This window comes from Apostichopus japonicus, chromosome 18 (genome assembly GCF_037975245.1).
Source record: "Apostichopus japonicus isolate 1M-3 chromosome 18, ASM3797524v1, whole genome shotgun sequence".
NCBI classification, from domain to species: Eukaryota; Metazoa; Echinodermata; class Holothuroidea; order Aspidochirotida; family Stichopodidae; genus Apostichopus; species Apostichopus japonicus.
Genome location: NC_092578.1, coordinates 12863751 through 12979645, shown reverse-complemented (window position 1 = coordinate 12979645; position 115895 = coordinate 12863751). Strand labels below are relative to the sequence as shown.

Below are 115895 nucleotides of genomic sequence, written 5' to 3'. Positions count from 1 at the left end.
ATTTTTGATTTACAAACCCCTCAGATGGCCGGAAACGGCCCTTCCCGAGTGTTCATTCTGGTTCCCTGGCCTCTTGCTAACTTAAGACACCTCAATTTTTATGTAGAAAAAGGGCACATTTTTAACCTGAGGAAAAGTGGGGGGCACGTGCCCCCTGTGCCCCCCGGTTCCGCCGCCCTTGAATTTGTTATTGTTTCAAATTTGAATATTTTATAAATTTTATTTACAGCTTATTGGAAAGCCCAAATTTTCAGGATGCTAAAATTTTGAAAGAGTTGGAATATTGAACTGTTTTTAGAAAGATCATTCTTGTCATTGGTCTCTTCTTTTCATACTATTTTGGAAGAATGTTTAAATTTTTTAAAATAAATAGAAGCAAAATAAGTACAGCTTTTGTTTTTCCAAAGTCCAGCATAATTAATATTGCTTTACACACACACATATATACAGTATAGAGAGAGTAATGGTACTGGTAGGGCACGTGTTCCATGTAGGAGGTCACAGGCTCAAATAACTTTTTGGTCAATGATTTTTAAACCCCTGCATAGACTTGCACAGCTATTGAGTATCCTAGTCCTGAAACTGGGGAAAGGAAGGATGAAGTAATAGAGAAAGGAATTGGCCAGTTTCTCTTGTAGCATGTATAACAATGTAACATATATAATTAATTGCAGACTGCAACCATACTTACAAAATAATACATAAACAGTCCCAAAGTGTACAATGATTTCAACCCATACTGTATTAGCATGGTTCAGTCCCACAAACTATATATACAAGAACATTCCCATAATGTAATAAATACAAATATTAGCACATTGATTCATTACTAAATTATCCCCACAATGTGTGTGCATAAATAGTCCCATTGTGCATACAACATATTGAAACCCATACTGTAGTATTATACATATTGAATTTCACAACCCCACCATGTATCAATATACCAACAGTGGAGCCCCACACTGTACAAACACCAAGAACCCCACACTGTAGTCTCTGCTGGTATGTATGTATGTATGTATGTATGCGTGTATGTATGTATGTATTTTAGATCCTCCTGCAAGCAGGAACTCGCGAGGGATCCATCGTTGGCTTATCAAAGCCACAAGCTAACTGAAGTCAGTCTCTTAGATTCATATTTAACGTCTTACTTTGTGTATCAATACTCAGGGGTATAATATTGACGATGAAATGAAAAAAACATAATATCTTCTTTAAGTTCACATAAAAAGTGTTTACCAAAATTAAATTGAAAATGACAGATAAAGAAGTTTCCATGAAATGTAATCAAGCAAGGAACTTATAAAACCATGCAGGTATGACATACAATATTATTTTTTTTTAGTCCTGCACCCGTATCCTTTCTTTCTCTATCAAGCATACCACCTTTTCTACCATGATTAACGTTCTCCACATTTCACAGCTTATAACCTTGAACTTTGATGTATATGCAGCGTTGTACTATGATATCACGTGGTATTTTAAACACCAGAATCATTTTGATGTTAACGCTTAAAAAGACTGTTCTACACAATAGAGAGTACTCCGTTTCAGTCTTGTGTAAGAAAATTCCTCAACGATTTTCCTATCGATTAAGTTGTTTCGACCAATGCAATATGAACTGAGACTGAGTGGTTATAATGACGAATGTAGTATTCGTCAGTATATGAAAAGGAGAATATGGCCCTTAGGTGGACATTCGGCAAAAACCAGTCAGAAATAATTCAACTCAATCGATTCTTCACCCTCGAAGTAGGTAACAACAATATTTTACTCAATTTCAATAAAAGTACATTGCCACTACATGAAAATGTGAGCGACTTATATCTGTGTATACCAGTATGTTTACCATCACGATGAGCGTTCTCCCGATTATTTTAAAGCTTATAACATTCAACCTTGAAGAAACATGATCTGATGATGCATATACAGCGTTGCAGTAAAATATCACGTGACATTTACACACCAGAATTATTATTTTTCAACGCTTAAAAACGGTCTAACGCAGCAGTAAAGGTAACCTGATGAATATAGTACTATGACATTTAAGCTCATTCTAAGACACTAACACTTAACGTCGATAAATCATAAATGTCACGGGATATTTAAAAGAAACTCAAATTTTACTGCCTTTGTCAGTTTCAAGGAATGGTTTTGTTAACCTTTTTGGTTGTTGTTATTTCATGTTGCTATTGGTTCTTTTCAAGAGAGATCAGAATAGGTGGTTATATCACTATATGAACAACAGAATGTGACTGAAAAGATCGATTTCAGCCTCATTTTGCTTTAATCGTGTATTTTCAGCATATATTGCCTGATGATCGCGGCAGTGAAAGTAACTCAATCATACATATATCTATTTAGCTCTGCACCAGTTGTATTGAGCACTATATTGCTATCACTGAACTTTATATACTACGCTATATACATATATGTGTGTATATATATATATATATATATATATATATATATATATATATATATATATAAATACAGGGCAGCAATGTTAATTAAGAACTAACTGCAACAATCAATGGTGATATGTGTCATCATACAACATCCCCCTCTTTTCAGATCAAGTTGATAATTATTTCATAAACAAGCTAGTGCAAAAAAATTGAAACTCTTAATTCTTTTCAACAAATTTACAAGTGATACTGATTCTAGAACGCACGCTTATTGTTATCAAGGTGTTATATATCTCAATAAATGCAGTTGAATATATGAATTACTGCCTTCAGTTATATTTGCAAGTGTTCATTGTCCAAATGCACTTTTCTTTTCTTTTTAATCCATTGTTCCTACTTTCTGTTCTATCATATTAACAGTCCATGTCTTAACAAGTTTCAAATAGTACATAAATCACTCTCTCTGTTCCAACAGTCTGATCGGTTTCTTTATCACTCTTCAACTTCGGGTCTGAGGGACCTAGAAACTTTAAGTTAATGTTTTCTTCTCATCTAGTTCCTCTCTCGGTTCGTCTTATTCTCTGTTTTCATGTATGCTTGGTGCTGCTAAGTTTCTAAAATGGTTGCTGTTTCTTTTGCAATACTGATCCATTTGGTGTCTCCACAAGATATGACCTTGGTCCTTGACCAATTTCTCTGATAATAACTGGAGTCCACCTATTGTGGTCACCCTCCTCCAGGACTCTTATTCTTGAATTCACTTGTAGCTCAGGAAGCTCCTGCACCACATTCCTGCCATGCAACTCTCTGGTGTTAACCTGTTTATTCTTAATCATTCTATGAGTGTACTCATCTTGTGAAGTTGCCTGGAAGTAACCTCTTGATGGCAGTTCAGTCCAAATGGACCTTTTGAGAATGAGTTCTGCTGGTGATGCATGTTGCTTGCAATTGGCGTAGCTCTATGCCTCAGCATTGCCAATGCTAGATCACCCTTTTTGGCTTTGTATTTTAATTTCTTATTGGTCTGTACCATACTTTCTGCTAGCCATTGGACCTAGGATAGTGGGGGTGACGACGTAGTATATGCAGTGGCGTAGGAAGGTACTTTTGAGTGGGGGGGGGGGCTGAAGACTGATGGCCGGCCTGGGGGAGGGGTCTAAGGGGAGGTGGTGTCCCCCTCCCCTTTGGAATTTTTTTGCATTTCCAGGTGGCCTCAGATGCAATTTGGTGCAATATAGCACACTTCAACACCCACTCCATTTTGTAAAGAATTTTGCATTTTCACCTGGCCTTAGATGCAATTTGGTGCTTCAAATGAGATTTATTTCTCATTTGGAAATGAAAAAGGGGTTTTCTGACTTGCAGAGAGGGGGGGCGGAACGATACTTCCGCCCCCCATATTTGCCCGCCCCCGGTTCCTACGCCCTTGAGTATATGAGATGTTCCATGTTTCACACAACTGCTAAAACGCTTGCCAAGTGTGCTGTGGACCCTCGTTTGGTACTTTCTCTCTTGGTGGTCCAAATATACTAAAATGCCCTGCCAGCGTTTTTGATACAGTTTCATTTGTGGTACTTGTCAGTTGATAAACTAGCTAAAATTTTGAGTGGTCAGTAACAATCATAAACTGAATACCTTGCAGTGTAAACAGATTAGTTCCAAATTTTAGCCATGGATCTCATGTGGTTGAAGTGGCTCATATGACTGTCTAAGCTAATGTTCTTGACAACTTTCACATGTTTTAACAACATTTTTAATGTCCTTGTTTATGTTTGACAAATAAACTTGTTCTCTCGTCAACAGCTTAGTTTTCTCAATTCCATGCGGAGTCTGGTGGAGTTTTTGCAGAATTTATCTTGGTTGGCACAACAACTTGTTTCTTTAAAAACGAAGTTTCCTACAAGAACACCTAAGTCATCACGGCATGTCCAATACTTCAATAACTATCTTGATCAGATCTTACAGACTACTGTCGTTATTTGTTTCTGCAATCAATTGTCGTTGCTCGTGCTGCTGAAGTCACATAGCTGGACTTCAATTTCATCACCCGATACACCCAAATCAACGTCATATACATCACTAGCATTAGCTAACCGACTGGGTGTGTCTGCAACTACAACATCTGCTCCTTGCTTGTAACCACTTGAAAGTTATATTTCTGAAGGTGCACCAGCATTCTCTGCAATCTTGGTGGAGCACTCTAAAGATCATCTCCAATGGCTTGTGGTAACTCATTGCAATATAGTCCTTTCGATATAAATACGTATGGAACCTTGTTATGCCAAAGACAATAGTTAGGGCTTCCCTCTCGGTTTTAGCATAGTTACTTTGAGACTGACTAAGTATCTTGGATGCAAACGCAACTGGTTGCCACTCTGTGAGAGACATGCCCCTACTCTAACTTGTGACGCACACTGGCGGATCCAGAGCCTTTGTTTGGGAGGGGCCAAAGTGCAAGGGCGGCGGAAGCACTTTTAATCTGGGGGGGGGGGGGGCACCGACATCAAAGGGCACTTTGCAGAAATTCGATTGGACTGATGCAGCCTTATATTTTGTTTCCTTTATAACTCTTATTGTCTTGTCTTATTTGCGTATACACATCACTCCATCAACGCCCCCCCACCCCCCTCCCCCCTCAAGGAAAATATGCATACTAGCACTGCAATATCCAATGTGCAAATTGGGAAACAAGGAACAAGTTTTCTTTTGAGACAAAATGAGGTGAAATCATGCTTGTTGCTAATGTAGTTTATTTCTTGTTAATATCTAAACAAATTTTTTCCATTCGAAATAGCTTGAGTTTGACCCACAGAAATTCATTAAAAGTCATGGGCGTAGCCAGGATTTGCAAAGTTGTATGCACGACTATCTGAGCGGAGCGCCACCATCAGTTGGCGCGGAGCGTACAAGAAAATTGTTGGTTTTACAAACCCCTCAGATGGCCGGAAACGGCCCTTCCCGAGTGTTCATTCTGGTTCCCTGGCCTCTTGCAAACTTGAGACACCTCAATTTTTATGTAGAAAAAGGGCACATTTTTAACCTGAGGAAAACTGGGGGGGCACGTGCCCCCCGGTTCCGCCGCCCTTGCCAAAGTGGCATTAGAGTGATATGGGTGAGGGGTATAAGGGGAGGGGGTGCCCCCTCCCCTTTGGAAAATTTTCTATTGCTGAATGCCCTCAGATGCAATTTGGTGCGACAAAAGTGTACAATGGTGATGTTAATTTACTTCTAAAAAAATGTTTCCCAGGTGTAATTTTCTAAAATATTTATAAAACAAAGTTGGGATCATCTTTCTCAAGAAATTTTATTTCTCATAGGTTATAAATTTCTTACAACCAGCCTGTGGTTTCAAAATGGTTTTAAACTGTAAATCCTCATGCTCATACATTTACATATAGCTCCGAACTCTTGAGAAGGCAAATGCTGGTCCATGCCACGAATCGCAGTCCTGGTGGAGGGGTATAAGGGGAGTGGGTTTCCCCCTCCCCTTATACCCCTGTATGTACCAGACCAAATAGTTGTACAATAGGATAGGTGTGGCAGAACTAGTGTTTGATAAAGCATTCTAAGGACATGCTGTGGGAGGATATGGTTATGAAATATGGTTATTCCAAGAAAGTTTGCTATCAATATTAATACCAAGAAACTTAGTTTCAGTTACACATTTAATTATTTTGCCGTCCATCGTAATATCCTTATCCCAACGAAATGCTCTTTTGGTACTAAAAACAATATACTTAGTCTTATCAATAATAATACTTAATTTGTTTGCTGAGAACCAATCACAGAACTTATCCAGTTCACAAGAGACAGTACTTTGGAGTGAATTTACGTTCTTCGAGTGAAAGAAAAGATTGGTGTCATCGGCAAATAAGACTGTATGAGCGATGTTGGAGACATGGCAGATATCATTAACGTATATAATAAACAACAAAGGACCTAACACAGAGCCCTGAGGCACACCACATGCGATTTCACCAAGTCCAGAATTTGAATTCTTGTATGTAGTGTATTGTAACCTATTTGTGATATAACTGTCTAGCCAATTTAGGGTTGTTCCTCTGATTCCGTAGAAAGATAGTTTGGATAATAAAATGGAGTGGTTAATTGTGTCGAATGCTTTGGACAGATCTAGGAAGACGCCGATGCAAGTGTTGTCATTATCGAGATTAGTGTAAAGTCTGTCAATAGCATCTGCCAAAGCAAGTTCAGTAGAATGACCAGGGCGGAAACCATACTGTTGGTTACAAAGAATGTTGTACTTGCACGTAAAATCGTAAATACGATTGAACATTAACCGTTCAATCAGTTTTGAAAAACATGATAACAGTGATATGGGGCGATAATTTTGATAAGAACTCGTGTCACCTTTTTTGAAGATAGGTACTACTTTTGCGACTTTGAGTTTGTCAGGAAATATGCCAGTATTAAAAGAGATATTACAGATGTGAGTCATGGGTTTTGCAATAAAATGAATAACATGTTTGATAATACCTGGCTTAAAACCATCGTAACCCGCTGCCTTATTTGATTTTAAGTTGGAGCTTGCTATTTTAATGAACTCAGCTTCAGTAACAGGATAACTGAAAAGAGAATGGCTGTTTATGCTGTCATTCATGTGAATGAGTTTTTCAGCAGTGTTCTTGCTTTTAATCTTACTGGCAAGTTCCTGGCCCAAGTTGAGAAAAACATTATTAAAATGATTTGCTACTTCCTTATCATCACTAACTAGTTGATTGTTTTCATTAAAGGCAGTGGGATAATTGGAATGCTTATTTTGTCCGAGAATTTTCTTTACAGTTGTCCATGTTTGGCCAATATTGTTTCTGCTATTGTTAATCTTATTACAATAGTATAATTTCTTTGACAAACGAATAATCTGGTTAAGTTTGTTCCGGTATATAGTATAGGTTGACCTACTGTCATTAGTATTGTTCTTTAGGTAGCGTCTATAGAGCTGGTTTTTCCTCTTGGATTTTAAGATTCCTATGGATTTTAAGATTCCATTAGTTATCCAAGGGTGTTTCTTTTTCCTCCTTTTTGTTTTGCTGATGGTATGCAATGGAAAACAGGTATTGTACGTTGATTGAAATGAATCAAAGAAAGCATTATAAGAAGTGTTAGCGTCAGGCTTAGTAAGCACTTCATCCCATGTTTTACTTTTAATTTCAGAAATAAACTTATGGATGTTCTTATTGCTATAGTTACGGACTTGCAATGGGTTATACCTGACTGTACTCTGATTCACAGAGGCATGAAGAAAAATAGGAAAATGGTCACTAATATCTGTAATAAGTATTCCAGATGTCATTAGAGAATCAACATTGGTTAAGATGTTGTCAATTATGGTGGCAGAAGATGGGCTAACCCGAGTAGGTTTACTTATCGTGGGATAAAACCCGCTCGAATAAATAAGGTTAATAAAGTCAGTAGATATGCTTGCTTTAGATAAATCAATATTAAAATCTCCCATAATATAGGTACTGCAGTGGTCATTAGCGATGGTGCTAAGTATAAGCTGCATATTTAAATTGAAATCATCATTCGAACTGTTGGGAGGTCTGTATACACAACCAACGATAAGTTTTTCGTTACTAGGTGTACTGGTTTCAATGAATATAGCTTCAATAGAATTGTTTAAGATAGACAAATCTGTACGGTGTTTGAAATTAAAGTCATTATTTATGAAAAGGCAAACACCACCACCCCTTCTTTCATTACGATGCTGTTCAATTAGTGTGTAATTGTCAATCTTAATAAGAGGAGATATATCATTCGTAAACCAGGTTTCAGTAAAACCAATTATGGAAAAATCTTGATTTAACAAAGAGATAAAAGTAGTAATATCGGAAAAGTGTTTCTTTAGACTACGACTATTGTGATGTAGTAATGATATGCACTTATGGGATGGTAAGTTATTAAAAGAATCGATGTCATAGTACTTACAAGATACATTATTTTCGCACATGTCTTCCGTGGAATTAGTGTTAAAAAGCATAATGGCTATTATACAGTAAAGTTTGATTGCCATTTTAACTGTAACGAATTGAGTCCAATAGTAATTTCAGTTAGTTTCTATGGCCTCCTTTATTAGCAGTTCCTGTCTGTCCTTTCTCCTTAGTATATATGCGAGAGTGCAGTCACATGACGTTACATGACTTGTGTTCATTCATGTCTTGTTATTTAGTAGATTTATAAACTATCAGGCTATAGGTTTCAGTAACTGCTCAAGACAGCCAGACAGTTGTTTTACAAATCGGTGGCCCGCCTTGCCTATACAGGCCTGACGAAGGAGGATCAACTGGAGGTCATTCAAGGGCCCGAGTAAACATGGAAGAAAAATAGAGTGTATATTCATTCTGATAAGATGATATATAAATGGTAAGAGCAAACCGGGGTTCCCATTGATATAATTATCCCCAGGACCCCACCAGGCTTTCGATGCCTCCTGCGTTTTAATTAATGTTATGCCTGTGTTGTTAAAAGTCATAGTTCGAGTCAATACTCAAGGTGACGCGACTGACTTTTTTACTACTAAAAAGCACCGTAGTGATGAGCTAATCATGTCACTGGACTTGAATCGAAGACTCAAATTAAGACTTGGACGACATGTCAAAACTCTTCTTCCATCTGTTTGATCGTGGGCAGAAATGTGACAACAATTACGAATCAGTTGCTACAGTGAGATACTACAAAGATATACATATACGTAGCGAAACGGTGAAAAAGGATTTGGGTAAAACTGCTAACCAACCTAAGCACATCTACCCCCCCCCCCTCCTCTCATTCCATCTCTCCACCTCTCTCTCCACCTCTGTCATATCCCTCACTCTCTCTTTCTCCATTTACATATTTGCCACCGATTCATTTCCTTTATATTATCTGATGTCGAATTGATGCCCTCAATAATCCCCATTACATTAAAGGTTGTATACAATGCCCAGCAGGAGTTCTTACATAATTGTTAATATGATCAGCCTCAAACCGGACAAAAATGGTCTGAAACACCTCATGCACAATCTACCGCGATTTAGAATAATATTCCGTGCGCAATTTCTGCCAACTCTACGGTTTCCCTAAAACACAAAACTGAAAAATGACGAGTTAAAAAGCTGCACCAGTATTCAGAAGAGCCAGTGCTTGGGTAATTCATATTCCGGAAAAGGAAATGGCGGAATTTGCACATACAGATTTCTGTTCAGCGCACGAAAATAACCGCTTACACGAAAATTCCTCTTCCTTTTTTGATTCACCACAAAGACTATTTCCCCGTTATTTGATTCTATATTTACCATCTTACCATGCACTCAAAAGTCCAGACAGGCACGCATACAGAATGACACAAACTGAGCAGCATAATCATACGTTGTAATACTTGTATAGGAAGGAACAGGTTGTATCAGAAAATATTCTAAGGAATATATGAAGCCAAATATCTAAGGACATCTATATTACTAAAGATAAACGTGGAGGCACTTGGTTTCTTAATTAGCCATGGATGTCTTCGTTTTCATTTTCATCTTCATTGTATGAAATTAATTAATGGAAATTCAGTGTAACAACATTACTGAGTTAATTGCACTGGTATATAAGCGATAGTGGTATTATTATACTTCAGAAAAGGATCACGGAATGTGCTTGAATTGGAAACTTAACTGTCATAAAGCGTGCTGGATGCACTGTTTATCACGGTTCATCAATTAAAATATCTACGAAAGCTTGTGGGCATCTACTTTGTGTGTTAGCTAAAAAAATCGGTTGGTTGGTGAAATAAGACCGACCAAGGCATATAGGTTTGCTGGCACTCATTAAATTATTTAAACAAAACATCACTGATATTATCGCTACAAAAATCGGTTGGTTGGTGAAATAAGACCGACCAAGGCATATAGGTTTGCTGGCACTCATTAACTTATTTAAACAAAACATCACTGATATTAGTATTCAGTGGTCCCTGAACATTGGAGGCCCTGCTTCAATGAACCCCTTGGACCGCCTACTGTTGTGCCTACGGTAACTACGTTGGGTTTTCCATTACATCCTGTAATGAGAATTGCTTCTGTAAAACGATCCTTCAGTGTTTTTTTCGTATCAACATTGCTACATCGTTGTTGAAGAAATACCTTCATATTTTCTACAAGTTCTGATAACGGTAACTATTCATCGTCATGTTCCTTGTTCTTTTGTGTACCAAGTGTTGTCTGATGTTTACATTGAGACTCTGATGATAGATGGCGACTGCATCATGTGCATCATTTACTCGCTTTAACCCGATTGGCCCCATCAGTTTAATATTGACAACAAACTTACTATTAGCTTCTTTGAATGAAAATCTGAAAGAAAAACATTTTGATCGCCAAACAGGCAACTTTAATTGTAATTTTAAATTATGCAGTTTCTAATCGCGGAGTAGGCTGTAAGATGTTTTAGCTGAAATATATATCAGACTTTAGTTGATATTGGTAAATATGTTGCAACTTCTCTAAAAACGTTGCTTACCTGTTTCTGCGTAGGAGTGGCAGTTTGGCCAATCCGAATTTGCCAAAATTGTGTGAGGAATATATTTATATTTTACATACGAGATCAACGTTTCTGTAGTCACATCAATAATCCATGCTGCGGCTGCCGATATATCGTAGTTACCCCCCCTCACCCCATCCCGCCTACCCCCCTCACCCCATCCCGCCTACCCCCCTCACCCCATCCCTCCTACCCCCCCCCCCCCCCCCCCCAAATGATTCTTGTCTTCTTCCATTTTAAAAACACTGCGAATTTCAAAACTTTCTAATAGGAAAGGGAGGAGAGCGGGTTCATTGGGCCCTATGGTCAGAGCGAATGCTACAACAATGACGAGTTTTGGTAAGGGAGGGGATACCAGCTCAGAAAATTTATTTTCGCAAAATAATTGGAAGTCAGCCTATATTGACTATTATTTGAGCTTGCTGCTTGTTGCTTTTGTGGTGAGTATGTTTAAACTATAAGAAAGTTGGAGAACGGGAGAGCAAGATTTGAAGTGCTTTCTAAGCTGTGAGTCTTATTTCGTGTTTCATTGCATGCGTAGGACGTGTTTGTCGCTACCTACGGGTATGAATCTATCAAACAAGATAGAGACCACCGATTAGTGGTACCACGACATTGTAGTCGTTGATTGTTTGGTAATCTGTCGACAAAGGTGAGTTAGTGTTACAGATCAGACGGGTTGGTGACGAGGTGTAGGAATGCTGATGAACATGTAATAACAAAACATGTGCGGTATTGTCATGAACAGCGGTTACCAGCTCAGAAACTTTATTTTCGCAAATTAATAGAAGTCACCCCATATTGACTATCATTTGAGTATCTTTCAACGAGAGTGACCAGTGTGGGTGAGTTACATCGTCAAATTCTGTGTAAAAAGCGGCTCAAACAGTTGGGCTGATTTTCTTCAAACTTGGTAGAAATGTGCCCAATGATCGGGAATTGTTTCTCGTAAACAGTCATGTCAAAAGTTCAAAGGTCGAAGGTCAAATCAAGTGAATAGTGATTTTTCTTCTTTTATTATATAATGCTCCAGGGGAAGCATAGTATTGACATGCAACCATCTCATGACCTTCACAATGAAAGTTCACAGATTAAAGATCAACTGAAGCGAAAAGAGACTTTTTACTCTGAATACAAAAGTAATATGTTTAATAGAAAAAAAGTTCACAAGTATTGTCAAAGTATATAGTAACAATGATGCATGGGGTCCAACAGTCAACAGGATAGAAGTACAAATGTTGCTGTATTATGTGTGGCATCATGAATAAGAGTTTGAATCTTCAAACATTGTTTTGCAGCTCATTAAAAAATACGTGATTTTGCGATGCGATATGTAACTGGGTGGATTGTTTACCAATGTGTTAGTTTAACGGAAGTTACTACTTATAACGTTAGCAACTGCACAATCTGTTGTTTCGGAAGTTATTCTCGGAAGGAATAGGAACTTGTTACTCCCATATGAGTGAATCCCACAGTTATCCTGTGTTCAGCAGATGTAAATTATTACATAGGCTGCTGCTCGAACCAAGACTTGATATCAAATAGAACTATATCAAATCTACAAGGTTTTCAATTTGTTTTCAAATCCTTAATTATGCTGACATGAAAGGATAGCTGTGACAAATTATGTACTCAAATGTTTAAAGGGTTAAAATGATATTTTCTTCAATTAGGAAATGGCTATTGAAAGGGACAATACGCTATTGGTGGTACATTAGGTGCACATCATGAATAAACATGAATGTTTTCTTCTACATGCTCAGTTTTCAAGCTCGTGAGAGTTGATAATCAAATAATACATTGAAAGTAATATTATGTATTCACTATATTTCATTTATTTTTACTTTTATTGCTGAAAACTACTTGAGACAGGCAAACCAAATAGATCGGGCTTGTTTCCTATATTATAACGATACGTAATCGACATGCATTTTAACAGGCAATTACTGAAAAATGGTCAACTCGGCATAAATGATCCACTTCTTCCCTGTGTTGGAGTCATGACACAACATATCCGTCTTTGAGTCACCATCATAGTCACCAAGAAAGAAGACAGCGCCTCGATGATTACACCAACCGAGATCAGCTTCCCATGTTGTCTTGTCACTAAAGTTGTTTTGGCAATTCGCCAAGGCAACCCACTTGTATCCGTTAGTGTCGTGACACAACATGTCATCTTTGCCGTCGCCGTTGAAATCGCCGATGTGAAGACTGGACCCAGAATGTCGGCACCATGCAATTCCCTCTTCCCATCCAGTGCGATCTGCGAAGTTGCCTTGGCTGTTGGCATAAGCTATCCACTTATACCCTGTACTTGTATCGTGACAAAGCATGTCATCTTTACCATCCCCGTTGAAGTCCCCAATGTGAAGTTCACCACTTGCATGGCGGCACCACCCGATGTCAGCCTCCCAGCTAGTACGTCCAGCAAAGTTACCTTGGCTGTTGGCGAAAGCGATCCATTTGTAGCCGGTACTCGTGTCGTGACAAAGCATGTCATCTTTACCATCCCCGTTGAAGTCCCCAATATGAAGTTCACCACTTGCATGACGGCACCACCCGATGTCAGCCTTCCAGCTAGTACGTTCAGCAAAGTTACCTTGGCTGTTGGCAAACGCGATCCATTTGTAACCGGAACTTGTATCGTGACAAAGCATGTCATCTTTACCATCCCCGTTGAAGTCCCCAATGTGCAGTTGTGCGTTGTTATGCCAACACCAACCTATGCCTTGCTCCCAGCTTGTCCCCGTGAACTGGCCATTGGAATCAGCGAAAGCAATCCACTTGTATCCATCGTTCGTTCTGTGACAAAGCAGATCAGTCTTACCGTCACCGTTGAAGTCGCCTTCGTAAAGTTGAGATTCGCTGCGGCACCATTGAAGGTCACGTTCCCATCTTCTGGCAATAACAGACGGGATAATGAGCACCACAGCTATGATGACAGCACCAAACGTGCGGCTGAAGATCATTTTGGTTTCTACGAGTGAAAACGATTAGAAAATCATGCATTTAACAACATGTATTTGACTAAGTTTCTGATAATTATCAAACTTAACGACAAAGCAAAGATCAGGGATAGTGGTGAGTCATTGCTGGTAAGATATGACAATGAAGTATATAACGGAGCATTGTATATTATCCCCCCCCCCCCCGGGGCACTTGCGCTAGTGATGGGAATCGTACGTCGATAGTACTGTACCTTACGAATCTGAATATGACAACACATCATGTGCATATAATTTCTGAAAACACTAATTTTGTGTTTAAGAAACTACATTTTATTTATTAAGAAACTCTATTATCCCATGTTTATACATCGATTGAGAATGGATGATGATGTTTTGGAATTAACTTTTATCTTTTTTTGTACTTATTTTATACTTTATACATCCCACCTTGCTCTTTGTATTGTGGTTTATATTATTTTTATATTGTTGGCTGCCTTTTGATTTTCGTCTTTCATTGATCACGTTTAAATTGTAAGGACCAATGAATTAGTGTTTTTCATTCAATTAGTTATGAATAATAATGTTAGAAACAAAATAATATAATCTATAATCTGATTCAGCTTATTGTTCAAGTTTTAATCATTCACTTTCAACTTAAGATGGATAAACATTTTGTTTCTCCATGAAGATCCTCTTTTCTTTTAAATATGTTTCTTCGCTATGTAGATATTGTCAGAAGAAGTTCATATACTAGGTCTACAACTTAACTTAAATAGTTTGATCTTCCTTGGGTTTTTTTCGCCATTCAAAAGAAAGGTTTAAAAAAGAACTTTTCTCCCCCACTTTTCGTTTTCAACTGTTCTGATCGTTTAAGAAGTTAAGACTATTTTTTTTTAACTATAGGGAATAATCATACCCGTTTTTTTTTTCTAGTAAGTGTTTCTTTGTTCTTTTTTCTAGTGGGTGTTTCTTTGTTTTATGTTTCTTTGTTTATTTCTTTCTTTGTTCTTTGTTTCTTGGGTGTTACTGTACAATTTTCTACAGGGAGTTTTACATCCTGTTTCAAGACGATCGATGGTCACGAAACACGAGAAATTGTGTTGTTCTACAGCTTCACATTATTGAATGAGGAAAACTGCATATTACCATTATCAATTACTGCAGTCATGTTACGTTAGGCAATCTGGCACTTTCATAATGTCATAACTAATTAACAGCTACATTTTTAGTTTAAGTTAATAAGCTTAAACATCCATATCTTTGCCATCACGGAGACTCAGTGTGTTTTACCAGTTACTGCAAGGCAATGCACAGTTTTATCCTTCTTAAAGTATCAGCATGGACAACAGGAAAAAATGTATATGTAAAGATATATCTACATACTTGTCGTGGGAAGTTGTAATGGAGATTTCTTAAAGACTTGATCAATATATCCAATGAAAAACAGAAGCCATATGTCCAAGTAGAAAATGTAGAGATACTTTACAATATTTCGTATACATTTGATAGAAACATTTAGAAAAATACAAATGTTTAGAAACTTGAATTTAATTAAAAAAGTAGAATAAAGATAAATGCAACAGTATAGACGTATTTTTCCTTACTGAAGCAATTAATTGTCTAATTGAACACACCACCATTCCAAGGAATAGTTTGGAACGGCATAAACTACAGAAAAGTAATACTTAAACAATTTTTAGAAAAGTTTTTGCATGCTGATACCAATTACTTTTAATATGCCTTTTTACAAACAGCAAAATACCTAAAACGTTATTATTATTGACTATAAAACCATATAATATAGCGAGAACTGAAAATTAAACAATTAATTTTACAGAGATAAATAATTAATTTAACTTACCTTTCAGATTCTCACGGCCTAAGAGACTGAACTCGTTTGTAAATATCGATTGACTTCTTACAAAACTCTGGGCGTTGAAGGTTCTGAACGAACATTAATATAGCTTTGGTTTTCGTGGGCGTTACCTTTGCATGGACGAAGACATGTAGTCTGAGAGTTGATCAACTGTTCCGATTCGTTGATAACATTTTCTGCGGTTCGAAATGAATATTCATTGAGTGTCGAAGATGAATTCACTAAACGGAATACAATTCCGATATACCAGCTTATGAGTTCTGCATTACGATATTAAAGTGCAATTTGATAGCAGGTTATATTCAGCCCTATTTCATGAATATAATAACGGTATCTAATTATTCTAAGCATCTAATGAAATAAGGATTATCATCCCCTATACGAGTTTAAGGCACGCAAATTGTCAGGTTGCATTTATCAAGTTCAATATGTCTTATTACTCGATACGTATATCTTCCTCAAAACACATAAAGAATGGAGAAATTACGTTGACTATAATTAACAGTAAATTAAAACTTACGAAATAGAAGAAGTTTACCAAAAACAGGAACTTTTCAAAAATATATCATTCCAAGAAAGTTTTGTGTGTTCAGAGATAATGTAGAAAACGATTTTGTTTGGTAACCAATGAAGCCCACCACCTCTAACCCCACACAAACCCAACCAACCCACCCCTACAAAGAAAATAAAACGTTGAAAACCGTAGTCATTACAGTTTATATATAAGGAAGAGTTTCTCTAGTCGCACAACTGCACAAGCCGGTTAAACCTTTCTGTGTGCGTGGGTGTGTGTGCGTGTATGTATGCGTGTTTGTATGTGTGTACTTGTCTAGGCCACAACTGGTGACATGGTAAAAAAGAAATTCCTGTCGAACAGTAGTGAACAATGTTTGTCGTTTTCCAGATAAAAGGTTAGTATTAAGGGAAAAGTCATCAGTTGTAGCTTAATATGTGTACTCTGTTTATGGATACGTCCATGATCGAAATGAATTTAATCCAGAGATTTGGCACGAGATTTTGTCATCTCGCAAAAAGTCTTTTTTTTTTTGACAACCATGTTGTGCAGGAGCTGATTTCACCAACCTTGAAATAATATTGTTCGACTTACTGTTCTGTGCAACTACTGAACTGACCAAATAATGGTTTACCAACTGCAGACCTTAAGGCCTGGACGGCATGCAATGCACACTGCTGTACGCAGGGGCGTAGCGAGCGGGGGGGGGGGGTGGGGGGGGGGGGGGGTGGGGGGGTGTCACACCCCCCAATAATTTGGTCGCTGTCGGCAAATTTTGGGTCTGTCGGCAAAAGGAGAAAAGGTGAAGAGTGCGGAAGGGGAAGAAAGAAGGAAAGCTGAATAGAAAAAGGAGAACGGGAGCTTCTTCCGTGCCAAATTTGACTTAAAATATGCACCAGATTGCATCTAAGGACGTTCAAACTAATTTTTCCAAAGGGGAGGGGTAGACCCCCTACCCTTAGACCCCTCCCCCATTTCAGTCACCACTTCCAGATCCGTCGGCAAATCAAATTTGACTTAAAATATACATCAGATTGCATCTAAGGACGTTTCAAAACTAAAAATTAGACCCCTCCCCCATTTCAGTCACCACTTCCAGATCCGTCGGCAAATCAAATTTGACTTAAAATATACACCAGATTGCATCTAAGGACGTTTCAAAACTAAAAATTTTCCAAAGGGGAGGGGGACATCACCTCCCCTTAGACCCCTCCGGCCCCCACCCATTTCAGTCAACACTTCCAGATCCGTCGGCAAATCAAATTTGACTTAAAATATGCACCAGATTGCATCTAAGGACGTTTCAAAACTAAAAAATTGCCAAAGGGGAGGGGGACACCCCCTCCCCTTAGACCCCTCCCCCATTTCAGTCACCACTTCCAGATCCGTCGGCAAATCAAATTCTCCACACCCCCCCCCCAACAAAAAAACCTTTGCTACGCCCCTGGCTGTACGGTATATAACTCCAACGCAGTGTCTTTGAAAATGTTATTGGCTATGTATGCTGTAAATGTCAGAAATCATGTAAAACGAGTGTCTAGACAAAATGCTAGCATAAAAATACAGCACTTTTCAACTAATTGTAATAATTTGAGCCTATTAATATGATGTGTGCAAATGCTGTGAATGTCAGAAATCAAGTAAAACGAGTGTCATTTCAGAGCTCACTCCCTTCAAGATACAAGATGTACTGCTGACAAATAAAGAAGTAAAAATAATAAAAAAAAGTGTTAGCAATCTGCCTATCCACTAAAGAGCCTGTGTAAGAGAATGTGTAAAAGAAAGTGGGCCTGACGTTTCGATCCTACCAGGATCTTCTTCAGAGGCTGAATGATAAGTGTCATTTATGCAGCCTCTGAAGAAGAACCTGCTAGGATCGAAATGTCAGGCCCACTTACCTTACACAAAAGAATAAGTTGTGAGGAACAGTTTGAAAAAGAGAACATTATGACTCAGAACTGTATCCTTTTTCAAGAAGATTAACTACTTTTCTAACACAGCTGTGAAAAACACTTCCTTAAAGGGTGTGAAGACTCGCGCAAAAAGAAACGTCTTATGCCGGTAATCTGACCTAGTTTCGAATCAGGTGTAACAGAAGTGTTAGATACCACCATCGATCCCAGAAAATACAAACACAGCTTGCTACTGTCGGTAATTAGACACTAGTGTACAGTCAGTACATACAGTTGCGGTCAATACCAACAGCACAGTGTACACACATTACAGCGATAGACATCTCAGGTCCAGCTAAAGATAACAAGGTATCACGTTTCATGACTGTCTGCATTTTGTAGCGACAAGAAAAAAACTTAACTTGCAAGCAACGGAAAGTTAACTTTTTCAGAGCGCGGCACGGGGTTTGGGGCGAGTCTTCAATGCCTTTAAGTTTTAACAACATATTAAGTCATCATCCACTAAAACATCAAGAGTGAAATGTCATGGAAAGTACAGTAACTGTTCAACTTGTCGACCTAAACTAGAAAGTCAACTTCAAAATTTTCTAGCAGTAGAAGAAATGTAAATGGACACATTATTAGCATGAAATGTCTGTTGTGAAATTATTACAAGCATTAGCATATAACAGTGGCGGCGGAACCGGGGGGGCTTGGGGGGCTCAGCCCCCCCAATAAAAAAGTTGAGGGGGCAAATGCTTGATTAGCCCCCCCAATATTTACCAAGGCTCCGAAACGTACATCTGCCCATTTTTCAATGCATACTTGTCGATCTGTCCGATGCACACGTATACTCTATAGGTGTAATCATTTTAGTAATTGCTGGGGGACCCTCGGCCCGTCGCTTGGCTATAGACCACATTGTCACCCCAACCGCGTCTTCACGCCCCGTGAAAAGTGGAAGCAGTGAGTGTGAGTACCGGTAAGCGTAACACAACTTCGTCTTAGGCCAATCACTTGCCTCATTTCAGCCAGTTCTCCAACATCCCCTTACTTAGTGGCGGATCGAGCGTCCATATATACAGTCAGGGGCGGATGCCCCCTCCCCTCTGACGGACTCAAATGGACTGCTGGCGCCCTTTTCAGCTTTTCACTACTTTTTACTTATTCGCGATTTTTGACTATTTTATTGCGCTCTCATATACCTATTGACATGTGTCATATTCTGTTGGTGTATTTTCCGACAAAATGGCGACGACACCTATTTATTCTCCGTTTATCTGCAAATTAGCAAGGCCCCGGAAAGGGTCATTTCCTGCAATCTCGGGAGTATCTTTACTCAAAAATTTTCTGTACGCTCCGCGCCAACCTGTGGTGGCGCTCCGCTTAGATAGTGTCGAAAGCGCCCCTACAGACCATTCTTGCCCCCCCCCGACAATACCCCTAGCCCCGCCAGCGAATTTCTTTTTCCTGAACCTTTCGGGCAGTGTACGTGGAGTTTAGCCAATCAGAGCGAGGCTGTGTTGATGACGTACTACAGTAAAGATAGCGGCGTGCTTACCAAATGTTGAAGTGCATGGGGAAATCACATTCGATAAGTCAACATAATTGTTGTACTACAGCAGAAAGTATTGAGGTATATAGGCCTTGCACTAATAACATTATACTGAATCATTGTGCACAACTTACGTGACGTTTGCATCGGTTTTTGTTAAAAACGGCGATGTATGATCGCTGTCTGTTATACAAATTTACAATGTCTTCAGATTGACATGACACTGTACTCAGTACTGTAGTACTGGTACAGTAGTATGTTACGTACTTACAGTTTACACACATGTACACAGCAATATTTGTACACAGTGGTACAGTCCTATAGCACCTCCTTGTGAGAGACGAGGTCCAGTAATTAACGGTTTATTGTGGAAACTGCCAAATGTTTGTTGTAAACTGATGAGCGAATTAGGTAAATAAGAGGGCAAGTACTGCCCTTGTTTTATTATGCAATAAATCCTCTCTCTTTAATTGTTCCAGAATGAATATCTGTTTCCCTTGTCTTTTATTCTAGCAGTCATTTGCCTTTAAATTATGATAAACTTTCCTAAAACGGATGTACCACATTTTGGGGCTGAGACCGATTTCCCTCTAATAAGATCTAGAAGGAAAATAAACAAAAGAAACTATATATATTTTCGCCACACTATCTACGGGCTTTCATATATAAGATGACCATGCACGAAAACCATGACATAACTTATAATATCGATTTTCAATTCATGATATAATACTTGGACATAACTACTTGAACATGAGAAAAAGTGGGGGGGGGGAAATCCACACGGGGGCTCGAACTCGCGCTCTTTCGTTTTCCACCTTATGTTATTGAGGGGACGCATTTACCCGACTGACCATCTTTACTGAGTAGTACGTCATCAACACAGCCTCGCTCTGATTGGCTAAACTCCACGTACACTGCCCGAAAGGTTCAGGAAAAAGAAATTCGCGCCCCGCCACTGCCCTTACTACACTCAAAAACGTCTTTGCGAGTACACTACGAGTAATAGCTACTCTCTTAAAACACCATCGAATATACAAATTACAATGTTTTTACAGACTTTACGTGCAATCTGAGAAATTGCAGGCTTGAGACCCATATTTTAGGGTCAGGTATTCGCAGCATAAAACACTCGGGAAGCGCCGTTTCCGGCCATCTGGGGGTTTGAAAAAAACCCAAAATTTTCTTGTAAGCTCCGCGCCAACCGATGGTGGCCCTCCGCTTAGATAGTCTCCACACATTAGCCCCCCCAATAATTTTTCCGTTCCGCCGCGCCTGGCATATAAGCATACTTAATTTGGCCTCCACCACTATTACTTAAAGCATCCACAAATGCCAGGAACTGAAGTGGGAGATAAAAAAGGCTTCATAAACCTCACCTCCAATAAGTTCAGTGTTATTGCAAGTAATATGCAAGATGTTGAGCTGAAAGCAGGGTTTCTTAGGTAGCTTGAACGAACAAAAGTCATCTGGCAATAAGAAAAGTGACGAATACTTTCCTTGATATTAGGTAGATGTAATGGAATAATTACACAGATTAACTGAATAAATAGCAAATGTACAAAAGTCAACTTTGGCTGAGAACCTTTTTGAGCGGATCAAATTTTCCATGAATATTTGATTAAGAAATTCAAGAAACGTGTTAAGACATCAATGAGACACCAACGTGATTTTGAATAGCAACGTGGTAAACAGCAAAATAATTTTGCCCAAGTTTCGCATTTCATATATGTGGGTACATTTCTAGGCGTACTTGCCACAAGTTTTCAACAAAGTGACTCAAAAAAGTACATGTGCAGCTTTATGAATTGGTATGTAGATACAGCTCATTGTGAAGGTCAAAGGTTATATGAGGTCATCAGAAATCAAAGTCTGAAAACTTTTGTAACTACTCAAGAAGTATAGTTTGAATGATGTTCATACTTGGTATGTGTGTCCATCTTTGTTATCTGTGAAGGTCATAGGTCAAAGTTAGAAACCTTGTATACACAATAACTCCAGTTGGTTTGTGGATCTACCTTTAATATTGTGTACACGAACCCATTTGATTGAGGTCAGCAGTGGTCAAAGTCTGAAAAACTTTGTAAAACACAGGAACTCAAAAAGTCAAGTAAGTATTTGCATCCATGAGAGTGAACCCTGACTTCTTTCCTTTGGAAGTGACAGGTGATTTGAGGTCAACAGGTTGAATGAACTTCATATTTAGTAATTGCATCTTTTGTAGTGAGTGCAAGTTCTCGTATGATAAGTAACCAATGGGAAGATTTTCATTGCGGTTTTGGTGTTTGGTGTTAAAAGTCAAGTTGTCTTTGTTCTATCTGATCGATAACCACGGGAAGGATGCGTGAGGTGGTGGGAATAGAATGTCTTAAACATGAATCATCAATAAATATTAACCGTCAACTGCAATTAATGATTTTTGATTTACAGAGTGGTGAATGTATCCAGTTTGTCTGCTCAGTTTGCATATGACACTCTTGGTGAGCCAGTGAAAGAAGCATTTAGGAATGCTGCTACTCGTAAGGAACTTGATGCACTTGTCAACAAATACGTTGAGTAAGCTTTTGTTATAACTTCTTGATTTGTTAAATACCGTCCAATTTCAAATCAAAGTATTCCAGGGGCTCTTAGAAATGGAGAAACAACGATCTCTCCAGATAAAACTCATTCTCACTTTGTACTTGAGAGTTGGTTTATCCTTTTCGTTTTGCATGATTGACAGGGCTGTTCATTGCCCCTTAATTGAAACTGTACACAACAACCCTTGCCAAGAGATCATGCTGAAGCTTTCACAAGATTTCTAGAAAATCCTCAGACAATGACTTTGTATAAAACAGTACTTTGAAGTGATGCGCTTGGCTGATTACTTTTATGACTTCCATGTTTTGTTTTTAAATTTAAAACGACTACATATATAGTTAAATCTACAGTTCCATGACCCTGTTTTACAAGTCTTAGGTTGATCATTAGCAAGTATATGAATAAGTCTATTAGTTTATACCAATTTTTGAATTCCTGAATGTAGTGAAATGTGTTTTGAAAGGAAAGTGTTATGACAGTCCATGTGGGGACATGGGTGGCAAAACATCAATTAGCTGTAGCTGAAGCCAAGAGAGTGCTTATAATTCACTCTTACCCAATTGTATTGCTATGATTCAGGGATGCCAGCAGGGTTTGCCCCTAGGGCCTGAAAGTTGTGGGCACTTGGATGTCCCAAAGATCATTGGGACTTTATGAAAATCCAAAGAAAAACTTGCGGTATAGGCTCCAATTTGGGTATACTACAGTGTGTTAGGATAATAGCTAGAAATTCGCAGGAAAAGCTCATGCCTTTTTCAACAAGTACGGAAAGATTGTGTGGAACCGGAACCAAATTTCAAAATCGGGGAAAAGCCCTAATTCCGGCTATTGCCGAAATTCTGGCATCCCTGTATGATTGTTTCGAAACAATATCAAGATTACAGGCTGCAATCTACGTAGCTTCAAATAATTGTTGTTTTTTCTCCAATTCTTTCACCTGCCTGGATTAAAAGAGTGACTCCCTGGTTTCACTGAGAGGCTCCTGGGTTTAAACAAGGCTTACTGTTTTTATATGTATTGTCTCACAGTGGGATCACCTTTGAGGGGTTGGCAGGTCTGTTAGCAATCGATGATAGTGTGCGTTAAATCACAACATATATGTCGATTCCTTCCTAAGTAGAGGATCAGGGAATAATTTATCCAGTATCGTATCATAAAATGCTATACAAAATGATGGTCCAATTGCAGCTACACGAGCCCAAGGATGTATAGCAGGATTTCGTTACACAGGAACACATAGTATTACATTAGAGACAACATTCAGAGCCTAAAACACTGCTACATAAAATCTAAAAGCTAAAATGATTCCCTGTAGGTTTGGGTCTTCTTGAGAAAATATGGATTCTTATCTCAACTGTATGATCATTTTGCAGGGTGGTGGCGTCCGGCGAGGAAGAGAAGCACGGCTTCACACCTTCAACCCGTTACGGGTTCTCCAAGCTTGGACTTTCTGCATTGACTAGGATCCAGAACAGTGAGGTACAGAAGGACTCAAGCAGACCAGGAATTAATGTTTATTCAGTAAGTAAAGATGATTGATTATGAATATTCATAGACTACAGGACTTTCTTTGGTCGCTACCAGTTGCCTAATGTTTGACATTTTGTCAGTAATTGTACCCGATATTTGCATTCCTATTGTCTTCAATTGAGCACAGACAAATTGTCATTGTGGACACTGTCTTTCAACCGTTCAGATCTTACGAAGTATGTTTTGTTTTTACCTTCAAATCTGGTGCCAGTTTCTTGTAGGTACCCTTCAAGATCATTTTTCCCACAAAGGGGAGAGTGAAATCCCTAACTTATACCACTCCCCTGGACAACTCTTCCTCCCATGTTAAGATATAATGGGTAACTCAACATAAGCTACAAGCCCATATTGATAGATCACCATAGTGACAGTTCAATAAATTTGCCTAGGATTGAAATGTTGGAGATAAACAATGCCATACACTAGTACACGAATATGAGTGTTTTAAATGATTTTGACCCAATTAATAGAATGAGGCATACACTATCATAGCCCCCCCCCCCCCCCTCGCTTTCTCTCTCTTTAGCAACAAAGAAGTTTTTATTCTTTTCTGGTATTTTACTTCACAGGTTTGTCCGGGGTATGTAGCTACCGATATGTCGAGCTACAAGGGTCACAAGACACCAGACGAGGGCGCTGTTACACTTGTCTGGTTAGCTTTACGACCGCAAGGAGACAAAACAGGAGCTGGAGAATTCTACTCAGATGGGAAAGTTTCGAAAATATTCAAGTGACCTGCACTAACACTGACTGAAATATGTTCCATTTTATCCTTAATCGTGGCTTACTATTTTGGTGGTTCTGAACATGCAGAGTTCAGTCGTATTCAGTCTTTAAATGAAACTCTGTTTTAACATTTCCTTACTATTAGATGGAAGAAAAATGGTTGGTCTTAAAAAAGTAGATAGTTTTTCAAAAATTGCTAGGAAGATTATGCAAGAAAATGGTGTCCTGAAGGGGCAGGAATAGTAACGAGAAGGAACACACCAAATGATGACATACAGATACAATATTTTAATATTATTATAGACTCATTTTCTATATCAGATAAGCTGTTTGCAGGTAATAAAGTTCTTTACAAAATGAATCAAACAAAGCATACTTCTTAACGACACTTTGTCATTCTCCCGGTTGACTTGGTATTACAAATGTACATACAAATGAGCAATTTAATTAAGCCTTTTGTTTAAGCACCTTCTGTGATAATAGTTCAGGCAAACACATTTAACCATGTGCTTGTTGTCTGTTAATTGTTCAAGAAAATCTTGACTAATTAATCTTTATTTGGTGGGAAATTACAAGAGAGGTATCTTAGTTTGATCAATTTCTATTTTGAGAACAACAAGGAATTTTTCTTATTAAAACTACTGGAATGTGATGAACAACAGTACTAGTGTGTCTTTATACTGTACTATGGTATTTTACTATAGAATGGTGTGTTAACTTTATTACAATATTTCACTGTGGGTAAAACATACAAGAACTCAAACACAAGAATTATGCAATTATGACATATCTTCTATAAAACATTGTTCATTAACAAAATTTGTACATTGTGAAATAACGAAGCCATAAATACACTGTTCATGATTCTTTTGAGGTCATTAAAGACCTCACTTTTGTTAATCATGGTGAACAGTGTCCTATTCTTCATGGGTTACACAATTTCATTTTTCAACTCTTGAATTATTTATAACCAAGTTCAAATCATGGTATGACAGTAGGCTGACTGGAGACATTAATGGCTAAGTTGTGACGTGCATGATTAATACGAATGATAATTCCTTTGTTTTACCAATAGCACAATACTTCCCTTGTGATGATCCTTACGGTAACCAGGCTTCTACGATGGTTATATCGGCTAGAATTCTCCTTGGTATGATTAAGAGAAAGAGGATCCAAATACAAGTACTAGAATCTTGCACCAATATCTCGACTCAATATATTAAATGTCACAATAATGACAACACATCCAAGGTGGCAGGTTCATGATTACATACAGCTATGCTGAAATATTAGGGGAAATAGACTCTCTAAAAGCTAACAAGTGAACCAATTTCTTGAGATAAATTAAAGCCGAGTATGAGATACCAATGAGCACCAGTGGATTAGGCAAGGCATTTTCTATAACCTGACATTTGAAAGTGGAAGCAAACAGAGGAGAGCTCCCCCGAGTCAAAAGAGCTACAACAGCAGCTAGCGAGATGAATCAATATCAAACAATAGGGATTTATTTTTGCAGAGCCAGTAGTGTCTATTGTGTGAAACTGAGAAGCACAAAAGATTATAACCTACAGAATTCTGCAGCTTCATTTGTATCCTACTTTTGACATTGCAACTTACCAAATATTTCTCTTGTAATTATTATTAATGTAATTATTATAAATTTTTATTATTATTAATGTAATTATCAATAGTTAAAATATTTGTTGTCTATTAAAGATGAGGCCTTATGACCAATTTCTAGTCTTTGTTTGTGATTGAATCTCAGACTCTCAGAGCTCTAAGACAATCTAGAGCTGTTTTTGACTTATCTTTGAACTGTTTCGATATGTGGAAATTTGGTTATCAAAAACAGTGCCAGTTGAGCGCAAAATTAATAATGAGCGAAACTATTGTTTCAGTGAATGATCAGACGCATTTCTTTGTAACAAATATATGATGCAGCCTTTCTCCTCCACCCCCCCTCCACCACTCCCCACTTGACCATATGTCCATCCAATGGTGCAGGGGAAAGAGAAACAACCACATGTATCATGATCTATCTTGAGAGGAAAGGAAGGATGATTTTGTTTAGCCTTCATAAACATCTTAATGCATGATTCAACATGCTGCTGCAAGGTGTCATTTTTGGAAATACTGCATTCCATAATTGATGATATCATTGTTAAAGGATCATTGGAAATTAATTTCACATGATTATCCTTTTTCAGCAACAAAAATCCTCCTCCCTAACCCCCCCCCCCCCCCATCCCCTTGATATGAAATAGTAAAAAAAAAGTTATAAAATGGTAACAATTAAAGGTCAATACTGATATATATGCCTAATGTCTGTAGGGTGTATTTCAGTTTAGGTTTGGTGTGCATCTATAGTGCCCTCAGTTTTCAGCTTATCTATTTCTTGTGGTGTTAAACCGAGGACAGTATGAAGCACGTCTACGGTATGTTCTCCAAGCAGTGGAGGGGGTGAATGCTCTGTCTGGGTAGAATGGCTGTAACTGGTCGCCGGACCTGAAAATTGTGAAAAAAAGATGAAACTAAGAATTCTGAAAAATAGAAGAAACTATGTGTAATTACGTAGCAGGGATCATCTATTAAAAATAAGACAGCAGAAAAGGAGAATGAGAAATAAAGATGACCCAATCACATGATCGAATCAAAGATGCATGACTTGGTTGTACTGGATCTTCATTCAAAAAGATTACAAAGTGGATCACATTGTTTACTCAACTTCTCAAGCAATACCAAAGCTCTTGTCATGTTGATAGGATATGATTCCTGGTAGCATCGGGTGGAAGGTGTGTACTACAGATATTGCCCCCGAATTGTTTGCTAAATGTAGGCTACACAGAAGTCAGGCTACACTGTCTAAAACTTACTGCTTCAAGCACGCCAATGATCAACAGATCAAGTTGGTTTTGCATTCATTATTCTCTCCTCACAATTCGTATAGAATCAGGATAAAATTGTTAAGTTAAAGAAAAAATATTTATGGGACGTTTTTAGTCAGGTACCACATAAGTTATGACGAAAGTTTACCGGGGGTTCAAAAACCAGCCCTGCGGTTCGATGTTGGCCAGCAATATGAGATACCCATTGTAACTGGTGTCATCGAAGCAAACCCCCAAAAAGATATTTGAATAATAAGTGGAGGTGAGAACGTTCCTAGTAAGTTGAGGTGATCTGTTTTCAGGATTGGAGGGGGCAAACTTACCGATGCCAGCCCTCCATGGATGCAAATGTGCTTCATCAGAATCATTGACAAATTTGGCTGAAAGTGGTACCTCCTTTTACAATTCTATCCCCTTCCCTGTACCTGTTTCCAGGGAGCAAATTATTCAGGGCATGGTATAGGAAGTTATCGATAAGTCTGGAGGGAGGCCAAGAAAACCCCGTCCGCCAACTTGGGGATCTTCCCAAGAAGAATTTGAATTTTGTAGACACTAGTCTGGCCCAGATGGTACATACAAAATTTCAAAACTTCCACCGTGTCCTCAAATTTATGCTCCTATCGAAAATTTTCGACTCATTCCTCAAAATGTCCACATTATATCTCATAGGATCAACACACCTGAAACCATAGTCCCAGTTAGTCAACTTCACTCATCACGAAAATGTTAATAACTTAATTGGAAGAAATAAAATATGCAAGTAATTCTCATAATTCTACTTGAGGTAAGCCCCAATGTTTTGGTTGTTTTCATGCATATCTATGAAAATGAAAAATTTGTGGTCAAAATCAAATAAGTTACTGGTGGGCAAAATGAATTTATGGGTTGGCAAACTTAATTTGGGGGTTGGGGAAAATAAATTGCTTGGTAGTCAATTGTGCGCCTAGTCAGCCAGTCAGTGCATTATTTACTTCCCTGGGTGAGGAACTGTGACATATCCTCCCTGCGAAGCCTGAAAATCTGGGTAGTATCTCCAGGGTACCTCCATGTGACAATAAGAACACTAGGAGGCATTGCATGACACATGATCTTCTTCAGAGCTCCAAATGGCAAATTGCCAAGTTATTTCAGTAATATTAGTTGTGAAGTCATGCAGTGATGGTCCTACAGGAACAAAACCAACCCAATTGATTCAGAGGCAAAAGGAGCCTATGCCACGGTAATGGTGTGTGAATGTGACGCTTGTAAACAGGTACCTTCAAAAGTTCACAGTAGATTAACTGCATACTTGGTATGTGGATCTATCTCAATGAGTATGAGAACACTATTCTTTTCTGTGAAGGCCAACAGAGGTTAATGTCTGAAATCCTTGTAAATATGAGGACTACAAAATTAAAGTTACAATTAATCTGTGAGATTTTCAATGCTTCAATGTGTTGGGGTGAAAAGTCATCTCCAGTTCAGTTTTGTGAAGGGGCTCTACAGGCCTTCAGCAAAACATACAGTCATTCAGGAAATGAAATCTGTTTCAAAGAGTTGATAGTCTTGCTTTATTACAACAGACTCAAGCATTCCTTTATCAGTTGTCACCCTCTGAGCTTCAAGGGGTCAAAAGGTTATCTCAAATGGTCTCAAAATTGACTCAAGGGGTCAACAGATTATCTAAAATGGCCTAAAAATTGTGCTTTATACTAGATGACTTTAGCTTTGACTGTAAGTTGTGAAAATATTTTACAGTGTACACAGTATATTGTGATATCCTTACCTGTGAATTAATTGGTTGATGCTCACAAGTGAGTGCTACTAATAAGAGCTAAAATCTCTGATATTTCTGGTTCTCAGACAATTTAACTCACTTGCTGTACTTTAGTTCAGTGAAATTTTGACCAAATCATATGGCAAGAAATCATGAAGCCTTCAGACTTTTTTTATTTATTGGAAATTTAAAAAAAACATAGTAGCTGTAATGCCCCACACCCTACCCCTCCACCCTACCCCTCAACCTACCCCTCCCCTCAGTGATAAGGGTTAACTACAGGACTTAGCACTCACCTGGGACTTTAATAGTTCCCATTGACTTGTGTTGCATCTCTAATAGCAGATTATTATGTAGGACTTGAGGGTCGTTGAAGACCTGTTCCATGGACTGTACTGGGCTGTAAGGCAAAGTAGTCCCATCGAGAATTTCTAGCCATTCTGATAGAGATTTCTCCATTAATCTACCAGGAATGAAAGAAACAATCAGATTTAATACCTCTTGAACTACATTCTGCATTTCCTCTTGAACTACATTGAACCTCTTGAACTACATTGAACCTCTTGAACTACATTGAACCTCTTGAACTACATTGAACTACTCTTGAACCTCTTGAACTACATTGAACTACTCTTGAACTACATTCTGCATTTCCAGTTTTTCTTTAGGGTTATCACATTCCTTTGGTTGAAAATTGGGACAATGCATCTTGGAGGAGAGGTGTAAGGGGAAGTGTATCAGGGGGCAGGCGGTGGATATGACCCATTGAAGAACATTTTGAATTTTACAGGGCTACATAAATATCCAAATGGTGGCATATTTACCGCTTTATACACCAGATTAGTACAGCGTAATATTTCCTCAAACTTCAATTGTTTTTCAGGGCAAATAGTTTAGTTATTATTTTTTTTGTTACATCAAAGACACCCCCAAAGTAGTAATTTTGATTATATATTGTCAAAAAAAAGAGAGACATCTTGCACAATCTTAACACTTACCTAGGTGATCATGCTGCAACTATTAAATATTACTATGTGGCAGAAGTAAATTACTGTATTTCGAAAGGGCAGGGGGTGGGGGAGGTGGGAGGGGCATAAATCTGTCAGGTGTTTCTTGTGTTTTCAACAAATGCTTCAACTCTCTGCTGTCACTAAAGTAATCTAACATGAAATGTTCTTCTTTTTCTCTAACAAAAGCAACAAGATGTAAGAAGGACAAGGTTTATGTGATAATTTATTTTCTCTTTATCAAAACATCGATAGGTATGAACAAGAACAGAGGAAAAGAATCAACAGAATACGACATGCAATTTAATAACATATAAATATGTAATGTGCTGCAAGAGCAATTAATCATATCAGTGGCCAAAGAAACTGTCAATACCGGAAACAAACATCTAGTTATACCAGTGTTTACACCAGTGTTTACACCGGCGTTTACACCGGTGTTTGAACCGGCATTTGAACGGGTGCTTATACCGGTGTTTACACCGGTGTTTACACCAGTGTTTATACTGGTGTTTACAGGAGTTACACCAGTGTTTACAAGAATCTACACACTAACCTCTTTTGTATAATTGGAATCAAAGTACCCCTGTGCTTCACTCTATCTTCATTCTTCAGAAACCTGTCATCTTCCAGAAGATATCCTAACTTTATGACCTAAAAGAGAAATAAACTGAATTGTCACATGAAAAACACTACGAAAAAATGTGATACTGAAGCCTGCCATCCAACATACACCCACTTAGTCTATCTAGTATAGGCTCAAAGTTCTCTGGCAGTAAGCATGATGGTGGGTGGGATTAATACGTTAACAAACCCAAACTGGACGCAAGTGGGATTATAGAGGGGTACATCAAGTTAATATTGCACTGACTGAAAATGAGCCTATACTGGGCTATATAAAGTTGCATATTGGACAGGATGATAATGGCATATGTAAGGTTAACATACACATTGATACTAACTGGAACTGTAGCAAGGTATATGATAAGGTTTTATATCCCACAGGGATCAAATAAGGACCATTTCAGATTATATAACTTCACATTAACAACTAACAGCAAATGAGACTGTAGTGGGGTATATGATAAGGTTTTATATTCTACAGGGATCAAATGAGGACCATATCAGAATATATAACTTCACAATGAACAACTAACAGCAAATGTGACTATAGTGGGGTATATAATAAAGTTTTATATCCCACAGGGATCAAATAAGGACCATATCAGATTATATAACTTCACATTAACAACTAACAGCAAATAGGACTGTAGTGGGGTATATGATAAGGTTTTATATCCCACAGGGATCAAATAAGGACCATATCAGATTATATAACTTCACATTAACAACTAACAGCAAATGTGACTATAGTGGGGTATATAATAAAGTTTTATATCCCACAGGGATCAAATAAGGACCATATCAGATTATATAACTTCACATTATCAACTAACAGCAAATAGGACTGTAGTGGGGTATATAGCAAGGTTTTATATCCCACAGGGATCAAATAAGGACCATATCAGATTATATAACTTCACAATTAACAACTAAAAGCAAATGTGAATGTAGTGGTATATAACAAGGTTTTATATCCCACAGGGATCAAATAACCGTAGTGGAGTATATGTCAATAGTCATGGATAAATACAGTATATCAATAGCACCAACCTGCACAAAAATAATTGCATCATTTAGCTTGTTACTTTTCATAGCATGTCTGCTTTAACCAATTCTGGCCTTAAAATTGAAAACTGTTTGAAACCTTTGTAAACTGACCTTACATAGGGATCTGAACAGGTTATCATTCCCAGCACCAATCACCAGATACCGATCGTCTTTCGTCTTGAAAGCCTGTGTGATGAGAGAGAAGAATGTAGCACATGGATAAATAGGCAACGAGGTTAATGATCAGACAACTAAGAACAGACCCTAATTATATGATGCTGCTTCTCTTGCAAAGTGAATTGCATTCATAGAAACAGCATAGTTGTCCTACCAAGAATCTAAACCACATAAAATAGAGAGATAAAATAAAAACCAAAAACCCAACGGGCACATATGGTCCATTGCTTAGTGGAATATTAAAGTGTTGTAGGTTATCACACAATATCATAGTTGATAAAATGAATGCATAGTATCAACTTAACATAAATGGGTAGGTTCCAGCTTCATAAAAAAAAAAAAAATGTTCCAAATTTGGATACAACATGATTGAAGGTTGTGGAGTTATTGCAATTTTAAAATTTTGTCCCCACCCCAAAATATTGGGCCTGCTAAAATTTTGTGCCTAATTGTCCCAAAAATATTTGTCCCAACAAACTGGCTCAAAAATATATTTTCTCCCAAAATTTGAACCTGAAAAAATGTGGGCCCGCACTGTTTTTGGGCCCAGATGGTCCCAAAATATTCAGGCCTACATGTGCCAACTTTTCTACAATCCGACTTAAGGTTGCGGAGTTACTGCAATGTAGAGAGTTTTACCTTTGACCCCATAACCTCATTAATATTCATAAGGTCAGCTCCAAACAGTGGGGCACACCTTCTCAATATAATACATGTACACAGCAAGTATGACAAATATCCATCACTCTGTTGTTGAGTTATCGCAGACCCAAGCAAGGGTCATTGATAGACACACAAACACATAGACACACCAACTTAACTGCATAGGTTCCCTTGCTTCCAGCAAGGAACCAAAACTCAATGATAGCATGTATAAGATTTGTTAGTGTTTCATTGGCTTAAAAATTGCTCTAGATAAAAACAAATTAAATTTAATTATCTACCCCAACCTTAAAATACAATTTGGAATTCAGTTTTAATTTCCTGAAACAATTGCAGTTGCAGACAAGAATAATTTTAACTGTAGGTTTTGCTTCATGGTAGATACATGATAGAGGTGGGTGCCAGTGGCCGAGCTAAGGGTATTGGTCAGGGGGGTCGAGAATGGTCTGTAGGGGCCCTTTCGACACTATCTAAGCGGAGCGCCACCACAGGTTGGCGCGAAGCTTACAGAAATTTTTTGAGTAAAGACACTTCCTAGATCGCCGGAAATTACCCTTTCCGAGCCTTGCTAATTTGCAGATAAACGAAGAATAAATAGGTGTCATCGCCAACAAAATGTGACAAATGTCAATAGGTAGATGAGAGCGTAATAAAAAAGTCAATAATCGCGAATAAGTAAAAAGTGGTAAAAGCTGAAAAGGGCGCCAGCAGTCCATTTGAGTCCGTCAGGGGGCGGGAGGGGCATCCGCCCCTTCCTGACTGTATGGACGCTCCGCCACTGGTGGCTCATTGGTAACACTCAAGTGCTATTATTTTCAAAAACACAAAGATTTTTGTTCCTTCCCCCACCTCACTCTCCTTGACACATTTTCTCTTGTATGACACTCTAATATGTATGCATTTAATTTACACCTTTACCTGGTATGGTACTATACTAATACGACCTGTGCCAGCCCGTTTCGCTTCCATGCCAGTCATAAGGTAATCAGTGGCTCTATTTATTAATAGGGCAACCTAAAAAAGAGAGAAGAAAGATAAACCATACATGAGCACTTTGAACTCCACGAAAATACAATACCAACAAAAAACCTCATTAAATTGCATCTACATGAGATTCCAACAAAGCTGTACTTATTGGGTTAGCTTGTTTATACAAGGGGTTTTAGACATTGATGGATATGGTTTACCTCAAATGACCTTTGACCTACACCAAACATACTAGAATGCTAGTACTCAGGAGTCTCTACCATCCATATATGAGATAACTTGTTGAGTAAGCATCCTTTTAAGATTTTCATATTTGCTCAGTGGTGACCTCAAGTGACCTTTGAATTAATAACTATAGTGGGTATAAGAACTCAATACGAGTCATCTACATACAACCAAGTATGAAGCTCATGCACGCCAGACATGCATGAGTCAGTTATCATGTTTACAAGCAAAGCGTCCCGTTAAAACACACCCATATACACACACATGCCATTAGTATAGCATAGATTCCTTTCGCCATACGCAAGAAATCAACAGATTATAAGGGAGGAAAAACACACTGATGTTCTCCTGTGTACAAGTCTATAAATCTTACGATGATCAGTATAAATTGAAATAGGTAACATGTTTAAAGAAAAGCTGCAAAATCCCCTGCAGCAAGCCTGAATCAAACCACAGAAATAATAAGTCTTCTCAACAGCAGTAACTATTGTATATGAATTACAGAGCACAAAGATTATGTCTTATGCAGCCATTGCATTCATTTATGCATCCTAATTTTGATAAAGTACCTTAACAGTAAGGACAACAAAAAAAAACATAAAAAGGAGACATGAAAGGTAACAGAAGTTTGACAGATTACTAACTTGAGTGGAGAGTAAATTACAATCAATCTTTTGGCCCAGACCAGTTTTTTCTCTTTGATATAAAGCAGCAAGTATGGCTCCTTTAGCAAAGAGACCAGTTGACAAATCAGTGATAGCTATACCAACGGCACAAGGCTCGCCATCCTGTGAAGTGAAAACATTGATATTCAAACAATTACCAACCATCAGATTGCATGGTCACATGGAAATGTGATTGTGAAAAAGTTTGAATTGTAAACCACCAACAGTTTCTCTCTTACACTCAAATTAAACATAGTGGCATGTTAAAACATGGTTTTGGACGTCGGGGGCTGGTACCTAGGTAGTCGGTAACCTTTGTCTGCTCAGAATATATAACTGTTAGAACTTGAGATGTCGTTGAGAGCGACATTAGATGAATGGACATGCACGTTGAAATAAACAACGTTGAGAGTTATAATTTTGATTCCACATTTTGCTGTTTATTGATTTCCTCTCTTGATTTAAGTCCAGAAAAATGAATTATTCGTGAAGTAGCTAAATGGAATATCGCCGACAATTAGTAATTGTAAAGAAACATAATAATAACTGTACCTAGAATCTAACAACTCAGCCTACATTCTGTCGATTAGAAATCACAAGCAAGGCCCATTAATTAAGTAATCTGTTCTCACAGCCAAGCTGATTTTCCTCGTGGCTTGGTAAGTTTACTGTGGATGCTTAGAATTGGATCTATATTGAGCTACGTCATGTTGAATGACTCTGATTGGCTCTTTCCAATCCATGCTTGCTAGATTTGCCAAAAAAAAGCACTGTTATTAATTACTAAGTTGATGAGCTGGGCCAATCAGAGTCTTACAACGAATGTAACAGTTGAGACACTATTCGTGGCAATAAATATAACGTTGTGTTAGTAGGATCTGAGATTTGGATTCGTGCCAAACTTGTTACATCACAATAGTTAAGTTCAAATGCACTTTCCGATTATAACTTTCGGCTACAGTAGTACACAACTTAAAAGGGTAATACTAAGGCTTGCCTATGGCATGCTAATAGGGAAAATATTGAAGTAATTCATATGGAGCTGCTACTTTGACTGTTAGAGTAGCAGTTCCCATGATGCACTATCCCTCTCCCACATTGCTGGACTTTTGGGGGTAACTTAGGGGCACAGGAGAATAAAAAAGGAAAGCAAGTATGTGGATACAAAATTATTTGAACATCATAATTTTTCCTTGACTGCAAGGTACAGAAAATATTTGTTACCAAAATTTAACATTTTGTTGGTACAAGAGTAGACTTAATATATGGCATGGAAGGGAGGTGAGGATGGTACAAAGATCAGACAAAATGGGTGACAAGCGACAGTGTGGTTGCCCTGGTGGCTGAGGTGTTATTGATAACAAAGAAATTGAACAAATGTAAAAACTGTAAACACGGTTCTCAGACCAACTAAAACATCATACCTCTGGCCCTGTAATGTGTAATAAGCCACCCATAGCTGCTGCAATCACATCAAACCCTGCACGGTTAGCGTACGGTCCATCTGGACCAAACCCTGTTGATAAACACCCAAATTTAATATAGAAATAAAGTAATGGTGAATATTTTAAGATCACAGAAATGTTTCAGTGATGTCAATATGTTTAACATCTTTTCATGTCAAAATGATTGCAATGTTTCCATGAAAACAGAAACTTAGTACAGAAACTTAATATTTTTGCCAGCTTATCTGTAGTACCAAACACATTTCAAAGAGAGGGCCATGCCCCCTGGTCCTGGTTTTCTGGTTACGGTTTCTGGTTGCGGTTTCTGTTTTCTGGATTCTTGAGGTTACTTGCTTTTAAATACATTTATGCAGCAGAAGAGTAGCTCGTAAGCTAATCCTGGCTGAAGCTCTTACTGCATGTACCTGAGCCGACCTTCGACCTAAACAGCAAGGAGGTTCTACTAAATATGAAGAAGTCAAATCAGCATACCTTTCTCATTTTCATTGAGACATGGCTTCTGCAAGCCTTAAATGAGCTTTCACCTGTATGGAGCAATTTTGCTTATCAGTTGGGTATACTACCATGCATAGATAATCTCTTTTGAAAGTAAAGTTCTCAAGATAATGCACTTTGATATTTTCACATTTGTACCTCTGCTAACCCCAAATGACCATTGACCCCACCCAAAATAATAGGGTTCATGTACTCGCTATAAGAATGACACATGCCAGAATATGAGCTACTGTATGTGATGTAACCTATCTTGGAATATCGTGTTTACAAAGTTTGTGTTTATAAGGCTGTACAGAGTGTGACATTTGATGACCCTGCTTGACCTTTGACCTCCACCAAAACAATGAGGTTTTGTACTCATTATAGGGAAGCCACATGTAAGAGCTGATAAAGTTTCCTATCTGGAGATATCGTGTTTACAAGGATTACGAGTTTTGACCACTGGTGTAATGACCTTAAATAAACTGTGACCTACACCAAATTGTGTAAATACTTTACCGGAAATAAGGCCAACCTACCATGCATATATGAGCCCCTTTGATTTTCAGGTTCTGGAGATTTTCAAATTTTGCCCTCTGCTGACCCCAAATGACCTTTGACCTCAACCCAAAACAATATTGCTCTGAGAACTGCAGAGATTACCAATCTTGAGATATCGTGTTTACAAGCTAGGGTGTCACATAACACACACGTGGACACACAAACTTGACTGCATAGGATACTTGCCTGCCTATGGCAAGTAAACAAAACTGGCCCTTGCAGTTTTCTGCCAGTAAACAATAAGAACATAAACATCGAAATCATACAGTAATTGAAGTGTGGAAGTTGTAATTTAATATTAGAGCACTTGGGGCTTTGGTAAGTCAAGGAACTGGTCCACCTTTAATAGGGAATAATTTATTCAGTATCTCATGTTACAAAAAGCAAAATACAAACATGATCGAGGGGCTAAACAAATGCAAACATGTATAGCAGTTTTGATCTTAGTTTATTGTATTTTCAGTAATTTATAATTATCAAGTTAAAAGACATGAAAACTTATATGCAAAGATGTAAACAGTATATTATTCCCAGACTTACCAGTTATTGAGCAATAAATAAGGGATGGTGCTAGAATTTTCAAGTCCTCATATCCCAAGCCAAATTCGGCTAACTTGCCAGGTACAAAATTTTCTACTAATATGTCACATTTTGTTGCAAGCTGAAATACAAAGATGCAGTTATGTTTTGTTTGCTTCAATCGCTCTTTTCACTACACTTACATTTAATTCAATTAATTTTATTAACAGCATCTTGTCAGAAACCAAGAAAGGGTATTTTTGATATTTTCTAAAAGATATCTCCCAAGAGTAATATGACAATACTTCTAACATGACCTTACTTCTAACATGCAGTTTAGCAGTTATTACAATTGCTTGGTATCTATAGCTTTTCTATGAGTTCTTGTCAAACGCAATAATATATTGCATGTCTCCTTTATAGCAAGGCCTGGAAATTTTCCCAAGATGTTACAACACTTGGATAAAAGGAACAAATATGTAAACTGGTTCTTTAGGGAAGCCTCACATCAACCCTAGATCTTTGTAGATCATCACTACATGAATGTTGCTACTCGTTGTAATTTGGTAAGTTTTGAAGAGTTTGATAAGGAGTCACACTTGAGTGTGCAAGTTCCAAGAATCCCCTTGTAAACATACACATATATATTTAAAAACTTCAATGATTCAGCTCTGATCCAATCAATGACTATTGTATCATATTGTAGTGATGAAAGCTGCTCAATAAATAATAACTTTTGAGTACAAAATTCCTTACACCACCAAAACACCCCCAAAAAAATTTAGACTATACAAAGAGACTTTATAGGTGCCCTTTTCTGGTTGGATGTGTGAGCATTATAAATCTTTGTTATTATCAATATAATTTATATTAAAGATCTGCTTTATTGACCCTTATTATAGCACGCTATAGCTAGGAAAGTTTTGTGATTACGTAATCGACCTGCCACGGTCGTAAATCGACCTCAGGCTCTACAATTAGCCTGCATAGCTTCTTAACACCATGTTAACACTGTGTGAAAATATGTTCATGTCTACAGTATAGTTAATCATACTCCATTCACACAAAGACCCTCATACAAGGAAAACAATGTGACCGACGTTGCAGACAAATTGGTATAAAGCGATCATTTTACGACCAAGGCAGGATTATGTAATCTCAAGAAACTTTTCCGAGACAGCTTGCTACAGTTGGGGCCTTTACAGCAGACCTTTAAATCCAGCAGTTCTTTTCTTGCAAGTGGAGCTCACATTGAAAGTCTTATTTTATAACTTGTGATTTAGAAGAAACTCACATAGATTGCCCAGGCTTTGTTCTGATTGGTTCTTTGAACCAGAAGATCTTAGTATCACTACTACTATTGAGTAACAACTATATATAATTCTCAATATGATTGAACTTAAGCTGCTTTTGCATAGTAACTCTTCACTTAATCAGAGAAAGGATATAAATCAATATGAACATTTCTCCTCATTTTTATTTGAAGTCTGGATGCTGCAATTTACAGCATAAATTGCAACATAACAACATAAATCAAACACTTCAACAAGGTTACCATGAGGCCTTCAGGTACTCCGACATTTCCTGTGAGTTCTTTGCTCCTTGAGCAACCCGCAGGGCGGATATGTGCGCATTATAAATCGCTATTATGATTGTTATTATTAAATGGAGGCAGCTGAGGTCTGGAGTGCTCCTGACCACCAGACTCTCACCAACCCCATAAAAAAAAAAATAACTGGGAAAATAATTCTGACTAGATTAGAACCCACCACTACCATCACCACGTTTGTTACCATGGATACTGGTTGCGACGTACACAGGGAATAAGTTAGTGTTGAAATATTGATTATCAGCTTTAAAGTAACTCTCTGCATTTTGTTTCAAAAACATTACTATGGTTCCTTTGTACCAAACTGTCATACATCTTTACAATTGCATGCATAACAACTTGCCCATTTTGCATAGCAGAATACCCCTGTGAGATCCATGACAGGTACAGCTGCTAAAGATATACTTGCTCTCTGAAGACTAAGCATCTAGACTTGCCACAAGCATTCTTCCATTATATTCACTAAAAAACTGCCTACTGCAGTGAAAAACCAGCCAAATCATTCAAGCACAAAATGTTTTGCCATCAACTTTATGTCTGCATGCATGGATACCATAGTTGAAGTATGAGATATGTTACGGAAATTTAATCTTTCCGGGTCTATACTTACTGTACCTTCATACCGATATGGGTATATGGTTTTGCATAAAGTTTACATCATGGGAATTTCAAGGATCATATTTGGGAAAATATTTACCTTCATAAGATAAGGGACAGTTTGAGGCCCTTCCGAGACATTCTTTACAAGTGGGGGGGGGGGGATGTGGGAGGGGTTTGTTGGTCATATTTTCATTCCACTCTCTAACTCTACGCATATGATTAAGAATGAAATGTGCACGGCTCAGCTTGTTACCATGGACTTTGTATTAACTAGAATTAATAAATTGGACTCACTTCTCGTATTAATCTCTTCCCTCCTGGTGTCTTCAAATTAATCGCCACACTCTAGGAAATGAACAGAAAATGTCAAACTTTGGCTTTCATTGTGTCCCAAAGTTAATCTTTTTGAACATGGTTACATGCAGGGCTGTCAGCCAAAGATGTAAATATTGTGAGGTGAACCGGTCCACTTTCAACTTTGAACCTGTCTCTCATTGTCACTACAGTACTTGACTAGTTTCTGAAATGTAGAGAATTTTATGTTTTTGAAATGTTATGAACAAACTTTAGGGTTTTCATATTTCCACATAAAATGAAATATTTGCTAAACAAATTCAAGCTAGTAAATGGATGGCATAATGGACTGCACTGTAGAAGTTGTGTGAGGTAAAACCAGTAGCAGCCCATGCACATTACATCTTTTACTCCTCCAGTTCACAGAGCCTAGATAATCATGAAAACTGCCGTAAATTATGCATGGTTACCGTATCTTCTTGCAACACCAATGATGATGAGAGCTCAACATATAGGTGTCAGGATAATTCACTACAAACTAGTGCAGCATTATTCATAAAAATTAAAATTAAAAAATTTAAAATAAATTTAAAAAAAAAGGCAGCAGGTCACATGGTCTCTATTTACGACAGCAGCCAATGTTCACATTAAGGGAGGGTACCTACGATATATGTTACTGTACATATACTACACATACCTTCTTGTTTCTGTTCACGGAAAGATAATAGCAACTCTGATCCCCAGCAAATGGAGGTCCCCACCCCCTCGTGTCATCACCAACTCCTGGTTGCTCAACTTTTATCACTTCTGCTCCAAGATCCCCAAACAGCATCGTACAGAAGGGTCCAGCTAAAACTCTACAGGTGAAAACAAGAGAGAGTCCATCTTACAAATATTCTTGATAAATTCAAAGTCCAATTTCAAAAGTTCCCACTTCTTTTTTATCTTTATTCTACAAAAAAAGAATAAACAGTTTGAGAACATACAATGAAAATCTAACAGACGAAAAAAAAAAGTCAGCATATGTACACACATTCCACACTATTAAACCACTGTTGCTATAGCAAGAGGCATTGTTTTACAATTAAATATGAACAATTCCAGTACTTTCATATTTACCTTGATAAGTCCAGAATTCGGACCCCATGTAGAGGTCCTTTCGATACACTCTCAGGACTTCCAACACCCTGATGAGTATCTAGGTGGAGAGGAAACTTTAGACTGTGATTGGAGCAACCATTGACTTGATATTTGCATTTCTTGTGAGGACAGTTCTTAAAGAATCAAACTAATAATAAACATTATTCTGAAATCAGACATATTTTTGCAAGATTATTTCCATAATATTGAACAAGTGTACAAATGAGTGTCTCTTGCAGAACAGTGTTAGTGCTAGAATGTTAAAAAAGGGTCATAATGCAAACATTGATGCAGACTCCTTAAGCTTTTATCAGTTCAAGTTAATGTGCAGATGTAGCATTTAGTACTTTGAAAGTAACATACTGACTGAGTCATGAGCAAAGACCGCCACACACTACCCTGAGTGAACTCGACGACGAGACACAACTCCACAGCCATTATGACCTATGTTCTTCATTCGTGTCAAAACTAGACCTGTACAGTAGTTATATTCATGAAACCATACACACTGCTATAACTACCAGTTGCTATAACTACCAGTTGGGATTAAATCTATTTTCCAGACTGTTAAACTTGGCAACATTTGAGTCATAGCCTACCTGAATGGTGGCTTAAAGTAAGACTTGTTTAATATTATCCATTATTTTACCCATCTTCAAATAAATTTCTCTAATTTTTAAATATCTACATATTACAAGTCCTTACAACATACACATGTACCTTATAATGCATTTTGCAGGTGCGAGCTCGTTGCCATTTTATCTGGGATGCAACTGGCCAAATTAGTGGCCACACTGAGTGAAAAAAGGCCAGATCGCTTGCAATTTGCGTTTATTTCCGAATGATATTGAAGTGACAATTGTGTGGTTTTGTAATTCCTTGTAGTTGCCAGTTGGAGTCTCTTAGATTCATGAATATAACAGAGTGAAACGTGGTAAAAAATCCAATGTTTTAACTGACACGTAGTCACGTACCCTCTGAGTAGAACTGAACAACATATGAAATGGTTGAAATTAATGTTCTTTTGGGGATTTTAACAGATATAATTTTCAGCTACCATCGCTCCTAAATTGGCAGACCATTAAATAAAAACCAAATTCTGTTTGGTCTGATGCTTCATTTTCATCCCGGCCAATCAAATTTGAAACTGCCAAACTGGCAGATGTGGTATTTTGACCAAATATTCATGAAATTGTGGAAAACTTCCTGAGAAGTATACAGTATCTTTCCTAATTTAGTGTTGCAACTTTCATACTATTATGGCACATTCTACTTAAAATGGAATGCAACTGACATAAGGAACGTAGCCAGAAATTTTAAAAGGGACACTTCTCACAAAGGGAGCATTATTACACTTAACAGAGTGTCATGATGTACAGTACAAAGAAAATTTTTGCCCAAAAAGCCTCTCATGTTGCAGGAAATAAACAATAAGAATTAAGAGTAAACTGTAGTACTTAGCAGATGAACTTTCATGGCTTTGATGATATTTCCTGCTTTCAGTTAAATTTTGTTTTTGGGGGCCCTCAAAGGGGGAAGCGATTGCTAACATTGCTCCCCCCCCCCCCCCCCCGCCTAGTCCCTGACTTACATTCACTTGCATTTTGTTTGATGAAAATACACAAGTGATACCAAGCTAGTACATCACTTCATGAAGTTTGATTAAATACTTTCTGTTGATGTTGAAAAATAATAAAACTTGTGCCCTTTCTCTATATGCAATAAGAGGGTATGGTATGGTCCACGACAAGGGTGTTTTCCCTACCCATTAGTAATTAGGCAGTGTCATTGAATCATTAACATCGGGATTCTATTATTTACTGTACAGACCTGTACAACTTATAATTTTGTTTACTTCAGTGTGGATCGATTTTGGACTTAGTAGATTGTCCCAATCAGCAGCTGAGCAACCACTACACAATATTAGTCTTGGTCTTCGAGGATTCTTTTAAATAAATATATATACAATCTAGTTGGATCGTTCTCATGTGACATTCTTGGACGTAAAATTGGCCGACTCCGAATTGGATCATCCTCTCCAAACTATCTGAATTTTGCCCACTGCATCCACCTCAAGTTATTAGTTTTGGGCACTTTCATTGTTTCAAAAGTACACATGAATGAAAATTACAATTAAAGCACAATTTTGGTTTTTTTTTTCCTCAAATTAAAGTGTTGAACAATTGGATTGCCCAACTCATCTAAGTAGCCATCATCTAGCTTTGCATATAGTTGGACATAGATTTGCTTAAATGTTAGCTGGTTACGGGTCCATTTCAAATTCCCCTGTAATCTCTAGTTGTTCTGAGATATTTACCGATGTTGTAAAAGAATTAGAACTCACGACTCAGTTTAGCTCTAGTTTATTATGAAGTTAAAGTGGAAATGAAGAAAAAATAAAGAAGTATTGTGTGTGCAATGAAGTAAAGATCCTTGGACATCCATGAATCCCAGCTCAAATTGCTTCTGACTTATATGACAGACAATGTATTCAAGCATGAACATGACGTTAATTAATGTTTGCACATTTACACTCAAATCAAGGCAGGTTAACTACAGCATACCTTTCAGTATGGCATTGGTTTTGATTCCAGCCGACGTTGCTCTTCTTGTAACACACGCGCCCCAAAATCGCAGTCCGTTGGAAAACATTGCATTTATTTAGGAATTTTGCGCTTCCAAACAATGGTACAATGGAATATATCTGCAGTCCATTCACGCACTGCACTGTTTCTGAAGCAGCTAAGCCAGTTCAATCGAATTCATTTATGACAAATGAACTGTACTTGCACAAACAGGTGATACAGAAATTTCTGTGGTGCTCCATAAAATGTCAAAAATTACGTAATAACATAAACTAAAATGTCTCCTAAAATGTGTGAGTACAATCAGGTGACTGACAACGTGATTCGCAAATCTTTCTTTCACCGTAGCGTGTAATGGCCATTTATAGTTGGTGTTCAATGTTGCTGTAGCACGGTCACTAACGTGGATCAACATAACTAGACAACAAACAGAAATCCCAAACTTGAAGAGTTCTGTTGTAGGTCATAATAAGGGGAGAGAACTCCCTCCCCTTTGGATGGAAGACATGACTATTAGCCCCTCCGAGAGGAGGGGCGAGACTAGTTAGGCGATTACTGTACATAAGTTTTTGTTTTCAAGTCCCGCGGCTCAGCCTACCTGGCTCTCGACGCAAGTGTATGCAATCCTCAAACGGCAGCTTATTAGCTTTTTACATCTGAAATCTTGGCTGAAACCTAGAATTTAAAGAACCACTAACAAGCAAAAATTTAAAATAAAACAAAACATGTTGGCAAACTGCTTAATATCCACTAAAACGCCTGTGTAAGAGAATGTTTAACAGTGGGCCAGACATTGCAGGAACTGCGCCGAAGGGAGACACACACAGCTAGAATACAGGCAGGTTGATGAGCAGGGTGATCACAAAAGAGATTGATGTAGTAAGATTATTAGTAGACAAAGGATGGAGAGAAGAAAGAAACCAACAGGGGGGAAGAGGAGAGGTAGTAGATTAACTAAGCTTGTTCCTTGACAGTTTATTTATATGTGTCCCTTGAAGTTTCTAATATTATCATTTAGCCTCTGAAGAAGATCCTGCTAGGATCGAAACGTCAGGCCCATTTACTTTTACACAAGTAAAAGTTTAACAGTTATCTCTCTTCTGGCTCAGTTTGATAATTCGCTTCGATAATTTATACAATGTTAGATTCAAGAAATGACATAACCGTTGGCAAAGCAATATAACAATCCAAACTCAGAATAATGTACAGACCCTATAGAGTAATGGTTATTAGCGCGCCACGTAACATCACAAAGTTGCATTGTGTAACTGTACAAATATGATCTACAATGGCGATTTGTAAAAGCTACCGTCCATTATCGTTGCTATGACGACATCATATCTGTTGGTTTGTTACTGTTTGCTATGTTGCCTATGGTGCGCTTGTCTAACGTTAGTCTAGGTTTGGGTGCATGGACCCTATGCAATTGTGTTCACTCACAAAATCCTCTGTTAGGCAGTTCGAGTACGAAGCGAGAAACCATTTCAGGAACACTAAGTACAGAAAGAGATTTTATAATAAAATCGAAATAAACCATGGAAATCAGCCAAGTAAAGTATGGAAGAAGGAGAGGACAGTCAAGAAGTAAGTTGAATCGGGAACTTAATAGCTAACCGTACTTAATTAGGCAAGTATATATGGCCTAGGCCTAGGCTACTGTGGCCTAGAAGTAGAACCTAGGCTGAATATGCTTTTCGCAACGTTTCAGTTTGTGAAGCTATTAAAAAACATACGAAGGTCTATGTCGTTCCTAAAAGAACGAGAGTTCCACAAGAAGGCGTTCTCCGCCATGGCGGATATTACCTTCTTCTAAGTAATGTTGTGTTTGCCTGTGGCTAGACCATGCAGCTGTGGCGGAAACTAGTAATGGTAACCCATCAGGCCACAGTACTTATGATAATGTTATGGTTCAGTACGTAACACTAACAGTACTCAGTAGCAAACCCACACTAATGTCATCCACTATCAAAGCATGTGACATGCACAAGTGCGGATGTAAGGGCACTTCCTACTGTTCATACAGTGGACAATGGTCTGATTTCTCTCTGTTAGTGTTACAATTAATGCTTCGAAAAAAATACACCACGTGTACAATAGAATGCATGCATGTGACATACACAGTAGGTAACTGTAGGCTGTAGAGCCAATGTAGCCTCGCTGTTGTTAGGGTGATTTATATGCCAACACAGTATTCAGATCAATTGTTTATATTCCTGTACCAAATAGTTAGCAAAGCCTTTTTTATTGTTTGCAGATACTCCAAGTCCTCAAACATCTCAAGGGCAAAATGAATCATTTGAAGATATTCAACAGCCAATTGACTTAAATCAAGTGTCAGTATTAACACAAGCAGACTGGAATAGAATCCAGGGACACCTAACCAGAAACGTCAGGGAGAAAGAGTTGATTGAAACCAAGAGAGCAGAGAAGTTAGCACTCCATCAACACTCCAAGGACATGGTCAAAAACTGGAGTAACACCATAGCTGTAAGTTTCATCATTTCCAGAAGTTTCATTCTTTGTAGGTGATCTTCAGCAAGAAAGTAATAACATGTATTTTTTTTTTTGTGTTGTGCAGTGTATAATCAGTATAAGCTGCCTGTTATAGTTGCCTGGGGTATGGAAAAGTAAATTATTTTAATTAAATTGTCAGTTGAAGATACCATCAGGGGGAAAAAGAGAAGGAAGTTGGGATATAAAGAGTCCAATCTATAAAGAACATATTACATCTGAAAGACAAATCATTAAGTGACTTTAATCTTTGGGTATACAGTAGATGCTCTGTGTTCGATCATTACAGATACACCTAACAGCCCAAACTTGCATGGAACATACTTCTATGTGTTCATGCAATTTATATGATGCATATTATTTTCTCATAACTCCTCACTTTGACTAATTTTTCTTCTTAGGGTCAACGACAAAAGAAGCTTGAGGCAAGAAAACTGAAGGAAGAGGAAGAAGAAAAACAGAAAGTCAAAATTGATATCGAAGAAGCAAAATTCCAAGCGCAAAAGAGGAAGGAGGCTATTGAGAAAGCAAAGACTTTGCAATATTATCAAACAGATCGAGTGAAAGGCTTCCATGTAAGTTACACTAGCAATATCAGAGATACACTAGCAATATCAAGAGTTACACTGGCAATATCATGTTCCTCTAGCAATTCATTGTGCAAACAAGTTTCGTTACCGTTAATGCAGACCTTGCCATATATTAATAAGCTCAGAAAACTTGAATGTCTGTGTGAGGTGAAGAAGTGGGTTTAAAGGTGGAGGGTAGTTTTTATTAACTCAAGTGTTGAGATACTAAATTCATATTCAATATAACATCATGACTCAAGTTGTCTAATTGTTTCATTTCATTTTCACAAAGGGTGCGTTGTTATTAACAGAAGTACTCAAAGAGAGAGAGATGCAAATTGAGTTGAAAAAGGCAAGAAAAGCAGCGAGTGGAGGTAAAGATAAAGATGCGCTTCTGAGACATCAGAAAGATTTAGAGCTTGGAATCTTAGAAGATCATAAGAAGGCCACAGAAGCACTGAAGGAGAGACAAGAAATTGCAGAATTTCAGAAAGAACAGTAAGTACCTCTCCAATGTGCATTTGCATTAAACCTTATATTTCTTCTTTTTTTTTCCTCCTCCATGTGTATTCACAATCAGTTAGCATGGTACACATTAAAGTTATACATTGCAAAAACAAAAATAATATGGTCTGTTACATATTCAAGCATCTGCAGTTAATATCACCTGATGTAAGTTGACAAATTAAACCTATTATCATGTTTCTTGTACTCACAGTGAATATCTGTTTAACATATCCTAAATCATATAGTAATACCATGAAAGTCATTTGGGCAGGATATATTTGTAATTTTCATTATTTGGGTAAGAGATATTTTTCTGTTAAGTATAAAATGTAACTGACAAGCATTGTTGTCGTACCTCACTATTCCAAAGAAATTTTTCGCTCAAAGAGAACAGTTATCTTTGCAGCTGATGTAATACCTTCTTGTTTCTTTTGCAGAATTCATCAGCATATTGTAGACCTAGAGAAAGAGATAAAGGAAGGCAAGGAGGAGGGAGAAGAACTGAGGAAGCAGCTTCTGCACTACGAAGCAGAAAAGGCCAAGATTGAAGCCATACGCAAGAAGGAAAAGGAAGAATTGATGGGCTCACACCTGCAGACTGTGAGCGATAGAGATCTCATCCGTTCATGTGAGAGGCAGCAGGAGGAAGAGGAGGAAGAGGAAATAAGGATCTTTGCTGCTGCCAAGAAAAAGATGACTAAACTCAGGAAGGAGAGAGAAAGAGATCTATTTCAGTAAGTACCAGCAAAGCATTAATAACTAGATGCTTTTTTTTTTTTACAGTAGGCAAGGCTGCAAAGCTGGAGAATTGAAAAAATGACAAGAAGCCTTTGTTTTGCTTTTACTTAATATGATCTTCATATTCCATTGCAATGCATGCTATGGGACATACTGTATGACTCACAGAAGTGAAGTTTTGTCATTTTTAAAAAGAATATTTAAAACAACAAATTTTCAGATCTCTGTCTTGCGGGGTTTATTCAAGTTAGTTTCTTTATCCGTCCCTGAAACATTTTAAACTTGTATGTGATAGTATATCTACTGGTTATCAAAGGGTGAGAAAACACAAACTTTTTCTTATCCATCTTTAACTATCACATGTTGACAGAAGTTGTGTGCATTATTTTGTTTTAAGATGATAAAACTTGTTACAAAATTCATACAAAATATAAGATCCCTGAATTAAGATTGGACAGTTGATTTACAAAGAAAATGAAAAGGAACACGAGTGAACCAAGATCATTACAAGTTTGAGTTTTTTGGGTTTTTTTTCATAGGAAAAAGCAAGATCAGGTGACCAAGATGGTGAACAAGTTAGATCTTCAGCTTAAGCAGAAAACAGATGATGAAGATGCCCGTATCATCAAGTGTCAAGCAGAGCGAGAGGCGGAACGAGAGAAGGAGGCTCTAGAGAAACAGGAGCAGCTTCAGAGAGCTCTGCGAGAAGAGGCGGAACACCGAGAGCAACAGATGCAACAGAAAGAGAAGAAGAAGCGAGAGGAAAAGAGAAGAGAGCTAATGGCCTTGAAGATGAAAATGGAAGCAGATAAACTCTTTGCCCAGAAACAGATTGAAAAGATGCAGCAGCGTAAGCAAGAGGCCAAAGGTCACCAAAAGTTCCTCATCAAACAAGCCATCGAGAAACAGGTGGTGCTTCAAAAGGAGATGGAGGAGCAATTGGAAATGTATATGAGAAATCTGGATTTGTTGGCTCTGGAAGAGAAACAATTTCAGGAATACGCAAGCAAGGTTATCGATCATTGCGAAAAAGGAGGCCGCAACACGTACCCTCTTCACAAGGCAGCGAGGGAAGGTCACGGTGGCGGGCGAGGTCCTGTCTTTGAGGGTAAAGGGGGTGTCAGACCCAGTTATTTGGTGCAAGACAACTCGGGCGTGGAACTTCCAAATTATCAGCGAGGGGACACAGATGAGGTGAAATATGCTCATGTGGGACATCCATCCAATACGACAAAACGTTTAGGGTTTGTGTGGTAGCAAAGATTGTTGTTTCCATAGAAAAATAAACACTGTGTTCTTTCATCTTATCCAGCCAATGAGTTGAAGAAAATTGATTATTGTAAATAAAAGAATAAGGGAAGAAAAATATTACATGTGGAAAGCTCTACGGATGATTGGTGCTTTTGTTTTGATTTTTATTGCATAAATATTTAACATTTTGTTGCACATATTTTGAAACAAAATTTCCATTTCTCAGAAACAAGCAGGGCTAATGAAAGATCAAACTAATGAGGTAACTAGACTAATCATATCAATAGCAATTTGATATATTGACTAGCTGTTTTATTCTTTCTCTTAATAAACTAATGAACTTGGGACTAAATTGGCATAACATAGTAGCTAACCTGAAACATTTTGCTATATGATACATAGAAACAAACACTTTAATATGAAAATACAGATCAGATTGTCAAAAGGAACATTGACACATGGAGAATGCATTTGAGTTAAAACTTATCGAAATTGACAAGATTTTCAAATTTAGCAGATGTATTTTCACATACTGTACTTATGTTATTGACAGCAATAGATGTTAAGCCTGATTCATCATACGTTAGATGCATTCATTGTTTTGTATGGAATTACAGATTCACTTTTCACTTGTTGTTCACATCTTAAGGACTATATTAATTCAATAATTCTTGTTCTTTGGATTCAAGTTAGCAAAAGTGAACCTATGAAACTGCAGTACGACAGAAGGTAAATTTGTAATTAATCACAAACACACACACCCATATATATATCTTTCTATATATATATATACATTTATATATAGATATATATGCACAATGTACAACTTATTGCATTGCATATGGAAAACAAGGTTGTGTATAAAATTGTAAATAAAAATCTTGTATAGAGTACTCTAAAAGCTCAGTATGACTTGTGTTTTATGATTTTGATTCACTACACTTGTTCAGAGATAACAAATGAAAATACTAAAATGCGGCTGATTTTAAGGGTTGTCCTCCATCAGAAATCTATTAACCTTCCTATTGGATGATAAGACTGTCCATGTTCCTCCAACCACAGTGCCCTTCTGCCACATGAATACCTTCCATCCCCCCCCCCCCCCCGCCCCCAATTAATTCTTTCTATAATTTACTGAGTTGTTGAATACAAGTATAATTTACTATCCCTATAAATTACTTCCTTTGTTATCCCATTGTTTATCAAATGTCCTTCTGTGTCCAGCATTCCAAGTTTAAAAGAATATCCTGTGCAGCTCAGACTCCCTTCTTTGCTTTTCTCCTTTCTTGCTCTTGAAGAAGCTCATAACTATCTGCTACAACAAACCTGTTGGAAAAAAATATTTTCTTGTTATATTCCCTTGCTTGGGAGTAATAAGGAATTGATGCAGTCCTAATGACATCTGTATGCATGTTAATGCAATAACTCAAAAAGTACATGACTGATTATGATACTTGATTTTTGGATTTAACTAAACAGTGGGTATGAGAACCCTGATGTAATTAGTGAAAGTCAAAGGTCACATGCAGGAAATACTTTATCTGGTATCTCATAGCAAAATGCTATGTGAAACTGCAAACTTCTTGTACATAGGAACTATAATATTTATGAGAGACAAAGTTCAGAGTCTCCAAAATGCCACAGAAAGTTTGAACACAAAATGATTCTGTTTCATGAGGTCAATAAAGGTCAAACTCTGAAAAACCTTGTAATCACTATAACTCTGGAAGGGCGATTTGGTTGAACTTCATCTTTCGTCTGTAGACCTCCCTTAGTGAGTACAAGAACCCTATTGAAATCTGTTAAGGTCAAAGGTCATTTGAGGTCAAATGAAATGAAAGTCTTTTCAAATCTTGTGAACATAACTGCAAAAGCCAAGTTGAATGGACTTCACACGAATGAAGATCCACCTTAGTAAGCACAAGAGGCCTGTTCTATTTTGTGGAGGTCAACAATTGGTTGAGGTCAACAGGTCAAAGTCTGAAACCTTGTAAAACATGAAAAATACATAATCCAAGCTTGGATGAAGTTCCTGTTTAGAGAGTTGATCCATCTCTAGTGGTTTCAAGAAGATGTCTCTATGGAGGTCAAAGGTCCTTTGAGGCAACGGTGGGAAAAGTCTGAAAATATTGTTACATGATAACTTGAAGATAAAAGTTCATATCGGGTATGTGGATCCACTTACAAGGTGGATCCACTTACGAGGTGGATCTACTTACGAGGTGGATCTACATACCATGTGTAAAGTTCATCCAAAATAAACTGTTTGAGTTATGATGTGTACAAGGTTTGTCAGACTTTGACCTCTTTTGATTTCAAGTGATCTTTAACCTGCAAAGAACAGTTGGGAACTTGCATTCAATAAGGTGCGAATGCGAAGGGAAAGAAACAAATTAGGTCGTACAATGCTCACATACAATTCCACATCGTAAGAAGAAAGAAACTGTAAGTGAATATTCTCAGTCTAAACCTGTCTGGGGTTGTAAAGATTTGTTTAAGCACTAATATAACAAAACACAACGACAAAATCACAATGATTTTGCACCAACGTAGTCAAATGAAATAGCAATACAAGCAGGAAATAAAGTCCCACCTTATAATTTCTAAGATTTCCATGTTTTTGGCAAGGACTTTGTAGAACTATCAAGATGCTTGCAGTCGGTTATACAGTAACTAGAAAGGGAATGTGCGGGACGAAAACAAAAGAAAAAAAGAGACATCGGTAAAGAGAAAAGAAAATATATGGACATGCATAAACATGAGCCACCTTGAGGGAAGGAGCACCAGAAAATAAAAAACTTCCACCTTACATACTACTATTGCAAAGTTGCATTTTGTGTTTGGTTGAGCGCTTTGTGTTACTTTGACCAAGCTATGTAGAAGTCACACATTTTAACATTCCCCTCAAGCTAGGAGATATTAAAACCAATTGGCTGCCAGTCCTAATTAGTATTACAGTTACAATCCTTCTGTCTTGTCCAATGTAGAAAATTTTCAGTGGAGCAAGGTTAAATGTTTTTTCCCCCAATTTGCAAACCTGAAGTTAATGTCTTATTTTCTCATTCCTGGTCTTATCTTTTGATGGATTCAAGTAACACACTAGTGCTTCCAGGTACTCCATATTTTATTTACCAGTACAGTATGGAACCACCAGATTGTAATATGGTGTATGGGCTAAGGAATATATCTTTAGTCCCTTACAGCTACCCTGGAAATATTTGCCATGATTCCATTTTAATTGAGAAGGAGAGAATAAATCCTCACAAAAATCAACTTTATCTTTTAAAGGTGGTTATTGGACTGCTAAAATCAGTCATTTTCCAGCCTTTATAGCTGAACATTTAATCAAACCCCCAGGGCAAAACCAGTAACTTTAACTAGATGCAACTCGAGTCCCATTTTGTAGCTAAGTCCAATGCAGCATGCAGCTTAAACAAAACAGAGGGGCGGAGAGGAGGTGGAGAGGGGGTTAATGAAGATGGAGGTGGTTCAGTAAATAAATGAGAACAGGTCAACAAAATGTCTGCTTTTGAAAAGAAAAAAAAGAGCAAGAGCATCTGCTGTTATTTTTAAAATGAAAATGAATTGTATTTAGTTTTAGTTAATACCGTTACCAAACACTTTACAGCGATTCACTAAAGTTTGCTTTTTCTTATCAACTGAACCCCACAACAATATCAGGAAAGTGGTCACAAATAGTGACACATAGTGTTGGAAATTGTAAATCATTAAACAATTTGAAACCTTTTCATTAAGGTAGTGTTTCCTTCCTTTTCTTGTTTTGCTTCATCAAAGTGATGATTGTGCGGATAATTATAGACAGCCGAAAGTCACTTTTGTGATCAGTACCATTTGAGGAGGACTCTATATTTAATAAATATGAGTCAAATTATGAAAAATATTCATAAGAAGTTTGCAAACTTTTCTCAACAAAATTTTGCTCCTCCATTTTAAGTTAATTTTGTTTGAATGGCTTAAAGAAAGTGATGTTGTTTAGAAGATTGCAATAAATGTTTTTTTTTTTAGCTGAGGATGTTAGCAAGAAAAAATATATCACTGATTCAAATATATGCAAATTGATTTTTGCAATGAGATAGTCGTGATATTGAAGGATGTCAGCTGGTACAGGTGACTAAAAGCATTTCAAACATGGATAAAACCCTCGAGATATAGATCACTTGGTAGCTGCAAATAAGATTATCACTAGTTATAAATCATTACCGGCCAGAAGTAACATTACCAACTCAGACATTTTAAGGGAATACTTCTGAGGTAAAGATAACTGTCCACTATGAATATCACCAAGGGGCATATAAGAATTCATTACAAATTTCACCAGGCTGCTTATAGAGCATCTTCTAGTTGTACAGGTTAAAAGTTCTGCACTAGGCTCTTAATATTAAAATATTAAACTTACCTATACCAAACAAAGATCAATGGAAAAGTTCCAGCATGCCATAAAGAGTGGGCATCAAAGGTCCAGAGTAAAGGTGGGAAATCACCTAATTCTAATAGTAATAACAGATTTGCAGCTAAGACGCATATAACCGGCTTCTGCAGATAGGGTTTTCTTCGTATATTCCTTAAGCTCCAACCGATCCACCAAACAGTGTTTATTAACCCTACAGGCAAAAAAAGACAGGAAAATAATGCTGCTTGTTCTTCTTGTTTGTTAAGTGCTATGCTATTATATTGTTGACATGAGAGTAATTGCTTTGTTCACAAATTGTTTGTAAATGTAACAGTAATCCCAAACCATGATCAAGAGGTGAAGAATAGAATGGGGAAGTTAAAACAAAAGAAATATATTTTACTTAAAGCAGAAATTGACAGATCCCTCTTTAAGCATACATTTAATCTTCCCTCATGCACTTTCATCTTTTTCTACCTCTACCCCAACCTAACCCCCTACACCCACCCACCCCACCATAGCCCATCTCATCTGAAACAAAGTCCCAGTTATGCTACTGTATGCTAATGATTTAAACATCTGGCAAGATTGTTTGACATGTAATCTGCTCGAAACCTAGCACATGCCACCCAGTCTACTTGCATGTGGAACTACAGCATTAAAAGTGTTCTATTGTCTATTAGTGATTAACTTAATACCAGGGGGCATGGAACAATGTACTTAAACAAGTATTCTGATCTTAACCTAGCACATGCCACCCAATCTACTTGCATATGGAACTATGGCATTAAGAGTGTTCTATTGTCTATTAGTGATTAACTTATTACCAGGGGGCAAGGAACAATGTACTTCAACAAGTAATCTGATCTAAACATATTGTCTATTAGTGATTAACCAGGGGGCATGGAACAATGTACTTCAACAAGTAATCTGATCTAAACATATTGTCTATTAGTGATTAACCAGGGGGCATGGAACAATGTACTTAAACAAGTAATCTGATCTAAACATATTGTCTATTAGTGATTAACCAGGGGGCATGGAACAATGTACTTAAACAAGTTTGAAAAATGATTGAGGGTAGTGGAAAGTGCATTAGGATAATATGAGTTTATTAATTAATACAACAAGCTGCTTATAGTCTGTCTGTAGCATTGCTGTTTGCAAATTTGTACTCTTAGAGAGACTTTCAAATGTTCATAATATTGGCTAAAATATAACAGAATAAAACCTTAAATTAGAAATATACAAATTTGAGGCAAGAATTGAACTTTGAAGTATCATGAATTCCGCCCACATATCAAATAAGGAATCCAGACATGTATGCCTGAGTTCAAAACAGCAACAATTGGAGTCTAAAATGTTTCAAAGTGAGAAAATAGTAAGAATTTTTGTTTATAATAATAATGGCTGATTTAATGCAGCCAGTGGCGGTGGAACCGGGGGGGGGGGGGGCTTGGGGGGCCCAGCCCCCCCAATGAAAAAGTTGAGGGGGCAAATGCGTGATAAGCCCCCCCCAATATTTACCAAGGCTCCGAAACATGCATCTGCCCATTTTTCAATGCATATTTGTCGATCTGTCCGATGCACATGTATACTATATAGGTGTAATAATTTTAGTAAATGCTGGGGGACCCTCGGCCCGTCCCCTGGCTATAGACCACATTGTCACCCCAACCGCGTCTTCACGCCCCGTGAAAAGTGGAAGCAGTGAGTGTGAGTACCGGTAAGCGTAACACAACTTCGTCTTAGGCCAATGACTTGCCTCATTTCAGCCAGTTCTCAAACATCCCCTTACTTGGTGAAGGAGCGTCCATATATACAGTCAGGGGGCGGATGCCCCCCCCCCCTGACGGACTCAAATGGACTGCTGGCGCCCTTTTCAGCACTACTTTTTACTTATTCGCGATTATTGACTATTTTATTGCGCTCTCATATACCTATTGACATTTTTCATATTCTGTTGGTGTAATTTTCCGACAAAATGGAGACGACACCTATTTATTCACTGTTTATCTGAAAATTAGCAAGGCCCAGAAAGGGTCATTTCCTGCAATCTAGGGAGTATCTTTACTCCAAAAATTTCTGTACGCTCCGCGCCAACCTGTGGTGGCGCTCCTCTTAGATAGTGTCGAAAGCGCCCCTACAGACCATTCTTGCCCCCCCCCTGACCAATACCCCTAGCTCCGCCACTGCCCTTACTACACTCAAAAACGTCTTTGCGAGTACACTACGAGTAATAGCTACTCTCTTAAAACATTATCGAATATACAAATTACAATGTTTTTACAGACTTTTACGTGCAATCTGAGAAATTGCAGGCTTGAGACCCATGTTTTAGGGCTAGGTATTCGCAGCATAAAACACTCGGGAAGTGCCGTTTCCGGCCATCTGGGGGTTTGAAAAACCCAAAATTTTCTTGTACGCTCCGCGCCAACCGATGGTGGCGCTCCGCTTAGATGGTCTCCACACATTAGCCCCCCAATAATTTTTCCGTTCCGCCGCGCCTGAATGCAGCAACCTTTGTTATGACAAAAAGTCTACAAGGGAAGTCATTACAACCTCGCTTAACCCTAAACTTCTATTACTATAAAGGGATTTTTTAAATTCGTAATCTTAATTACAAAATTACTAAAAATCATAAGGTTATAGCCCAGCTGTTTAAAAATATGGGTTAGCTCCTTACCCATAAGTAGGTTAACTTTCATGTTGTACCCATAATCAAATCTCTTCAACCGGCTCAGATAGCTGACATGCCTCCAGAATATTAAAACCAGACCAGCAGCAGACCCAAGTACTACTTTCAAGTTAATATCGCCATGGTTACGCAGTGCTATGGACCTTCAAATACAAAGAGAACCACAATTCTTTGTGAAAAATCATGGAAAGAACAGAAAACAAACCTCATTTTCAAATTTGCACTCCAGAAATCATGGAAGACACTCCACAACAAACATTTTGAAGAGACTCTTGATCCGGGTGTGGTTTCAAACAAGTATCGTTAATTTCTGAAGAGTGATCACTGCATTTGTTAGACGTCTGCTTTCTTCACCACAATATGACAACAAGAACAACTTAAAGGTACACGCTGTATTGGCCCCAAATATGCTAGATATTCATATATGGTCACCTTTGGTCAAAATTCTTAAACTGTTTTTATTACAACCTTTGAGGAAATTTCCTCACTGGGACATTCAGTTATCTTGTGTGTACCTTTAAACTGTCTGAGAACAATTTGGAGAGGAAAGACCTCCAGGAAAGTACTTTTTGAAAACTTCAAGCACAAAACTTAGAGCGTGCTATAATTTGGAGCCTATACTGCATTTTTATATCACAAGCAGAACTTTGTTGACTGTATACATGATTCCTACACTTTTAAACAAATGAAATTCCAGATTTCTTCAAGATCAAACATGTCTCTGGCTTACTATCAAGCCTTAAACATTAATGATGACCTCATATTAGGCTTCCTTTAGCAACCCTAACCCTAACTGTGACCCCTTGCAAAATGTATGCTGATAAGTTTTTATTGATTTTTGGTGAGGTGGTCATTCAAAGAGCTGTGAATCCCCAACATGACATGTTGAAGCTATAACTAGTCACCACAGTTTGATTTATGCTGTTAACTTTGTCTCACATCTTTGCTGGCATATTTCATTTCATATGAGACACGTTCAAATCGTTTTTCCTTACTTTTCCAGTTAACACTTCGAAATTCTAGGACTTTCAAAGCCTAGAAAAGTAGCTTTTCCTTTTTTTCGTACTTTTTTCCAGACTTCTCCTGTTTTCCAGGTATGCATGAAATACTCAGGTCTTTGGCAGTTTTCATGGTACAACTAAAGATTGTACTTACCTCCAACTTATCATAAAAATCCCAGACAAATTCAAGGAAAAGGCAGAAAAGTAATCCATTTTCTGCAAAGAAATAACGATAAACTGCTCTGTTAATTACATGTACAAAAAGGTACAGTAGTGAAGAAATGGATTATGTAAAGATATCTTGAACAGAATTGAAGGGTGTGACATGACCCACCCCTCCCCCACCCTCCCCCATCCCCAACATGATCCAGTCCGTACAAACTAGCATCTTTGACCCATAAATCATATTTTCCCTTTAGATTAGTTTAGATGACAACCACTACATAAAATGCAATGTGGAAGGAATGATTAAGTGTGAAACACATACCAGTACATATACACCCATCAGATACCCATCAGTTACCCATCAGATACTTACATATGCGTCTACCTTTTAATGTGAATCAGTTTTACATGAAACCATACATCAGTTGTTCTTTCAGTTGTGTATGTTCTCACATAGTTGCAGTTTTCTATTTATTTCTTATATATCTTCTTCATTTCTTTGGCATTGGAGGAGAGACAGGGTGAAAAGAGGAAGGCTTGAAAATTAAAACTACCCACAGTATCCTACAAAGTGGACACAAAATATTGCACGTTTTCACAACTCTGTGAACAGGAAACAAAGTTTAACACATAATTTTTGTGAAAAGTGACAGAAATCAAGGTAAAGATGCAAACCTCTGTAAAAATAGTATCTCGAGTATGGAAGATAGTTGACCAAAACCAGGCATGCATTGATATCTGGAAGAAATTCAGATTAGAGGACATAAAAAATATATATATATACTGAAATTTGTACACACCGAAGTAACACATAATTTAGTATGACTGCAGAGTTTGAATTTGGTCACTAAATTTCAAGAATAAATAACATAAAAAGGAAATTGGTAGACTCTACAAAACATTTACAGTATTGGTACAAATATTAATCGTTTTGGTTGATTTAAACTAAAGCAAAGGAAGGTGACAAAACAACTATTAGAGGGTTTTTTTGCAAACAAAAAAACACCTTCCAATCAGAATAACCTACATGCCCTATGCAGTACAACTCTGAATTAATTGGTTTAGTAATCATAATACAGTGCCTATCTATATATTAATATGAGTAACAGTTTACCTTACAGGTATGTATTTATGTTTACATTTCAAGTTAAAGTTTGTAAAGAAACTAATGAGCAAAATCACCTGTCAACAACCAGACAGGTTGAGAACCTGAACATTGGAACTCCCACAAAGGTCAATGGATGTGAAGAAGGGGTGGGAAGGGCCGAAGGGGGTTAAGGGATTTTTGAAATCTGTGGCTTGTTGCGAAGACACCAAACATTTTTAATTGTACTTACCAAGCTATAAATGTGCCAAGCATAATACATGGGTGCATTCCTTGGAACTTGACTTCTGAGCTTCCGGATCATATATAGATGTCCAAAGCCATTTAGGAGAGAGAAGAGCATGGATGCGGGCTCCTGGATACCAATTATCCTGAGGAATGGCCACTGATAATAAACAAGCAAAAAAAAGGAATGCATTGTTTACACAATGAGCCAAGAGAAAAGAGAAGAAAGGCTACAAATTATTATTGTATAATATCCTGTTCAACAATTACTTATTCTGTTTGACAACTGAATATACAGTCTGTGATACTGTATTCTTTACAGGGACCATATATGGTAACACAATATATATACTATATATGCTTGGCCACAAAGCTTCAATAAAATTTAAAATAGACTTTCAAGCATTTGCTTGGCAGTTTTGAATTATTTGAGTGGCTTATTTCTGAAGTTCTTTGACAATCTTGGTAGTTTTCACTTAATTTTTCAAACTTTTCAACCATCAAGCGATGCTTCGGCACTTAAAGGTAGTCTGTATGTAGGCCCCAAATTATAGCACGCTATAATTGCTAGAAGTTTTCAGTAAGCACTTTCCTGGAGGTGTTTACCCGCTAAATTATTGTCATACATTCTAAATGAACACACAAGATGACTGAATGTCTCCTTGAGGTAAATTACTCCAAGGTGGAATTTAAAATAGTATAAGAACTTTGACCAAAGGTGACCATATTTTGAAAATCTAGCATATCTGGGGTTAATACAGCTTACCAATAAGTAATATCTGATTCACAGGACCTATTATGAATATAACGTCTAAGATAGTAATTTTGAAACTTCAACTCATCTAAAGTAACTGCTGTATCTGAACTTTGAAATATTTCAAGCTCCTTGACACCTCTTGACAGAGAGTTTCAGAATATTTAGATCAAAGTTAAGCCGTTTACTTCCAACTCAAAATCAAAGGCTTAAAACTTCACATATCAAGAAACACTTTAATGAACACATTAAAAAGAGCACCATTACCAACCTTTCCAAAAAATTGAGGTATTTCCAAATTTTTCTGCTGGAGATTCTCAACAGTTTGCCACATACTGATGTGCTTACATTCCTCGATACAGTCCCACCCTAGCAACCGCAAGTAAAATGGCTGAACTTTCTCAAACTCGTTGACCATGAATAAACTGCTGCAATGGTCATTCCGACATAACCTGAAATGATCCTTAAAAGTTTCAGATGCATCTCCAGATGAAGAGGTTGCGAATGGGATCAGCAGAAGAAAGGAGACAATCCAGCAGCAGCAACTGTGTCCAGCTCTCATATTGTTGTCCCTCTGTACAACAGGAGGAAATGTTGAAAAAGTAAAACAACAAAATTTTACTATATAGCAGAGTTCATTTGATGAAGACAAATACATAACTCATAATTCTTTAAAATCACTCTTGGACGAGCCGTTACCTCGCAGTTGGTTTAGCTATATTATATAGCTACGTTACGATGTGTGAGCAGAAGAACCCCTTACTTAATCCAAAGAAATCTAAAGAAATAATTTTTGAAAACATTAACATTAAACATCAAGGTCTCATTCAGACCAGGGATCAGAAAACTTATGTTCAAGGCTCCATTGTTGAGCGCGTATCTCATACTATGTACTTAGGAGTTGATATTGACGCCAAGTTAACCTTTACTAAACATATATCTAAATCGATGTCTAAGGTGTATTATATTGTATCAACGTTGGCATACATTACTCCTTATTTTCATTCTAATGTAAGAGATAAGGTTTTCAGCTCATCAATTCTGCCAGTGATTGTGTATGCAGTTCCTGTCTGGTATCACTTTCTACTTGAAAAGGACAAGAAAAGAATTAGAAGTTTCTTGAAATACTGCTCAAAAATATTTATTCTCGACTATGAAAGCCTTGTTGGTAAAGTAAACACTGCTGCTAAATATGAATTCATAAGACTAGCTAAGAATATACATAGTTCTAAAGATCACCCACTTCACTCAGAGTTGATCTCTCTGTGCAATAGAACCAGCAAGTACAATCTACGTAATCCTACTATCTTGCCATCTTTTACAATTATGCTTTTTAAGAACTCATTTATCTACAGAGCAGCCATTTATATTCAAAATGGGTTCTTAGAATCTCTGTTATAATCCTTTTAATCTTTAATCTTCAAAACTTCTAATCCTCTATCTTATTTCTTGTTTTTGTTCATGCTTTCATTTTTGTACATGTTTACGTCTTTTATGTATCATTTTTATGTGTCCTATTTATAAATTTTATAATTTATACTGGAATAAAGAAATTGAAATTGAATTGAAATCGAACAGCTATCCTTAAGCAGTTCCAGTTGGATTTGTCCAGTACTGCGCTTGGGGGCCAAACTCAAAGAGAAATTGACTAGATGGAATCTGTAAAAAAATTCGATTCTAATCTATCAGTTTCTACTTTGAACACCAGAACTTGGTATTTTAATCTTTACTTTGTGAGTGTGAGGAAAGGACAGGAAAAGGAGAGGGCAGAGGGGAGGGAATAGGGAGGGGGTAGGAAGATATCCTGAGTCTGACTGGGTGCGGTAGAGGAACAGACCAAAAGAGCAGCACTGTTTCAGTAAAGACCGTTTCAGTACATAATGTGATGCAGGCAATTGAAATGAGTAGAATGCGGTAGAATTATCAGACGGCCTCTAACAAAGTTACTGCCAAATCATATTATACATAGAAAAATTATAAGAAAAGCTGAGACAGAACTGTATGGTGATATTTCCTCAATCTGTTGTTGTGTCCATAACTAGGAGTAAACACCACATATTTTCATTAGGACTCCATCTGTGTTTAATAGTCTTTAATTGGCTTCATTTTGTAGATTGATTAAGGTTGGGCCAAAATCACTGTATCAGTGCATATACAGTACCTTACCTGTACTTTGATGATGGCTTGTCTTTCCTTCTTACTGTCCTGACATTCAGGGAATTAATATTTGGGCATATTTTATCCATGCCCAGCTCTCCTCTCTTTATAGCACAAAAAGAGTTAATCTTGTATCTTGTTATTATTGCTATTGAACAACTATCTAGTTTAGTGCATACTTATGTTATAATAAGCACTGTAATATATACCATGCTTAATTATACTTCAAGGAAATACTTTGAATCATCAAAAGTCTTAGCATAAAATGACAAAGTTATCAAATTTTGACACAGTATGCATGTCAGTCTAGGTCTATGGTTAGTCATTACAAATGTGTCTTCAGTGTAATTATAATAATAGTGATTTATAACAAGCACATGTATATTCAGGCGGAAAGGCATTCACTCAAACCGTCAAGGTATTTATAAGCTGTACCAAAACACAGACTCTCGTCTTTCTGCGTAAAATATTAATACTGCCTGTGCCATAGCGTAGAATCTACCGAAGCATAGTATTTTACACAATATCCTGGTCCAGGCCACACATAGTTTTGAGATAATTTTTTTCGCGGATCTGGTCTGTGCAATGCAGATAACTACCCATACATTTGAAAAATTAAACAAAATACCTGATCTAAATGCAAAACGTCCGAACAATAAACTCACACTGAAGGCGAGCAATTCTCATTACATACTCTAAACTTTCCAAATGTTGCTTACGATGCTTCCTATATTTACAGTCTCGCTGCGCTCATTTTCTTCTGTAACGGGTCCTTTTTAATCCTCACAAGGACTATGACTTTGAATAGTGTGACTTTCAGCTGGGGTTTTGATTTTGGGGGAACCCCCAAGAAATCCCTCACAATGCATATTCATCAGTCTGAAAACCGTACGACCCAGTTGGGACAATTTTTTCTATACTTTAGTGTTATGTCTCGCTTTTAGAGTACTCGTATTGTCAGTACGAGCAGTATGAATATCAGGTTTCTATCTGATCAAGGTTAGAAACTGTTTGTACCAGGGGCGTTTGTACCAGGGGGGGGCATTTGCCTGGGTGCAGGCGCGTAGCAAATACATCACCCAAATTGTTCGCGCTTGTCTCATGGGCGCAGATCGGTCTTGGATAATGGTGGGGACGCGTATCTGTTCTCTGATACTATCTAAGCGGAGCGCGACCATTGGTTCGCGCGTAGCGTACAAGAATTTTTATGGCAAATATAGGGCAACCTCCCAGATCGCCGGAAATAACACTTCCCAGACCCAATAATGCTCCAAAACCTCCTTAAATTTGAGTTCTCATGGCTTAGAAATTTAAGTTGGGGGAAACACATGGCCTCTGCAGAAAAAAAAATCAGGGGACAAATAATCCAAGTAGACTTTTGTATACGATGGGTCTGGGTCCTCTCCCAGAAACAATTATAGACTGCCGCAAATGCGATTTCCTTCCAAAATTTAACAACTGTGGATAAATATAATAAAGTGAGAACTGCTGCATGTCATTTGCACAATGCTGGATGAAACTGCGCCAAAGTTCAATACAGGGAAATTTGCAATGCAGCGTTTGGTCAAGACACATTGGTGGGGACACGGTATATCATGTCCCCACCACTGAAAAAAGTTGGTGGGGACGCGTCCCGCTGTCCCCACCAACACCCCCATGATCGCCGCTCATGGTTTGTACTGTCGATACCAGTGCTTTGAGAGCATGATATTGGAGTACAGTTTAGAGAGGTCATTAATTAGCATTAGGAAATTGTCCCAACTGGCTGACCGTACGCGTGCGTTGTGACCAGATTGTTGGCGTCCAAAGATGGGTCGCAGGTATCAATTTCTATGGTCGCAGGTAATATGGTAGCATACGCCCATTAAATGCCCCATTGACTTACACACTAAATCCCAAAAGTAATGTGGTCTCTAAGTCTAGATAGAAGTTTTCACTAGCTAAACGCTACCCATCACCGGATAGCTGACAAGTTGGCCTTTCATGGCACCATCAATTTTCCGTACCATGACCATGTAGATTTTTTGCTATCCGAGATGGAAGTTTTCGTCACTTGTAAACAAACCTCTTCACTCAGTGGTAAACAAATTTCCTACGCTACTCCCGGGAGGCCTAAAGGGGTCTAAAATTGCCTCAATTGACCCAATTTTCTCACCACATGTACTTCCATTCATGCTCTTCAACATGCAAGCCACAAAAAACTAGATCATGATTGATAACAGGTCACAAAAGATGTTCTCCTGCTGCTTTTTGGCACTTTTCCTGAAGAAGAACAATCGAGCAGATGGATATAGACTCTAATAGGAGTATGCCACCATATGTGGTGCGTTGCGTATGGCAAGCCATGTGGGACAAACACCGGATAATATATATAAACGCACTTGATGTAGACAACAGCATGATTTAATACGTAAAACTGCAGTGTGGTTTTCATGATGCTACATGAATAATGTTATATGAATGTGACACACTATGCTGTAGCGTATAGCCAGGATAAGCAACATACTTCAGAGAAGTCCTGTAAAACGCATTGAGATACGACAAACAATATTCACTTTTGCAACTGATAACCCACATGGACGCTGTCATTGTATTCAGCATACAGATTGACCTCTACCAAATACAGCATGCTTCTTCTCAGGCCTCGACAAATATTTTTGAAGTACTCACTATTTGGGGATCTTGACTAAACAAATACCCGCAAAAATGCAAAATTCACTCGGCACTATATGATTGGCTGTAGTTGGCCTACAGATACATCAGTACTTTCTAGGAACAAAGGTAAGGCACTTGGGCAGACACATGGTGCTAAGTAATTGCACATTGGAAGATTATCTTAATGTTCATTATGAAATTAAACTTTTTCCACATGTCACAGAATCATAAATAAGCAGCTCGGCCTACTGTAAAGTCTCAAACAGTTAAATATATAACATTTGCAAAAATACCTACGAAGATAGCTTAGCTTCTGTTACATTACAGGGCTCCTCTATGACTAGGCATGTACTATACAGTCAGCGGCGTAGCTACGGGGGGTGGGCACATGCCCCCACGACAAAGCCGTGACCCCCCAGGTGCCCCCCCCCCCCCCAGGGAAATTGGCCCAACTTTTGACCAGTCTACTGATTTGGACCTGGCAAAGGCAGTCGAACTAACGGAGACACTTATTTCACTTCTAGAGGACCTGCGTAACAACCCAGTATCGTTCGACATACTTTGGGGAAGGATAGAAAACACAGTTGAGGAGCAGGGCTTCGACATTGCTATGGCCGATCCAACACAGAGGTAAAGGAAACGTAGGCTACCTGAGCACTCCAGAGATTCCGTCATGTTGGAGTCTGTCGGAAATTTGGGGCCCTGATACTTTTGATTTTTGACTCTGATACGATGGGTACAGATGTGAAGGATCGAATCCGAGTGAATTTTGTGTATCCTGTATTGGACCGCATCATTTCCGAGTTGAATCGGCGTTTCAACAAAGATGCATGTGTAAAGCCGGGGGTGGTAAGGTTGTCGGTGTGGTGACGCCCATGGGGGAAGATGAGTTGACACAAATGACTGAGTCAAACAATTGGTATTGTAGTAGGCAGTGTGTATTAATTGCTCCTCTCTAGCGAGCTCTCATAGAGCTTTTAACCTGCCACGCAAAGGTGAAATAAACATTTTTCTGAATCAATGAAGTGTCGCACACACGAGTAATATTTTCGAGTACTGAATAGTAAGTGAAAGTGTTAGAAACTGTGAGGGGTGTCCAACCCTCAACCAAAGAAGCTGTGGGAAGCCAAGGAGTTAAATAATGCGTATTCCCCATCCTCCCCTGCTTTAACTAAGTTTGTCCTCAAACTTTTAAACAATCAGTTTGTCACATATTCTTGCAAAATACTTATCACTTACATATATATATCGATACTTGAAGAAAGTTAGTAAAAGGTGAACAATAAAATGGGATAGCAAGGTTTTGTAAAGATAAACCCCCAAAGAATTGTACAGAGAATACGTAAGTGCTATTCCTCTAAAACATGAATTTTCCATAACTGTACGAAACTAAAAATGTTGATATAATGTCAAACACATCTTACTTTCCAAGACATTAAGGTTACAACTTTGACTGCTTGGATTTTTCAAACTAGGAATGTAGTTAACAATTTCCTCAAATAAAAAGATTATCCAAACAGAGTTTTGACATATTTTCAATCAAAGGCACTAACCTCAGCATGTCCATGCCTCTGTCCATGCCTCTGTCCATGACGATGGACAGAGGCGAAGCTCCCGACGATGTACCATTTTGGTTCTGCCACTTCCATCTGCAAGTTGTATTTGATAGACACCCTCATCGTTGGGTCTTGAAAATGACCTTGTACACCTTATGCCCCCAAGCATTTGCCAACTTGTGTCGACCAGATGGATGACTGCGAAGGTATACCCTGGCGCCAACATTTAAAGGTTTATCCTTTGCCTTCAGGTCGTAATGTTCCTTTCGGGTTGTAGCAAGTTTACGGATAGACTCCCCTGCTTGTTCGAATGCTCTGGTTAAGGCTTCAGTGTGGGAGGCAAGCCATTTGTGTACTACAGTTCCTCCTGCGTTGTCGACCTCTCCAGACGAGTACGTACCCAACAGAAAAAAAAATCCACCGGCAACCGAGGGTCCCTACCGAACATGAGATAGAAAGGAGTGAACCCTGTGGAAGCATGCTCAGTTGCATTATAAGCATATGTCACCTCAGGCAAGTGTTCCGACCATCGACATTTTTGTTTTGGCTCTAATGTCTTCAATAAGTTGTGTAATGTTCGGTTGAACCTTTCGTCGTTTTTATCCTCAGATCTTACTCTTTGAACGCAAGGAAAACCGAACCAAAGCGTGTAATGGGTGTTACATCGTAACATGGTGACGGGAAGTACTAATGGTTTACACACAAATACACTTAAACAGTTCGAAAAAAAACGATACTTGGAATAAATCTATATTGGAACAATTGTTATTTTTATTTATTCTCTCTGTCGTATTTATTATTAAATATTGCGTTATATGTACGTTTATCGGCGAGTAATATCGAGCGGAATAGTCAGCTTTACCAAAGAAACATAATAGTTCATTCTTGATTCGACCACTCTCAAAACCGCAGGCCGGTCCCCTTTCTCTCAGCATGAACTTCCTATACACTTACATATAAGTATGTCATCCACTCTTGTACGGGCTTCCGAACAACTCCCCTTGGACGAATCCCCCCCGGACGATTACCCCCCCCCCGGACGATTCCCCTCGGACAATTCCCAATCCTGGCAATTGTTCCCCACAGAATTCCCACTCCGGACAATTCACAACCATGATAATTCTCCCCCCCCCCCTGACAATTGCCCCGGACAGTTTTCCCCCGGACATTCCCCTCCTCGGAAATTTCGACGATCGATTGACAGCCGATGTAGGCGGGGTTTAGGCTATTAGTCTAGTAAAAATGGGGGTGAACCTAGAACTAACTGCAACAGTTACTGACTTACGGAAGTATACTACTGTTGAATGCACCATCAGGGGCGTGTGCAGGGAGGGGGCCTGCTCGAAAATGTTGGCTAAATAATGAAGATAATTTACTACAACAAATGGCATAATATTGCACCAGTTTGCATCTAAGTACACTTCCTTATTAAAATATCTCTAAAAGGGGAGGGGGACACCCCCTCCACTTAGAACCCTCCCCCAGTATTGCAGTCACTACATTTAATCACATGTTGGACCCCCCCCCCCCCCCGTGGAAATTTCTGCACACGCATCTGACCATCAATCACAAGTCGATCAAAAGTTTAAAAAGTAACATTTTGGCTCATAGCTCAAAGCGCGAGCAAAACGGCGAGTATTTAGAATGGTTGCATTAGGAGTCGTATATAGGTCATGTTGGAGTGAAAGTTTATGATGTAGCCTACATCAAGGATGCGTGATACCAATGATGAAAACGCGCGCGAAGCGAGCGAAAAGTTCTGATATCCAGGTTTCATGCATGAAAAATGCGCAAGGTATCACTGACAGCAGAAGTGCAGCTAGTGAGCGTAGAGAAAATGGTGTAGTTGCTGGCTACCATGCATACGAAGTGGGCCGATGAAAGGACTGTCACCAAAACAGTGTCGCTAGTGCGGCGAGCGAAGCCCTAGGAAAATGTTGTGGTAGCTAGATATCGTGCATAGAAAGGGAGAAAAAACTATCACGCTTATCAACCTAGCTAGTACACGTGAATCGCGCGAACAAATTTGGCAAAAGTCAGTTACCATGCATGCAAAATGCGTAAAATTTAACGTAAAAAAATTCTATTCTAATCTATCAGTTTCTACTTTGAACACCAGAACTTGGTATTTTAATCTTTACTTTGTGAGTGTGCGGAAGGGACAGGAAAAGGGGAGGGCAGAGGGGAGGGAATAGGGAGGGGGTAGGAAGATATCCTGAGTCTGACTGAGTGCGGTAGAGGAACAGAACAAAAGAGCAGCACTGTTTCAGTAAAGACCGTTTCAGTACATAATGTGATGCAGGCAATTGAAATGAGGTAGAATTATCAGACGGCCTCTAACAAAGTTACTGCCAAATCATAATATACACAGAAAAATTATAAGAAAGGCTGAGACAGAACTATATGGTGATATTTCTTCCATCTGTTGTTGTGTCCATAACTAGGAGTAAACACCACATATTTTCATTAGGACTCCATCTGTGTTTAATTGTCTTTAATTGGCTTCAACTTGTAGATTGATTTAATTTGGGCCAAAATCACTGTATCAGTGCTTATACCTTTCTTTGACGATGGCTTGTCTTTTCTTCTAAGTGTCCTGACATTCAGCGAATAATATTTGGAAATTTTTAATCCATCCCCTGCTCTCCTCCCTTTATAGCACAAATAGAGTTAAGAGGTCAGCTGTTTATCTTGTATCTTTTTATTATTTATATTGAACAGCTCTGGTTAAGTGCCTACTTATATTATAATAAGCACTGTAATATATACCATGCTTAATTATACTTCAAGGAAATACTTTTAATCATCAAAGTCTTAGCATAAAATGACAAAGTTATCAAATTCTGACACAGTATGCATGTAAGTCTAGGTCTATGGTTAGTCATTACAAAGTGTATAAAGCGTTATAATAATAGTAATAATGGTGATTTAACACACACACATATTTAGGCGGAAGGGTGTTCATGGAGAGAAAAGGTATTCACTCAAACCGTCAAGGTATTTATAAGCTGTACCAAAGCACAGACTCTTGTCTTTCTGCGTACAAAATAATACTCCCTGTGCCATTGCGTAGAATCTACCGAAGCATAGTATTTTACACAATATAATCTTGGTCCAGGCCACACATAGTTTGAGATAATTTTTTTCGCGGATCTGGTCTGTGCAATACAGATAAACTACCGATACATTTGAAAAATTAAACAAAATACCTGATCTAAATGCAAAACGTCCGAACAATAAACTCACACTGAAGGCGAACAATTCTCATTACATACTCTAAACTTTCCAAATGTTGCTTACGATGCTTCCTATTTTTACAGTCTCGCTGCGCTCATTTTCTTATGTAACGGGTCCTTTTTAATCCTCACGTAGCCTATGACTTTGAATAGTGTGACTTTCAGCTGGGGTTTTGATTTTTGGGGGAACCCCCAAGAAATCTCTCATGATGCATATTCATCAGTCTGAAAACCGTACGCGTCCATTGTGGCCAGATTGTTGGCGTCCAAAGATGGGTCGCAGGCAGTGACGTCGCTAGAGGGGGAGGGGGGGCGTGGGGGTGTCTCACCCATAAACTTGGTAAAACTGACGATAGTTGGAAAATTGGAGTGCGACAGTCGGAATTTCCGACTGTCGCACTCTAATTTACCTAGGCTTATTCATATATTCCTGTACTGTCAATGACCTAAAAATTAAACAAATCGGTCAAAATTGACCTTTAATCAGTCATATTTACCACGTGTTCCTTGCCACTTTGAGAAATTGTTTCTCGCGATCCTTATACTCCACCATACAAAACTTCGTGTAATTTTGAATACTCTAAAACCAAAATGCCTAATAGAACTACCGTACAACGTTCGCCAACTTCAATTCGGTTTATTTATGTACTTATTTTGCTATTGGGTGGGTTGACCCTGTTCAATAGCTTCAAGTAAGTTCAGTATATATCAGTGACGTAGCCAGGGGAGAGCAATGGGAGCAACTGCTCCTCCCCCCCCCCCGCCCCTTTCACTGTCGAAAAAATGTTATAAACTGTTGGTTTTTTGTATGGTATTTTGTCAGTGCTCTTTTGACCTTGTTACTCGTCAGCTCCGTTAACTCAAATATAATCGTCGTAACATTCAGCCTACTGATTCATCTACTTAGTTTGGCAGATGCAATTAGCTAACCCTAGCCTATAGCCAATTACCAGCCTACAGTTGGCCACTGCGTAATAAAATAAATATAGCCTACCTACCCGCACTCGATGGAAAGTTACTAACTGTATGCACAACGACGACGACAACGGGCGTTCTCATCCTTTCTATGATTCGTCATAAGTTGTTGCACGAACAGCATGTTATGAAGCTAAGCTATCAATCGTACGTGATACGCGCTTCCTATTAATAATTATTACACTGCTAAATATGAAAGTTTATATTGTCCATCAGTTAAGTTCGTCAAATGTATTAAAGTCTAGACATTGGACAATAAACAAGAATCATCCTACTGGAAAAATTGTAAAAGAGCACTATGTTTGTCTTTTTGATATAATATGTAAAAGAACATGTAAAAGAATTACTTAAACCGGAAACAAAATCTGCTGATAATATGATATCATATGATAATTATGAAACTGGCAAAACATTGCACCAGATCGCATCTAAGGATCTTTAACTTATTGATGATCACCTTCATTTTTTGTTGTACAAATTATATTCTTCAAAATATCGGCTTTTCCAAATTCCATTGGGCCCTAGGCTAGGTTTAACTGTAGTTACAACTGATTATCTCAATTGTACAGTGGCCGAGAAATCCATGATGTTGAGAAACCTCTCGATTTTACCAACAAGGCAGCAGTCGGAATTTTCTGGCTTCAAAACCCATCCAGTTGGAATTTCAGCCACTACACCCCCCCCCCCCCCCCTAATCGCCAGACATTAGCTACGTCCCTGGTCGCAGGTTATATGTGGTGAGTTGCGTATGGCAAGCCATGTGGGACAAACACCGCATACAGTAATATATATATATAAACGCACTTGATATAGACAACAGCATGATTTAATACGTGTATATATTCGAATTAATACGTGTATATATTTGAATTTAATCCTAATATGTATTTGAGTTATGTACGTGATATATTCGAATTAATACACGGATATATTCAAATTAATTCGCGTATATATTCAAATTAATACGCGGATATGTTACGCGGTGTTTGTCCCACGTGGCTTGCCATATACGTTTGGCCTGGGTGTACGTCAATAGAGACTAAATTCGTAATCTCTCATTTATTGCACTGGCGAGGCTTCCAAGTGATAACTCGTTTGTGAAAGCTATAAGACATATCAGTTATTGCCTGATTTAATACGCGTATTTATTCGAATTTACGCGCATAGATTCGTATTTATGCGGGGATATATTATGCGTTGTTTGTCCCATATGGATTTGCCATAGTCGCTAGGCCTTTTCAGATATTCTAAACCAGGCAGAAAAACTGCATGTTGGTTTCGATGATGCTACATGAATAATGTTATATGAACGTGACACACTATGCTGTAGCGTATAGCCAGGATAAGCCACATACTTCAGAGAAGTCCTGTAAAAAGCATTGAGATATGACAAACAATATTCACTTTTGCAGCTGATAACCCAAATGGACGCTGTCCTTGTATTCAGCATACAAATTGATATCTACCAAATACAACTTGCTTCTTCTCAGGCCTCGACAAATAATTTTTAAAGTACTCACTATTTGGGGACCTTGACCAAAAAATAAACCCGCAAAAATGCAAGATTGCCTCGGCTAATATGATTGGTGTTCAAGTCTCCATATAGTAGCATAAGCGTAGGAGGCGGGGAGGGGGTGAGCTGGGGGGCTGCAGCACCCCAACCAAAAATGTTTGTGAAAATTCGGGCAATATGCTGATAACTTTTCGGGCACCTACTGAAAGAAAAATAATTTGCAAAGTGACTTTCAATGGTTAAATTGATATTATTATGATCATTATTATTGTAACTACTTCCCCCAATAGTTACAACCAATATGGGAGGGTAATAATACGGCAAATGATTGTATGCTAATAGCATGCGATATAATAACCGATGCATGCCTATGTGATATGCACATTGACAGGTTGACCTCTACCAGTAGAGGTCACTGGTAGAGGTCACTGGTAGAGGTCACTGGTAGAGGTCACTGGTCGTGCCTTACACTCCGATCAGGGGGTCAGGGTTCCATAACAACTCCCTGCTCCAATAACCAGATTAGAAAGCACACAACCAGCAAAAGATTTCATTTTGCAGCCGCCCTGGCGTCCTAGAAAGGACATGTCGTATTGAAAACATTTCATTTTCATTTATTGAAACCAGTATAAATATAGCATATTTATAAAAAGGAGTACACATGTCAAACTCAAAAATAAATAAATATGAAAACCATGATAGATAAGATGTTCAAGAGATTGCACAACAAGAAAGCGTTAAAACTATGTACATTACTAGAACTAGGTGAAACAATTAAAGAATATGAAAACCGTGGTAGATAAGATATTCAAAAGATTGCACATCAAGAAAGCGTTTAAACTATATACATTACTAGAACTAGGTGAAACAATGAGTAAAATTAAATGAAAGGTTCCAAAATACCAAATTGAATGTAAATTGCAGCACGGTAGATGAAAGAGTTCTTATAAAGTTGAATTCTATATTTTGGCAAGATATGAGGGTTCCTAAGATTCCTGGTAGCTTTCACCAACAGACAATTAAGTGGCCCATGTAGTGGGTGATCTTTGTCATCTCTAATTTTATTTGTCATCTTTACAAATTCATTCTTTGCAGCTGTGTTTACTTGATCCTTCAGTAATAGCTGGCTTACATTCAATATACGTGAAGTATACTTAAGGAATCTCATCAGTCTATGCTTGTCAGAAGATGATATAAAGTGATACCACACAGGAACAGCATAAAGTAAATGTGGCAGAATAAAGGAGCTGAACACATTTTTCCTTGCACCTTCATTAAAGAATGACACAATATAGGCAAGACTTGAAACAAAATAATACACTTTTTTCAAGATTTTCGAGATATGCGACGTGAACGTTAGATTATCATCAATACATACTCCTATAGGTATTCAGTTCTTGATGTTCGTTCTACCTCAGATTCATGTATGGTGACACCTTGTGATCTTGCAGACAGAAGACCTTGATGTTTATATTGATGTTAGCAAAGCACATTTCCTTCGACTTCTTAGCATTTAGCAACAAATTCTTTCTATCACATGTTGAAACCACGTCGTTGACTGATTGCTGATAGTTCAGCTGATCATTGACACATGAACTCTTGGATATTTTGCATAATATAGCAGTGTCATCGGCATATTTTGTGATTGAGATATGACCACGAGACTTGATTTCATCCGTATATAATGTGAAGAGTAAAGCAGACAATGGACCACCCTGAGGCACTCCAACTTTAATCTCTGACCTATCAGACAACCCATTCTCCAATTTAACGTGTCTTGACCACCCAGTTAAGAACTGAGCAAGCCAGTGTAGGAGCCATGGTTCAGTGATGAAACCTGACAGATCTGTAATTAATTGATTTGGTAGGACGGTATTGAAAGCACTTGAGAAATCTAAGAAAAGCACCTTTGCTATTGTGGTTTCCTTGCAATTTAATTCTGACACAACCTCGTGGATAAGTAACAGCACAGCATCTACACATGATACACCTTTTCTGTAGGCGAATTGACGCTTGTCCCCAAATTGATTGATACTGTCAGTTAGTCGTGGCAGGAGGATCCTTTGCATACTGTTAAAAGCAATACTTGCTAGGTCAATTGGTCTAAAATCATTCACATCTTTGGGATTCGCCACTTTTGGTACAGGTGATGTTAGTGCTGTTTTCCACAGGTTAGGGATCTGACTATGTTGTAAGCTTTCTTGGAAGAGTGATGTGTATATTGGAGCTAATTAAAAAGAAAAGAATTTAAAAACCCACCACGGAATTTTATCTGACCCACAAGCAACACCCCTTTTGACCTTCCCAAACTGTTTCCTTACCACATTGACATCAAGTTCATGACAACCCTCATTCTTCTCAGGTAGGTATAACGGTATATCTTTACTTATTGAGTCATTAAACCGTCCAAAATAGTCGGATAGTTCCTTCCCAAAATCTGCATCAACCCGCCTAGGCTGGTCATCTTTAGTAAGGTCTCTTATGGATTTGACGACATCCCAGAATGCACGAGAGTTTCCTTTTATTCCTCCAAAGGTGTCACTTCGCAGATTGTTTACGTGCTTATTGATTTCCCTCTGTATCCTGTTCCTGGAGATGTTGTCTTTGTCCTCGATGGCCTTCTGTTTTTGCTTTTCCAGTTGTTTGATCTTGTTGTCTGGGGGGATTCGCTTCATCATCTCAGCAGGTGTTATTTTCTTCATTGGTATGCATACATCGCTGACGAATCCAATGTAACTTGAAATGACGTCAGTTAATTCGTCTGGGTCATCGCAGCCTTCACGAAATACATTCCAGTCGGTCGTTTGAAGCATCTCTTGCATGCTCCTGACGTTATCAAATGACAAGTCCTTCTGTGATCTACTTCGTCGTTGCTTCTTAGCACGATGCTTCTCTGTGTACTTCGGGATGAGTAGGACACTGCTGTGGTCGGATGTGGATATCGGGTGGGATTTCTTTACATGGTAGACGTCACCCGTGACATACACGGCGTCCAGGACAGAATTGGACGAAGGGAAAGTAGCAAAATTCACCAGATTCTTGAAACCCATTGTCTCAATACATGCGATGCTTTCTCGATTGACATCTCCAGCAATTATGAAGTGAGTTCGTGGGTTTTCCTTCTGGAGCTTAGTAATTGCTGATTTCAGTTCTTTATCTGCAGTTGAGAAATTTGATAACGGCCTGGTGTATACATTCACGATCGTTACATTCGACATGTCGCTGGGGAGGTATCGTGGCCTGGCTCTCACGGCAAGAAGCTCAATATCCGGGATTGAAATACTACAACATACCTTTGGGTAGCTCACTGCCCAGTCTTTCCAGATATACGTTATCAATCCACCGCCATTTGCCGAAAATTGTCTGTCATGGCGAAACATAAAGTAATTTGCCAAACAACAAAATAAATTAATTTTTGCAGCCGCCCTGGCGCCCTAGAAAGAGACGTGTCGTATTGAAAACACCAAAATCAATTTTTAAAAATCACTGAAAAGAAGAGCATTCATAGTGAAATTTTCATATTAACTGTGAGAAGATATACAGCTCCAACCAAACTCGGTAAGTTTCTTTCATATTTTCATAGTTTCTATAAAAGCCTATAGTTTCACTACTGTATATATAATAAAATATTTCAACTCGATTCAATTTGCAGCAATTAATTTTCTTTGACTCTCACAATTTGTATCCTCATTAATATTTCTTTAACTCTTAGACTGTATCCTTCATCCAAATTAAGCTTAAAGCTCTTTTGTACAAATAAACTGCAAGTAGGTGTCTCCATCAGTGGCAAAATCGTTTCAGAATGTACCTAACGATTGCAACACATCTCATCATTAGTACAGACCTACTATTATATAATATTATCTTATGTTTTCATATTAGATGTGTGTACATACTTTCACTATTTCTTGAATCACTGCAGTAAGTTAATCAATAAATTGCCGACTTATCGGCCACCAAATTTGGATTGCTAAACTTACTAAAAATATTCAAATTTTACTTTTCCCGACCTCCATAATGATTCCCATGTAGACGTTAAGGAATGTAAATTTAGTCTATTCAGGACATTAGTAAAGCAAAATACTAAATGGATAGAAGTAAAAGTTTTTTCTCAAGTTTGAGTAAAACTGACAGTCATTTTTGGACAGGGAGTAAGAGAGGGGGGGGGGGGGAGGGGAGGGGCTTTCTAGAATATTTGTGTGCAATGCTGATAGTATTCAACAACTGTTCTTGTCTCATTTCGAAAACCTGGGAAAAGATTCCCGTTTGTGCTTTTTATTTTGAAAGTAACTTGAACAATACGATACAAGACACTTCTCATCATTATTACATATTAACATTTTTTCCCTCTCTATTTATATTATTATATTTCATTCTCTATTTCTTGTTAAACTTTACACCGTTTGGTGTGTAGCAGGTCATCATAGTGTATTTCAACGTTTAGCGACATATCGAGCGCTCCAAACTGAAATCATAAAAATGTTTTAATAAGATCTCTATGATACATTTCTGAATTTGGTCGACAATGTATATGATTGCCCTATTTTTGCGAAGCAAAAACAATGCTACATATAATTGGTATTGTATAGCAATTGACCAAATTTATGTAGCAATTTTCGCCCTGCAATAGAATTGCACATTTTGTGACTGTTGATTTCAGTATTATGAACTGGACATCAAAATCTACTAATACTATAGAGTTGTATATATGCAAAATATAACAAAACAGATTTTGGAATGAACATCTTTTTGTTTACCAAAAAGAAGCACAAATTCTTCACAAAAGAATCAAAATTTCTTCCAATCCTACGATGATTGAATTTGTTTGACTTTGAAAACAAGTAAATAACATTTCAACCCCGCACGGCACAGTTAACAATATTTCCATCTCAGAGATTTTCAAGCTAAAAACAGTCAATGATGCATTTACAAATTTCCCGTAATTTGATTGGCTAATAGTCCCTTAACCATTGTCTGAAAACATTCTTGCATCTATATATGCAGCTCATGATTGCAGCTATATTGTGCAGATATCGGTTGAGTTGTTCAGCGATTTTAGAATTATGTCGGGTTTTGATGCAAATATGAATGAATCATATTGCAGCTCGCCGTTTGTGTTTTTCTTCCCAAAGTATTTGCAAAGAATAATGCCCATTGCCGACGGATCCTCGCTGTGTGTGTGTGAGGGGGGGGGGGGGGTTCACTCATTTGCAATTACTGAATAAATAGGCAAATATACTGCATCGCATTTTACGCTATACATTTTGCGATGGGATGCCGGTCAATTCGTACGGTGTATGACTATAGGCCTATTTTCAGTTTGGGTGAATTTGCTCACGTATATCAGACAGGGATTCAGGGAAGTGTGGGATTGTTTTCTTCAGAAATGTTCCGGTAATTTTGTGCCTTGCTCGCTCAAATAAAAGTCCCACGTCCCACTACCTCTCTCTGTGTGCGCATCACTTCCCCCGACTCAATCTTCAGCTATCCCTGTGAAATGTGTCTATATATGTCTCTTGAGACATAAAGTGTGTTGTATAAGTTCAAACAAACACCTCATTTCTTTATTTCCTCAGTCAAGCAGAAGACAAATTTTACTCAAGATGAATCTGAAGACGTTTGCCTTTTTCTTGTTGGTGTTGGCGGTCGTTGCCGTATCAACCATCAGTAAGTGCTTTCATAAAATGCAGGCATAACAGGCATTGGCGTAGGAGCCCAATTTGATTGGGGGGGGGGGGGAGGGGCTGTAACGACTTGTTCGCGCGCTCCGCGCGCGTTCAACATCTTAATGTACATATCATATAGGCATTAAATGGTTAGTTCATCGCATGCCAATTACATACAATCATTTTGCCGTGTTATTACCATTTTTGGGGAGTCGTTAAAATAATAATGATATTAATAATATAAGTTTAATCATTGAAAAAAACATTGCAATTTATTTTTCTTTCAGTAGGTGCCCGACAAATTCTCAGCATATTTCCCGAATTTTCACCAACAAAATTTGATTGGGGGGCTACTAAGACGTAACCACTGCAAAGGGTACGGTCTATAGTGTATTCTTCACATTGTCGGCAACTTTAATGTCGCGTTGTCGAATTTCTGCCCCTGTCTGCCTCACATGGTCGCTTCGATGTTTGTTTGTTACGACAAAGCGTAGAAGACAGCTCATTGTGACCTCATTGGCTGGCCATAGCACACCCTAGCTTGGGTTAATATAAGTCCATAAAATTGTACTTTCCCGCCACATGGCAAAATGCTATAATTTGCACAACTTTTGCAGATTGGTTACCGAAAATATCGGTAGCTATTGGTGTTGGAGTGAAAACTTAAGTCCGTGGAAGCACAACTAGATCGTTCTATGGCTTTGGAATACAGCGTATAATATGTTATCATTTGTGAAAGGCCATGGTACAGAATACTACAAGTATATACATGAAGATACCCAGTAGTAACTAGTTTGGTTTGTTACCTAACACGATATTTTATGAAGTTGGCCATACGATAGTTTGGAAGCATTTATGTACTTGCCTTTCCGTTGATCCAGCACGACAAAGTATATGGAACCATATACAGTTGTTATATAGAGGTGGGCGGACTATATTTGTGTGGAATTCATACTGTGACTGCGGCCGGGTTTTTAGTGACTCAAATATGGACTAGCTGTCCAGAAGGAGTTAACTACTGTGGGTGTTGTACGATCTGTATCGATGAACTCTTGTCTGAACCAATCATAATTACATTCGTAGAGCCTAACAGAGCAAACAGACAGATACTTGTATATTGTATGTATATTTCTATACACAGATGCTGATTGCACCAGGAATGGCCACACTTGGGCATCTGGTACTGTTTATAGGCCCACTTCGAGGATGACATGTTACTGTAGTGGTTCAACTGCCCAGTGTAGTTCTGTGTAATGATGTCTGACGGACATGAACCCTATAGATGAAGAAGTGTAAGTTAGATTATGTGAAATGCATCGATAGTGGGGATACTTGTTTATTCTGTTAGGAGAAGCAAATTAGACATATATGTTACTTTTGCCTGTTTGCCAAGTCGTGTGTAACTTTAAATATACCATGTACAAGTACCACATGGATTACCATCGATAGTCGTAGATATAGTATAAAATATATGTTGTGAATAGTATATATATATATATATATATATTTGCAAGTACATGTGCAAGTACATCGTTATCCTCAACCAGGGGCATAGGAATCGTGTGGGGGGGGGGGAGGGGGATAACAATATAACAAATCTAAATACTACATTATTCAAATATTTTGCTTACGGTTCTCTTTCACTGAATGAGGGCCGGACAAAAATTCACTGTGGGACGTTTTTGTAGGCATAACACTTTAATATATGGCCTATGTACCTATATAGATTATAGTACCTTTATCGTGAATAAGTATAGTGTTTTACATACGGTACAAATGTTTTCAAGGATTAAGTTTGAAAATTTGAAATTTTCGTCGTTTTTATCCTCAGATCTTACTCTTTGAACGCAAGGAAAACCGAACCGAAGCGTGTAATGGGTGTTACATCGTAACATGGTGACCGGAAGTACTAATGGTTTACACACAAATACACTTAAACAGTTCGGAAAAAACGATATTTGGAATAAATCTATATTGGAACAATTGTTATTTTTATTTATTCTCTCTGTCGTATTTATTATTAAATATTGCGTTATATGTACGTTTATCGGCGAGTAATATCGAGCGGAATAGTCAGCTTTACCAAAGAAACATAATAGTTCATTCTTGATTCGACCACTCTCAAAACCGCAGGCCGGTCCCCTTTCTCTCAGCATGAACTTCCTATACACTTACATATAAGTATGCCATCCACTCTTGTACGGGCTTCCGAACAACTCCCCTTGGACGAATCCCCCCCCCGGACGATTACCCCCCCCGGACGATTCCCCTCGGACAATTCCCAATCCTGGCAATTGTTCCCCAGAGAATTCCCACTCCAGACAATTCCCAACCATGATAATTCCCCCCCCCCCCCTTGACAATTGTCCCGGACAGTTTTCCCCCGGACATTCCCCTCCTCGGAAATTTCGACGATTGATTGACAGCCGATGTAGGCGGGGTTTAGGCTATTAGTCTAGTAAAAATGGGGGTGAACCTAGAACTAACTGCAACAGTTACTGACTTACGGAAGTATACTACTGTTGAATGCACCATCAGGGGCGTGTGCAGGGAGGGGGCCTGCTCGAAAATGTTGGCTAAATAATGAAGATAATTTACTACAACAAATGGCATAATACTGCACCAGTTTGCATCTAAGTACACTTCCTTATTAAAATATCTCTAAAAGGGGAGGGGGACACCCCCTCCACTTAGAACCCTCCCCCAGTATTGCAGTCACTACATTTAATCACATGTTTGACCCCCCCCCCCCCGTGGAAATTTCTGCACACGCATCTGACCATCAATCACAAGTCGATCAAAAGTTTAAAAAGTAACATTTTGGCTCATAGCTCAAAGCGCGAGCAAAACGGCGAGTATTTAGAATGGTTGCATTAGGAGTCGTATATAGGTCATGTTGGAGTGAAAGTTTATGATGTAGCCTACATCAAGGATGCGTGATACCAATGATGAAAACGCGCGCGAAGCGAGCGAAAAGTTCTGATATCCAGGTTTCATGCATGAAAAATGCGCAAGGTATCACTGACAGCAGAAGTGCAGCTAGTGAGCGTAGAGAAAATGGTGTAGTTGCTGGCTACCATGCATACGAAGTGGGCCGATGAAAGGACTGTCACCAAAACAGTGTCGCTAGTGCGGCGAGCGAAGCCCTCGGAAAATGTTGTGGTAGCTAGATATCGTGCATAGAAAGGGAGAAAAAACTATCACGCTTATCAACCTAGCTAGTACACGTGAATCGCGCGAACAAATTTGGCAAAAGTCAGTTACCATGCATGCAAAATGCGTAAAATTTAACGTAAAAAAATTCTATTCTAATCTATCAGTTTCTACTTTGAACACCAGAACTTGGTATTTTAATCTTTACTTTGTGAGTGTGCGGAAGGGACAGGAAAAGGGGAGGGCAGAGGGGAGGGAATAGGGAGGGGGTAGGAAGATATCCTGAGTCTGACTGAGTGCGGTAGAGGAACAGAACAAAAGAGCAGCACTGTTTCAGTAAAGACCGTTTCAGTACATAATGTGATGCAGGCAATTGAAATGAGGTAGAATTATCAGACGGCCTCTAACAAAGTTACTGCCAAATCATAATATACACAGAAAAATTATAAGAAAGGCTGAGACAGAACTATATGGTGATATTTCTTCCATCTGTTGTTGTGTCCATAACTAGGAGTAAACACCACATATTTTCATTAGGACTCCATCTGTGTTTAATTGTCTTTAATTGGCTTCAACTTGTAGATTGATTTAATTTGGGCCAAAATCACTGTATCAGTGCTTATACCTTTCTTTGACGATGGCTTGTCTTTTCTTCTAAGTGTCCTGACATTCAGCGAATAATATTTGGAAATTTTTAATCCATCCCCTGCTCTCCTCCCTTTATAGCACAAATAGAGTTAAGAGGTCAGCTGTTTATCTTGTATCTTTTTATTATTTATATTGAACAGCTCTGGTTAAGTGCCTACTTATATTATAATAAGCACTGTAATATATACCATGCTTAATTATACTTCAAGGAAATACTTTTAATCATCAAAGTCTTAGCATAAAATGACAAAGTTATCAAATTCTGACACAGTATGCATGTAAGTCTAGGTCTATGGTTAGTCATTACAAAGTGTATAAAGCGTTATAATAATAGTAATAATGGTGATTTAACACACACACATATTTAGGCGGAAGGGTGTTCATGGAGAGAAAAGGTATTCACTCAAACCGTCAAGGTATTTATAAGCTGTACCAAAGCACAGACTCTTGTCTTTCTGCGTACAAAATAATACTCCCTGTGCCATTGCGTAGAATCTACCGAAGCATAGTATTTTACACAATATAATCTTGGTCCAGGCCACACATAGTTTGAGATAATTTTTTTCGCGGATCTGGTCTGTGCAATACAGATAAACTACCGATACATTTGAAAAATTAAACAAAATACCTGATCTAAATGCAAAACGTCCGAACAATAAACTCACACTGAAGGCGAGCAATTCTCATTACATACTCTAAACTTTCCAAATGTTGCTTACGATGCTTCCTATTTTTACAGTCTCGCTGCGCTCATTTTCTTATGTAACGGGTCCTTTTTAATCCTCACGTAGCCTATGACTTTGAATAGTGTGACTTTCAGCTGGGGTTTTGATTTTTGGGGGAACCCCCAAGAAATCTCTCATAATGCATATTCATCAGTCTGAAAACCGTACGCGTCCATTGTGGCCAGATTGTTGGCGTCCAAAGATGGGTCGCAGGCAGTGACGTCGCTAGAGGGGGGGGGGGGGGGGCATGGGGGTGTCTCACCCATAAACTTGGTAAAACTGACGATAGTTGGAAAATTGGAGTGCGACAGTCGGAATTTCCGACTGTCGCACTCTAATTTACCTAGATATATTCCTGTACTGTCAATGACCTAAAAATTAAACAAATCGGTCAAAATTGACCTTTAATCAGTCATATTTACCACGTGTTCCTTGCCACTTTGAGAAATTGTTTCTCGCGATCCTTATACTCCACCATACAAAACTTCGTGTAATTTTGAATACTCTAAAACCAAAATGCCTAATAGAACTACCGTACAACGTTCGCCAACTTCAATTCGGTTTATTTATGTACTTATTTTGCTATTGGGTGGGTTGACCCTGTTCAATAGCTTCAAGTAAGTTCAGTATATATCAGTGACGTAGCCAGGGGAGAGCAATGGGAGCAACTGCTCCTCCCCCCCCCCCCGCCCCTTTCACTGTCGAAAATTTTTTATAAACTGTTGGTTTTTTGTATGGTATTTTGTCAGTGCTCTTTTGACCTTGTTACTCGTCAGCTCCGTTAACTCAAATATAATCGTAGTAACATTCAGCCTACTGATTCAGCTACTTAGTTTGGCAGATGCAATTAGCTAACCCTAGCCTATAGCCAATTACCAGCCTACAGTTGGCCACTGCGTAATAAAATAAATATAGCCTACCTACCCGCACTCGATGGAAAGTTACTAACTGTATGCACAACGACGACGACAACGGGCGTTCTCATCCTTTCTATGATTCGTCATAAGTTGTTGCACGAACAGCATGTTATGAAGCTAAGCTATCAATCGTACGTGATACGCGCTTCCTATAAATAATTATTACACTGCTAAATATGAAAGTTTATATTGTCCATCAGTTAAGTTCGTCAAATGTATTAAAGTCTAGACATTGGACAATAAACAAGAATCATCCTACTGGAAAAATTGTAAAAGAGCACTATGTTTGTCTTTTTGATATAATATGTAAAAGAACATGTAAAAGAATTACTTAAACCGGAAACAAAATCTGCTGATAATATGATATCATATGATAATTATGAAACTGGCAAAACATTGCACCAGATCGCATCTAAGGATTTTTAACTTATTGATGATCACCTTCATTTTTTGTTGTACAAATTATATTCTTCAAAATATCGGCTTTTCCAAATTCCATTGCGCCCTAGGCTAGGTTTAACTATAGTTACAACTGATTATCTCAATTGTACAGTGGACGAGAAATCCATGATGTTGAGAAACCTCTCGATTTTACCAACAAGGCAGCAGTCGGAATTTTCTGGCTTCAAAACCCATCCAGTTGGAATTTCAGCCACTACACCCCCCCCCCCCCCCTAATCGCCAGGCATTAGCTACGTCCCTGGTCGCAGGTTATATGTGGTGAGTTGCGTATGGCAAGCCATGTGGGACAAACACCGCATACAGTAATATATATATATATAAACGCACTTGATATAGACAACAGCATGATTTAATACGTGTATATATTCGAATTAATACGTGTATATATTTGAATTTAATCCTAATATGTATTTGAGTTATGTACGTGATATATTCGAATTAATACACGGATATATTCAAATTAATTCGCGTATATATTCAAATTAATACGCGGATATGTTACGCGGTGTTTGTCCCACGTGGCTTGCCATATACGTTTGGCCTGGGTGTACGTCAATAGAGACTAAATTCGTAATCTCTCATTTATTGCACTGGCGAGGCTTCCAAGTGATAACTCGTTTGTGAAAGCTATAAGACATATCAGTTATTGCCTGATTTAATACGCGTATTTATTCGAATTTACGCGCATAGATTCGTATTTATGCGGGGATATATTATGCGTTGTTTGTCCCATATGGATTTGCCATAGTCGCTAGGACTTTTCAGATATTCTAAACCAGGCAGAAAAACTGCATGTTGGTTTCGATGATGCTACATGAATAATGTTATATGAACGTGACACACTATGCTGTAGCGTATAGCCAGGATAAGCCACATACTTCAGAGAAGTCCTGTAAAAAGCATTGAGATATGACAAACAATATTCACTTTTGCAGCTGATAACCCAAATGGACGCTGTCCTTGTATTCAGCATACAAATTGATATCTACCAAATACAACTTGCTTCTTCTCAGGCCTCGACAAATAATTTTTAAAGTACTCACTATTTGGGGACCTTGAGCAAAAAATAAATCCGCAAAAATGCAAGATTGCCTCGGCTAATATGATTGGTGTTCAAGTCTCCATATAGTTGCATAGGCCTAGGAGGCGGGGAGGGGGTGAGCTGGGGGGCTGCAGCACCCCAACCAAAAATGTTTGTGAAAATTCGGGCAATATGCTGATAACTTTTCGGGCACCTACTGAAAGAAAAATAATTTACAAAGTGACTTTCAATGGTTAAATTGATATTATTATGATCATTATTATTGTAACTACTTCCCCCAATAGTTACAACCAATATGGGAGGGTAATAACACGGCAAATGATTGTATGCTAATAGCATGCGATATAATAACCGATGCATGCCTATGTGATATGCACATTGACAGGTTGACCTCTACCAGTAGAGGTCACTGGTAGAGGTCACTGGTAGAGGTCACTGGTCGTGCCTTACACTCCGAACAGGGGATCAGGGTTCCATAACAACTCCCTGCTCCAATAACCAGATTAGAAAGCACACAACCAGCAAAAGATTTCATTTTGCAGCCGCCCTGGCGTCCTAGAAAGGACATGTCGTATTGAAAACAACAAAATAAATTAATTTTTGCAGCCGCCCTGGCGCCCTAGAAAGAGACGTGTCGTATTGAAAACACCAAAATCAATTTTTAAAAATCACTTAAAAGAAGAGCATTCATAGTGAAATTTTCATATTAACTGTGAGAAGATATACAGCTCCAACCAAACTCGGTAAGTTTCTTTCATATTTTCATAGCTTCTATAAAAGCCTATAGTTTCACTACTGTATATATAATAAAATATTTCAACTCTATTCAATTTGCAGCAATTAATTTTCTTTGACTCTCACAATTTGTATCCTCATTAATATTTCTTTAACTCTTAGACTGTATCCTTCATCCAAATTAAGCTTAAAGCTCTTTTGTACAAATAAACTGCAAGTAGGTGTCTCCATCAGTGGCAAAATCGTTTCAGAATGTACCTAACGATTGCAACACATCTCATCATTAGTACAGACCCACTATTATATAATATTATCTTATGTTTTCATATTAGATGTGTGTACATATTTTCACTATTTCTTGAATCACTGCAGTAAGTGAATCAATTGCCGACTTATCGGCCACCAAATTTGGATTGCTAAACTTACTAAAAATATTCAAATTTTACTTTTCCAGACCTCCATAATGATTCCCATGTAGACGTTAAGAAATGTAAATTTAGTCTATTCAGGACATTAGTAAAGCAAAATACTAAATGGATAGAAGTAAAAGTTTTTTCTCAAGTTTGAGTAAAACTGACAGTCAATTTTGGACAGGGAGTAAGAGAGGGGGGGGGGGGAGGGGAGGGGCTTTCTAGAATATTTGTGTGCAATGCTGATATAGTATTCAACAACTGTTCTTGTCTTATTTCGAAAACCTGGTAAAAGATTCCCGTTTGTGCTTTTTATTTTGAAAGTAACTTGAACAATACGATACAAGACACTTCTCATCATTATTACATATTAACATTTTTTCCCTCTCGATTTATATTATTATATTTCATTCTCTATTTCTTGTTAAACTTTACACCGTTTGGTGTGTAGCAGGTCATCATAGTGTATTTCAACGTTTAGCGACATATCGAGCGCTCCAAACTGAAAAAAAAATGTTTTAATAAGATCTCTATGATACATTTCTGAATTTGGTCGACAATGTATATGATTGCCCTATTTTTGCGAAGCAAAAACAATGCTACATATAATTGGTATTGTATAGCAATTGACCAAATTTATGTAGCAATTTTCGCCCTGCAATAGAATTGCACATTTTGTGACTGTTGATTTCAGTATTATGAACTGGACATCAAAATCTACTAATACTATAGAGTTGTATATATGCAAAATATAACAAAACAGATTTTGGAATGAACATCTTTTTGTTTACCAAAAAGAAGCACAAATTCTTCACAAAAGAATCAAAATTTCTTCCAATCCTACGATGATTGAATTTGTTTGACTTTGAAAACAAGTAAATAACATTTCAACCCCGCACGGCACAGTTAACAATATTTCCATCTCAGAGATTTTCAAGCTAAAAACAGTCAATGATGCATTTACAAATTTCCCGTAATTTGATTGGCTAATAGTCCCTTAACCATTGTCTGAAAACATTCTTGCATCTATATATGCAGCTCATGATTGCAGCTATATTGTGCAGATATCGGTTGAGTTGTTCAGCGATTTTGGAATTATGTCGGGTTTTGATGCAAATATGAATGAATCATATTGCAGCTCGCCGTTTGTGCTTTTCTTCCCAAAGTATTTGCAAAGAATAATGCCCATTGCCGACGGATCCTCGCTGTGTGTGTGAGGGGGGGGGGGGTCACTCATTTGCAATTACTGAATAAATAGGCAAATATACTGCATCACATTTTACGCTATACATTTTGCGATGGGATGCCGGTCAATTCGTACGGTGTATGACTATAGGCCTATTTTCAGTTTGGGTGAATTTGCTCACGTATATCAGACAGGGATTCAGGGAAGTGTGGGATTGTTTTCTTCAGAAATGTTCCGGTAATTTTGTGCCTTGCTCGCTCAAATAAAAGTCCCACGTCCCACTACCTCTCTCTGTGTGCGCACCACTTCCCCCGACTCAATCTTCAGCTATCCCTGTGAAATGTGTCTATATATGTCTCTTGACACATAAAGTGTGTTGTATATGTTCAAACAAACACCTCATTTCCTTATTTCCTCAGTCAAGCAGAAGACAAATTTTACTCAAGATGAATCTGAAGACGTTTGCCTTTTTCTTGTGGTGTTGGCGGTCGTTGCCGTATCAACCATCAGTAAGTGCTTTCATAAAATGCAGGCATAACAGGCATTGGCGTAGGAGCCCAATTTGATTGGGGGGGGGGGGAGGGGCTGTAACGACTTGTTCGAGCGCTCCGCGCGCGTTCAACATCTTAATGTACATATCATATAGGCATGCATTAATTGGTTAGTTCATCGCATGCCAATTACATACAATCATTTTGCCGTGTTATTACCATTTTTGGGGAGTCGTTAAAATAATAATGATATTAATAATATAAGTTTAATCATTGAAAAACACATTGCAATTTATTTTTCTTTCAGTAGGTGCCCGACAAATTCTCAGCATATTTCCCGAATTTTCACCAACAAAATTTGATTGGGGGGCTACTAAGACGTAACCACTGCAAAGGGTACGGTCTATAGTGTATTCTTCACATTGTCGGCAACTTTAATGTCGCGTTGTCGAATTTCTGCCCCTGTCTGCCTCACATGGTCGCTTCGATGTTTGTTTGTTACGACAAAGCGTAGAAGACAGCTCATTGTGACCTCATTGGCTGGCCATAGCACACCCTAGCTTGGGTTAATATAAGTCCTTAAAATTGTACTTTCCTGCCACATGGCAAAATGCTATAATTAGCACAACTTTTGCAGATTGGTTACCAAAAATATCGGTAGCTATTGGTGTTGGAGTGAAAACTTAAGTCCGTGGAAGCACAACTAGATCGTTCTATGGCTTTGGAATACAGCGTATAATATATTATCGTTTGTGAAAGGCCATGGTACAGAATACTACAAGTATATACATGAAGATACCCAGTAGTAACTAGTTTGGTTTGTTACCTAACACGATAGTTTATGAAGTTGGCCATACGATAGTTTGGAAGCATTTATGTACTTGCCTTTCCGTTGATCCAGCACGACAAAGTATATGGAACCATATACAGTTGTTATATAGAGGTGAGCGGACTATATTTGTGTGGAATTCATACTGTGACTGCGGCCGGGTTTTTAGTGACTCAAATATGGACTAGCTGTCCAGAAGGAGTTAATTACTGTGGGTGTTGTACGATCTGTATCGATGAACTCTTGTCTGAACCAATCATAATTACATTCGTAGAGCCTAACAGAGCAAACAGACAGATACTTGTATATTGTATGTATATTTCTATACACAGATGCTGATTGCACCAGGAATGGCCACACTTGGGCATCCGGTACTATTTATAGGCCCACTTCGAGGATGACATGTTACTGTAGTGGTTCAACTGCCCAGTGTAGTTCTGTGTAATGATGTCTGACGGACATGAACCCTATAGATGAAGAAGTGTAAGTTAGATTATGTGAAATGCATCGATAGTGCGGATACTTGTTTATTCTGTTAGGAGAAGCAAATTAGACATATATGTTACTTTTGCCTGTTTGCCAAGTCGTGTGTAACTTTAAATATACCATGTACAAGTACCACATGGGTTACCATTGATAGTCGTAGATATAGTATGAAATATATGTTGTGAATAGTATATATACATATATATATATATATATTTGCAAGTACATGTGCAAGTACATCGTTATCCTCAACCAGGGGCATAGGAATCGTGTGGGGGGGGGGGGGAGGGGGATAACAATATAACAAATCTAAATACTACATTATTCAAATATTTTGCTTACGGTTCTCTTTCACTGAATGAGGGCCGGACAAAAATTCACTGTGGGACGTTTTTGTAGGCATAACACTTTAATATATGGCCTATGTACCTATATAGATTATAGTACCTTTATCGTGAATAAGTATAGTGTTTTACATACGGTACAAATGTTTTCAAGGATTAAGTTTGAAAATTTGAAATTTTCGTCGTTTTTATCCTCAGATCTTACTCTTTGAACGCAAGGAAAACCGAACCGAAGCGTGTAATGGGTGTTACATCGTAACATGGTGACGGGAAGTACTAATGGTTTACACACAAATACACTTAAACAGTTCGGAAATAAACGATATTTGGAATAAATCTATATTGGAACAATTGTTATTTTTATTTATTCTCTCTGTCGTATTTATTATTAAATGTTGCGTTATATGTACGTTTACCGGCGAGTAATATCGAGCGGAATAGTCAGCTTTACCAAAGAAACATAATAGTTCATTCTTGATTCGACCACTCTCAAAACCGCAGGCCGGGCCCCTTTCTCTCAGCATGAACTTCCTATACACTTACATATAAGTATGTCATCCACTCTTGTACGGGCTCCCGAACAACTCCCCTTGGACGAATCCCCCCTTCCAGGGACGATACCCCCTCCCCCGGACGATTCCCCTCGGACAATGCCCAATCCTGGCAATTGTTCCCCAGAGAATTCCCACTCCGGACAATTCCCAACCATGATAATTCCCCCCCCCCTGACAATTGCCCCGGACAGTTTTCCCCCGGACATTCCCCTCCTCGGAAATTTCGACGATCGATTGACAGCCGATGTAGGCGGGGTTTAGGCTATTAGTCTAGTAAAAATGGGGGTGAGCCTAGAACTAACTGCAACAGTTACTGACTTACGGAAGTATACTACTGTTGAATTCACCGTCAGGGGCGTGTGCAGGGAGGGGGCCTGCTCGAAAATGTTGGCTAAATAATGAAGATAATTTACTACAACAAATGGCATAATATTGCACCAGTTTGCATCTAAGTACACTTCCTTATTAAAAAATCTCTAAAAGGGGAGGGGGACACCCCCTCCACTTAGAACCCTCCCCCAGTATTGCAGTCACTACATTTAATCACATGTTGGACCCCCCCCCCCCCCCGTGGAAATTTCTGCACACGCATCTGACCATCAATCACAAGTCGATCAAAAGTTTAAAAAGTAACATTTTGGCTCATAGCTCAAAGCGCGAGCAAAACGGCGAGTATTTAGAATGGTTGCATTAGGAGTCGTATATAGGTCATGTTGGAGTGAAAGTTTATGATGTAGCCTACATCAAGGATGCGTGATACCAATGATGAAAACGCGCGCGAAGCGAGCGAAAAGTTCTGATATCCAGGTTTCATGCATGAAAAATGCGCAAGGTATCACTGACAGCAGAAGTGCAGCTAGTGAGTGTAGAGAAAATGGTGTAGTTGCTGGCTACCATGCATACGATGTGGGCCGATGAAAGGACTGTCACCAAAACAGTGTCGCTAGTGCGGCGAGCGAAGCCCTAGGAAAATGTTGTGGTAGCTAGATATCGTGCATAGAAAGGGAGAAAAAACTATCACGCTTATCAACCTAGCTAGTACACGTGAATCGCGCGAACAAATTTGGCAAAAGTCAGTTTCCATGCATGCAAAATGCGTAAAATTTAACGTAAAAAAATTCTATTCTAATCTATCAGTTTCTACTTTGAACACCAGAACTTGGTATTTTAATCTTTACTTTGTGAGTGTGCGGAAGGGACAGGAAAAGGGGAGGGCAGAGGGGAGGGAATAGGGAGGGGGTAGGAAGATATCCTGAGTCTGACTGAGTGCGGTAGAGGAACAGAACAAAAGAGCAGCACTGTTTCAGTAAAGACCGTTTCAGTACATAATGTGATGCAGGCAATTGAAATGAGTAGAATGCGGTAGAATTATCAGACGGCCTCTAACAAAGTTACTGCCAAATCATATAATACACAGAAAAATTATAAGAAAGGCTGAGACAGAACTATATGGTGATATTTCTTCCATCTGTTGTTGTGTCCATAACTAGGAGTAAACACCACATATTTTCATTAGGACTCCATCTGTGTTTAATTGTCTTTAATTGGCTTCAACTTGTAGATTGATTTAATTTGGGCCAAAATCACTGTATCAGTGCTTATACCTTTCTTTGACGATGGCTTGTCTTTTTTTCTAAGTGTCCTGACATTCAGCGAATAATATTTGGAAATTTTTAATCCATCCCCTGCTCTCCTCCCTTTATAGCACAAATAGAGTTAAGAGGTCAGCTGTTTATCTTGTATCTTGTTATTATTTCTATTGAACAGCTCTGGTTAAGTGCCTACTTATGTTATAATAAGCACTGTAATATATACCATGCTTAATTATACTTCAAGGAAATACTTTTAATCATCAAAGTCTTAGCATAAAATGACAAAGTTATCAAATTCTGACACAGTATGCATGTAAGTCTAGGTCTATGGTTAGTCATTACAAAGTGTATAAAGCGTTATAATAATAGTAATAATGGTGATTTAACACACACACATATTTAGGCGGAAGGGTGTTCATGGAGAGAAAAGGTATTCACTCAAACCGTCAAGGTATTTATAAGCTGTACCAAAGCACAGACTCTTGTCTTTCTGCGTACAAAATAATACTCCCTGTGCCATTGCGTAGAATCTACCGAAGCATAGTATTTTACACAATATAATCTTGGTCCAGGCCACACATAGTTTGAGATAATTTTTTTCGCGGATCTGGTCTGTGCAATACAGATAAACTACCGATACATTTAAAAAATTAAACAAAATGCCTGATCTAAATGCAAAACGTCCGAACAATAAACTCACACTGAAGCCGAGCAATTCTCATTACATACTCTAAACTTTCCAAATGCTGCTTACGATGCTTCCTATTTTTAGAGTCTCGCTGCGCTCATTTTCTTATGTAACGGGTCCTTTTTAATCCTCACGTAGCCTATGACTTTGAATAGTGTGACTTTCAGCTGGGGTTTTGATTTTTGGGGGAACCCCCAAGAAATCTCTCATAATGCATATTCATCAGTCTGAAAACCGTACGCGTCCATTGTGGCCAGATTGTTGGCGTCCAAAGATGGGTCGCAGGCAGTGACGTCGCTAGAGGGGGGGGGGGGGGCGTGGGGGTGTCTCACCCATAAACTTGGTAAAACTGACGATAGTTGGAAAATTGGAGTGCGACAGTCGGAATTTCCGACTGTCGCACTCTAATTTACCTAGATATATTCCTGTACTGTCAATGACCTAAAAATTAAACAAATCGGTCAAAATTGACCTTTAATCAGTCATATTTACCACGTTTTCCTTGCCACTTTGAGAAATTGTTTCTCGCGATCCTTATACTCCACCATACAAAACTTCGTGTAATTTTGAATACTCTAAAACCAAAATGCCTAATAGAACTACCGTACAACGTTCGCCAACTTCAATTCGGTTTATTTATGTACTTATTTTGCTATTGGGTGGGTTGACCCTGTTCAATAGCTTCAAGTAAGTTCAGTATATATCAGTGACGTAGCCAGGGGAGAGCAATGGGAGCAACTGCTCCTCCAACCCCCCCCCCCCCCCCCCGCCCCTTTCACTGTCGAAAAAATGTTATAAACTGTTGGTTTTTTGTATGGTATTTTGTCAGTGCTCTTTTGACCTTGTTACTCGTCAGCTCCGTTAACTCAAATATAATCGTAGTAACATTCAGCCTACTGATTCAGCTACTTAGTTTGGCAGATGCAATTAGCTAACCCTAGCCTATAGCCAATTACCAGCCTACAGTTGGCCACTGCGTAATAAAATAAATATAGCCTACCTACCCGCACTCGATGGAAAGTTACTAACTGTATGCACAACGACGACGACAACGGGCGTTCTCATCCTTTCCATGATTCGTCATAAGTTGTTGCACGAACAGCATGTTATGAAGCTAAGCTATCAATCGTACGTGATACGCGCTTCCTATAAATAATTATTACACTGCTAAATATGAAAGTTTATATTGTCCATCAGTTAAGTTCGTCAAATGTATTAAAGTCTAGACATTGGACAATAAACAAGAATCATCCTACTGGAAAAATTGTAAAAGAGCACTATGTTTGTCTTTTTGATATAATATGTAAAAGAACATGTAAAAGAATTACTTAAACCGGAAACAAAATCTGCTGATAATATGATATCATATGATAATTATGAAACTGGCAAAACATTGCACCAGATCGCATCTAAGGATTTTTAACTTATTGATGATCACCTTCATTTTTTGTTGTACAAATTATATTCTTCAAAATATCGGCTTTTCCAAATTCCATTGGGCCCTAGGCTAGGTTTAACTATAGTTACAACTGATTATCTCAATTGTACAGTGGCCGAGAAATCCATGATGTTGAGAAACCTCTCGATTTTACCAACAAGGCAGCAGTCGGAATTTTCTGGCTTCAAAACCCATCCAGTTGGAATTTCAGCCACTACACCCCCCCCCCCCCTAATCGCCAGGCATTAGCTACGTCCCTGGTCGCAGGTTATATGTGGTGAGTTGCGTATGGCAAGCCATGTGGGACAAACACCGCATACAGTAATATATATATATAAACGCACTTGATATAGACAACAGCATGATTTAATACGTGTATATATTCGAATTAATACGTGTATATATTTGAATTTAATCCTAATATGTATTTGAGTTATGTACGTGATATATTCGAATTAATACACGGATATATTCAAATTAATTCGCGTATATATTCAAATTAATACGCGGATATGTTACGCGGTGTTTGTCCCACGTGGCTTGCCATATACGTTTGGCCTGGTGTACGTCAATAGAGACTAAATTCGTAATCTCTCATTTATTGCACTGGCGAGGCTTCCAAGTGATAACTCGTTTGTGAAAGCTATAAGACATATCAGTTATTGCCTGATTTAATACGCGTATTTATTCGAATTTACGCGCATAGATTCGTATTTATGCGGGGATATATTATGCGTTGTTTGTCCCATATGGATTTGCCATAGTCGCTAGGACTTTTCAGATATTCTAAATCAGGCAGAAAAACTGCATGTTGGTTTCGATGATGCTACATGAATAATGTTATATGAACGTGACACACTATGCTGTAGCGTATAGCCAGGATAAGCCACATACTTCAGAGAAGTCCTGTAAAAAGCATTGAGATATGACAAACAATATTCACTTTTGCAGCTGATAACCCAAATGGACGCTGTCCTTGTATTCAGCATACAAATTGATATCTACCAAATACAACTTGCTTCTTCTCAGGCCTCGACAAATAATTTTTAAAGTACTCACTATTTGGGGACCTTGAGCAAAAAATAAACCCGCAAAAATGCAAGATTGCCTCGGCTAATATGATTGGTGTTCAAGTCTCCATATAGTAGCATAGGCGTAGGAGGCGGGGAGGGGGTGAGCTGGGGGGCTGCAGCACCCCAACCAAAAATGTTTGTGAAAATTCGGACATAATGCTGATAACTTTTCGGGCACCTACTGAAAGAAAAATAATTTGCAAAGTGACTTTCAATGGTTAAATTGATATTATTATGATCATTATTATTGTAACTACTTCCCCCAATAGTTACAACCAATATGGGAGGGTAATAACACGGCAAATGATTGTATGCTAATAGCATGCGATATAATAACCGATGCATGCCTATATGATATGCACATTGACAGGTTGACCTCTACCAGTAGAGGTCACTGGTAGAGGTCACTGGTAGAGGTCACTGGTAGAGGTCACTGGTCGTGCCTTACACTCCGATCAGGGGGTCAGGGTTCCATAACAACTCCCTGCTCCAATAACCAGATTAGAAAGCACACAACCAGCAAAAGATTTCATTTTGCAGCCGCCCTGGCGTCCTAGAATGAAAAGGCATGTCGTATTGAAAACAACAAAATAAATTAATTTTTGCAGCCGCCCTGGCGCCCTAGAAAGAGACGTGTCGTATTGAAAACACCAAAATCAATTTTTAAAAATCACTTAAAAGAAGAGCATTCATAGTGAAATTTTCATATTAACTGTGAGAAGATATACAGCTCCAACCAAACTCGGTAAGTTTCTTTCATATTTTCATAGCTTCTATAAAAGCCTATAGTTTCACTACTGTATATATAATAAAATATTTCAACTCGATTCAATTGCAGCAATTAATTTTCTTTGACTCTCACAATTTGTATCCTCATTAATATTTCTTTAACTCTTAGACTGTATCCTTCATCCAAATTAAGCTTAAAGCTCTCTTGTACAAATAAACTGCAAGTAGGTGTCTCCATCAGTGGCAAAATCGTTTCAGAATGTACCTAACGATTGCAACACATCTCATCATTAGTACAGACCTACTATTATATAATATTATCTTATGTTTTCATATTAGATGTGTGTACATACTTCCACTATTTCTTGAATCACTGCAGTAAGTTAATCAATAAATTGCCGACTTATCGGCCACCAAATTTGGATTGCTAAACTTACTAAAAATATTCAAAGTTTACTTTTCCCGACCTCCATAATGATTCCCATGTAGACGTTAAGGAATGTAAATTTAGTCTATTCAGGACATTAGTAAAGCAAAATACTAAATGGATAGAAGTAAAAGTTTTTTCTCAAGTTTGAGTAAAACTGACAGTCATTTTTGGACAGGGAGTAAGAGAGGGGAGGGGAGGGGAGGGGCTTTCTAGAATATTTGTGTGCAATGCTGATATAGTATTCAACAACTGTTCTTGTCTTATTTCGAAAACCTGGGAAAAGATTCCCGTTTGTGCTTTTTATTTTGAAAGTAACTTGAACAATACGATACAAGACACTTCTCATCATTATTACATATTAACATTTTTTCCCTCTCGATTTATATTATTATATTTCATTCTCTATTTCTTGTTAAACTTTACACCGTTTGGTGTGTAGCAGGTCATCATAGTGTATTTCAACGTTTAGCGACATATCGAGCGCTCCAAACTGAAAAAAAAATGTTTTAATAAGATCTCTATGATACATTTCTGAATTTGGTCGACAATGTATATGATTGCCCTATTTTTGCGAAGCAAAAACAATGCTACATATAATTGGTATTGTATAGCAATTGACCAAATTTATGTAGCAATTTTCGCCCTGCAATAGAATTGCACATTTTGTGACTGTTGATTTCAGTATTATGAACTGGACATCAAAATCTACTAATACTATAGAGTTGTATATATGCAAAATATAACAAAACAGATTTGGAATGAACATCTTTTTGTTTACCAAAAAGAAGCACAAATTCTTCACAAAAGAATCAAAATTTCTTCCAATCCTACGATGATTGAATTTGTTTGACTTTGAAAACAAGTAAATAACATTTCAACCCCGCACGGCACAGTTAACAATATTTCCATCTCAGAGATTTTCAAGCTAAAAACAGTCAATGATGCATTTACAAATTTCCCGTAATTTGATTGGCTAATAGTCCCTTAACCATTGTCTGAAAACATTCTTGCATCTATATATGCAGCTCATGATTGCAGTTATATTGTGCAGATATCGGTTGAGTTGTTCAGCGATTTTAGAATTATGTCGGGTTTTGATGCAAATATGAATGAATCATATTGCAGCTCGCCGTTTGTGTTTTTCTTCCCAAAGTATTTGCAAAGAATAATGCCCATTGCCGACGGATCCTCGCTGTGTGTGTGTGAGGGGAGGGGGGGGGGGGTTCACTCATTTGCAATTACTGAATAAATAGGCAAATATACTGCATCGCATTTTACGCTATACATTTTGCGATGGGATGCCGGTCAATTCGTACGGTGTATGACTATAGGCCTATTTTCAGTTTGGGTGAATTTGCTCACGTATATCAGACAGGGATTCAGGGAAGTGTGGGATTGTTTTCTTCAGAAATGTTCCGGTAATTTTGTGCCTTGCTCGCTCAAATAAAAGTCCCACGTCCCACTACCTCTCTCTGTGTGCGCACCACTTCCCCCGACTCAATCTTCAGCTATCCCTGTGAAATGTGTCTATATATGTCTCTTGAGACATAAAGTGTGTTGTATATGTTCAAACAAACACCTCATTTCCTTATTTCCTCAGTCAAGCAGAAGACAAATTTTACTCAAGATGAATCTGAAGACGTTTGCCTTTTTCTTGTTGGTGTTGGCGGTCGTTGCCGTATCAACCATCAGTAAGTGCTTTCATAAAATGCAGGCATAACAGGCATTGGCGTAGGAGCCCAATTTGATTGGGGGGGGGGGAGGGGCTGTAAAGACTTGTTCGCGCGCTCCGCGCGCGTTCAACATCTTAATGTACATATCATATAGGCATTAATTGGTTAGTTCATCGCATGCCAATTACATACAATCATTTTGCCGTGTTATTACCATTTTTGGGGAGTCGTTAAAATAATAATGATATTAATAATATAAGTTTAATCATTGAAAAACACATTGCAATTTATTTTTCTTTCAGTAGGTGCCCGACAAATTCTCAGCATATTGCCCGAATTTTCACCAAAAAAATTTGGTTGGGGGGCTACTAAGACGTAACCACTGCAAAGGGTACGGTCTATTGTGTATTCTTCACATTGTCGGCAACTTTAATGTCGCGTTGTCGAATTTCTGCCCCTATCTGCCTCACATGGTCGCTTCGATGTTTGTTTGTTACGACAAAGCGTAGAAGACAGCTCATTGTGACCTCATTGGCTGGCCATAGCACACCCTAGCTTGGGTTAATATAAGTCCTTAAAATTGTACTTTCCCGCCACATGGCAAAATGCTATAATTAGCACAACTTTTGCAGATTGGTTACCAAAAATATCGGTAGCTATTGGTGTTGGAGTGAAAACTTAAGTCCGTGGAAGCACAACTAGATCGTTCTATGGCTTTGGAATACAGCGTATAATATGTTATGGTTTGTGAAAGGCCATGGTAAAGAATACTACAAGTATATACATGAAGATACCCAATAGTAACTTTGGTTTGTTACCTAACACGATAGTTTATGAAGTTGGTCATACGATAGTTTGAAAGCATTTATGTACTTGCCTTTTCGTTGATCCAGCACGATCAAGTATATGGAACCATATACAGTTGTTATATAGAGGTGGGCGGACTATATGTGTGTGAAGTCTTGCTGTGACTGGGGCTTTGTACTGTTGGTTTTGTACGATCTGTATCGATGAACTCTTGTCTGAACCTAAACGTAGAGACTAACAGAGCAAACATACACACAGATACTTGTATATTGTATGTATATTCTATACACAGATGCTGATTGCACCAGGAATGGCCACACTTGGGCATCTGGTACTGTTTATAGGCCCACTCCGAGAATGACATGTTACTGTAGTGGTTCAACTACCCAGTGTAGTTCTGTGTAATGATGTCTGACGGACATGAACCCTATAGATGAAGAAAACTAACTATAACTGTAAGTTAGATTATGGAAATGCATCGATAGTGGGGATACTTGTTCCTCTGTTAGGAAGAGTAAAATATACAGTGGCGGAGCGTCCATACAGTCAGGGGGCGGATGCCCCCTGACGGACTCAAATGGACTGCTTGTGCCTTTTCAGCTTTTTACCACTTTTCACTTATTCGCGATTATTGACTTTTTAATTGCGCTCTCATCTACCTATTGACATTTGTAACATTTTGTTTGCGATGAAACCTATTTATTCTTTGTTTATCTGCAAATTAGGAAGGCCCGGAAAGGGTCATTTCCGGCGATATAGGGAGTATCTTTACTCAAAAAATTTCGGTACGCTCCGCGCCAACCCGTGGTGGCGCTCCGCTTAGATAGTGTCGGAAGCGCCCCTACAGACTATTCTCGTCCCCCTTGACCAATACCCCTAGCTCCGTCACTGAAAATATAGACATGTTTGCTAAGTCGTGTGTAACTTTAAATATACCATGTACAAAGACCACATGGATTACCATTGATAGTCGTAGGCCTAGATATAGTATGAAATATATGTTGTGAATAGTATGTATATATAAGCATATATAAGCTTTATGCATGTACATCGTAATCCTCAACCAGGGGCATAGCAATCGTGTAGGGGAGGGGGAATAACAACATAACAATACTTAATACTATCGTTATTCAAATATTTTGCTTATGGCACTCTTTCATTGAATGAGGGCCGGACAGAAATTCACTGCGTATGCATAACAATTTAACAACGTGGCATATGCACCTGTATAGACTAGTACCTTTATCGTGAATAAGTATAGTGTTTTTCATACAAATGTTTTCAATTATTTAGTTTTAAAGATGAACGATAGTGATTTTTCACCATCGACGAAAAAATACGATTTTATTCAAGAGTATTCTAGTTGGTTTCCATTTTACACATGTGAAAATTCAAGTCAATCCGATGTTGGGAAAGGCTTAAAAAAAATTCCTAAACTCGTTGATTTTTTAAACAAAAATTGGGCTTTTCGCGAACAGCGATATGATGATCACGTGATCTACAGTGACATGTGACGTCATTATGATGATAACAACGTGAGCTCGGCGTAGTGTACTTCAGCAGTGTGCACTTAGTGTGTAAGTTTAGTTGCAACCTACTCTATATTGGACTCGACAAACAACGTAAACCACTAGCAAAATCCAAGAAATTGCGTTGTAGGGGAATGCAACAGAACGAATGTGGACTCTACAATAAGTTTTTTCAATTTTCCAAGCGGAAAAATAGTGAGAGATATCGGAAACTCTGGATACGATTTGTGAGGAGGACCAGGAAAGACTTCATCGCACCAGGAGTTTCTCATGGCAAGAATGTGAGAGTTTGTTCTGCCCACTTCACAGAAGATGATTCTCGGGCCCAATTGAAATTTGCGTGTGGCAAGGTCACTAAAGTAATACAAGTTTGAAAGATTGATGCTTTTATGCCGCATTATTTATATATATCCCGATAAATGCAACAGTAAGTGTTGGAACTGGAAGACATGTCAGACGTGAACAACCTAATGACTATGTGAGGAGAGAATCCACGTGCAAATTTCAATTGGGGCATGGACGTCGCTTAGGCAGAGTTTTTTGGGGCAGACATGTGTTCATACCCTCCAAACCACTTTAAATGTAATACGAATAGGAAATGTGTGTATGCTCGAGCGAAACAAAACATCGTGTAAGTATTACTTACGGTAGCGCACACTGTCACTTGTGTTTGCACAGTGTGAAAGTACCGTTTGCGGACCTACGTGAAGTTGGGCTAGAACTGATACGATTCCTCCTGAATCCCAAACCACGAGGCATGCATGTGAATAAACGCAATAGGCATTGCATGTAGTGAGAAAATTGTTCGAGCTAGACTAACAACTCGATTGAGTTCAAATGCGGTTGTACTTCAAGCTCAATGAAACCTTTCTGTTGGATTTAATGACGCACGGAACAAGGAACGTTTATGTTTTTCAGTAGGCCTAGTGCATACAAGCGAATCTACTTTGTTTAGAACTTTGGATTTCTTTCGGATGTTATACTAATCTACGTTTGAGACTATCATCACTATTGTTATTGTGCCAGTTTGACTGGTAAGTGAGCACATTCATACATCACTCTGTATAAAACCCGCCAAAAACGTGATCTTGAGATTTATGTTACTTTGGGTCAGCTTGCGAGTTACCTCTTCAGATATTGAGAAATCGTTGCGAAATCGCCGCAAATTTCGTAAAAAAAAAACTTGTAAACACGTGGTGAAGAAATCAAGAAACACTATGATATTCATTATCTATTTATGTCTTGAACATTACGCCGGAAAATAACAGTTATGCTGACACGAAATGCACGCACAGCTCCGTACTGAACAGTTCACAACAGAAAAGATCATCACAGTGACGTCATTCACTGACCTGAGGGCTGTTCAAGGTCGTTGCAGTGTTTGCAAATTCCTAAATTACGGAGGCGAAAAAACGATGTTTTAATTCCCTTTTATATAACTTTCCGGTGTGCTATTTGGAAAATTAAAAAAATATGTTGCTTGGTAACATATAAACTACATTATATATGAAAATGAGAGATTTTTTTTCTGTCACTATCGTTCTACTTTAAAGTTTGAAATTTTCGTCGTTTTTATCCTCAGATCTTACTCTTTGAACGCAAGGAAAACCGATCCAATACCTGTGATGGGTGTTTCATTTTAACATGGTGACGGGAAGTAATAATGGTTTACTTTTACACACAAAGACACTATAAAACAGTTCAGAAATAAACGATATTTGGAATAAATCTTTATTGAAACAATTGTTAATTTTATTTATTCTCTCTGTCGTATTTATTATTAAATATTGCGTTGTATATACGTCTATTTAAGTTTATCGGCAAGTAATATCGAGCGGAATAGTCAGCTTTACCAAAGAAACATAATAGTTCATTTTTGATGCGACTACTCTCTAAACCGCCGGCCGTTCCCCTTCCTCACAGCATGAACTTCCTATACACTTACATATAAGTATGCCATCCACTCTTGTACGGGCTCCCGAAAAACTCCCCTTGGACGAATCCCCCCCCCTTCCCGGGACGATTACCCCCTCCCCCGGACGATTCCCCTCGGACAATGCCCAATCCTGACAATTGCTCCCCAGACAATTCCCACACGGACAATTGCCAACCCTGACAATTGCCCCGGAGAATTCCCACTCCGGACAATTCCTAACCATGATAATTCCCCCGGACAATTTTCCCTCGGACATTCCCCTCCTCGGAAATTTCGACGATTGATTGACAGCCGATGTAGGCGGGGTTTAGGCTATTAGTCCAGTAAAAACGGGGGGTGAACCTAGAACTAACTGCAAAGTATTTGACTTACGGAAGTATACTTCTGTTGAATTCACCGTCAGGGGCGTGTGCAGGGGGGGGGGGCTTGCTCGAGAATGTTGGCTAAATAATGAAGATAATTTACTACAACAAATGGCATAATATGGCACCAGTTGCACTTCCTTGTTAAAATATCTCTAAAAGGGGAGAGGGACACCCCCTCTTCTTAGAACCCTCCCTCAGTATTGCAGTCACTACATTTAATCACATGTTGGAACCCCCTCCCCCCCCCCCCTGTGGAAATTTCTGCACACGCCCCTGACCATCAATCACAAGTCGATCAAAAGTTTAAAAAGTAACATTTTGGCTCATATAACTCAAAGCGCGAGCAAAACGGCGAGTATTTAGAATGGTTGCATTAGGAGTCGTATATAGGTCATGTTTGAGTGAAAGTTTATGATGTAGCCTACATCAAGGATGCGTGAAACCAATGATGAAAACGCGCGCGAAGCGAGCGAAAAGTTCTGATATCCAGCTTCCATGCATGAAAAATGCGCAAAGTATCACTGACAGCAGAAGTGCAGGTAGTGAGTAGTAGTAGTATTTAGTAAGTCGAGTTTCGTCTATTCGATATGCTCAGTGATTAAAGGCATTGAAGACTCCCCCAAACCGCGTGTGGCCATCTGAAAAAGTTAACTTTCCGTTGCTTGCAAGTGAAGTTTTCTGCTTGTGGCAACAAATGCAGACAGTACAGTAATGAAACGTGGTATCTTGGTATCTTTAGCTGGACCTGAGATGTCCACCGCTGTATTGTTTGTACACTGTGCTGTGGGTATTGACCGCGGCTGTATGTACTGACTGTACTCACTGGCAATCATAATATATTTGGATATATTTGGATCAAGTTTCTAATTTCAAATTTATTTTCATCAGCTGCAACTCTACACAGATTGTTCTGATTGCAACTGAAAAATGTTTGAACATTTTGCATTGTTAAAAGTTTAACCTAAAGCATTTGAAATGTAATGTGGATTTCATTTATATAGTGTAATAAATATAGAATTCTGGCCACTCGAAAAAATACAAAAGACTATTAATGTACCAGTAAACATGTTTATTAAATTTAGTAAATACCACGTAATCGAACACACATAAAATACATTAGTGACGGTATTGTTTGCTGTGCAAGATCAGGACGGACTAGTAATGGCAAGCGTGCAAAAATAAATAAAAATTCTAGCATTCATGCAAAGATGGATAAGCTAAACTATAACTACCTTAATGCCCAGCCCCCTCCCCCCCCCCCCGGCCCTCTTTACTTATTTGCTGTGCAAGATCAGGACGGACTAGTAATGGCAAGTGCGCAAAAATAAATAAAAATTCTGGTATCATATAAAAGATGGAAAATCTTAAATAACTACCTTAATGTCCATCCCCCACACCACCCCCCCCCCCCCCCTTGGGCGCTCTTTACTTATTTGATCAGGACGGACTAGTAATGGCAAGTGCACACAAATAAATAGAGATTTTGGTGTTCATACAAAGATGGAAGATGAAAGAAGTCAACAAAACAATAACTAAAGTAATACAAGTTTGATAATGTTAAAGAAAGACTCTTCTTCAGTAGAGAGGAAATGAAGACCCATTGAGCCCTCTTTAAATGTCTTCCGGGGTAAAATCCAGACATTCTGGGGTTATTAAGATCATCTGAAACAAGACAAAAAAGAATGTGAAATGTATTGTCCATGCTTCCCCATGAAGATTTGGGTATGAACAGATAGGTCCAATCTAATGACATTAGAAGGTAAAAATACTGTTTAATAGTAATGCCAAAGCTGATTGTACACACAAGAAACGTTAACACCATTGTACTAAAAAACAAATCCAGATTACATAGTTGACTATATCACACAAATGAAAGGAAATGTAAAAAAGAATGTTTCGGGAGCAAACATTACATTGAAACATCTTGAAGTGGTGCAAAAATAAACTGGTCGTGTATTTACTTCCATAATGATAGCACCCTCATATATTGGTGAGAGAAGTGTTTGGAATGCTAAATTCAAAACATTGATATCAGAAATACTACATTTTGTGCAATAATATGCAACCAACCTAAGTCTAGTTGTGTCGCCTCGTCATCAGACACAGAAAGGAGTGTTTCATTCAACTTGGCATCAGCCCGCAACTCCGAGAGCCTGGTGCCCATTGCACACACAAGGACAGGGGCACGGTCCATGGTCTTCTTAAATTTTTCGATGACGTAATCTGTTGCATATAGAACATGGAATCACTTATGTCATGGTTTTACAAATAAGCATGTGTAGTTAAAAAATGGTAATTGGCCCATTATGGGTTGAATAATTCAGGAGTGTTAGCTCAGTGGTTAACGCCGGTGCCTTCCAATCATAAGGTCCCCGGTTCGAGTCACTCCAAGATTAATGTATGTCGTCCAGTTATAGAGTTGTTGACAATTCATAATCATGGACGTTAAATATGAATTTAAGAGACTGACTTCGGTCAGCTTGTGGCTTTGATAAGCCAATGGGGCTTCTTCGCGAGTTCCTGCTTGCAGGACGATCTAAAATACATACATACATACATACATACATACATACATACATACATACATACATACATACATACATACATACATACATACATACATACATACATACATACATACATACACACACACACACACACACACACACACACACACACACATACATACATACATACATACATACATACATACATACATACATACATACATACATACATACATACATACATACATACATACATACATACATACATACATACATACATACATACATACACACACACACACACACACACACACACACACACACACACATACATACATACATACATACATACATACATACATACATACATACATACATACATACATACATACATACATACATACATACATACATACATACATACATACATACATACATACATACATACATACATACATACATACATACATACATACATACATACATACATACATACATACATACATACATACATACATACATACATACATACATACATACATACATACATACATACATACATACATACATACATACATACATACATACATACATACATACATACATACACGCATACATACATACATACATACACACATACACACATACATACATACACACACGCAAACCCACACAATCACCATCGCATTGATTTCTTCAGTCTTTGGCAAGGAATCAAAAGAGGCCTCTTTCTGGATATAATGCCCCAGAGAACTACAGCAACTGAAATACAATGACTCAGACTTTTCTATTTTATTCTTTTTATTTCAAACCAAAAATATAGTATAAATGTAAAAATACACGAGGTACACAAAATATGAATATATAGGGTAAGAGAAAAGATGTGATAATGAACTTGAAATAAACTTGATTGAAATGTACTGTAAAAGTCATTACAATCCCAGTTACCTATACCATTCCACCCCCTCCGAAGACTTAATAATAGAAATAATGATGATAATGATGATAATGACGATAATAATAGTAACAACAACAATAATAATAAGAATGATGATGATGATAAAGATAACAATAGTAATCATAGTAACAACAACAACAAAAACAATAATAGCAATAAGAATGATGAGGATGACAATGACGATAATCATAATAAAAGTAATAATAGTGAAAACAACAACAATAATAATAATAACAACAATAAGAATGACGATGAATAATAATAATAACAATAAAAGGCATTTATACATTAAGTTGCCCATGGATTGGTGTACCTGAAACTCTCGACCTGCCCACCCTCCCCCACCTCACCCCTCCGCTTTTCTTAATGGATGTGCGCAAGTAACCATGGTTCACTATTTCACTCAACAAATGCTGCAACATGCTTGGACCACAGAAACACTGAGTGCTCCAAACCACCATACTTCAGATGTCAGCAATTGTTTCCATCGTCGAGGCATTTCAAGTAACACACTTTGCATTGAATTGGTGCCTTCATGAATAAAATGTAGTAAAATAAACGAATAGTTAGGAAGCAATACAATATATTTCGTAGATTTCAGGAAGTTAAGAAAACAAAATTAACAACTGTTCATAACTTTCTGCAGATCATTTCTCATGTTTTTGCTTTGTCGTGGCTCCTGCTTCAAGGTGTCCTTGTTATTACAGGGTATTAAACAAAGTCATTGCCCACGAAACCATGAGTATGATGCATTGAATTCAATGAATTTTTAATTATTTCTAGAAGTATAGAACAAATTAAAACCATGGGATAAACACAATCATTTCACATATACTGAAAGGTGCCTTGTACTTACTGCATTGGTCAGGAGAGAAAACCCATAGGTTACCTTCATGTTTAAAGTTAAGCCTCTATTTTTCCATTTCTTCTTTGTTATAAGTGATTTGCTTGTAATCCTATCAAGAATATTGTTTCCCAGAAGACATACTGTGTTTATGCTTCTAATTGGCAACACCTCTCAGTTTTAGTCAGATACCTCCAGCCCCTCAACCTCCACCCTAAAGTACTACAAAGTGCTTACTGGCAGGTGGTGGTTCCCAGTGTCAGCCACTATAGATTAACAATACTTGTTCATACTTTTGGGGGTATTTTGGAACAGAGATTAGTCGCACTTTTGGCTTTAAAGGTAGTCAGTATAGGCCCCAAATTCTAGCATGCTATAACTGCTAGAAGTTTTCAAAATGTACTTTCCTGGAGGTCTTTACTATACAAACTGTTCTCAGAAATTTTTAAGGAACACACAAGATGACTAAATGTCCCAGTTAGGAATTTTCCTCAAAGTTTGTAATAAAAAAAAGTTTAAGAATATTGACCAAAGGTGACCATATTTGAATATCTAGCATAGTTAGCCAATAAAGTACACCTTTAAGAGGAACCCCACCTGGAATTAGTGATTTACTTGAAACACTCTCAATGCATATCTACTTTCTTTTAACCGGGCCTCTATATTGCACAAAACATTTTACTCATTAACTTTTTCCTTGCAAGAATATAAAGAAATTACAAGAGACCTTTACATAGCCACAGGAACAGTGACACCAATTTATGTGTTCATTATGCTGTCCCAAATTGTCCATAGGCTTATGTATGCTGTGTCCACCACTTCCATTTACCAGTTTCAGTATTAAACACTTCTGGGGTGGTACAGTGCCCTAAAATGGACAAAAACTAGACAGATAATATATGTGATTCAGTGACTAATGCATGTCCTTAATGGAAAACTGGGGAACACAGAATAGCAAATACGAAGGGAGAATTTATGGAGAACACTATACAAGATGAACATTGTTCATGATAACTTTATCTGGGGTGGTTAGGTGCAAAGTTAAGCACAAATGGATTACATACAAGTGAAAATATCGTTTTTTTTCCAGTCATCTAATGGTGCTTATGAACACATTGGCTTTACAAGAGGTGCTCAAAATCATCCAATGTTAGCTCAGCCATGCCAACATGCTGTAATATTTGCATAGTTCAACAATTTGTTTCGCTGATGAGAAATGTATGCCTATGTGTGTAATAAAAATTTCTTTTGTTTAAACATATGGGCCTACACTAGCCTACAGAGCATCCCGGTGGGAAGCTTCAGGTCCACTAACTACAGACATTTCCATACACATGGCTTATGGTGGATAACCAGTTTGCTGAAAGCTGTTCTTCTCTATAATAGTTATCTGTTCCAGTAGTTCCAAAGTCTGAGATGGCAACATCCAAACACATTTTCTTTAAACAGTTTTTGTTGTTGTTTAATCTGAAGTTAGCTGCCGAGCTAACAACTCATTTTGAGCCTTTCATTGGAACACCAGTGGATGGTCTGTAATGAAGTCATGATAACTTTAAAATTACCCCTATACAGTTCGCATTTGCTATGTAGAGTGATTGACACTAGAAAGCTAGATTACTGTATCACAAAGAAAATTCCTATGTAGACAATGTGAGGAAATTCAACAAGAGCTTTGCCATTGAAAAATCCTGTAATTCCTTTTGTTACAAGTCTCATGATGGTGCCGAATATTTGACCTTCTTTTTGGAAACTGTATGGCTGTATGATATCTGTTGATGGAATTGAACCATCTGCTGAATGAATTCTGCATCACCAGAACAGATTATATAATGGCCTAACAAGTTCCAAAAAGAAAAAAATCAATTTGGTCTATGTTTCTAGCACCTGGAACTTTAAAACTGAAGTCCAATTTTGGAGTTGAATGTCAAAGAACAAATCATACCTCAATACAATTGCCACACATACTGTAGGGAATGAAACTTTGGAGAACCATCAGCAGGGGGATGAATGTTTGAATATGATGAATGTGGAGTAAGTCATGGATGTGGAGTAAGTCTCCACTATATGGAAAATACATTGCATTCCACACAGCCCACCTATTTTGAGAAGACTTCATCAGGGGAAGAATAATCTTTTGCAACCTGTAAAAATGTTTTTTTTGCAGACAATGTTATTAATGGCACAATCAATTTACAACGAATATCATAACATGTACAGGCCTATTGAAGTTCAATGAGTTTACACAGTTGGAGACCATTGCATTTCAATATCTCAATGAGACCTTTGTTTGTCTTCAAATCTATCATATTTCTGAAATATCATGGGGAAGTAGGAATAATATCCTCTTGTTTGAACAAATGTAGGACTGGAGAAGAAACATTATATAGTCTAGACCAGGGTTGTCCAACCTACGGCCCGCGGGCCACAGTCCGACCGGCCTCAGGGCTGTGTCCGGCCCGCCAGAGATTATCTACGGTGCGAAATTTTAGTGAGCAGATATATTGATAACAATTTGAAGCTATAATCATCATCCGAACCTTCTGCGTCCAAAAAACTCAGTTTTTGTGACACTCTCTCAGTGGAGGGGGGGGGGGGGGGGAGGAGCGGGCGGCTGAACTTTATAAATGCGTTTTATCAGGACGGAAAATAAATCAGTACCATCAGGGCCTGACTTTAGAATCCGTACCATATGAATGTGAAAGCTTACTTCGAATCGGCACAATTGCAACTGTATAATCAGTGCGCTCTGCTCGCAGTGCTCACATTTTGTTGCCTTGGGCTTCGGGCAAAACATCGAGCGTAGGCTAGGGTTCATGCGGCCCCCTCCTTCATCATAATCATTCCATGTGGCCCTCCTCTGCAAAAGGTTGGACAACCCTGGCCTAGACCTACCTGCCTGGAAGATCCACATGAATCTTCAACACGTCCCTCATCATGAGTTTGGTTTTCAGATAAATAGGTACAGGTGCCATACGAGCTGTAAACGTTAGGCCTTTGCCTATTTAATTATTAGGGCCTAGCCTACTCCAGTCTCACGTCTCAGTGTGTAACTGACTCATATGGACGAATTGTCAATTTGTCAAGTAACGCAATAACGTTATTTTGTGAAAATCCGACCACTTTTACCTGCTAGTCCTCAGCACAGTCACCGGGCACACATGCATTGCGTTCATATCCAGGCGCGGCGGAACGGAAAAATTATTGGGGGGGCTAATGTGTGGAGACTACCTAAGCGGAGCGCCACCATCGGTTGGCGCGGAGCGTACAAGAAAATTTTGGGTTTTTTCAAACCCCCAGATGGCCGGAAACGGCACTTTCCGAGTGTTTTATGCTGCGAATACCCAGCCCTAAAATATGGGTCTCAAGCCTGCAATTTCTCAGATTGCACGTAAAAGTCTGTAAAAACATTGTAATTTGTATATTCGATGGTTTTTTAAGAGAGTAGCTATTACTCGTAGTGTACTCGCAAAGATGTTTTTGAGTGTAGTAAGGGCAGTGGCGGAGCTAGAGTATTGGTCAGGGAGGGCAAGAATGGTCTGTAGGGGCGCTTTCGACACTAAGCGGAGCGCCACCACAGGTTGGCGCGGAGCGTACAGAAAATTTTTGAGTAAAGATACTCCCTAGATTGCAGGAAATGACCCTTTCCGGGGCCTTGCTAATTTGCAGATAAACGGAGAATAAATAGGTGTCGTCGCCATTTTGTCGGAAAATTAAACCAACAGAATATGACAAATGTCAATAGCGCAATAAAATAGTCAAAAATCGCGAATAAGTAAAAAGTAGTGAAAAGCTGAAAAGGGCGCCAGCAGTCCATTTGAGTCCGTCAGGGGTGGGGGGCATCCGCCCCCTGACTGTATATATGGACGCTCCGCCACTAAGTAAGGGGATGTTGGAGAACTGGCTGAAATGAGGCAAGTCATTGGCCTAAGACGAAGTTGTGTTACGCTTACCGGTACTCACACTCACTGCTTCCACTTTTCACTGCTTCCCAACCGCGTGAAGACGCGGTTGGGGTGACAATGTGGTCTATAGCCAAAGGACGGGCCGAGGGTCCCCCAGCATTTACTAAAATTATTATACCTATAGAGTATACGTGTGCATCGGACAGATCGACAAGTATGCATTGAAAAATGGGCAGATGCACGTTTCGGAGCCTTGGTAAATATTGGGGGGGCTTATCATGCATTTGCCCCCTCAACTTTTTTATTGGGGGGCTGAGCCCCCCCAAGCCCCCCCGGTTCCGCCGCCACTGTTCATATCAAAAATAGGAACTGAAGCCTTCACTTTGGTTGTTCAGCGTAATAAAGTGACTGTAACTAGTATAGGCCTTGGCTATTAGTACGTAATTCCATGTACACTACTGAAACCGGGATCGGCATAAGTTTACACAAGGGCGCAGACATGTTGTTTATCCAGGAAATGCCTGCGATTGGCTGAAACCCTAAATCTTTTCTGAGATCTATTTTGATTGGTGCTAACATTCTGTGACAACGTCGTAGTGTATCCATCGAGTCTTCCTGAGCCAACCAAATAACTATACCCGCTAATATTATAATTTGTAATACACCCTTCCAAGAAAACATTACCAATTGCTCTTCACCCCCAATCCAGTGATACATGATATTGAAAAGGGATGTCTACGATCTAGCTGGCTAAAAAAAAGTACAGATTCGCTGGAGTGCAAAAATTGCCCTACAGTCAACTGATTTTGTTCACCTGGCTGCATAGGCGTACGAGGCGGGGGGGGGGGGCAGGGGGCAGACTGCCCCCCAAATTTCCAGAGGACAAGAAATTCGGGCAAAAGTCCTGAAAAATTCGGGCAGCCTAAGAGGAGAAAAATATATACATATATTTCTTTTTTTTTCTCGTCTTAGGCTGCCCGAATTTTTCAGGACTTTTGCCCGAATTTCTTGTCCTCTGGAAATATATATATATATAAATATGCAGTAGCTTGCCCGAATCTTTTTCAAATTTTTGCCCGACAATTCCATGATTTTCTTTATTTAACTAGTCAATTGTATATCTGGACCAAGGGCGGCGGAACCGGGGGGGCACAGGGGGCACGTGCCCCCCCCCCACTTTTCCTCAGGTTAAAAATGTGCCTTTTTTCTACATAAAAATTGAGGTGCCTCAAGTTAGCAAGAGGCCAGGGAACCAGAATGAACACTCGGGAAGGGCCGTTTCCGGCCATCTGAGGGGTTTGTAAAACCAAAAATTTTCTAGTACGATCCGCGCCAACCGATGGTGGCGCTCCGCTCAGATAGTCGTGCATACAACTTTGCAAATCCTGGCTAAGCCCGTGACTTTTAATGAATTTCTGTGGGTCAAACTCAAAGCTATTTCGAATGGAAAAAATTGTGAAGATATTAACAAGAAAAAAACTCTAATTCGGAAGATTCCTACATTAGCAACTAACATGATTTCACCTCATTTTGTCTCAAAAGAAAACTTGTTCCTTGTTTCCCAATTTGCGCATTGGATATTGCAGTGATAGTATGCATATTTTCCTTTGGGGGGGGGGGGGGGGTTGATGAAGTGATGTGTATTACACAAATAAGATAATAAAATAAGAGTTATAAAGGGTACTAAATGTAAGGCTGCATCAGTCCAATCGAATTTCTGCAAAGTGCCCTTTGATGTCGGTGCCCCCCCCCCCAGATTAAAAGTGCTTCCGCCGCCCTTGACCTAGACATCCCCAACATGAGTGTATATTTTCTTTTTCATTGATGGTGGGGGGGAGGGGGAGTGCCTAGAAGTACAGGTTTGTCATATTCCTTGTTATATTCTAAACTTTTTTTGTGAGACAAATTGCAGTCTCACCCGACACAGCGACATTATCCCGCCTACGTGTCGTTGAACAATGTATGTTTTTTTTTTTTTTTCTGTTGATAGCTGAATACTGTGTTAAAATAATAAATTAGGTAACTAAATAGGAGCTTAAAAAATATACTGTCCCATTTTTGCCCTCCAAAGTGATGTTACCATGTTTTCTTCTAATTTACCAAATTTTTGGGGAAGTGTAAATTTCTAAAACGTGAGATTATAAAATACTGAATGTTTAGATGCAACTTGCAAGGCCTCAGAAGTGCCGTTTCCGGCAATCTGAGAGGCATTGTGTGCCCAAAAATTTTCTTGTACGCTACGCGCCAACCGATGGTGGCGCTCCGCTTAGATAGTGTCACGGGAACTTTCGGGCACAAAAAGTTCTGCCCACTACCCCAAACTGAAATGGTCCTGTACGCCTATGCCTGGCTGGGGAGTTTAGGTCCTGTTCTTCATAAGTAGGATTATGCTTTAAGCCTGGCCTGTATGTTAGGTTCTGGTTCACACTAATGTGCATATGTACAAGAAGTTAGATTGTGATTTGGTTTCAGTTTTTTAGATTTTTAAATCTTAAAAATTCAGGAAACTTGTCCAAAAGGCAAAAAAAGTTTTTGTTCCCACTTGGCCGAATGAGAAAATAAGAAAGTTAGCATTTTAGATTCATGCAGTGTAAATTCACATTTCCTTATTTATTTTTCACAGAAGTTTTGCCTATGCAGAAGGATAAAATATGGCCTATAAACACACTATCTTTGTGGAACGTTTAATACCTTTTGACTTTAAGAGAGCTATGATCTTTTGTTCAACTCTGTGTTAAATCGGCTTAGTAACAGCTTGACTGCGGCTGTGAATGTAACTGTATAGCGTGGAGGGTAGTTTGGAGACAGTGTGCACTCGACTCATTATCTGCTTGTAGCTGTGCTCATTATAGCCGCGGAAAAATCCACCGGGAACCGGCGGTTAGATTTGCATTAGGGCAACAGTCTCTCTTACAGCGAAGTTGCATTTCCAACTCGACCTCAAGCGGGGCGCGAAATTATTTTTCCCACTTCGACGCGGCCACATGGGCGTGGCTTATGAAATACGTCACAGGCCGGCAAGTTTGTGACTTCGACTTCGAGCTCTTACGTATCAGGGTGGGAATTTGGCAAAAAAAGTTGGTAAGCATTTCTTCATATTTTGATGAAATGTGCTTACCAACATGAGCCAAGATTTCTCAGTTGGTAAGCACAATTCATGAATCGGTAAGCACAGCACAATGACCTGAACGCTGTTATCCTTTTGTGACTGAAAACTTCCTGATTCGCGGCACAAGTGTACTTTATATCGAGCCGACAGCGGCGGCGCAGATAATCCAGTCAATGCATGTTCGATCGAAATAATTACAATCCCTGTCCATCACGTTGAACTCTCCGACCAGACAATACCGGGTCGAATACTCGACTTGGTATAAGTTATTCAAATACATGATCAAAGGAAATGTATCGACTGGAGATCGTAAAAATAACTCTGAAAATCAGTAGAGAAATTACCAATTGTGTACGAAAAGTAAGTTCGGTCCTTTCAAATTTACGAAAGATCCAGCAAAACACTTTCGAAAAATTCACGCAAAACTGGCATCAACTAATGTCATGTAAACAAGGCTCTAGTACACCCATTTATGAATAAACCGTAAGACCACATCTGGTGTTAAGCGGGGGGAAAAGAAAGTATTTTCTAGAATTTCCAAAAATACGGAAAAAATAATGTCCTACCATAGTTAAGTGTATAGCAAATAGCCTAACCACCTCGTCTGTTACGGATCTCACGTAACTACAAAAACACAACTAATTGTATTTTCCAAACTTGACGTTTTCTACAAGAACATAGAAATAATTTTGAGCATTAGTTAATCATGTCGTGTGGCCTAAAACATATTTTATTACAAGGTTTACTTTCATAAAGATGGCCATAGCTTGATATCTTGTGCTGCGTGTATGAACTGTGCCTCGTGTATCATGGGGAATACTCCGTGAAACGTTTCTTGGAAACGTGCCAAAAATGTTAACAAACAGGTGTTAGACAGGGGATGAGCGCACACTTGTTTGGCAGGGTACCTGGGAAAATTCTGAGCACATGTACAGTATGAACTACGCAATTGCCGTCGGCAATTGCGTAGTTCATGTGTGAAGTTGGAATAATTTGCGATGCATACACAGTTAGTCGTAGGTATGTGACGGTCCAGGCACGATCGCTGAGCTAGCAGCCAGCTGTGTGCGGCCTGTTCGTTGGTGCTTTTTGCTAGCTGCGCGACAAATTAATCCTCCGTAACTTAGAAGCAGATTGCAGATAAGCCTACTACAGTCCGATGCAGTCACTTACGGTCAGAATTTTTGGTACGCTCATTACAAGGGTGTGTAGTACCAGGCCCATTTGATTTTTTTATTTTGGTAAGCCATATTTTCATTCCAGTACGCTAGCCTACCGGCGTACCGTAAAATTCCCACCCTGGTATTGACTTCTTAATATGTACTGTGTTGAGTGGAAGACTTGTATTTAAAACTCACCTTTGTACATGTCAAGACCTCAACTATCTTAAGAAGTTGTAACTATGTTTCTATAACACAGATTTAGGATGAGAGAAAAGTTGCTACATTGCTTATATAAAGGCAGTTAAACACAAGGTTGATGTGTCAGCTTTATGCCTGGCAAGTTCTCTTTGTTATTGCGAGTCCATGATGCATGTGAACTGGATGGAAAACTATTTGAGATTAACTGAAAGTCATTTACTGTGTTTCAATTTCATGTCGTAGGCACACCAATCCTTTCACCAAAGAGTGATTACAATGATAACTTTTGCATTATGAATCTTATTTGCTGTTTTTTACAATATATTTTTTTTTTATATTGCTTCCTGACTTTGTTCAGCTATTACATTATATCAGCTCTTGGGTATCGAAAGTTTCAACGCGCATGTTGAAATAACTAGCATCATAGTGTTGGTTTCCAAAACTTTCCATGCAGTTATTATTTGCAAGCCCAATTTTTGATAATTCTTTTATTTCCATTTTTTTTGTAGTTGTCTCCACTTTACAGCTTTAATTGTTTTGTATCTGTACATTTAATTGTTTTTGTATTGCTATGTTTTACTTTTTATGTATAACGTTGAATGTAAAAAGCAGGGCCTTATTGGAAACCAGCTTTTGCTGAATAAGCAACCCTGGATAAAAATGCGAATAAATAAAAAATAAAAAATGTCGGGCATTCGGGCCCTCCATACACTCGCTCAGCGCCCGCAACACAATTTCATAATCTAAGGTACCTCCCACCGACCATCCTATTGATATTATGTGCTATTCGCCTCATAAGAATAGGAGGATGCTGTTAGCATTGAATGTTATTTTAAGGGCATCCGTAGATACAAATTGGCACCCGTGATCAAATCTCCGTATATTTATTTAACTCGGTTAGCGTAAAGCTAACTTCTCCCGAGGACCTGAAGTATCATAACCAATAGTGAAATGAAAAATATAATAATATACAATAATAATAAGAACATTAATATAAGAAAATGAATAATGACTGGGAGTCATTTTTCCAAGAACAGGAGCCATTTCTGAAATCACGTAAAGGTTGCCACATATTCCAACTATACTATAGTATAAGCGCATGAAAAGAAGAACGATAGCCGCCCGTTTTTTCCCTTCAGATCTCAGTACGAGAAACATGTATTTTATTTGTATAAAAGAACAACTTTCGTTAATATTTTCCTACCCTAGCTATATGTCGATTTTATAAAACCTTCATGAAAACAGACTTTTTGAAAATGGATTTTGAAGCTCAGTCAACAATTTAAGAAATGCTTAGGCCTACCGTTAAATACTGGCGTCAAAAAATCCACAACGGATCCACAACGGATAACAATGCTAAGTAGAGCTTACTTAAAGAGAAATAGAAACTGCATGTACATCATGGTCATTTTAAGTATCCAGGTACTATACAAAGAGATCGAG

The 115895-nt window shown here is 38.4% G+C and overlaps 5 protein-coding genes and 2 long non-coding RNA genes across 14 annotated transcripts; 4 read left to right on the top strand and 3 right to left on the bottom strand.

Annotated features, from left to right (window-relative positions):
• Nucleotides 1-12743: 12743 nt before the first annotated feature.
• LOC139958778 (uncharacterized) lies at nucleotides 12744-15899 on the bottom strand. The gene is made up of 2 exons (XM_071956111.1): nucleotides 15741-15899; nucleotides 12744-13908 (listed from the first exon to the last, which is right to left on the bottom strand). Exon 2 carries the CDS (start codon nucleotides 13898-13900, stop codon nucleotides 12875-12877), a length of 1026 nt encoding a protein of 341 aa, XP_071812212.1. The 5' UTR covers nucleotides 13901-13908; nucleotides 15741-15899; the 3' UTR covers nucleotides 12744-12874.
• Nucleotides 15900-22141: 6242 nt separating this feature from the next.
• On the top strand, nucleotides 22142-24705 carry LOC139958782 (carbonyl reductase [NADPH] 1-like; the record flags this gene model as incomplete). The annotated part of the gene is made up of 3 exons (XM_071956120.1): nucleotides 22142-22272; nucleotides 23670-23817; nucleotides 24396-24705. Coding segments are annotated over 3 exons (444 nt in total), but the record flags the coding sequence as incomplete, so codon positions are not given.
• A 78-nt stretch (nucleotides 24706-24783) lies between these two features.
• LOC139958777 (succinyl-CoA:glutarate CoA-transferase-like) lies at nucleotides 24784-44141 on the bottom strand. The gene is made up of 12 exons (XM_071956110.1): nucleotides 43816-44141; nucleotides 41231-41309; nucleotides 40809-40968; nucleotides 40112-40162; nucleotides 37630-37750; nucleotides 36013-36104; nucleotides 34568-34711; nucleotides 33630-33725; nucleotides 31983-32057; nucleotides 30757-30854; nucleotides 29490-29656; nucleotides 24784-27057 (listed from the first exon to the last, which is right to left on the bottom strand). The coding sequence occupies exons 1-12, from the start codon at nucleotides 43901-43903 to the stop codon at nucleotides 26897-26899; spliced, it is 1332 nt and encodes a 443-aa protein (XP_071812211.1). The 5' UTR covers nucleotides 43904-44141; the 3' UTR covers nucleotides 24784-26896.
• A 1070-nt stretch (nucleotides 44142-45211) lies between these two features.
• LOC139958776 (cilia- and flagella- associated protein 210-like) lies at nucleotides 45212-49550 on the top strand. Its single transcript, XM_071956108.1, has 6 exons — nucleotides 45212-45420; nucleotides 46091-46323; nucleotides 46749-46922; nucleotides 47209-47414; nucleotides 47861-48157; nucleotides 48701-49550. Exons 1-6 carry the CDS (start codon nucleotides 45372-45374, stop codon nucleotides 49416-49418), a joined length of 1677 nt encoding a protein of 558 aa, XP_071812209.1. The 5' UTR covers nucleotides 45212-45371; the 3' UTR covers nucleotides 49419-49550.
• LOC139958779 (post-GPI attachment to proteins factor 3-like) lies at nucleotides 49551-91930 on the bottom strand. 8 transcript variants are annotated; one of them, XR_011789870.1, is made up of 9 exons: nucleotides 62557-63769; nucleotides 60043-60345; nucleotides 59025-59177; nucleotides 58363-58425; nucleotides 57677-57738; nucleotides 56510-56664; nucleotides 53830-54034; nucleotides 51649-51743; nucleotides 49551-50738 (listed from the first exon to the last, which is right to left on the bottom strand). XR_011789870.1 is itself a non-coding variant. In XM_071956117.1 (9 exons), the coding sequence occupies exons 2-8, from the start codon at nucleotides 60331-60333 to the stop codon at nucleotides 52016-52018; spliced, it is 999 nt and encodes a 332-aa protein (XP_071812218.1). In that variant the 5' UTR covers nucleotides 60334-60345; nucleotides 91858-91930; the 3' UTR covers nucleotides 49551-50738; nucleotides 52006-52015. The 8 variants fall into 8 exon arrangements, 7 of the variants coding, with proteins under 7 accessions (XP_071812218.1, XP_071812219.1, XP_071812216.1 ...); XM_071956117.1 differs by lacking the exons at nucleotides 51649-51743; nucleotides 62557-63769 and adding exons at nucleotides 52006-52085; nucleotides 91858-91930; XM_071956118.1 differs by lacking the exons at nucleotides 51649-51743; nucleotides 62557-63769 and adding exons at nucleotides 52006-52085; nucleotides 69440-69510.
• LOC139958784 (uncharacterized) lies at nucleotides 85074-89297 on the top strand. Its single transcript, XR_011789872.1, has 4 exons — nucleotides 85074-85219; nucleotides 87227-87316; nucleotides 88460-88610; nucleotides 89156-89297. It is a non-coding gene; the product is annotated as an uncharacterized lncRNA (long non-coding RNA).
• A 2977-nt stretch (nucleotides 91931-94907) lies between the features above and the next one.
• LOC139958783 (uncharacterized) lies at nucleotides 94908-101204 on the top strand. Its single transcript, XR_011789871.1, has 4 exons — nucleotides 94908-95047; nucleotides 97062-97152; nucleotides 98234-98396; nucleotides 101053-101204. It is a non-coding gene; the product is annotated as an uncharacterized lncRNA (long non-coding RNA).
• The last annotated feature ends 14691 nt before the right edge of the window (nucleotides 101205-115895 follow it).

Coding starts and splice junctions, on each gene's coding strand:
- LOC139958778 (XM_071956111.1), bottom strand. CDS start 13,900: ATGATCTTCAGCCGCACGTTTGGTGCTGTCATCATAGCTGTGGTGCTC.
- LOC139958777 (XM_071956110.1), bottom strand. CDS start 43,903: ATGTTTTCCAACGGACTGCGATTTTGGGGCGCGTGTGTTACAAGAAGA. Junction 40,163..40,808: donor CCGTGAACAGAAACAAGAAG/GTATGTGTAGTA, acceptor TTCATTTCCTAG/AGTGTGGCGATTAATTTGAA. Junction 36,105..37,629: donor TATTTATTGCTCAATAACTG/GTAAGTCTGGGA, acceptor GTTTATCAACAG/GGTTTGGTCCAGATGGACCG.
- LOC139958776 (XM_071956108.1), top strand. CDS start 45,372: ATGGAAATCAGCCAAGTAAAGTATGGAAGAAGGAGAGGACAGTCAAGA. Junction 45,421..46,090: donor AAGGAGAGGACAGTCAAGAA/GTAAGTTGAATC, acceptor TATTGTTTGCAG/ATACTCCAAGTCCTCAAACA. Junction 47,415..47,860: donor GCAGAATTTCAGAAAGAACA/GTAAGTACCTCT, acceptor TTTCTTTTGCAG/AATTCATCAGCATATTGTAG.
- LOC139958779 (XM_071956117.1), bottom strand. CDS start 60,333: ATGAGAGCTGGACACAGTTGCTGCTGCTGGATTGTCTCCTTTCTTCTG. Junction 58,426..59,024: donor CTTGGCACATTTATAGCTTG/GTAAGTACAATT, acceptor AATTTCTTCCAG/ATATCAATGCATGCCTGGTT. Junction 57,739..58,362: donor GAGATACTATTTTTACAGAG/GTTTGCATCTTT, acceptor ATTTCTTTGCAG/AAAATGGATTACTTTTCTGC.